The sequence below is a fragment of the Heterocephalus glaber genome, unplaced genomic scaffold (assembly GCF_053883595.1).
Source record: "Heterocephalus glaber isolate CG9 unplaced genomic scaffold, H.glaber_assembly_v1.0 deba00001532, whole genome shotgun sequence".
NCBI classification, from domain to species: Eukaryota; Metazoa; Chordata; class Mammalia; order Rodentia; family Bathyergidae; genus Heterocephalus; species Heterocephalus glaber.
In genome coordinates, this window is record NW_028258330.1 from 21,015,432 (window position 1) to 21,159,610 (window position 144,179).

The window sequence follows — 144,179 nt, forward strand, 5'->3', positions numbered from 1 at the left end:
TGTTTGAATGAAAACAGCAGTGCAAACTGCAGAACCATTGAGAAAAGTGAGTTTGTCTTCTAAAGTCAATTTCTTCTTAGCACAAAGTTGAAAGCTCTCCAGGCCCTATCATTCAGCAGAACTTCTCGGCAATTTCTTTGCCAAAGTTTCTTTCAGAGTATAGACCTTCTCCACCCTTTTCTATTTACATAGACTTTGTTTCCACTATTTTTTCTTTCTCATAATTTTTCCTTTCCCTTCTTCCCTTTCCCCATCCCCTCCCTCCTTCCCTACACCTTTGGACCTTTTCCTATTTCACATTAGTAATTATCCATTTCTGGGCCAGGGATTTAGCTCAGTGGTTTCACTGCCTGCTGTGCAAGTGCAAGGACCCAAGTTTGATCACCGGTACCAAAACCCCCCCCAAAATTGTCCATTTTAATACTTATTTACACTCTGTTTCTCACACTAGAGATACTATTCAGTATTTACACATTTGTGTCCCATTTATTTCACTTAAGAGTATGGCCTCAATATGCATCCATTTAGCTATAAATGTCTCTAGTTTCTCATTCTTTATGGCTGAGTAGTACTCCATTTTATAAAAAAACTACATCTTCTTTATCCAGTTTCCAGTCGATGGGCACTTGGGCTGTTTCCAAGCTTTAGCTATAACAAAATGTACCACTATAAACATAGGTGCACATATACCACTGTGGTATGATTCCTTTAATTCTTTTGGGAAGATACTGAGCAGGGCAATAGCTGTGTCAAATGGGACCTCCAGCCCTAGTTCTTTGAGGTATCTCCATACTGATTTCCACAGCGGTTGCACCAATCTGCACTCCCACCAACAATGGAGAAGGGTTCGTTTTTCTCCACAGCCCTGCCAGCGTTTGTTATTGGTTGATTTCTTGATAGCAGCCATTTTTTGTGGGGTGAGGTGGAATCTCAGTGTTGTTTTCTTCTGCATCTCTCGAATGACCAGTGTTGAACATTTTTTCATATACTTATTTGCTGTTTTTACTTCTTTGTCTGAGAAATGTCTGTTCATTTCAGATGCTCATTTTTGAATCGGGTCTTTGAATTTGGATGGTCTGATTTTTTTCAGTTCTTTATATATTCTTGATAGTAGACCTTTGTCTGAGGTACAGCTGCTAAAAATTTCTTTCCACATTGTAGGTTGTCTCTTAGCTTTGTTGGTAGTTTCTCTTGTAGTGCAGAAGCATTTAAATAAGATGAGATCCCAGTTGTTGATTCTTTGTGCTAGCTCCCGGGCTAATGAAGATTTGTTCATAAAGTCTTTTCCTATGCCAATGACATTAAGAGTTTTACCTAACTTATCTTCCAGCAAGTTTAGTGTTTCTGTCTTAATATTTAGCTCTTTAGTCCAGTTTGATCTTAGTTTAGTGCATGGTGATAGGTATGGGTCTGGTTTTAATCTTTGCAGGTTGAAATCCAGTTTTTCCAACACCATTTGTTAAATAGGCTATCTTTCCTCCAATGATGGTGGTTGGCTCCTTTGTCAAAGATGAGGTGGCTGAGTATGTCTGGAGTTGTTTCTGCATCTTTTAATCTATTCCACTGATCTTTGGGCTTGTTTCTTTGCCAGTAACATGCTGTTTTTATCACAGTAGTTTTGTAGTATAGTTTCAAGTTGGGGATTGTGATACCACCAGGCATGTCTCTGTTGCCTAGAATTGCTTTTGCTATTCTAGGTATCTTCTGGTTACAAATGAAGTTTTGGATTGTTTTCTCTAGTTCTGTGAAGTATATTGTTGGAATTTCAATCGGCATTGCATTAAATCTATATAGTAGTTTTGGAAGTATGGCCATTTTCACTATATTGGTTCTTCCTACCCAGGAACAAGGGATATCTTTCCATTTTCTTATATCCTCTTTGATCTCCTTCTTCAGAGTGCTGAAGTTTTCAGTGTAGATGTTTTTTGCTTCCTTTGCTAGATTGATTCCTAGATATTTCATTTTTTTGGATGCTATTGTAAAAGGAATTATTTCCCAAATTTCTCTCTCAATGGGTCTGGTATTTGTGTATAAGAAGGCTATTATTTTTTGAGTGTTGACCTTGTATCCAGCTACTCAACTGAAACTGTTAATTAGGTCTACAAGAATGTTGACCAAGTCTTTTGGGTCTTCTATGTAAAGTATCATATCATCAGCAAATAATGATAGTTTCACTTCTTCCTTTCCTGTCTTTATTCCTTTTATTTCTTTCTCTTTTCTAATTGCTATGGCTAATGTTTCCAGAACAATACTGAACAAGAGTGGTGATAGTGGGCATCCTTGTCTTGTTCCTGATTTTAGCATGAAAGTTTTCAGTTTTTGACCATTTAGTATGATGTTGGCTGTTGGTTTTTCATAAATAGCCTTAATCAGGTTGAGATAAAGATGTTCTATTCCAATTTTCTGTAGTGTTTTTATCATGAATGCATGTTGGATTTTGTCAAATGCCTTTTCTGCATCTATTGAGATGATCATATGGTTTTTGTCCTTGACTCTGTTAATATAGTGTATTAAATCTATTGATTTATGGATGTTGAACCATCCTTGCATCTCTGGGATAAATCCGACTTGATCAGGATGTATGACATTCTTGATGACACTCTGTATTCTGTTTGCCAGTATCTTGTTGAGGATCTTTGCATCTATGTTCATTAGGGAGGTTGGCCTGTAGTTCTCTTTTTGGGTTGGGTCTTTCCCTGGTTTTGGAATCCAAGTAACACTTGCTTCCAGGAATGAATTTGGAAGCCTTGCTTTCCTTTCAATTTTATTGATGAGTTTAAAGAGTAATGGTGATAGTTCTTCTTTAAATGCCTTGTAGAATTTCACAGTGAAGCCATCAGGACCTCGGCTTTTCTTTGTTGGTAAATTTTTTGTTACATTTTCACTTTCATTCATTGTTATTGGGGTGTTTAGAATTTCTACATCGTCTTCATTTAACTTTGGCAATTCATATGTATCTAGGAAACTGTCCACTTCTTCTGTGTTTTCCATTTTATTAGAGTACATGTTCTCCAAGTAGGTATTGTTGATCCTCTGGATTTCTGCTGCATCTGTTGTGACTTCCCTTTTTTTCATTCTTTTTTTAAAAAAATTAATTTTATTGGTACATTTTATTGGTAGATTTTTAAGTATCCAATTCATTTACATTTATCATTGCATGTTTGTACCCGTACATGATATATCTTGGTTCTTTTTTTTCCCCCATTACCTCTGCACCCTTCATCCCCTCTGCCATTACCTAATTACATTGATTTCATTTCCATTTTTTTCTTTTCTCATAGTTTTTCCTTTCCCTCTTTTCCTATCCCCTTCCCTTCCCTTCACTCCTTCATCTTTGGACCTTTTTTCCTATTTCAAATTATCAATTATTCATTTTAATCATTTTAACCCTTGTTTACACTGTCAGCTTCTCACACTAGTGAAACTATTCAGTATTTACACATATGTGTCCTATTTATTTCACTTAAGAGTATGGCCTCAATATGCATCCATTTAGCTACAAATGACTCTAGTTTTTCATTCTTTATGGCTGAGTAGTACTCCATTTTATTTTTAAAAAACCCCACATTTTCTTTATCCAGTTTCCAGTTGATGGGCACTTGGGCTGTTTCCAAGCTTTAGCTATTATAAACTGTGCTGCTATGAACATGGGTGCACATAAATCACTGTGGTATGATTCTTTTAATTCTTTTGGGAAGATACCCAGCAGGGGAATAGCTGGGTCAAATGGGACCTCTAGTCCTAGTTCTTTGAGGTACCTCCATACTGACTTCCACAGTGGTTGCACCAGTCTGCACTCCCACCAACAATGGAGAAGGGTTCCTTTCTCCCCACAACCCCTCCAGCATTTGTTATTGGTTGATTTCTTGATAGCAGCCATTCTTTGTGGGGTGAGGTGGAACCTCAGTGTTGTTTTCATCTGCATCTCTTGAATGATGAGTGATGTTGAACATTTTTTCATGTATTTGTTTGCTGCTTTTACTTCTTTGTCTGAAAAATGTCTGTTCATTTCAGATGCCCATTTTTGAATTGGGTCTTTGAATTTGGGGGGGTCTGATGTTTTTCAATTCTTTATATGTTCTCGATAGTAGTCCTATGTCTGAGGTACAGCTGCTAAATTTTTTTCCCATATTGTAGGGTGTCTGTTAGCTCTGTTGGTGGGTTTTTTTTGCAGTGCAGAAGCTTTTTAATAAGATGAGATCCCAGTTGCTGATTCTTTCTTGTAGTTCCCATGCTACTGAGCTTTTGTTCATGAAGTCTTTTCCTAGGCCAGTGTCTTCAAGAGTTCTACCTAACTTATCTTCCAGAAAGTTTGGTGTTTCTATCTTAATATTTAGATCTTTAATCCACTTCCATCTTAATTTAGTGCATGGTGATAAGTATGGGTCTAGTTTTAATCTTTGGCAGGTTGAGATCCAGTTTTTCCAACACCATTTATTAAAGAGGCTGTCTTTCCTCCAATGAGGGTGGTTGGTTCCTTTGTCAAAAATGAGGTGGCTGAGCATGTCTGGAGTTGTTTCTGGATCTTCTATTCTATTCCACTGATCCTCAGATCTGTTTCTTTGCCAGTACCATGCTGTTTTTATCACAGTAGCTTTGTAGTATAGTTTCAAGTTGGGGATTGTGATACCCCCAGCCATGTCTCTGATGCTTAGAATTGCTTTAGCTATTCTAGGTCTCTTATGGTTCCAAATGAATTTTTGGATTGTTTTCTCTAGTTCTGTGAAGTATATTGTTGGAATTTCAACTGGCATTGCATTGAATCTATATAGTAGTTTTGGAAGTATGGCCATTTTCACTATATTGGTTCTTCCTACCCAGGAACAAGGGATGTCTTTACATTTTCTTGTATCCTCTTTGATCTCTTTTTTCAGAGTGCTGTAGTTTTCAGTGTAGAGGTATTTTGCTTCCTTTGTTAGATTGATTCCTAGATATTTCATTTTTTTGGATGGTACTGTAAATGGAATTGTTTCTCTAATTTCTCTCTCAGTGGGTCTGTTATTTGTGTACTAGAAGGCTATTGCTTTTGGAGTGTTGACCTTGTATCCAGCTATTCAACAGAATCTGTCAATTAAGTCTAGAAGTCTTCTGGTGGAGTTTCATCTGTCTTCTATGTAAAGTATCATATCGTCAGCAAATAATGACAGTTTCACTTCTTCTTTTCCTATCTTTATTCCTTTTCTTTCTTTCTCTTTTCTAATTGCTGTGGCTAATGTTTCCAGAAAAATACTGAACAGGAGTGGTGATAGTGGGCATCCTTGCTTTGCTCCTGATTTTAGCATGAAAGTTTCCAGTTTTTGACCATTTAGTATGATGTTGGCTGTTGGTTTTTCATAGATAGCCTTAATCAGGTTAAGATAAAGACCTTCTATTCCAATTTTCTGTAGCATTTTTATCATGAATGCATGTTGAATTTTGTCAAATGCCTTTCCTGCATCTTATTGAGATGATCATATGGCTTTGTCCTTGATTCTGTTAATATGGTATATTACATTTATTGATTTACAAATGTTGAGCCATCCTTTCATCCCTGGGATAAATCTGACTTTGTCAGAGTGTATGATCTTCTTGATGACACTCTGTATTCTGTCTGCCAGGATCCTGTTGAGGATTTTTGCATCTATGTTCATTAGGGAGATTGGCCTGTAGTTCTCTTTTTGGGTTGGGTCTTTCCCTGGTTTTGGAATCCAAGTAACACTTGCTTCCAGGAATGAATTTGGAAATATTTCTTCCTTTTCAATTTCCTTGATGAGTTTAAAGAGTAATGACATTAGTTCTTCATTAAATGTCCTGTGGAATTCAGCAGTGAAGCCATCCGGACCTGGGATTTTCTTTGTTGGTAAATATTTTATTACATTTTCAATTTCACTCATTGTAATTGAGGTGTTTAGAATTTCTATATCTTCTTCATTTAACTTTGACAATTCATATGTATCTAGGAATCTGCCCATTTTTCTGTGTTTTCCATTTTATTGGAGTAGAGGTTCTCGAAGTAGGTATTGATGATCCTCTGGATTTCTGTTGGATCTGTTGTGATTTCATCTTTTTCATTCTTAATTGCATGTATTTGTGCCTTTTCATTCTTTTTTTGATAAGTTTGGCTAAAGGTTTATAGATTTTATTTATTCTTTCAAAAAACCAACTCTTTGATTCATTGATTTTTTTTATTGTTCTCTTAGTCTCCATTACATTGATTTCTGCCCTGATCTTTACAATTTCCTCTGTTTTATGAGCTTTGGATTCATTATGTTCTTCTTTTTCTAGGAGCTTGAGGTTCTGTATTAGGTTATTTATCTGAGTTTTCTCTATTTTCCTAATATAGGCATTCACTACTATGAATTTCCCGCATTGAACTGCTTTCATTGTGTCCTATGGATTCCTGTATGTTGTACTGGCATTATCATTTACTTGTAGAAACTGTCTAATTTCTTCTTTAATTTCTTCTGTGACCCATTGGTTTTTCAAGAGGGTGTTATTCAGTTTCCATGTGTTTGTTGGGGTTTTGCAGTTTCTTATGTTATTGATCTCCAGTTTTTTTGCACTATGGTCTGATACTCTACAGGGGGTAACTTCAATTCTTTTACATTGACTTAGACATGTCCTATGAACTAGCATGTGGTCTATTCTGGAGAATGACCCATGTGCAGCAAAAAAGAATGTGTATTCTGATTTTGTGGGGTGGAACACTCTGTAAACATCTATTAAGTCCATTTGTTCAATAGCTTGGTTCAGTTCTAGAATTTCCTTATTAACTTTTTGTCTAGATGATCTGTCTATTTGTGATAGTGGGGTATTGAGGTCCCCCACTACAATTGTGTTAGTGTTTATTTGGTTTTTCATGTCTATTAATATTTGTTTTGTATAGTTGTGGGCATTCGTATTTGGTGTATATATATTAAGGATTGTCATCTCTTCCTCTTGGATTGTTCCCTTCACAAGGATGTAGTGACCACCTTTGTCATTCATACTAAGTTTTGGTTTGAAATCTACTTTGTCTGCAAATAAGTTTGCTACCCCTGGTTTCTTCTTGTTTTCTGTGGCATGGAGAAGTGTTTTCCATCCTTTTACTTTCAGTCTACGAGTTTCTTTTTGAGTTAGGTGTGTTTCCTGTATACATCATATTGTTAGATTTTGCTTCTTAATCCATTCTGCCATTCTATTTCTTTTGATTGGTGAATTGAGGTCATTAACAATGAGGGTTATAATTGATAGATATTGCTTTATCCTTGTCATGATGTCTTACTTTTGTTGACTCTTTTATTTCTTATTTTTCCCCCATTCCCTTTAGTTTCTTACCTTGCCTGGTGTCTTCCCTCTGTTGGCCCTCATGGAGTTGTGGCCTTCATTGTTTTTTCTAGGATATTGTTTAGAATTGCTTGTAGTGCTGGTTTGGTGTTCATGAAATTTCTCAGGTGTTCTTTGTTGTGGAAGTATCTAATTTCCCCATCAATTTTGAAAGATAATCTTGCAGGATACAACAGTCTAGGTTGGAAGTTATTTTCTTTTAGGGCTTGAAATACTTCACTCCAGGATCTCCTTGATTTGAGGGTTTGTGTTGAGAAGTCTTGGGTGATTCTGATGGGCTTTCCTTTGTAGGTGACTTGTTTATTTTCTCTAACTGCTTGTAGGATATTGTTTTTCTGTTGGGTTTCTGGAATCTTGACTATTATATGTCTAGGTGTAGATTTTTTTTGATCACGGCTAGTTGGAGTTCAATATGCCTCACTTATCTGTATGTCCAATTCTCTACCTCTGTCTGGGAAGTTTTCCACTATTACTTCTGTTAACAGTTTTTTTATGTCAGTTGTGTTTCTCCTGTTTTTTCATGGACTCCTATCAGTCTTATGTTATTCTTCTTTGCTTCTTCTAGCAGTGTTTGGATTGATTTCTCATGGTCCCTTACTATGTTTAAGAAATCTCTATTTTCATGGTCTCTAACCACAATTCTGTCTTCTATATCTGATATTCTATCTTCAGATTCCCTTAATCAGCTGTAGATACTTTCAATGGAGTTTTTGATCTCCTGAATATCTGTTTGAATCTGTTTCATGGATTCCATTTCTTTCTTATGTTGGGCAATCATAGTTTCCATTTCTTTCTTATGCTGGATATTCATGGCTTCCAGCATATTTCTGAGCTCATTTATTTTTTAAATCTGTTTTTGTTCTAGATCCTCTAATCATGTCTTTCACTCTGCTCACCATCTCTGTAGATATCTAGGAGATTATTTCTGCTTTGAATTTTTCTAGAGCCTCATTCATCTGTTTTGTTACTTCCTGTGCTATCAGTTCAGGGTATCCAGGTGGTTGGTTATGGGACTTTTGCATCTATTTCTCCCAGGATTTACCCTTGGTGGGGTGGAAGTTTGAGTTTGTGCCTTGCTTAAATGTCTTCTCCTTTTTGTTTTTGGTACTGTCCTTGGTTTAACTCCTGGGTTGATAGTTTGAAATTGGTTATTGTAGGTATCTTTGTTTCTTGTAATTAGAACCCTTATGGAATGATGGCTTCTCAGATGTGTCTTCCAGATATAGCTGGTCTTTAAGTTTTGAGTCTCTAATGACTCTAAGGCTATCTCAGTTTCCTTATACTAGGAAGGTTCATTGACTAGATCAATAACAACACCTTAGTCCAAGTGATACAATCAGCAACACCATTGCAGCAAGTACAACTTCAAAAGTGGTATTTTATGGTAGTTATTAACCTATCACCTTTAGCTGTGTGAATTAAATCAAGATTGAGGAACAACCCAACATATAGTGAATAAACTCTTCAATATAACAACTTTACCATTTGGGATAGGGAGTTAGAAGGGGTTGGGGAGGGAGGGACAGATGTGAAGAAGGCTAGGGGAAGGTTAGCAGTGTGGTCAGAGGACACATGTGAGAAGGAAAAAGAGAATAATAGTAAAATAAAGAACTCCAAATGAGGACCAAAACGGGGACAAAAAGGGAAGATAAACAATGTGGGAGAGCAGGAGAGTGAGTGTAAGAGAAAAAGGAAAGAGAAAAGAAAGAAGAAAAGAAAAAAAGGAGAGAAAAACAAATATTTGCAAAGGGTAGGAAAAAAATTTAAAGATAAGAGGAGCAAAAGAAAAGAAAAGAGAAAAAAACAAACTAATAATACTAATTTTGGGAATAAAAAAAACAATGAAAAGGTAGGGCCTCTTTCAGGGTATGTCTCTGCTGCCACAATAGACAACATGGGTAGCAGTGTGCAGATATAAGTCAATGAGTCTCAGTAAGCTAGTTGCAGACCCATGAGATTCAGGCAGATTTCTGGCTTCAAGTCCCAAGTTGAGCTCCCTGTCCTCCTGTAGGTTTGAACTCTGCAGAGTTGTATTGCAGGTTCCAGCTGCCCTTCCCCTGAAGATGGACCCAGTCCTGATGGGAGGTGAAGATGACTCCAACTTACCCAGTACCATGGTCTGCTGGTCCGGTGTCCTCTGCGTCTTTGTAGTGTGGAACCAGGTGGCTGTACAGAGAAGAGGCCAGAGGAGGGGGGGGGTTGTCCAGTGGGTTGCTGATTTGGTGTGTTCTGCTCGACTTGGGACCTTGGTAGGGCATCCACAGACATGCCTGTCTGCAGCGGGCTGATTCGCCTTTTTCCTTCTTAAGCGCATGGATTTGAACCTTTTCCTTCCTTTTTTTGATAAGGTTGGTTAAAGGTTTATTGATATTATTTATTTTTTCAAAAAAACCAACTCTTTGATTCATTGATTTTTTGTATCATTCTCTTAGTCTCCATTGCCTTGATTTCTGTTCGGATCTTTATAATTTCCTTTCCTGTACAATCTCCAGGTTTGTTATGCTCTTCTTTTTCTAGGAGCTTGAGATTCTGTTTTAGGTTATTTAAATGAGTTCTCTCTGTTGTCCTAATATAGGCATTGACTGCTATGAATTTCCCATGCAGAACTGATTTCATTGTTTCCCACAGATTCCTGTATGTTGTACTGGCATTATCATTTACTTGTAGAAACTGTCTAATTTCTTCACTAATTTCCTCTGTGACCCATTGGTTTTTCAGGAGGGTGTTATTCAATTTCCAGGTATTTGTGGGAGTTCTGCAGTGTTTCATGTTATTGATCTCCAATTTTATTGCACTATGGTCTGATACTATACTGGTGGTAATTTCAATTCTTTTACATTGACTTAGACATGTCTTATGAGTTAGCATGTGGTCTATTCTGGAGAATGACCCGTGTGCAGCAAAAAAGAATGTGTATTCTGATTTTGTGAGGTGGAACACTCTGTAAACATCTATTAAGTCCATTTGTTCAATAGCTTGGTTCAGCTCTAGAATTTCGTTGTTAACTTTTTGTCTAGATGATCTGTCTATTTGTGATAGTGGGGTATTGAGGTCCCCCACTACAATTGTATTAGTGCTTATTTGGTTTGTCATGTCCATTAATGTTTGTTTTGTATAGTTAGGGACATTCATATTTATTGCATATATATTTAGGATTGTCATCTCTTCCTCTTGGATTGTTCCCTTCCAAGGATGTAGTGACCATCTTTGTCTCTCTTAATTAGTTTTGGTTTGAAATCTACTTGGTCTGCAAATAAGATTGCTAGGCATGTTTTTTTCTGGGTTCCTGTGGCATGGAGAACTGTTTTCCATACTTTTACTTTCAGTCTATGAATTTCTTTTTGACTTAGGTGTGTTTCTTGTATACAGCATATTGCTGGATTTTGCTTCTTAATCCATTCTGTCAGTCTATTTCTTTTGATTGGTGAATTGAGGCCATTAATATTGATAGTTATAATTTATAGATATTGACTCATTCTTCTCATGATGTTTTATTGTTGTTGGCTCTTTTATTTCTTATTTTCCCTCCTTTCCCTTTAGTGTCTTACGTTGTGTGGTGTCTTCTCTCTGTTGGCCCTCATGGAGTTGTGACCTTCATTGCCTTTTTCTAGGATATTGCTTAGAATTGTTTGGAGTGCTGGTTTGGTGTTTATGAAATTTCTCAGGTGTTCTTTGTCGTGAAAGTATCTAATGTCCCCATCAATTTTGAAAGCTAATTTTGCCAGATACAACAGTCTAGGTTGGAAGTTATTCTCTTTTAGGGCTTGAAATACTTCACTCCAGGCTCTCCTTGATTTGAGGGTTTGTGTGGAGAAGTCTGCCATGATTCTGATGGACTTTCCTTTTTAGGTGATTTGTTTCTTTTCTCTAACTGCCAGTAGAATTTTGTTCTCCTGTTGAGTTTCTGGGATTTTGACTATTATATGTCTAAGTGTAGATTTTTTTTGGTCATGGCTAGTTGGAGTTCTATAGGCCTCACTTACCTGTATGTCCAATTCTGTACCTCTGTCTGGGAAGTTTTCTACTATTACTTCTGTCAACAGTTTTTTTTTTTACGTCTATTGTACTTTCTCCTGTTTTTTCGTGGACTCCTATCAGCCTTATGGTATTCTTCTTTGCATCATCTAGCAGCTGTTGGATCGATTTCTCATGGTCCCTTACTATCTTTAAGAAATCTCAGTTTTCATGGTCCTTAGCCACAATCCTGTCTTCTATATCTGATATTCTGTCTTCAGATTCTCTTAGTCTGCTCTGCATGCTTTCAATGGAGTTTTTAATCTTCTGAGTATCTGTTTGAATCTGTTTCATGGATTCCATTTCTTTCTTATGTTGGGCAATCATGGTTTCCATTTCTTTCTTGTTCTGGGCATTCATGGCTTCCAGCATGTTTCTGATCTCCTCTATTTTCTAATCTGTTTCTGCCCTAGAGTCTCTAATCATGTCTTTCACTCTGCTCACCATGTCTGTATTTATCTGGGAGATTATTTCTGCTTTGAATTTTTCTAGAGTCTCATGCATCTGCTTTGTTACTTCCTGTGCTGTCAGTTCAGTGTGTCCAGGTGGTTGATTGTGAAACTGTTCCACCTCATTTCCCCCAGAATTTCCCTTATGTGGTGTTGAATCCTACTTTTGTGCCTTGCTTAAATGTCTTCTCATTTTTGTTTTTGGTACTGTCCTTGGTATACTTCCTGGGTTGATATTTCAAAATTGCTTAATGTAGGTATCTTCGTTGCTTGTGTTTAAAACCTTTGTGGAAGGATTGCTTTTCAGAGGTGTGTTCCAGATATAGCTTGTGTTCAAGTTTTGAGACTCTAATGACTCTGAGCCTATTTTATTTACCTTATACCAGGAACAAAAACTGATTAGAACAATCCCAACATATTTGACCAAATGATACAATCAGCAATACCATAGCTTCAAGTGCAGCTTAGAAAATTACAATTTCTGGTAGATATTAATCTATCACATTTAACTATGTGAAGTAAATTAAAAGTGAGGACCAACCCAACATATGTTTATAGTGAATAAACTCTTCAATATAGCACCTTTCCCCTTCAGGGTGGGGAGTTAGGATTTGGGGAGGGAGGGACAGGTAGAAAGATCAGGAAAGATTAGTGGTGAGGCCAGAAGACACAGGAAGATCACAAAACTCTAAGAAACTGTTAAGGGCAAGAGGAAAAGGCAGAATGAAAGAACAAATATGTGAATAGAACCACCTAACAGCAACAGGGAGGCTAGATACTGTATTTACTTTCCTTTCAAACTAATGATAATCAAGAGAAGGAAAAAGAGAAGTAAAGAAAAATAAAGGAGAAATCCAAATTCAATGCAGAAAGGAACAAGTGGGGAGATGAAGAGCAATGTGTGATAGTGAGAGAATGAGTGTGTGAGAGAGAGACAGAAATGAAAGAAAGAATAGTAAAAATTTCAAAATAGTAGAAAAAAGTAAAATTAAGAATTTAGAATAAGAGAAAATCATTTTTTTCTTTTTTTCAAATAGCAAAAAATAAAAATAATGGGCCTCCTTCAGCGTATGTCTCTGCTGCCTTAGTAGGCAATGTAGGCACCCATGTGCATTTATGAGTCAAAGAGTCTCAGCAAGCCAGCACCAAACCTGTGAGATTCAGACAGATTTCTGGCTGTTAGTCCCAAGTTGAGCTCCCTGTCTTTCTGCAGAGTCAAACTCTGCAAAGTTCTACTGCAGGTTCCAGTTGCCCTTCCCCTGAAGATAGTGTAGGTTTTGATAGGAGGTAATGGTCCCAGGTGATGATCCCTCCAACTAACCAAGTATGGTGTTCTGGTGTGCCTTTATTGTAGAGATTCTCTTTGCTTTTCCGCTGAGCTTCAGTTTTCTTCGAGGAGCCTGTGAAACCCTCTTTCTGTTACTAACTTCTGCTCTATCTGGTGGCTCTCAGGACAAGGGCCTTTATAATCCCCTGTGCCTCTGTAGTGTTGGACCAGGTAGCAGAAGAGCCAGAGGGCCCAGGGAGGGTGGATTGGGACTGACCTTGCAGGCACCTGTGCAGCTAAGCAGAGTACCAGATGGGGGTGGGGTTCCATGCTGCCCCTGGGACCTCACCATGGCATGGGTGGGAACTAGGAGGAAGCCAGGAGCTTCACGTTGCTTGGCTGACTGGCTTTTGCTTGCTGGTCACATGGAGTGGAGCCCCAGATAGGGGCAGGGCTCCAAGCCACGCCTGGGACCCACCACCCCAGGCACTTTCTTTCAGCAGAACTTCATGGCAATTTCTAGGCAAAAGTGCCTTTCAGGGTACAGGTCTAATAGAGATGTAGTACAGAAATTGCCAGTGCCAAGAGGCAGATATTGATATGAAGAGTATTTCATGTGATTCACAGAGTGGAGTTTATACCCAAACTACAAGAGATCTTTGTGCATTCTCTGAGAATCAACTGCACTTTATGTCAAAACCTTCCATTGACTTGTATGGGAGAGCTGGTTCCCAAAAATGTTTCAGTGAAAACTACAAAATCATTCAGGAAAGTGCATTTCTTTCCTAACATCAATTTCTTCTTAGCATAAAATTGACAGCTCTCCAGGCCTTTTCAGCTGAACTTCTTGGCAATTTGTAGGCCAAAGTGCCTTTCACAGTACAGGCCTGAAAGTCATGTGCTACGGAAATTGGCAATGCAGAGAATGAGATATTGAAATGAATACTATTTCATGTCAATCTCCGAGTGGAGTTCATTACCATACAGCAAGAAATGTAGCTGCTTTCCCTGAGGAGGAACAGCACTTTATGCGATAACCTTCCTTTGAGTTGTATTGAAGAGCTGGTCCATAGGAATGGTTGAATGAAATTGGCATTGCAAACTGCAGAACCATTCTGAAAATTGTGCTTGGCTTCTAAACTCAAGTTCTTCTTAGGACAAAGTTGACAGCATCCCAGGCCCTTTCTTTCTGCAGAACTCCATGGGAATTTCTAGGCAAAAGTGCCTTTTGGAGTACAGGCCTAATATAGATGTGCTACAGAAATTTCCAGTGCTGAGAGGCAGATATTGATATGAATAGTATTTCATGTGATTCTCAGAGTGGAGTTTATAGCCAAACTGCAAGAGATCTTTGTGCTTTCTCTGAGAATCAACTGCACTTTATATCAAAACCTTCCATTGACTTGTATGGGAGAGCTGGTTCCCAAAGTATGTTTCTTTCTTTATTTTTATAAGGGAAAATGTTTGTGAATTCAGGGTAGGCAAGAACTACCTAGGATACAAAAGACATGATGTATAAAAGAAAAAAAATGATAAATGAGATTTCATCAAATTTTAGAACTTTAAATGACATCATTAAAATGAAAAGTAGTCCTTAAACAGACCATATTTACAATGCATATAACCTATGACCAGAATATAGAAAGAATTCTTAGAGCTCATTAATAGACAACCCAATTAAAAAGTAGACATAAGAAGATGATAACTAGCCAGTACACCACCAGAAAATGTGTGCAACTCTAGAATCAGAAAAATACTAATAAGTACAATAATAAGATTGAATTATACACTCATTAGGGAGATGAAGCTAAAAGTTTTAAAAGCCTTGTCATGACTTTTTCTTTTTATTGGATTCTCCCCCTTTGCGTTTAACTTCTAGTCATGCCCAATGGATTCATTCTGCTGGTTTTCCTGGGGTTGTGATCCTCATTGTCTTTTCCTAGGGTATTGTCTAAAATTTTTTGGAGTGCCAGTTTGGTATTCATGAAGTTCCTGAGGTGCTCTTTATCATGAAAGTATCTTATTTCTCTATCAATTTTGAAAGATAGTTTTGCAGGGTACATCAATCTGGGTTGGAGGCTGTTTTCCTTTAGGGCTTGAAATACATCACTCCAAGCTCTTCTTGCCTTGAGGGTTTGCATTGAGAAGTCTGATGTGATTCTGATGGACTTTCCTTTGTATGTGATTTGTTTCTTTTTTCTCACTGCTTGTAGAATTTTGTTCTTCTGTTGGATTTCTGGAATCCTAACTATTATATGCCTATGTGTAGATTTTTTTTGATCAAGGCTAGCTGGAGTCCTATATGCCACACTTATCTGTATGTCAAGTTCTTTTCCCCTCCTTGGGAAGTTTTCTGCCATCACTTCTGTGAACAGTTTTTTTATGTCATCTGCACTCTCTCCTCTTTCTTCATTGACTCCAACCAGTCTTATGTTATTCTTCTTTGCATCATCTAGCAGCTGCTGGATTGATTTCTCATATTCCCTTACAATTTTAAAGCAATTTTTCTTTTTCTCCTCATTAATTTCAATCTTTTCTTCTATATCTGAAATTCTATCCTCACATTGGTTCATTCTGCTGTGCAGACTTTCGATGGAGTTCTTAATCTCTTGGAAATCTGTTTGTATCTGTTTTATGGATTCCATTTGTTTCCTATGTTGGGATTCCATCATGTTCCTCAGATCCTCTATTTTTTTAATCTGTGTCCTCTCTAGATTTATTAATCATGTCTTGCACCATGAGCAAAACCTTTGCTATTATCTGAGTAATTATTTCTGATTTAATTTTTCCCAGATCCTCTTTTGTTGCCAGTTCAGAGAGTCCAGGTGGTAGAGTATCAAGTTGTTCCATCTCATTTCCCTTTGGGGTTGCTGTAGGTGATCTGGAAGTCTGTTTTCGAGGCTTGTTTATGTGTCTTCTTATTTCCATGGGGGGGGGGTGTGCTTCTGGTGCCCACACGGCTCACCTTCTCTGCCCTAGGAGCATGGAATGGCAGTGGGGTAGCTTCCTTCCAGGTGCTGGGATTGGCTCAGCTTCTCTGCCCTAGGAACTTGGGATGGCAGTGGAGGAGGTACCTTCCAGGTGCTGGGGCCAGCTGAGCTTCTCTGCCCTAGGAGCTTGGGATGGCAGCCGGGGAGCTTCCTTCTGGGTTCTGGGACCAGCTCACCTTCTCCCCCAAAGTATGTTTCAATGAAAACTTCAGTGAAAACTGCCAAATCATACAGAAAAGTGCAGTTCTTTTCTCACATCAATTTTCTTCTTAGTACAAATTTGAGAGCTCTCCAGGACTTTTCTTTCAGCAGAATTTATTGGCAATTTCTAGCCAAAGTACCTTTCACAGTACAGGGCTCAAAGGCATGTGCTACAGAAAATGGCAATGCAGAGAGTGAGATATTGAAATGAATACTATTTAATTTTACTCCTGAGTTCAGTTTATTACCATACAGCAAGAGATATAGTTGTCTTCTCTGAGAAGGAACAATAACCCTTCTTGGACTTGTACAGGAGAGCTGATTCCAGAAGAATGTTTCAATGAAAACTGCAGTGCAACCTGCAGAACCATTCTGAAAAGTGTACTCAGATTCTAACATCAAGTTCTTCATAGGACAAATTTGACAGCACTCTAGGCCCTTTCTTTCAGCAGAACTTCATGGAAATTACTTGACAAAATTGCCTTTCACAGTACAGGCCTAATAGAGATGTGGTACAGAAATTGCAAATGAAGAGAGTCAGATATGGAAATACATCATATTTCATGTCATTTTCAGAGTGGAGCTTACAGCCAAACTGCAAGAGATCTTTGTGCTTTCTCTGAGAATCAACTGCATTTTATGTCAAAACCTTCTATTTTCTTGTTTGGGAGAGCAGGTTCCAGAAGAATGTTTCAGTGAAAACTTCATTGAAAACTGTGAAATCATTCAGAAAAGTGAGTTTGTTTTCTAACATCAATTTCTTCTTAGCACAAAGTTGACAGCTCACCAGGTCCTTTCTCTCTTTCAGCTGAACTTCTTGGCAATTTCTAGGCTGAAGTGCCTTTCACAGTACAGGCCTCAAAAACATGTGCTGCAAAAACCAGCAATGCAGAGAGGGAGATACTGAAATGAATACTATTTCATGTCAATATCCGAGTGGAGTTCATAACCATACAGCAAGAAATGTAGCTGCTTTCTCTGAGGAGGAACAGCACTTTATGGCATAATCATCCTTTGACTTGTATTAGAAAGCTGGTTCCAGAAGAATGTTTCAATGAAATCTGCAGTGCAAACTGCAGAACCATTCTGAAAAGTGCTTTTGGCTTCTAATCTCATGCTGTTTTTAGGAAAATGTTGACAGCACTCGAGGTCCTTTCTTTTCAGCAGAACTGCATGGCAATTTGCAGGCAAAAATGCCTTTCACAGTACATGCCTAATAGATTTGTGCTACAGAAAACAGCAATGCAGAGGGTAGCATTTCATATCATTCTCAGAGTGGAGCTTATAGCCAAACTGAAAGAGATTTAGGTGCTTTCTCTGAAAAGCAACTGCACTTTGTGTCAAAACCTTGCATTGACTTGTATGGCAGAGCTGGTTGCAGAAGAATGTTTGAATGAAAACTGCAGTGCAAACTCCAGAACCATTCCAAAAAGTGAGTTTGTCTTCTAACCTCAAGTTTTTCTGAGGACACAGTTAAAAGCTCTCAAGGTGCTTCCTTTCAAAAGAAATTCATGGGAATTTCTAGGCCAAAGAGCCATTTACAGTACAGGCCTGAAAGAGATGTGCTACAGAAATTGGCAATGCAGAGAGGGAGATATTGAAATGAATACTATTTCATGTCACTCTCCAAGTGCAGTTTATAACCATACAGCAAGAGATCTAGCTGTCTTCTCTGAGAAGGAAGAGCACTTTATGTCATAACCTTTCTTTGACTTGTATGTGAGAGATGGTTCCAGGAGAATGTTTGAATGAAAACTGCAGTGCAAACTGCAATAACATTCTGAAGAGTGTGTTTGTCTTTGGACATGAAGTTCTTCTTAGGACAATGTTGACAGCACTTCAGGCCATTTCCTTCAGCAGAAGTTCATGACAATTTCAAGGCAAAAGTGCCCTTCACAGTACAGGGCTAACATAGATGTGCTACAGACATTGCAATGCAGAGAGGCAGATATTGCAATGAATAGTATTTCATGTCATTCTCAGAGTGGATCTTGTTCCCATACTGCAAGGGATCTACGTGGTTTCTCTGAGAATCAATTGCACGTTATGTCAAAAACTTCCATTTACTTGTATGGGAGGGCTGGTTCCAGAAGAATGTTTCAATAAAAACAACAGTGCAAACTGCAGAACCATTGAGAAAAGTGAGTTTTTCTTCTAACGTCAATTTTTTCTTAGCACAAAGTTGAAAGCTCTCCAGGCCCTATCTTTCAGCAGAACTTCTTGGACATTTCTATACCAAACTTCCTTTCAGAGTACAGGCACCAAAGACATGTGCTGCAGAAATCATCAATGCAGAGAAGCAGACATTGAAATGAATACTATTTCATGTGGTTCTCAGAGTTGAGCTTAATGCCAAACTGCTAGACTTCTAGGTACTTTCTATGAGATTTAACCGTGCATTATGTCATAACCTTCTATTGATATGTATGTGAGAGCTGGTTCCAGAATCATGTTTCAGTGAAAACTTCAGTGAAAACTGAAGAACCATTCAGAAAAGTGAGTTTCCCTTTTGACATCAGTTTTTTCTTAGCACAAATTTGACAGCTCTCCAGGCCCTTTCTTTCAGAAGAACTTCTTCACAATTTCTAGGCCAAAGGTATAGGCCTGAAGCAGATGTTCTACAGAATTTGGCAATACAGAGAGGGCAATATCCAAAGAAACACTATTTCATGTCATTCTCCAAATGTATTTTATTACCATACAACAAGAGATCTAGCTGTCTTCTCTGATAAAGAACAGCACTTTATGTCATATCCTTCTTTTCACATGTATACAAGAGGTGGTTCCAGAAGAATGTTTGAATCAAAACTACAGTGCAATCTGCAGAACCATTTTGAAAAGTGTGTTTGGTTTCTAACCTCAAGTTCTCTTAGGACAACATTGACAGCACTCTAGGCCCTTTCTTTGAGCAGAATCTTCATGACAATTTCTAGGCAAAAGTGCCTTTCAAATTACAGGCCTAATAGACGTGTGGTACAAATATTGCCAGTGCAGAGAGGCAGATATTGAAATGAATAATGTTTCATGTCATTCTCAGAGTGAAGCTTATAGTTAACTGCAAGAGATCTAGGTGGTTTCTCTGAGAAGCAACTGCACTTAACATCATAAACTTCCATTGACTTGTATGGGAGAGCTGGTTCCAGAAAATTGTTTCAATGAAAACTGCAGTGCCTACTGCAGAACCACTCAGAAAAGTGACTTTGTCTTCTACTTTCAATTTCTTCTTAGCACAAAGTTGTCAGCTCTCCAGGCCCTATCTTTCAGCAGAACTCTTCTTGGAAATTTCTAGGCCAAAGGGCCTTTCACTGTATAGGCCAGAAACAGACATGCTGTAAAAATCGGCTGAGAGGGAGATATTGAAAGAAACACTAGTTCATTTCACTCTCCAAATGTATTTTATTACCATACAGCAACAGATCTAGCTGCCCTCTCTGAGAAAGAACAGCACTTTATGTCATATCCTTCCTTTGACATGTATGGGAGAGCTGGTTCCAGAAGAATGTTTGAATCAAATGTGCAGTGCAATCTGCAGAACCATTCTGAAAAGTGTGTTTGGCTTCTAACCTCAAGTTCTTCTTAGGAAAACACTGAGAGCTCTCCAGGCACTTTCCTTCACCAGAACTTCATGGCAAATTCTAGTTGAAAGTGCTATTCACAGTACATGCTTCAAAGATAAGTGCTACAGAAATCAGCAATGCAGAGAGGCAAACATTGAAATGAATACTATTTCATGTCATCATCAGAGTGGAGATTATTGCCATACTGCAAGAGATCTAGGTGCTTTCTCTGAGAAGCAACTGCATTTTATGTCATAACCTTCCATTGGATTCTATAGTAGAGCTGGTTTCAGAGGAATGTTTGAATGAAAACTGCCCTGCAAACTGTGGCATGATTCTGAATAGTGTGTTTGGTTTCTTTCTTTCTTTCTTTCTTTCTTTCTTTCTTTCTTTCTTTCTTTCTTTCTTTCTTTCTTTCTTTCTTTCTTTCTTTCTTTCTTTCTTTTGGTACCAGGGATCAAACTCAGGACCTTGTGCTGTGAGGCAGGCACCAGAACCACTGAGCTAAATCCCCAGCCCATGTGTTTGGTTTCTAACCTCCAGTTGTACTTAGGACAAAGTTGACAGCACTCCAGGTTCTTTCTTTCAACAGAACTTCAGGGCAATTTCTAGGAAAAATTCCTTTTCACATTACAGGCATAATAGAAATGAGGTACAGAAATTGCCAATGCAGAGAGGCAGATATTGAAATGAATAATATTTCATGTCACTCTCTGAGTAGAGTTTATTACCACAAAGGAAGAAATCTTATTTTCTTCTCTGAGGAGGAGCAGCACTTTATGCCATAACCTTCCTTTGACTTGTATAGAAGAGCTGGTCTAGAGGAATGTTTGAATGAAAACTGCAGTGCAAACTGCAGAACCATTCCAAAAAGTGAGTTTGTCTTCTAACCTCAAGTTTTTCTGAGGACACAGTTGAGAGCTCTTAAGGTGCTTCCTTTCAAGAGAAATTCATGACAAATTGTAGGCCAAAGAGCCATTCACAATACAGGCCTGAAATAGATGTGCTACAGAAATTGGCAATGCAGAGAGGGAGATTTTGAAATGAATACTATTTCATGTCCCTCTAGAAGTGGAGTTAATCACCATACAGCAAGAGATCTAGCTGCCTTCTCTGAGAAGGAACAGCACTTTATGTCATAACTTTCCATTGACTTGTATGTGAGAGCTGGTTCCAGAAGAATGTTTCAATGCAAACTTCATTCAAAACTGCCAAATCATTCAGAAAAGTGAGTTTGTTTCTAACATCATTTTCTTCTTCACACAAAGTTGACAGCTCTCCAAACCCTTTCTTCAGCCAAACTTCTTGGCAAATTCTATGCCAAAGTGCCTTCACAGCACAGGCCTCAAATACATGTGCTGCAGAAATCAGCAATGCAGAGAGGGAGATATTGAAATGAATACTATTTCATGTCAACCTCTGAGTGGAGCTGATTACCATACAGCAAGAAAAATAGCCATGTTCTCTGAGGAGGAACAGCACTTTATGCCATAATCTTCCTTTAACTTGTATTAGAGAGGTGGTTCCAGAAGTATGTTTCAATGAAATCTGCAGTGCAAACTGCAGAATCATTCTGAAAATTGTGTTTGGCTTCTAATCTCATCTTTTTTTACCACAATGTTGAAAGCACTCAAGGCCCTTTCATTCAGCAGAACTTCAAGGCAATTTCTAGATTAAAGTGCCTTTCACAATACATGCCTAAAGGAGTTGTGCTACAGAAATAACCAATGCAGAGAATATTATTTCATGTCATTGTCAGAGTGGAGCTTAGAGCCAAAATGAAAGAGATGTAGGAGCTTTCTCTGAAAATCATCTGCACTTTATATTAAAACATTGCATTGACTTGTATGATAGAGCTGGTTGAAGAAGAAAGAATGAAAACTGCAGCACCATCGTGAAAAGTGAGTTTGTCATCTAACCTCAAGTTCTTCAGAGGGCACAGTTGAGAGGTCTCCAGGCACTTCATTTCCAGAGAAATTCATGGCAATTTATAGGCCAAAGAGCCATTCGAAGTACAGGCCTGAAAGAGATGTGCTACAGAAATTGGCAATGCATAGAGGAAGATATTGAAATGAATACTATTTCATGTCAAACTCCAAGTGGAGTTAATCACCATACAGCAAGAGCTCTAGCTGCCTTCTCTGAGAAAGAACAGTGCTTCATGACATAACCTTCCTTTGACTTGTACATGAGAGCTGGTTCCAGAAGAATGTTTGAATGAAAATGGCAGTGCAAACTGCAGAAACAATCTGAAAAGTGTGTCTGGATTCTAACATCAAGTTCTTCATAGGACAAAGTTGTGTGCCTTCCAGGACTTTTTTCAGCAGAATTACCTGACAAATTCAAATTTAAGGTTCTATTCACAGTACAGGCCTCATAGAGGTGTGCTACAGAAATTGGCAATGCAGAGAGTCAGATTGTGACATGAGTACTATTCCATTGACTTCACAGAGTACAGGGTACTGCCACAGTCACAGACACATAGCTGCTTTCTCTGAGAGGGAATTGCACTTCACATCATAACCTTCCATTGACTTGCATGGGACAGCTGGCACTGGAAGAAAGACTGAATGAAAACTGCATTGAAAAGTGCAGAACAATCCTGAAAAGTGTGTTTGGTTTCTAATTTCAACTTCTTGTTTGTACAAAGTTGAGAACTTTGCAGGACCTTTCTTTCAGTAGAACTACATGGCAAATTCTAATCTAAAATTCTATTCACAGAACAGGTCAAATAGGGATGTGCTACAGAAATTGGCAATGCATAGAGCCAGATTGTGACATGAATACTATTCCATGGAATTCAAAGAGTGGAGATTACTGCCACAGTGACAGAGATCTGGCTGCTTTCTCTGAGAAGAAACTGCACTTAATATCTTAACCTTCCATTGGCTTGAATGGGAAAGCTGGTGCTAGAAGAATGTTTGAATGAAAACTTCAGTACAAACTGCAGAACCATTCTGAAAAGAAGCAAAAGGTAGAAGCATTTGGCTTCTACCTCCAAGCTCTTCTTTGGACAAAGTTGAGGACTTACCAGAAGCTATCTTTCAGCAGAAATTCATGGCACTTCCTAGGCCAAAATGCTATTCACAGTACAGACCTCATAGAGATGTGCTACAGTAATTGGCAATGCACACAGCCAGATTGTGATGTGAATGCTATTCCATTAAATTCACAGTGTGCAGTGTGCATCCACAGTGACAGAGATCTAGCTGCTTTCTCTGAGAAGGAACTGCACTTTATATCATAAACTTCCATTGAATTGCATGAGAAAGCTTGCATGAGAAGAATTGAATGAAAACTGCAGTGGAAACTGTAGAAACATTATGAAAAATATGTTTGGCTTCTAACATCAAGTTCTTCTTAGGACAAAGTTGAGGACTTTCAAGGACCTTAATATCAAAAGAAATACATGGCAATTTCTAGGTCCAAGTGCTATTCAAACTACAGTCATATTAGAGATATGCTACAGAATTTGGCAATGCAGGGAACCAGATTGTGATGTGAATATTATTCCACATAATTCACAAAGTGGAGTGTTCTGACACAGTGTTGGAGATCTAGCTGCTTTCCCTGAGAAGGAACTGCACTTTTTAAAAATAAAAGCAGAAAACAGTATTTAGTATAAAGTGAAAGCAGAAAATCAGTACAAAATCAAAGGCCTAGAGCACTACAACACCTGCTGTGAGTCCCTGTGAGAAAGCCAGAGGGTTGGCACTGGAAGACTGAAGAGTATGTGGAAGACAGCAGGACATTCTGACTTGGAAGCCTGAAGAAATTGGAGATGAACATCCATAAGTGAAGACTAAGTCCGAAAGCTGTGAGGAAGAAACAAGATGGCAGACTCCCTCCTTGTTTCCTTCTTGTTCCATCTTGACTACAAGTCCATTGGTTGGAGCCCCAGGAAAGCTCTTCCCTCTTCAATTTGTGGTTTCCAAGTCAGTCATCCAAACACACCCAGAACTGAGCTCCACTAATCCCATAGATGTTTCTTAATCCACTCAGGTTGACACCACATGAACTATCACAATTCAGGTTTCTACTACTCTGAGAAATACTTGAGATAACTGTGTTATGAAGAGAGAAAGGTTACTTTGGTTCACAGTTGTAGAGGTTTCAGTCCATGTTTGTCTGGCCATGTTGCTTTGGGCTTCAGCATGGCAGTGGTGGATCATGGCTCCTCACCTCATGGACAGGAAGTGAAAGAGAGAAAGAGAGCCCAAAGGCTCCACACCTCCAGGGACACAAATATCTCCCACTAAATCCTATCCTTCAGAATTTCCAACATGGAACTGCATTTTATTACATAATCTTCCATTGACTCACATGGGAGAGCTGGTGCTATAAGAACAATTGAATGAAAACTGCAGTGAAAAGTGTAGAAACTTCAGAAAATCATATTTGGCTTCTAACATCAAATTCTTCTTAGGACAATGTTGAAGACTTTCCAGGACCTGTCTTTCAGCAGAAATTCAATGCACTTTCTAGACCAAAGTGATATTTGCTGTATAGGCGTCATAGAGATGTACTATAGAAAGCAGCAATGCAGAGAGCCAGATGGTGATGTGAATGGCATTGGATGTAACTCCAAGAGTGGAGTGCACTGCCATAGTGACAGAGATCTAGCTGCTTTCTCTGAGAAGGAACAGCACTTTATTTCATAACCTCCCATTGACTGGCATGGGAGAGCTGGCACAAGACAAATGCTGGAATGATACCTGAAGTGCAAACTGCCACACCATTCTGAAGAGTGCATTTGGCTTCTAATATCAAGCTCTTCTTAGGACAAAGTTGAGGACTTTCCAGGGCATGTCTTCAGCAGAACCACAATGCAATATCTAGGGCAAATTGTCTTCATGGCATAGGCCTCATAGAGATGTGCTACAGAAATCAGCAATGCAGAGAGCTAGATTGGGATGTGAATGGTACTGGATGTAACTGTAAGAGTGGACTGCACTGTCACAGTGACAGAGATCTAGCTGATATCTGTGAGAAGGATCTGCACTTTATAACATAACCCTCCATTAACTTGCATGGGAGAGCGGGCGCTAGAAGAATGCTTGAAAGAAAACTGAAGTGCAAACTGCCACACTATTCTGAAGAGTGTGTTTGGCTTCTAACATCAAGCTCTTCTTAGGGCAAAGTTGAGGACTTTCCAGGACCTGTCCTTCAGCAGAATCTCAAAGCATGTTCTAGGCGAAAGTGGTATAAACAGTAGAGGTCTCATAGGGATGTGCTACAGAAATCAGCAATGCAGAGAGCCAGATTGTGTTGTGAATGGCATTGGATGTAACCCCAAGAGTGGAGTGCACTGCCACAGTGACAGAGATCTAGCTGCTTTCTCTGAGAAGGAACTGCACTTTATATTACAACCTGCCTTTGACTCACATGTGAGAGCTAGCACTAGAGGTATGCTTGAATGAAAACTGAAGGTCAAACTGCCGGATCATTCTAAAGAGTGATTTTGGCTTCTAACATCAAGTTCTTCTTAGGGCAAAATTGAGGATTTTCGAGGACCTGTCTTTCAGTACAACCTCAATGCACTTTCTTGGCCAAAGTGCATTTCACAGTACAGGCCTCATAAGGATGTGCTACAAAATTCAGCAATGCAGACAGCTAGAATATGTTGTGAATGGTATTCGATGTAAGTCCAAGAGTGGAGTGTACTGTTGAACTCACAGTGCTCAAGCTGCTTTCTCTGAGAAAGAACTGTATGTTTCATCATAATGTTCCATTGACTTGCATGGGAGAGCTGGCGCTAGAAGAATGCTTCAATGAAAACTGAAGTGCAAACTGCTGGATCATTCTGAAGAGTGTTTTTTGCTTCTAACATCAAGTTCTTCTTAGGGAAAACATGAGGACTTTCCAGGACCTTTCTTTCAGCAGAACCTCAATGCACTTTCTAGGTCAATGTGCTATTCACAGAACAGGCTTCATAAGCATGTACTACAGAATTCAGCAATGCGGACAGCTAGAATGTGTTGTGAATGGTGTTGGACGCAAGTCCAAGAGTGGAGTGCACTTGTAAAGTCACAGTGCTCTAGCTGCTTTCTCTGAGAAGGAACTGCACTTTATATTATAACTTCCCTTTGACTTGCATGTGAGAGCTGGCACTAGAGGTATGCTTGAATGAAAACTGATGGTCAAACTGCCAGATCATTCTGAAGAGTGATTTTGGCTTCTAACATCAAGTTCTTCTTAGGGCAAAGTTGAGGATTTTCGAGGACCTGTCTTTCAGCAGAACCTCAATGCACTTTCTAGGTCAATGTGCTATTCATGGAACAGACCTCATAAGCATGTACTACAGAATTCAGCAAGGCGGACAGCTAGAATGTGTTGTGAATGGTGTTGGATGCAAGTCCAAGAGTGGAGTGCACTTGTAAAGTCACAGTACTCTAGCTGCTTTCTGGGCAAGGATGGTTCAACATTCATAAATCAATAAATGTAACACACCATATTAACAGAGTCAAGGACAAAAACCATATGATCATCTCAATAGATGCAGAAAAAGCATTTGACAAAATCCAGCACCCATTCATGATAAAACCCCTACAGAAAATTGGAATAGAAGGTCTTTATCTTAACCTGATTAAGGCTATCTATGAAAAACCAACAGCCAACATCATACTAAATGGTCAAAAACCATTTCACACTAAATTCAGGAACATGACAAGGATGCCCACTATCACCACTCCTGCTCAATAGAGTTCTGGAAACATTAATCATAGCAATTAGAAAAGAGAAAGAAATAAAAGGAATAAAGATAGAAAAAGAAGAAGTGAAACTGTCATTATTTGCTGACGATATGATACTTTACGTAGAGACCCAAAAAAACTCCACCAGAAGACTTCTAGACTTAATTGACAGATTCAGTAGAGTAGCTGGATACAAGGTCAACACTCAAAAAACAATAATCTTCTTGTACACAAATAACAGACTCACTGAGAGAGAAATTAGGGAAACAATTCATTTTACAATAGCATCCAAAAAAATGAAATATCTAGGAATCAATCTAACAAAGGATCCTCATACATATTAGGTAATTGCTCCACTACTGAGTTCACCCATAGCATATCATATTTGTTTCTTGTAATATTGGTATGCTACTCTGGTTTTCAGTGGAGGCCCATTACAAAAACTATCTTCTGCTCAAAGTGGAACTTCAGTCCTTGCTGCTTTGGAGTTCCCTCTTCCCATGGATGGTAGGGGTGAGGAAGAAGGAATTAAATTAAAGATATAGAAACTCTTAAATGTAATATCAGTATCTATGCTATATATTTTATCTGGATGGTTACCCAAAAGCTCATATGTTAAAGGATTTGTTTCCAGAGCAGAGCTACTTGAAGTTTATGGAGTAGTTATGACGTGAGCTCTAGTGGGAGGCATTAGCTCACTGGAGAAATGCTTTCTAAGGAGATCTTTGGGCCCTTGTACCTTCCTTCATTCCTTCCTACATCTCTCTCATTCTCTCTCTCTCTCTCTCTCTCTCTCTCTCTCTCTCTCTCTCTCTCTCTCTCTCTCTCTCTTCTGTATCCCCATTTCTTCCCTCAGAACCTGGCCATGGCAGAAATACACTTTGAAAATTCTAAAACTGAGCACAGAAGAAGTAAGCCACTCAGAGTGAACAGGATGCTTCCAGGCCGCTGAGCCACCCCCACTAGCACAGAGAAGGTGAGCTGCTCCCAGCAAACAGGAGAAGTGTTCCAGACACCATAACATCCCCACCAGCACAGAGGAGGTGAGCCACTCCCAGTGAATAGGAGGAGGCTTCTGGGCTGTTGTACCAACCCCACCAGCACAGAGGAGGTGAGGCACGTGGGTGCCAGCAGTACCCCACCCTAATGAAATGAGAAGACACATAAACAAGTTTCAAACCCAGACTTCCAGATTACCTAAAACATCCACAAAAGGAGATGAGATGGAACATTGTGATACTCAACCACCTGGACTCCATGAACTGTCAAGAAAAGAGGATCTGGAAAAAATAAATTCAGAAATAATTCCTCAGATAACAACAGAGATTGTGGTGAGAGTTCAAGACATGATTAATAAATCTAGAGAGGACAAGGATAAAAAATAGAGGAGCTGAGAAACATGATGGAATCCAAACATAGGAAACAAATGGAATCCATAAAACAGATACAAACAGATTTCCAGGAGATAAAGAACTCCATTAAGAGTCTATGTAGCAGAATAAACCAATGTGCAGACAGAATTTCAGATATAGAAGATAAGATATCAATTAATGACCAGGAAAGGAAAAATTTCTTTAAAATTGTAAGGAGCCATGAGAAATCAATACAGGAGCTGCTGGATGTTGCAAAGAAGTATAACATAAGACTGACTGGAGTCAATGAAGAAACAGGAGAGAGTGAAGATGACATAAAAATACTGCTCACAGAAGTGATGACAGAAGACTTCCCTAGCAGGGGAAAAGAACTTGACACACAGATAAGTGAGGCATATAGGACTCCAAGTAGCTGAGATCTAAAAAAAATTTGCACATAGGAATATAATTATTAAGATTCCACAAACCCAACAGAAGAAGAAAATTTTACAAGCAGTTAGAGGAAAGAAACAAATGACATAGAAAGGAAAGCCCATCAGAATCACAGGAGACTTCTCAATCCAAACAATCAAGGCAAGAAGAGCTTGGAGTGTTGTATTTCAAGCCTTAAAGGAAAACAACCTCCAACCCAGCTTGATGTACCCTGTAAAATTATCTTTCAAAATTGAAGGAGAAACAAGACACTTTCATGACAAAGAGCACATTAGGAAATTCATGAAAACCAAACCAGCACTCCAAAAAATTTTAGACAATGTGCTAGGAAAAGACAATGAGGAGCACAACCCCAGGAAGCCCAGTAGAATGAATCCAATGGACATGACAAGAAATTAAGAGCAAAGGGGAAGAATCCAACAAACAGAAAAAGTCATGACAAGGATAACTCAATATGTATGAGTTATAACCATCAATGTTAATGGTCTCAATTCATCAATCAAAAGAAATAGATTGGAAGACTGGGTCAAGAAGCAAGATCCAACTATATGCTGCATATAAGAAACACATTTAATTCAAACAGAAACTCATAGACTGAAAGGTAAAGGATGGAAAACAATAATCCATGTGACAGGAACCTGAAAAAAAAAAGCAGGAGTAGCTATCCTCTTAGCAGATCAAGTGGAATTCAAATGAAAATCTGAAACACTCTAGTCCCAAGAATTTTAGATAAGGGATAGACAACTTGTATGTACAAATCTGTTGTGAACATGTGATTTCATTCCTCTCAAGTAAAAACTTAAGAGCAGGACTGTTGGTTCTTAACAATAATACACAAAATTTCTATAGTGTTTTCCAAAATGGTTTTATCATTTTACATTCACATTAGCAGTATTAGAAAGTTTTAACTGATTCGCACCTAAGCTGACATTTGGTCTTTTAAAATTTTAACTTCATCTCCCTAATTACTGTATAATTATATCTTATAATTGTACTGATTAGTATACTTCTGATTCTAGTGTTGCACACCTTTTCTTGTGCTGTACTGGCTATTTATCATCATCCTGTGTCTACTTTTTTTTTTTATAATAACAGACTCCATGTAATTCAGTAAATCTAAAATGTTATCTCAACATTCAATAAATACAAAAACTTAGTAAGATATTTTAATTTTCTTGCACTAAGTCTTGGGCTTCACTGTGCTTTTTGCATTTGTGACATAGCACCCTCCAGAACAAATGCACTTTCAGATGTTCAATAGCCACCTGGGACCAGTGGCTACTGTGTGGGACAGCACAGAGCTGTATCTCTTGGTGAACTTAGCGGTCACTGCACCCAGTTCATTTACTCTAGTGAAACTCAACTGTGTCAACTACAGTACCTGGCAGGGCAGAGTACATTTTAGAATCCACTTCTTCATCTGCAAGTGAGAGTAATTCTACATCAGTGCCCTTTTGTTCATGCATTTAACGACCACTGACTTGAGCCTCCATGTGTCGACCATGTTGGATGAGCTGGGGATGTCCCAGTGAATAAAGGAGGCCATCAACCTTTGCTGAGTTCACATTTTGGGAGACATGATACAAAAATAAATTATTAAATTGTACAGAACATGAAGGAGCAGGTAGAATAAGTGATAGGTTACAGCAGGAAATGGGTTGCATTAGCCCATTTTCCACTGCTGTAACAAAATACCTGAAGATGAGTACTTACAAAGAAAAGATGTTGCTGTAGCTTATCTTCCTGTAGGTCCAAGACTGGCATTAGCCCCTCGTCTGTCCTGGTGAGGACCTCACATTTCAGGGCATCACAGTAATGGGAGCAAAGCTGGGTGCAGCGATACTGCAGCATGTGGGAGGCTGAGCCAGGAGGGTCCTGAGTTCAGGGCTAGCCTGGGCTTACAGGGAGTTCAAGCCAGCCAGGGCTACATAGTGAGATCCCTCCCTCTCTCTTTCTTTCACACACACACACACACACACACACAAATAGTGGAAGTGCTATGAGAGAGATGATACGGCCAGACAGGAAGCCAGAGAGGGACTCCGCTGTCAGCCTGTCTCTTGAACAACTCATTCTCTTCAACATTGACTGGGGTTTCAGAGCCAGGCACCTGGGATTCTAAGCAGATGGTCAGGGAAGGCTGACCATGGAGTGGACATCTGGGTTATGACCTCAAGGAGCATGCTGTGAAGGAAACTTGGGGCAAAGTTGTCCAGACAGAAAGAACAGGAAGTGCTAACAGCCTGGGAGAGAAGCATGCCTGCCCTGGGTGGGGGATACAAAGGTCCAGGGTGTGAGTGTGGGCTGTCAGGTAGGTCATGGGAAGGCAGGCCAGGCAGGGCCAGGCAGCTATTGCAAGCACTCTGGCTCCTCTCCAAGGCACTGGGGAGCCATGGGAGGGTTCTGAGCAAAGCAGTAACCTAGCATGCCTCCTAATCCCAAAGGATCCCTGAGCCTGCTGTGCTGTAAAATAAACTGCAAAGCAGTGAGTGATCTAGGGGGATTCCCTTGTCCATGGGTCCAGAAGCAGTTCAGGGAAAACAGATAGCAATTGTCCATCTGGAGTTGCCAGCCTCCCTGTACCCCCATTCTGAGGGGTGCTTCCTCCAACCTATCCTGCAGAAAGTCATGCTGACAAATGCTGTCTTCTTCTCTCATGCCAGAGCTCTGCTTCCTGGAAGCACAAAGACTGCCCAGGGGAAGAAAAGGAGGTTGGCTTGGCTTTCCTGAAGCTCCCTCATTATTGACAGCCTTGGCTCCTCTTGAATATCTCATCCACCCTTTCTCACACAAGAAGTACAGAATAAGATTCTTAGAACTTAGATGTTTTTTCTAATCCCCACATTTGGATTTGCAGATATGCCAATATTTGGATTTGTAGAGCTGTAATTTAAGCCAGTCTCTCCCCTGGAACTGCCTGGTAAAATGCATCTTTCATGAGGTTCCTGCAGGAGCCAGGCTACCAGCTCAGACTCCTGAGTGCAAATCAAACTTGGGCTCAACAGCAGCAGTCTGATGGCAGGGGGTCCTGAACCAGCAGGCCTCCTGCAGGGTCAAAGGGACAGGCCCGGGGCTTCCCCCTGGGCACCTCCTCCAGGAATGGAAGAAAGTCTTCCTCATGGACAAGCTGGCTCTGGGATCAGTGAGTGGAGAGCTGAGTGGGATCCAGCCCCAGGCCCCTTCTCAGGGTTCCTCACCACCAGCCCACCTGCCTTGCAGACTCCCTCGAGCCCAGCCTGCACAGAAGATATAGAGAAGAACAGCAGTCAGCAGCATCTGTCTCCATCCTGAATCTGAAGGGCAAGTCATAACTTGGCGGAAGTGTATCACTCTTTAGCAGGTCTGATCACCAAGGGCAGACAGGCTACAGGCCCACACCTCTCACAGGTGAGGAAGGCTTGGCCCTCACCCACTGCAGAAAGTGTTACTGCGAAACAACTACAAAAAGAATTCAAAAAGAAAACAACCAAGAATGGATGCCAAAAGCAGGCTGTGACTTCTGTGACATCTCTTTGAAGGATGCCTCTCTGCAGGCTGTGCCCTCCTCCCAGGCTCCTCCCTTCTGCTCCCCTCCATCCCAGCCACATCCTCAGCTCAGCCTACAGGGGGCGCAAGGCCCAGCATAGGGAAGGACCCTGCAGCGTGGCCACAGATGCAGCTGGCCCGGGCCTCAGAGCCTCCAGGGCTAAACCAGGCCTAGACATCATCACGTCTGCCAGTTCCTGTCTACGTGGACACAGCCAGATGCTGGTGACCTTCACCGTTGGTGACACCACAGGAAGAGCCCACTGCAGCCAGAAGATTGGGACTTTATCCAGACTCCTCCTTAACCATGGGCAGGGCTTACATCCACCTCTCGGCCTTTGGCCTTCACGTTCTTAGCTTGAAGGCTGCACCCAAATCCCAGCAGAGAATAACAGGTGCAGGTGGGGCTGGGTGTTTCCTAGGGTAAGGGAGCTGTGGAGGAACATGTTTCCAGCAACCTCCCTGGGGCATCTGCTGCCTTCCCAGGCCTGGGGCCAGCCTGGGGTATGGACTGTTTTGTCAGAGCACCCTTCTTCTGCTTGCTTCTGCCCTGAGGACTCTGGAGTGAGTCCCTCCAGGTCTGCACGCCCCGTCCTTCACTGGCCTGCCACTATCCCGACCCACTATTTGAAAAATATAAATCCACTCATTCCGGAAGTGTCCAGAGCTGAACTGTTCCTCCGGCTGTAGGACAGGAACTTCAGGCCAGGAGCAAGGTGCCAGGTAAGGAAAGCATGAAGCAGAAGTCTCTAGTCACTGTCGCCCTCTGCAGTGTTCTGAGCCGGAAGGAATGAAAGGGATAGCAGCTCAGACCCAAACCCCTGCCCTCGCCGTGCTGCGGGCCTCTCTCTGGCCCAGGCATTGCTTCCCAACTTCTGAGCCTGGCCCGCAGCCGGGCGATTATTCACCAGCCCCTGTGTCTACTTTTTAATTGGGTTGTTTATTAATGAGCTGTAAGAGTTCCTTATATATTCTGGTCTGAAGTTATATACATAATAAACATGGTCTGTTTAAGGACTACTTTTCATTTTCTTAATGATGTCATTTAAAGTTTCAATTTCTGATGGAATCTCACTTATCAATTTTTTTCTTTTATACATCATGTTTTTTATACCCTAGGAAATACTTGCCTACCCTAAATTCATAAATATTTTCCCTTATAATTTCTTCTTAAAGTTTTATAGATTTAGTCTTTCATGTTTAGGTTCATAGATCCTTTCAAGTTATTTTTATGTATGAAAATAAATGGTTGAGGTTAATTTTTTATATATGGATACCAGGTGTTCTAGTGCCATTTGCTGAAAACACTATCTTTTTCTCTGCTCTTGAAATGAGTTTATGTTCTATAAAATGTTAATGTTAAATAATCTTTCAAAACTCAGTGGACCATACATGTGTGATTCTATTTCTAGATTCTCTGTTTTATGCCAATGGTCTATATGTCTTTGCTTACACCAACACTGCCTTGATTACTGTAGCTTTAGGGAAGTCTTCAAATTATGTACTAAATGTCTTCCAATACTTTTTTTTCTTTTTACTTTTCTATGTCCCTTGTACTCCTACATAACTTTTAAATTTCATTATCCAATTATTCATTTATTATAAGTAAACATAAACCTGAATTTTCTAATTTTCTGTTTTCTAATCCTGTTAAATTCAAATACAAGTTCTAAGTGCTCCTAGGGATTCCTTAGTATTTTCTTTATAGATGATCATTTCATCTACATATAAAGATTTTACTTCTACCTTGCCAATTGTATCCTAATTTTGTCATTTTGTTGCCAGACTATTGTGGTTTGGCCTATGTTTCAATGTTGAATGGACAGATGAAGAATAAGCACATCTGCTTCTGTCCTGCTGCTCTTGGTTCAGAGGAAAGGGCTTATGGACCGCCATCTGTCCCACCACTCCCTGGCCAGAGGAAGGGGCTTCTGGGCCACCATCCCACTGCTCCTGGCCCAGAGGAAGGGGCTTCCCAGCCACCATCCATCCTGCCACTCCCAGCCCAAAGGAAAGGGCTTTTGGGCCACCTTCTGTCCTGCCACTCAGAGCACAGAGGAAGGGGCTTCTAGGCCTCTGTCCATCCCATTGATCCTGGCCCGGAGATAGGGGTTGCTGAGCTGCAGTTCCACTGCTCCTGGTCCAGCAGAAGGGGCTTCTGGGTCACCATCCAGGCCTCCACTCCCAGCTCTGAAAAGGCCCTTCCTGGCCACCATCCATCCTACTGCTCCCAGCCCAGAAAAAAGGGCTTTTGGGTCACCTTCTTTCCCACCACTCCCAGCCCAGAGGTAGGGGCTTCTGAGTTGCCATTCCACTGATCATGATCCAGAGGAAGGAGCTTCTGGGTCACAATCCAGGCCGCTGCTCCCGGCCTAGAGGAAGGGGCTTCCCAGCCACCATCCATGCCTCAACACCCAGCCCAGAGGAAAGGGCTTTTGGGCTTCCTTCCCTCTTGCTGCTCCCAGCCCAGAGGAAGGGGCTTCTGGGCCACCATCCATCCCACCACTCCTGGCCCCTGTCCCAGCTCTCCCAGCCTCGAGGAGGTGAGCCACGAGGTGCCAACAGAACTCCCCCCAGTCAAAATGAGAAGACACATAAGTCTCAAAACCAGACTTCCTGATCACCTACAGCAACCCCAAAGGGAAATGAGATGGAACACTCTGATGCTCAACCACTTGGACCCACTGAACTGGCAACAAAAGGGGATCTGGAAAAAATGAAATCAGAAATAATTTCCCAGATAGCAGCAGAGATTGTGCCAATAGTGCAAGACATGATTAATAAATCTAGAGAGGAGCTGAGGAACATGATGGAATCCCAACATAGGAAACAAATGGAATCCATAAAACAGATGCAAATAGATTTCCAGGAGATGAAAAACTCCATTGAGAGTCTACACAGCAGAATGAGCCAATGTGAGGACAGAATTTCAGATACAGAAGATAAGATTGCAATTAATGACCCAGAAAAGAAAAATTGCTTCAAAATTGTGAGGGAACATGAGAAATCAATCCAGCAGCTGTTAGGTGATGCAAAGAAGAATAAAATAAGACAGATTGGAGTCAAAGAAGAAACAGGAGAGAGTGCAGACGTCATAAAAAAATCTTCACAGAAGTCATGGCAGAAAAATTCCCAAGCAGGGGAAAAGAACTTGACATACAGATAAGGGAGGCATATAGGACTCCAAATAGCCTTGATCAAAAAAATTTACACATAGGCATATAATTGTTAAGATTCCAGAAACTAAACAGAAGAAAAAAGTTCTACAAGCAGTTAGAGAAAAGAAACGCATCACATACAAAGGAAAGCCCATCTGAATCATAGCAATCTTCTCAACACAAACCACCAAGGCAAGAAGACCTTGGAGTGACATATTCCAAGCCCTAAAAGAAAACAGACTCTAACCCCGATTGATGTACCCTGCAAAACTATCTTTCAAAATTCATGGAGAAATAAGTTACTTTCATGACAAAGAACACCTTAAAAGCTTCATGAATACCAAATCAGCACTCCAAAAAAATTGTACACAGTATCCTAGGAAAAGACATTGAGGATCACAACCCCAGGAAGTGAAGCAGAATGAACTCATCTGGCATGACAAGAAATTAAATGTAAAGGGGGAGAACCCAACAAAAAGAAAAAGTCATGGCAATGATAAGTCAATAAGTTTCAGTTATAACCATCAATGTTAATGGTCTCAATTCACCAATCAAAAGAAATAGACTGGAAGAATGGGTCAAGAAGCAAAATCCAACAATATGCTGCATAAAAGAAACACACTTAATTCAAAAGGAAACTCATAGACTGAAAGTTAAAGGGTGGAAAACAATACTCCATGTGACGGGAATCCGGAAAAAAAGCAGGAGTAGCTATCCTCCTTGCAGATCAAGTAGATTTCAAAGCAACACTGATTAAGAGAGACAAAGAAGGACACTACATCCTTGTAAAGGGAAGAATCCAAGAGGAAGAGATGACAATCATAAATATCTATGCAACAAACACTACTGCGCCCAACTATATAAAACAAATACTAATGGACATGAAAAGACATATATGCACTAATCCAATTGTAGTGGGGGACCTCAACACCCCAGTGTCATAATTAGATAGATCAACTAGACAAAAAATAAGTAATGAAATGCTAGAACTCAAACTCTTGAACAAAGGAACCTAACAGATGTTTACAGAGTGTTCCCCCCCACAAAATCAGAATACACATTCTTCTCAGCTGCATATGGGTCATTCTCCAAAATAGACCACATACTCACACATAGAACATGTTTAAGTAAGTGCAAAGCAATTGAAATTATCCCCTGTATATTATCAGCCCATAGTGTGATGAAATGGGAGATCCATAGCAAAAGAAACTGGAAAAATTTCATAAACACGTGGAAATTGAACAACACATTTCTGAATAATCAATGGGTGACAGAGGAAATTAAAGAAGAAATCAGACAGTTCCTTCAATTAAATAACAATGACAATACAACATATCAGAATCTATGGGACACAATGAAAGCAGTCTTATGAGGGAAATTCATAGCAGTGAATATGCAAGAATGGCTGCTCTCATGAAATCAACCAATAACAAATGCTGGTGGGGCTGTGGAGAAAGAGGAACACTGCTCCACTGCTGGTGGGAGTGTAGGCTGGTGCAACCACTGTGGAAATCAGTATAGAGATACCTCAAAGAACTATGACTGGAAGTCCCATTTGACCCAGCTACTCCCCTGCTGGGTATCTTCCCAAAAGAATTAAAAGTATCATACCACAGTGATATACATGCACCCATGTTCATAGCAGCACAGTTTGTGATAGCTAAAACTTGGAAACACCCCAAATGCTCATCAACTGGAGCCTGGATAAAGAAAATGTGCTTTTTAAAAATAAAATGTAGTACTGCTCATTCATAAAAAATGAGAAATTAGAGACATTTATAGCTAAATGGATGCACATTGAGGTGATATTGAAGTGAAATAAATAGGACACACATGTATAAATACCAAATAGTTTCTCTGGTGTGAGAAACTGAAAGTGTGAATAAGGGCTTAAAAGTGTAATAGGTAATATGAAATAGGAAGAAAAGGGGCAAAGGGGAAGTAAGTGGGAGGGCTAGGGGAAAGGATAGAAGGGAATGGGATTAATATGAGAAAATGGAAAAATAGGAACAAAATCTTTGTAAATAAGGAGGAATGGAGGGGTTGAAGGGAGGGCTGGGCAAGGGTGAAAAATAAGAACCAAGAGAGATTATGTAAAGATGCAAATTTCCAATGATGAATGTCATTACATTGTATACCTAAAATGTACCAATGATTAGAATGAATAATCGATAATGTAAAATAGGAAGACAAGGTCCAAAGGCGTAGGGGTAGTAGGAGGGTCAGGGGAAAGGAAAGAAGGGAAAGGACAAATGATGAGAAATTGAAAAAATGTAAACAAAGTCTTTGTAAATAGGGAAGGGTGGAGGGGGTGAAGGGAAGGCTAGAAATGGGGAAAAAATAAGAACCACAATGCATCATGTAAAGGTATAAGTTCCCAATGAGAAATGGAAATGTGTTGTGTACCTAAAATGTACCAATTAAAGAATTTAAGTAAAAAAACCCAATTAACCCAAGTCACTCCTTCATTGACCTTGGTCTCCAGGGTTCCCCTACCACCACCTTCTTCAAGAAAATAGCAGGAGCTCCTGAAGCAGCAAGAGTTGGGGAGGGCCACCATGAGTGGCAGTCAAGCTGCATTCATGTCAGAGAAGCCTAGAGGAGAGTGGCTGCTAAATAACCAGGGAGGACACCAAGTTGAGTTGTCTCCATACACTGGGGAGAAGTGAGTAGAAAGGGAAATGAAGGGAATGAGCTCCACAGCCACTGACTAGGCCATACCTCCTCCAGCCAGCAGGAGGACAAAATGAGAGAGTCAGGAGCCCCTCTTCTGTCTCACTGGGAAGATGAATGGGTAGAGGTCATGTGTGAAAGATAGGTTTATTAAAGTATCAACAGGAAAGATACAGTTAGTTGAGAATTAGTAGCATAAAAGGATAGACTCCACTGGGGGGTAACCTGGACAGGAAAGTCTCCATAACATACTGGGAATGTTCAGTGGCCAGAGGCTAGACAGAAAATCTCGAAAAGGTCTAGTGGCTGTGGACAAGATAGGGAAATCACAACAGAGAAGTGAAAGTATCCAGTGGCAGCCAACTGGACTACAGCATTCCACAGTGCTCTGTTTCATATTGAATTACTGCAGGGAGGAGTTTTTATAAAGTAAATTACATTGAAGGACAACATTAGTTTTAATTGTTCCATGGTAACCCCAACATTCTAAGAAAGAGCTGACTTATCATATGGGCAGGAAATCAGTTTCTATACTACTTTGCCCAGTTCCCAGAATCTTTCTGGCAAGTCTATCCTGACATTCTGGTCACTGTTTGCTTAAAATTTGCAAGTGTCTTAGAAACACAGAAGAGGCATTTTAGGGACCTATCATCAAATGCTCTAGTTTTTGTTAGGGATGATACAACCACTTAGTGGTTAAATTCCATTTTGGTAATATATGATTGTTGATTGGACATTGTGGTGTGGGAAAAGAAAGCAGTAAAAACCCACAAAACTTCATGGTGTACAGTGATCAACAGTGTTGTTCCTACAGTCTATAAATTCCCATTATTGTTAACATAGTTAATCTTTAGGAGGTCTTCATATACCCAAGGCTCCTAGAAGATGTAAACCTCCTCTGATACCTGCTATCATGCAAGAGACTACAGATGACGATCCATCTCTTTCTGCAAATGGAATATTGCAGAGGGTGAAAATTTGACCCTATCCTGTCTTAATGAGGCCTCAGTAGCCTGTAGCTGAGCTTGTGGAGTGAATTGGGTGGGTCTCGGGATGGAAGTTTGAAGCACAACCTTCTTAGCCTGGCGCTTCAAAGTAGGGAGTCAACATCATCTCAAAATGGCTGGAATGGCCAAGTGGAGCCAGAGAAGCTCCAAGGCAGAGAGAAAGCATTGTTTCTGTTAGACCTACCCAGGTCTCTCTAAAAATGTACCAAGAGTAACTCCATGCCTTGTAGCTGCCTGTGTGGTCTGATTTCAGTTTCACAGTCTTGAATGAAGTTGCTATTTCACTACATCAGAGCCACTTCCTGTTGTAGGGAGGGAGGCAGGGTGACTCTAATTTCCACAGAGCAAAGTCTGTCACATTCCTAGCAAAGACACTGGAACAGAGAAGGCTCCTTGGGCCTCCATGATGCCTATCCCTGCCTCCCAGCTCCAGCCTCCTTGTCTTGTCCTGTTGCTGTCCTTCCTGCTCAGACTCACAGGTAAGCTTGTCCCTAGGGTAGAATCCTCTCTCCTTGCCCCTGGGCCACCCCTACCACTAGATCTCAGAGACTCCAAATTAACATAGGCATTCCCATAGAAAGTAAGGATAGGGCACTGAGAGCACAGAACCAGAGATATGATCACTATCTCTGTGGATCTATCACCTGCAGTAGGTGAGCAGAGGCATTGTCAAAGAATGCTTCAAACAATACCTACTCACATTTTATAATATTTACCTACTTATATTTATAATAAAATATTTTATAGGAGGATCATTATTTAAATCTTTATAAGTTCTTGACACTCCAAGAGGTGAGGCAATGTTCCCAAGGCAACCAAGTGAGCTCAGGGGAGGCTGATAGGGCAACCTGGCTGTAATCTCAGTGCTCTCTGCTCACCATCCAAGGATGTGAAGTCTGACATGGAGTCCATCTGAGGTGGGCATGGGAACAGTGTTCAAGGAGATTCTCATCCACTATCCATCTTCAGTGGGGTTTCTCACTTTGTCCTCTGTCCACCCTGCTCACTCCTCCTCCATGATCTGTGTCTTAACACACATTCTTCTGTAGTCTCTTCCTCTAAGTAGTTCCACATTTTCTGCCTAATGGTGTCTGTTTTCTTCTACTGTGGCTGCCATAGAAGAGTTCCATAGGCTGGGTAGCTAAAATAGATATAGACATTCATTTCCTCCCACATCTGGAAGCTAGAAGTCCAAGATCAAGATGTCGGTTGAAGGATTTGTTTCATCTGAGGGTTTATCTCCTTGACTTGTAGACATAATCTTCTCCATGTGTCTTTTTTTAGATAAATGGGCCTTTATTAAAATTAAAAGCTTTTGTTCACCAAAAGACAAAAGCAAGAAAATAAAAATACTACTTCTCACAGAATTAAAAAGTATGTTTGAGAATCATATATCAGACAGAAGACTTGTATCTAGAATACATTTTTAAAACTCTCTTCAAATCAATAATAAAAGCACATAACACAAAAACTGGCAAGTGATCTGAATAATTTTCCATTACAGATATACAAATGGCCAACAAAGAACATGACAAGATGTTCAATATCACTAGTCACCAAGGAAATGCAAACCAATCATATAATGAGATACTACTTCACATCTACCAGGATGACTGCAATAAGTATTAATAAGGGTGTGACAAACAATAACAGATATTGACAAGGATATGGAGAGACTGAAACTTTAATATACCACTGGTGGGAATGTAAAATGGTACAGTCACTACAAAAACAAGATGGAAGTTTCTTTTTTTTTTTTTTTCATTTTAGTAAGTTCTTAATTATAAAAGAAAGTCACTGAGAGAACTTGTAAAATTATCCATGTAACCTCTATAAAAGGTTAGAATAGTTCAAATCTAAAATGATAAAGTGGTTTGTGAACAATACAGTATAATATCTACTTATTAGTGATATAACAAAGTTTATAACAAATGCAGATTTCTACTTTAGATATTAGGAACTCTTTGTGCTCTTTACACAGTAGGACCATCATCTTCCTTTCCTGCCACCTGAAGTCAGGAGGAGGATACAAGTAATCTGTCATAACATAAACTCCAACCATATTATCACTGCTTAAGAACCAAACTTCTCAGTAACTAACTTATCCTGTTGCAATAAGGCAGCATGCCATTCTTATATTTTTGGGTTCCCTAGGAGAAGGTACTTTGAATCCAGCATCAGATATGTATACTTTTTATACATAAATGTAACTTACACTGTTTTCAGAAACATTACAAATGCAAATTTGCTTCTGGAACAAAACACAACACTGACTTATACTTTCGGAAATGTTGAGGTTTTAACATACAAGATGGAAGTTTCTCATAAAGTTAAACATAGAGTTACCACTTAAATCAGGAATACTATTCCTAGATACATATCTCCATGATAAATAAAAAGTTGTTCTTGAATGTTTGTATTTTTCTAGGAGCCAAAATAGAAACAAGTTAAATCTCTACCAAATGATGAATGGCTAAGCAAAATATAGTAAAGCCATACAATGAAATATTATTCAGTAATAAAAAGAATTAATTACTAATGGATGGTACCATATGGATGGTAAATAAAAACATTATGCTAAATGAAAAACACGTTATTTGGCTCTGCTTATATGAAATATCCAGAATAGGCAAACTTATGGAGACAAAGAGAGTACATTGATTGTCTGAGACTGGGAAGGGGAATTTATGCACTAATAGCTAAAAGGTATATGTTTTTATGTGGACTTTTTCAGGTGATAAAGATGTTCTAAAATTCATTATAGTTATGGTGACACAATGCTGTGAATATACAAAAATTTTGATCTTATACTTTATTTCTTTTATTTATATATTTATTGGTACATTTTAGGTATACAATGCATTTACATTTATCATTGGGTGTTTGTACCTGAACATGATGTATCTTAGTTCTTATTTTTTCTCCCATTACCTGTGCACCCTTCACCCCCCTCCACCCTTCCCTATTTACACAGACTTTGATTCCATTTTTTTCTTACTCATAATTTTTCCTTTTCTTCTTCCCTTTCCCCTTCCCATCCTGCCACCCCCAAACTCTTGAACCTTTTCCTATATCAAATTATCAATTATTTATTTTAATCATTTTCATCTTTCTCTACACTTTCAGTTTCTCACACTAGAGAAACTATTCGATGTCCTATTTATCACACTTAAGAGTATGACCTCAATATGCATCCATTTAGCTATAAATGTCTCTAGTTTCTCATTCTTCATGGCTGAATAGTACTCTATTTTATTTTTTTAAAAACCACATCTTCTTTATCCAGTTTCCAGTTGATGGGCACGTGGGCTGCTTCCAAGCTTTAACTATTACAAACTGTGCTGCTATAAACATAGGTACACATATATTGCTGTGGTATGATTCTTTTAATTCTGTGGGGAAGATTCCCAGTAGGGGAATAGCTGGGTCAAATGGGACCTGTAGTCCTACTTCTTTGAGGTATCTCCATACTGATTTCCACAGTGATTGCACCAGTCTACGTTCCCACCAACAAAGGAGAAGGGTTCCTTTCTATCCACACCCCCACCAGCATTGGTTATTGGTTGATTTCTTGATAGCAGCCATTCTTTGTGGGGTGTGGTGGAATCTCAGTGTTGTTTTCATCTGCATCTCTCAAATGACGAGTGATATTGAACATTTTTTCATATAATTATTTGCTGTTTTTACTTCTTTGTCTGATAAATGTCTGTTCATTTCAGATGCCCATTTTTGAATTGGGTCTTTGAATTTGGGAGGTTTAATTTTTTTTAGTTCTTTATATATCCTCAATAGTCGACCTTTGTCTGAGGTACAGCTGCTAAAAATTACTTTCCACATTGTAGGTTTTCTCTTAGCTCTGTGGGTAGTTTCTCTTCCAGTGAAGAAGCTTTTCAATATGATGAGATTCCAGTTGTTGATTTTTTGTGCTAGCTCCCAGGCTACTGAACACTTATTCATAAAGTCCTTTCCTATGCCAATGTCATCAAGAGTTCTACCTAACTTATCTTCCAGCAAGTTTACTGTTTCTGTCTTAATATTTAGATCTTTAATCCACTTCAATCTTAGTGTAGTGGACAGTGATAGGTATGGGTATAGTTTTAATCTTTGCAGATTGAAATCCAGTTTTTCCAACACCATTTGTTAAATAGGCTATCTTTCCTCCAATGAGGGTGGTTGGTTCCTTTCTCAAAGATGAGGTGGCTGAATATGTCTGGAGTGGTTTCTGCATCTTCTAACCTATTCCACTGATCTTTGGGTCTGTTTCTTTGCCAGTACCATGCTGTTTTTATCACAGGAGCTTTGTAGTATAGTTTCAAGTTGGGGATTGTGATACCCCCAGCCATGTCTCTGATGCTTAGAATTGCTTTAGCTATTCTAGGTCTCTTATGGTTCCAAATGAATTTTTGGATTGTTTTCTCTAGTTCTGTGAAGTATATTGTTGGAATTTCAATCAGCATTGCATTGAATCTATATAGTAGTTTTGGAAGTAAGGCCATTTTCACTATATTGGTTCTTCCTACCTAGGAACAAGGGATATCTTTCCATTTTCTTATATCCTCTTTGATCTCCTTCTTCAGAGTGCTGTAGTTTTCACTGTAGAGGTCTTTTGCTTCCTTTGTTATGTTGACTCCTAGATATTTCATTTTTAGATGCTATTGTAAAAGAAATTATTTGCCAAATTTCTCTCTCAGTGAGTCTGCTATTTGCATATAAGAAGGCTATTGTTTTTTGAGTGTTTTTATATCCAGCTACTCTACTGAATCTGTCAATTAGGTCTAGAAGACTTTTGACTGAGTTTTTTTGAATCTTCTATGTAAAGTATCATATCATCAGCAAATAATGACAGTTTAACTTCTTCCTTTCCTCTCTTTATTCCTTTTATTTCTTTGTCTTTTCTAATTGTTGTGGCTAATGTTTCCCAAACAATATTGAACAGGAGTGGTGATCATTGGCATCCTTGTCTTGTTCCTGATTTTAGCATGAAAGTTTTCAGTTTTTGACCATTTAGTATGATGTCAGCTGTTGGTTTTTCATAGATAGCCTTAATCAGGTTGAGATAAATCCCTTCTACTCCAATTTTCTGTAGCGTTTTTATCATGAATGGGTGTTGGATTTTGTTGAATGCTTTTTCTGCATCTATTGAGATGATCATATGTTTTTTGTCCTTGACTCTGTTAATATAGTGTATTACATTTATTGATTTACGAATGTTGAACCATCCTTGCATCCCTGGGATAAATCTGACTTCGTCAGAGTGTATGATCTTCTTGACGACACTCTGTATTCTGTCTGCCAGGATCCTGTTGAGGATTTTTGCATCTATGTTCATTAGGGAGATTGGTCTGTGGTTCTCTTTTTGGATTGGGTCTTTCCCTGGTTTTGGAATCAAAGTACCTCTTGCTTCCAGGAATGAATTTGGAAGGCTTGCATCCCTTTCAATTTCCATAATGAGTTTAAAGAGTAATGGTGATGGTTCTTCTTTAAATGTCTTGTAAAATTCAGCAGTGAAGCCATCAGGACCTGGGCTTTTCTTTGTTGGTAAGATTTTTATTTTCAATTTCACTCATTGTTATTGGGGTGTTTAGAATTTCTATATCTTCTTCCTTTAATTTTGACAATTTGTATATATCTAGGAATCTGTCCATTTCTTCTGTGTTTTCCATTTTATTACAGTACAGGTTCTCAAAGTAGGTATTGATGATATTCTGGATTTCTACTGGATCTGTTTTGGCTTCACCTTTTTCATTCTCAATTGCATGGATTTGAGCCTTTTCTTTCCTTTTTTGGATAAGGTTGGCTAAAGGTTTATCGATTTTATTTATTCTTTCAAAAAACCAACTCTTTGATTCATTGATTTTTTTGTATCATTATCTTAGCCTCCATTGCATTGATTTCTGCTCAGATCTTTATAATTTCCTCTCTTATCTGGGTTTTGGGTTTGTTATGCTCGTCTTTTTTCTAGGAGCTTGAGGTTCTGCATTAGTTTATTTAACTGGGTTCTTTCTGTTGTCCTAATATGGGCATGCACTGCTATGAATTTCCCATGTAGAACTGCTTTCATTGTGTCCCATAGATTCGTGTATGTTGCAGTGGCATTATCATTTACTTGTAAAAAATATCTAATTTCTTCTTTAATTTCTTCTGTCACCCATTGGTTGTTCAGGAGGGTGTTATTCAATTTCTATGTGTTTGTGGGAGTTTTGCAGTGTTTCATGTTATTGATCTCCAATTTTATTGCACTATGGTCTGATACTATACAGGTGGTAATTTCAATTCTTTTACATTGACTTAGACATGTCCTATGAGCTAGCATGTGGTCTATTCTGGAGAATGACCCGTGTGCAGCAAAAAAGAATGTGTATTCTGATTATGTGGAGTGGAACACTCTGTAAACATCTATTAAGTCCATTTGTTCAATAGCTTGGTTCAGTTCTAGAATTTCATTTTAATTTTTTTCTATTTGATCTTTCTATTTGTGATAGAGGGCTGTTGAGGTCCCCCACTACAATTGTATTAGTGCTTATTTTGTTTTTCATATCCATTAATATTTGTTTTGTATAGTTGGGGACATTCATATTTGGTGCATATATATTTGGGATTGTCATCTCTTCATCTTGGATTGTTCCCTTCACAAGGATGTAGTGACCATCTTTGTCTCCCTTAATTAGTTTTGAAATTGACTTTGTCTGCAAATAAGATTGCTATGCCTGCTTTTTTCTTGGTTCTTGTAGTGTGGAGAACTGTTTTCCATCCTTTCACTTTCAGTCTATAAATTTCCTTTTGAGTTAGGTGTGTTTCTTGTATACAGCATATTGCTGGGTTTTGCTTCTTAATCCATTCTGTCAGTCTATTTCTTTTGATTAGTGAATTGAGGCCATTAACACTGATAGTTATAATTGAGAGATATTGACTCATCCTTGTCATGATGTTTTACTCTTGTTGACTCTTTTATTTCTTATTTTCCCCTTTTTTGCTGTACTGTCTTACCTTGCATGGTGCCTTCTCTCTGTTGGGCCTCATGTAGTTGTGACCTTCCTTTTCTTTTTCTAGGATATTGCTTTAAATTGTTTGGAGTGCTGGTTTGGTGTTCATGAAATTTCTCAGGTGTTCTTTGTCATGGAAGTATCTAATTCCCCCATTGATTTTGAAAGATAATTTTGCCGGATACAACAGTCTAGGTTGGAAGTTATTTTCTTTTAGGACTTGAAATACTTGACTCCAGGCTTTCCTTGATTTGAGGGTTTGTGTGGAGAAATCTGCTGTGAGTCTGATGGGCTTTCCTTTGTAGGTGATTTGTTCCTTTTCTCTCACTGCCTGTAGAATTTTGTTCTTCTGTTGGGTTTCTGGGATCTTGACTATTGTATGTCTAGGTGTAGATTTTTTTATCATGGCTATTTGGAGTTCTATATGCCTCACTTATCTGTGTGTCCAATTCTCTAACTCTGTCTGGGAAGTTTTCTACTATTACTTCTGTGAATAGTTTTTTTATGTCAATTGTACTTTCTCCTTTTTTTTCATGGACTCCTATCAGTCTTATGGTATTCTTCTTTGGATCATCTAGCAGCTGTTGGATTGATTTCTCATGGTCCCTTACTATCTTTAAGAAATCTCTGTTTTTATGGTCCTTAACTACAATCCTCTCTTCTATGTCTGATATTCTGTCTTCAGATTCTCTTAATCTGCTCTGCATGCTTTCAATGGAGTTTTTAATCTCCTGAATATCTGTTAGAATCTGTTTCATGGATTCCATTTCTTTCTTATGTTGGGCAATCATGGTTTCCATTTCTTTCTTGTTCTGGGCATTCATGGCTTCCAGCATGTTTCTGATCTCCTCTATTTTCTTATCTGTTTCTCCTCTAGAGCCTCTAATCATGTCTTTCCCTCTGCTCACCATGTCTGTATTCATCTGGGAGATTATTTCTGTTTTGAATATTTCTAGGGCCTCGTGCATCTGCTTTGTCACTTCCTGTGCTATCAGTTCAGGGTGTCCAAGTGGTTGTTTATCAGACTGTCCCACCTCATTTCCCCCAGAATTTCCTTTTTGTGGCATGGAAGAATGGATTTGTGCATTGCTTAAGTGTCTTCTCATTTTTGTTTTTGGTACTGTCCTTGATTTAATTCCTGGGTTGATATTTCAAAATTGCTTAATGTAGGTATCTTTGTTGCTTTTGTTTAAAACCTTTATGGAATGATTGCTTTTCAGAGGTGTCTTCCAGATATAGCTTGTGTTTGGGTTTTAAGACTCTAATACTCTGAGGCTATTTTATTTTCCTTATACCAGGAAGGAAAACTAATTAGATCAATTGCAACATGTTAGCCCAAATGACACAGTCAACAATACCATAGCATCAATCACAGCTTAGAAAATGACAATTTGTGGTAGTTATTAATCTATCACATTTAACTATATGAGTTAAATTAAAACCAAGGACCAACCCAACATATGTTTATAATAAATAAACTCTTCAATATAACATCTTTCCCCTTTGTGGTTGGGGGTTAAAAGGAGTTTGGGAAGGAGGGACAGGTATAAAGATCAGGAAAGATTAGCAGTGTGGCCAGAAGACACAGAAAGATCACAAAAACCCTAAGAAGTTGTTAAAGGCAAGAGGAAAAGGTAGAATGAAAGAACAAAGATGTGAATAGAATCACCTAGCAGCAACAGGGAGGCTAGATACTGTAATTACTTTCCTTTAAACCTAATGATAATCAAGAGAAGGAAAAAGAGAAGAAAAGAACAATAAGGGAGAAATCCAAATTCAGTGCAAAAAGAAACAAATGGGGAGATGAGGAGCAATGTAGGACAGTGAGAGAACAAGTGAGAGAAATAGAGAAAAAAAGATAAAAGAAAGAAAAGTAAAACTTTGAAGAGTAGAGAGAAAGTAAAAATTAAGAATTGAAAATAGGAGAAAAATTTTTTTTCTTTTTTGCAAATAGTACTAGAAATTATTGGCCTCCTTCAGGGTATGTCTCTGCTGTCACAGTAGGCAACATAGGAATCCATGTGCGTATAGAAGTCAATGAGTCTCAGCAAGCCAGCAGCAGACCAAGTACAGTGGTCTGATATGCCTTTATTGTAGAGATTCTCTTTACTTTTCCACTGAGCTTCAGTTTTCATCGAGGAGACTGAGAAGCCCTCTTTCTTTTACTAACTTCTGCTCTATCTTGTGGCACTCAGAGCAAGGGTCTTTATAATCCCCTGTGCCTCTGTAGTGTGGGACCAGGTAGCAGAAAAGCCAGAAGGTGAGAGGCACAGGGGGGAGGGGGAACTGGGCCTTGGAGGTGCCTGCTCGGCTAAGCAGACCTCACTGTGGCATGGGCAGGGTCCGGGAAGGCTGGGGATCTTCAAGCTGCTTGTCTCACCGGACTGGTCATGTCTGGGATAGCGTCGGATGGGGGCGGGGCTGCAAGCCGAGGTTGGGACCACACTGTGGTGTGGGCGGGGCCCCGGATGGCCTCAGAGCTTCAAACTGCTTGTTTTACCAGGCTGGTTGCGGCTGGGAGCCTCCATGTGTCTCAACACAAAGTCTACCTTCTACCTGTCTCTTGAATCATTTCTTCCTCTTATAACAGTACAAGTCATGCCGGATTGGGATTCACTCCATGTCTTCATTTAAAATTATTTTAATATAGTCACATTGTTAACTATTGGGATTTCATCTTCAGCATATAGGAGGACGAACTATTCAGCCCACAATAGATTTCCACAACTTCCCCTGGTTCTGCCACCTTTCCTGTGCAACTTTTATTTCCCCTTTTCCCAGGACAGGCAGCTTTGGAGACCTTTCTTGGCAAAGCCTAGGAGAGCCTCTGCTCACATCTCAACAGGCTATCCTCATTTCCCTGTCCAACAGGCTATCCTCATATCCTGTCCTCATTTACCTCTTTGGCCATAAAGCTGACCCCTCAACCACGGGACTGAGCACATCAGTCATCCTGGACCCCACTTTAGTTCCCTTGAGATGCAGCTTCTTGGGTTCTGGAGGGCCAATATTATGGCTTGTATTTAGATACTCCCCGCCCCACCCCCAGGCTCTTGCACTCATAGGTGGGGCTTTTTGGGGTCAGCTGGATCTGAGACATGTAATACTGGGATTAAGGGTGTGTGGTACTAAATTAGTCAACTGATTGGAATTGGCATAGTTCTGGGTGTGAGTGGTGTTGTACCAAGTGAGTTGGCAAATCACCAAACACTGGGACAAATGACAAAGTTAAAACTATAAGGAGTTTATTCACTTGCGTGGACTCCACTCCCTAAGCGAAGTGAAGCCCTGAGTCCAGAAACAGCACAGTTTTGTTTTGTTTTTTGTGGGTTTTTTTGGTACCGGGGATCAAACTTGGGTCCTTGCACTTGCACAGCAGGCAGAGAAACCACTGAGCTAAATCCCCAGCCGAAGCACAGTTTATATAGGGTGTTATAGCAGCATAGCTTTTATAGGTGTTGTTTTAAGAAGAGAAGTTCAAGGGGAGGTTAACATGTTTTTGACTAGTTGCAAAAGTATTTTTCACAACTCAGCTATCTCGCTGTGTCAAGTTAGGGCAATTTACAGTAAAGGGAGGCACCAGGCACTATCTCTTTCCAAGAAGCGATGAAGCAAGAAATTTCATTTTCACTACTGCCCAGCCACCTTCCCTCTTTTTCTACTTCTCTTCCTGACCCTGTAACCTCCTCCAGCCTTTTATAGTAAGCAAATCTCTCTCAGTAAAATGAATTTCCTCTCAAAGCAGAACTTCTGTGCATGGCTGCCTTGGAATTCCCTCTTATATGCAAGTTAGTAATGAGGTAGAAGGATCAGAATGAAAAATGCAAAGATTCCTGACTGGAGCATCTATATACATGCTATAGTTTGGATCTGTAATGTCCTCTAAAGACCCATGTGGTAAAGGCCTTGTCCCCTGAGTGGCACCACTGAAATTTTGTGGATCCTTTAAAAGTAGGGGCCTAGTGAGACATCTTAGGTCATTGGATGTGCCTTCTGAGGAGACTGGGACCCTGACCTTTACTTTACTTTTCTTTTCTTTTTGATGATGTCCTGGCCATGAGCCCAACAGGTTTTCTCCACTATGCACTCCTCAGTAAGATGTGCTGCATCCCATAGGGCAAAAAGCAATGGGGCCAATCAATAATAGACTGAAGCCTCTAAAACTGTGAGCCATAATAGTCCTTGTCTCTCCATAAATTGACTTATCTCAGCTATTTATTATACCCACAAAAAGCTGCCTAACACAATCTTTAATTGTACACATACCCATATCCATAGCCATATCCATGTACTATATAATGTTAGTGGAAGTCTCCATGCGTTGGGAAATCTACTGGGTAATAATTTAAATTTTTTGAACAATCACCCCTGGCAAGGCACCATTGGAAAAATATATCTGCCCTCATCTCATATGATCATTATAACCAAAATAAACACTCTTGTCCCCACACCTTACAGATAAGGAAATAGAAGCACAAAAAGCTCCAAGGTCACTCAATGGCAGCTGCTAGAGTAATGGCTTAAGCTCAGACAATCTGACCTGGAACTCATGCTTTAACCATTACTCTTCTCAGACATTCATGGCTTCAATTCTATCCCACAAGCTTTCTTCAGTGTCTGTCTATGGTGTGGAGGAGGGTGAAGTGAGAGGAAGACAGTTTGTGGTTTTCTTATCCCTAGCTCTTCTGCTTCCTGCCTATATGCAAATAGCTTTGGCTTTTCACCACACCAATCACATGAGAAAGTCAGTTTCTGACAATTTTCACATATACCATCCACGTAAAATAGACTCCAGTGATCCAGGGCACTGTCTTCTTGAACAATTCATACACTATATGTATATTTATTGGGTAACTACTATGTGACAGAACTGTTACAGAAACTTAGGGTACATTGGTGAATAAAAGGCAAAGTAGTTCCTCTAAGGGAACTTGGGTCCAATTAGGGGAAATGACAGTAATCTATACACACAACAAACAGGCAAATAATATCATATATCATACAGTGATATATGCTTAAAAAAGTACACGTGGATAAGGGAATCAGAAGAAACTTTGGGGAGAGGTATATTGAGAACAGAATGATCTGGGTGTGCTATCAGGGAGTCCAGAGACTTGCCTCTGGTGGTCCCAAAAGATTGGATTTGGAATCCTATCTACATCAGGAATATAATTAATAAATAAAAGAAAGGATGGTGAAATTAGAAATTAATTTATTCATGGTTTGACCTCAACAAGGAAGGTAGCCATTTTCAACCTGCTTCCTAGAACCCAGAGTAGTGTGCCAATTTATAGGAAGCCAAGAAATACATGTTTATAGTTTAGCCATATGATCAAGCCAAGAAAGGCAAGAAATACACGTGTGTACATTCAACCAGGTAACGGGCCAGGGAATCCAGGGATATACAGGTATGTTGCAATTCTGGTTCAGGGAGTTCTATTAGAACAGGACAATGGAGTGAGGGCCTGTGTCTGTTCTGGTATGAGATGATTAGCTGTAGGAGCTGGGACAGAGGGAAAAAGAGAAATTACACTTTTTAAAATTCCTAATTTTAAAGGAGCTTTGTTACAATCCCCTGCCCCCTTTGTTCTGGTTCATTCCTCATTTCTGAAGGAATTGGGATCCCATGTAATCTGGCTGGCTGTTTATTCCTGGATTAGTGTATAGAATCCAGTCAATGCATCTGAAGCATGAGAGTAAGAGGAGCCAGCTTCTTGATCTTGAAAGTAGAGGTACCACTGTAAAGTGTAAAGCTGAATGCAAGAGGGAGTCAAAGTCAGAACTAAAGAAATCAGGGAGGATATTCTCTCCCTCTCTCTCTCTCTCTCTCTCTCTCTCCCCCCCCCCCCCACATTACTGATTTTGGTTTTTTGTTGTGGTGGTGGGGTTTTTTCGTTGTTATTTTTGGGGGAGTTTTGTCTCTATTAAATGGAGAGCCCTTGTGAAATGCATGAGCTCCACCTAGTAGAAAGACCTTTGCTTTAAAGCAATAGTACATAATGATGATTTAAAAGCAATTATACATAAGGATGACATGACTCTGCTTACATTTTGGTAATGTTGACCCAAGTGATTCTATTTTTATTTTGACAATGCTCATTCCTTGTCTCTGAATGATTTCTCAGACGCCATAACCAATTAATCAATGTATGATTTTGGTTTCAATTATCCCTCCTTGCTAGGATGGACCTGTCCCAATTGTCAGTCCATGTTGGAGGGGAAGTGAAAAGATACTTAGAGTCAGTGTTAACACCTTTCTAGCCAGGTGTAAGCAACAAAAGAGGTTTAGAAAGAATGGCTCTTAGGCTGCATTTTTCTGGGGGCCCACAATTAATTATTATATTTGAGTCAGAAAACATTGGATATTGCACTCTAAAGATCTAACAGAGACAAATACACTCCTCATTGGCTAGCAACACAGACAAAATGTATGTTAACAGTTCTGAAGACTTGTGTTTTAACTTACCAACAAATTTAAATCAACCCATTTGTCAGAAATCTACTTATGTTAAAATTTTAGTCATAGGAAAAAGGAACATACTAATACAACTGTATCAGATTCAACAGACAGTTAAATCCAAATTATATGTAGAGCAAACTGAAACAAGTTGAAATCATCTGATCATACAGCTAAATTATAAGATCTATATAAACCTTCATTCAAATTTTAAAAAACTTTTTTTCACATTTTTTGTGTTTAGTTATGAACAGTCTGAGAGATTTTGATGTCTACTGTCCAGCTAGGACTGGTTAAAACAACCATCCTCCAAGAAACCTTGAATAATTTGTTATCATAGTAAAGGCAGCAGAAAAGAACCAAATTGAAAGAAAGCCAGAAACCTCCAGTCAGGCAAAACAAAACAAAAATATTTTAATTTAAGCACACTTCTTTAGAGAAATTTCTATTCAGCTAAATTTACCCATTTTTATTGCACTTTGTTTTATGAGGTTTAGTTTTTTTCAGTTTATTTTATTTTTCTTAAATTCTTTTATTGGTACACTTTAGGTATACAATACATTTACATTTATATTTGGTTGCTTGTATCTGTACATGATGTATCTTGGTTCTCATTTTTTCCCCATTACCTGTGCGCCCTTCACCCCTAACCCTTCCCTATTTACATACGTTTCCATTTTTTTTTCTTTTCTCATAATTTTTCCTTTCCATTCTTTCCTTTCCCCTTCCCCTCCCACCACCCCCACCCCTATGGACCTTTTCCTATTGCAAGGTATCAATTTTTAGTTATTAATCCTTTTAGTTCTTATTTACACTCTCAGTTTCTCACACTAGAGAAACCATTTGGTATTTACACATATGTGTCTTATTTATTTCACTTAAGAGTATGGCCTCAATATGCATCCATTTAGCTATAAATGAATCTAGTTTTTCATTCTTTATGGCTGAGTAGTACTCCATTTTATTTTTTAAAACCACATCTTCTTTATCCAGTTTCCAGTTGATGGGCACTTGGGCTGCTTCCAAGCTTGAGCTATTACAAACTGTGCTGCAATAAACATGGGTACACATATATCTCTGCGGTATGATTGTTTTAATTCTTTTGGGAAGATACCCATCAGGGGAATAGCTGGGTCAATTGGGACCTCTAGCCCTAGTTTTTTGAGGTATCTCCACACTGATTTCCATAGTGGTTGCACCACTATGCACTCCCACCAACAATGGACAAGGGTTCCTTTCTCTCCACACCACTGCCAGCATTTGTTATTGGTTAATTTCTTGATAGCAGCCAATCTTTCTGGGGTGAGGTGGAATTTCAGTGTTGTTTTCATCTGCATCTCTCAAATGACCAATGATGTTGAACATTTTTTCATATGTTCATATCAAAATAAATTTGCTGCTTTTACTTCTTTGTCTGAGAAATGTCTGCTCATTTCAGATGCCCATTTTGAATTGGGTCTTTGAATTTGGGAGGTCTTAGTATTTTCAGTTCTTTATATATTCTAGATAGTAGCCCTTTGTCTGAGGTACAGCTGCTAAAAATTTTTTCCCATATTGTAGGTTGTCTGTTAGTTCTGTTGGTGGTTTCTATTGCAGTGCGAAAGCTTTTCAATAAGATGAAATCCCAGTTGTTGATTCTTTCTGCTAGTTCCCATGCTACTGAAGTCCTGTTCATAAAGTCTTTTCCTATTCCAGTATCTTCAAGAGTTCTACCTAACTTATCTCCAGCAAGATTAGTGTTTCTGTCTTAATATTTAGATTTTTAATCCACTTAGATCTCAGTTTAGTGCATGGTGATAGATATGGGTCTAGTTTTAATCTCTGACAGGTTGAAATCTAATTTTTCCTACACCATTTATTGAATAGGCTATCTTTCCTCCAAGGAGGGTGGTTGGTTCCTTTCTCAAAGATGGGGTGGCTGAGTATGTCTGAAGTTGTTTTTGCATCTTCTAATCTATTCCACTGATCATCAGGTCTGTTTCTTTGCCAGTACCATGCTGTTTTTATCACAGTAGCTTTGTAGTAGAGCTTCAAGATGGGTATTGTGATACCCCCAGCCATGTCTCTGTTGCCCAGAATTGCTTTTGCTATTCTAGGTCTCTTCTGGTTCCAAATGAATTTTTGGATTGTTTTCTCTAGCTCTGTGAAGTATATTGTTGGAATTTCAGTTGGCATTGCATTAAATCTATATAGCAGTTTTGGAAGTATGGCCATTTTCACTATATTGATTCTTCCTACTCAGGAAGAAGGGATGTCTTTCCATTTTCTTATAACCGCCTTGATCTCCTTTTTGAGGGTGCTGTAGTTTTCAGTGTAGAGGTCTTTTGCTTCCTTTGCTAGATTGATTCCTAGATATTTCATTTTTTTGGATGCTATTGTAAAAGGAATTGTTTCCCTAATTTCTCTCTCAAGGAGTCTGCTATTTGTGTATAAGAAGGCTATTGTTTTTTAAGTGTTGACCTTATACCCATCTACTCTACTGAATCTGTCAATTAAGTCCAGAAATCTTTTGGTAGAGTTTTTTGGGTCTTCTATGTAAAGTATCATATCATCAGCAAATAATGACAGTTTAACTTCTTCCTTTCCTGTCTTTATTCCTTTTATTTTTTTCTCTTTTCTAATTGCTGTGACTAATCTTTCCAGAACTCTATTGAACAGGGGTGGTGATAGTGGGCATCCTTGTCGTGTTCCTGAACTTAGTGTGAAAGTTTTCAGTTTTTGACCATTTAGTATGATGTTGGCTGTTGGTTTTTCATAGATAGCCTTAATCAGATTGAGATAAATCCCTTCTATTCCAATTTTCTGTAGCATTTTTATCATGAATGGGTGTTGGATTTTGTCGAATACCTTTTCTACATCTATTGAGATGATCATATGGTTTTGTCCTTGACTCTGTTAATATAGTGCATTACATTTATTGATTTACTTATGTTGAACCATCCCTGGGATAAATCTGACTTGTTAAGGGTGTATGATCTTCTTGATGACCCTCTGTATTCTGTTTGCCAGCATCTTGTTGAGGATTTTTGCATCTATCTTCATTAAGAAGATTGGTCTGTATTTCTCTTTTTGAGTTGGGTCTTTCCCTGGTTTTGGAATCAAAGTAACACTTGCTTCCAGAAATGAATTTGGAAGCCTTCTTCCCTTTCAATTTCCTTGATGAGTTTAAAGAGTAATGGCATTAGTTTTTCTTTAAATGTCTTCTAGAATTCAGCAGTGAAGCATCAGGACCTGGGCTTTTCTTCATTGGTAAATTTTTATTACATTTTCAATTTCACTCATTGTAATTTGGGTGTTCAGAATTTCTATATCTTCTTCATTTAACTTTGGCAATTCATATGTATCTAGGAATCCATTCATTTCTTCTGTGTTTTCCATTTTATTAGAGTACAGGTTCTCAAAGTAGGTATTGATGATCCTCTGGATTTCTGCTGGTTCTGTTGTAACTTCCCCTTTTGCGTTCTTAATTGCATGGATTTGAGTCTTTTCTTTCCTTTTTTGATAAGGTTGGCTAAAGGTTTATAGATTTTATTTATTCTTTCAAAAAACCAACTCTTTGATTCATTGATTTTTTTGTATCATTATCTTAGCCTCCATTGCATTGATTTCTGCTCAGATCTTTATAATTTCCTCTCTTATCTGGGTTTTGGGTTTGTTATTCTCTTCTTTTTCTAGGAGTTTGAGGTTCTGCATTACATTATTTATCTGAGTTCTCTCTGTTTCCCTAATATTGGCATTCACTGCTATGAATTTCCCATGCAGAACTGCTTTCATTGTGTCCCATAGATTCCTAAATGTTGTACTAGCATCATCATTTACTTGTAGAAATTGTCTAATTTCTTCTTTAATTTTCTCTGTGACCCATTGGTTGTTCAGAAGGGTGCTATTCAATTTCCAGGTGTTTGTGGGAGTTTTGCAGTTCCTCAAGTTATTGATCTCCAATTTTATTGCACTGTGGTCTGATAATATATAGGGGGTAATTTCAGTTCTTTTACATTGACTTAGACATGTCCTGTGAGCTAGCATATGGTCTATTTTGGAGAATGACCTGTGCGAAGCTGAAAAGAATGTATATTCTGATTTAGTGGAGTGGAACACTCTGTAAATATCTATTAAGTCCATTTGTTCAATAGCTTGGTTCAGTTCTAGAATTTCGTTGTTAATTTTTTGTCTAGATCATCTGTCTATTTGCAATAGTGGGGTATTGAGGTCCTCCACTACAACTGTATTAGTGCTTATTTGGTTTTTCATGTCCATTAATATTTGTTTTGTATAGTTGGGGGCATTCATATTTGTTGCATATATATTTAGGATTGTCATCTCTTCCTCTTGGATTGTTCCCTTCCAAGGATGTAGTGACCATCTTTGTCTCTCTTAATTAGTTTTGGTTTGAAATCTACTTTGTCTGCAAATAACATTGCTATCCCTGCTGTTTTCTTGGTTCCTGTTGTGTGGAGAGCCATTTTCCATCCTTTTCCTTTCAGTCTATGAATTTCCTTTTGAGTTAGGTGAGTTTCTTGTATACAGCATATTGCTGGATTTTGCTTCTTAATCCATTCTGTCAGTCTATTTCTTTTCTTTGGTGAATTGAGGCCATTAACATTGATAGTTATAATTTATAGATATTGACTCATCCTTGTCATGATGTTTTACTGTTGTTGGCTCTTATTTCTTTTCTCCCCTTTCCCTTTAGTTTCTTACCTTGCCTGGTGGCTTCCCTCTGTTGAGCCTCATGGAGTTGTGACCTTCATTGCCTTTTTCTAGGATATTGCTTAGAATTGTTTGGAGTGCTGGTTTGGTGTTCATGAAATTTCTCAGGTGTTCTTTGTCATGGAAGTATCTAATTTCTCCGTCAATTTTGAAAGTTAATTTTGCAGGGTACAACAGTGTTTGTTGGAAGTTATTTTCTTTTAGGACTTGAAATACTTCACTCCAGGCTCTCCTTGATTTGAGGGTTTGTGTTGAGAAGTCTTGGATGATTCTGATGGGCTTTCCTTTGTAGGTGATTTGTTTCTTCTCTCTAGCTGCCTGTAGGATTTTGTTCTTCTGATGGCTTTCTAAGATCTTGACTATTATATGTCTAAGTGTAGATTTTTTTGATCATGGCTGGGTGGAGTTCTATATGCCTCACTTACCTGTATGTCTAATTTTCCTCCTCTGCTGGGAAAGTTTTCTACTATTACTTCTGTGAACAGTTTTTTTTATGTCAATTGTACTTTCTCTTGTTTTTTCATGGACTCCTATCAGTCTTATGGTATTCTTCTTTGCATCATCTAGCAGCTGTTCAATTGATTTCTCATGGTCCCTTACTATTTTTGAGAAATCTCCGTTTTCATGATCCTTAAGTGCAATCCTGTCTTCTATATCTGATATTCTATCTTCAGATTCTTTTAATCTGCTCTGCATGCTTTCAATGGAGTTTTTAATCTCCTGAATATCTGTTAGAATCTGTTTCATGGTTTCCATTTCTTTCTTATGCTGGGCATTCATGGCTTTCATCATGTTTTGGAGTTTATTTTTTTTTTTTATCAGTTTCTGTCCTAGAGCCTCTAATCATGTCTTTCACTCTGCTCACCATCTTTGTAGTTATCTGGGAGATTATTTCTGCTTTGAATTTTTCTAGAGCCTCATTCATCTGTTTTGTTACTTCCTGTGCTATCAGTTCAGGGTGTCCAGGTGGTTGATTATCAGACTTTTGCACCTCATTTCCCCCAGAAATTGCCTTTTGTGCGGTGGAAGTCTGGGTTTGTGACTTGCTTAAATGCCTTCTCATTTTTGTTTTTGGTACTGTCCCTGGTTTAATTCCTGGGTTGATATTATGAAGTTGTTTATTGTAAATATCTTTGTTGGTCTATTTAAAACCCTTATGGAATGATTGCTTCTCAGAGGTGTCTTCCAGATATAGCTGGTCTTTAGGTTTTGAGTCTCTAATGACTCAGAGGCTATCTCATTTTCATTATACCAGGAAGGAAAACTGTTTAGATCAATCACAACATCTTAGCCCAATCATACAATCAGCAACACCATAGCATCAAATACCTCTTAAAAAATGACAATTAGTGGTAGTTATTAGTCTATCACCTTTAAAAAATAAAGGGCCTTCTTCAATGTGTGTCTGTGCTGTCACAATAGACAACATTGGCAGCAGTGTGCAGTTATAAGTCAATGAGTCACAGTAAGCTAGTCCCAGACCCATGAGATTCAGGCAGATTTTTGGTTGCAAGTCCCAAGTTGAGCTCCCTGTCCTCCTTCAGGGTTGCACTCTGCAAGTTTCTACTGCAGATTTCAGCTGCTTTTCCCCTGAAGAAAGTCCAGTTTCTGATGGGAACTGATAATCCCTCCAACTTACCAATCATGGTGGTCTGGTGTGCCTCTATTGCAGAGATTCCCTACACTTTTCCAGTGGGCTCATTTTCATCAGGGAGTCTGAGACAGGCACCCTCTCTGTTCTTCACTTCTGGAGCTCAGGACAATGACTTTTGTCCCCCTGTGCCTCTGCAGTGTGTAACCAAGTAGCTGCACAGCCAAAAGGCCAGAGGTCGGCGGGGGGGGTGAGTATTGTTGGAGGTGCCCATGTGGCCCAGCCATCAGTGGTGGGCGTGCCTGGGGCTGGGGGGGGGGGGTCCTCCTCACCCTGTCCTGGTGGCTGGTGTAGTTCAGTTGTTTATATATTGTAGGGGTTTTTTTGTATGTTTGTGTTTGTTTTTTGGTACTGGAGATTGAACTCAGGACCTTGCGCTTGTGAGGGAGGCACCAGAACCACTGAGCTAAATCCCCAGCCCCAAAATATTGTAAGTATTAATCCTCTGTTGAAGAGTAGCTGTCAAAAATTTTCTCTGACTTGTCTCTTCATTTTATTAGTTGTTTCCTTTGCCAAACAGAAGCTTTTTAATTTGATGTACTCCCTTTTTTTTTTTTTTTATGTTAGTTCCTGTGCTTTGAGAATCTTATTCAGGGAGTCTTTGCCTATACCTATGACTTAAAGGTTTCCCCTGGGTTGCTTCCACCTGGTTTCATTGTTATTGGTTTTTTTTACCTAAATCTTTGATTCACATTGATTGATTTTAGTACAGGATGAGATATAAGAATATAATTTCAATTTTCTGCTTGTGACTCTCCAGTCTTCCTAGAACTCTTTGTTAAAGAGATTGTCTTTTCTCGAGCATACATTTTGGCTTCTTTGTCAAAAATCAGGTAACTATGTGTGCTTGGGTTTGTTTCTGTGTCTTTTATTCTGTTCCATTGGTCTACATGTCTGTTCTTGTGTCAGCATCATGTTGTTTTTATTACTATGCTGGTACAGTATAGCTTAAAGTTGTTCTGGGTTACATTGGCTCTTCTGGGTTGTTTCTGATTCCAAATGAAACCTAGAATTGTTTTTTCTAGGTTTGTGAAAATTGCTGTATTTTAATAAGGATTATATTTAAACATTGGAATAAGAAAAGACTTTATGAACAAAACTTTAGTAGTATGGGAACTAGCACAGAGAATCAACAATTAGAATCTCATCCTATTAAAAATCTTCTGCACTGTGAGAGAAAACACCAACAGAGCTAAGAGACAACCTACAGTGTGGGAAAAATTTTTTACTAGCTGTTCCTCAGAAAAAGGACTACTATCTAGAATATATAATGAACTTTTAAAAATCAGACCTCCCAAATTTAAAGACCCAGCCCAAAAATGGGCATCCAAAATGAACAGGAATTTCTCAGACAAAGAAGTAAAAGTAGCAAATAAACATATGAAAAAATGTTCAACATCACTGGTCATTTGAGAGATGCAAATGAAAACAATGTTGAGATTCCACCTCACCCCAGAAAGAATGGTTGCTATCATGAAATCAACCAATAACAAATGCTGCTGGGGCTGTGAGGGAAAAAGAACCCTTCTCCATTGTTGATGGGAGTGCAAGCTGGTGCAACCACTATGCAAATCAGTATGGAGATACCTCAAAGAACTAGGATTGGAAGTTCTGTTTGACCCAGCCATTCCCCTGCTGGGTATCTTCCCCCCAAAATTAAAAGAATCATACCTCAGTGATATATGTGCACCCATGTTTATAGAGGCACAGTTTGTAATAGCTAAAACTTGGAAACAGCCCAACTGCCCATCAACTGGAAACTGGATAAAGAAGATATGGGTTTTTTTTAATAAAATGGAGTACTACTCATCCATAAAGAATGAGGTCCAAAGGGGTAAGGGAAGTGAGAGGGAAGGGGAAAGGAAAGAAGGGAAAGGAAAAATTGTGAGAAAAGGAAAAAATGGAAACAAAGTCTTTGTAAATAGGGAAGGGTGGAGGGGGTGAAGGGAGCACAGGGAATGTGGAAAAATAAGAACCAAGGTACATCATGTACAGGTACAAGCACCCAATGATAAATGTAATCATATTGTATACCTAAAATGTACCAATAAAAGAATTTAAGCAAAAAAAAAAAAGAATGACAAACTAGAAACATTTATAGCTAAGTGGATGCACATTAAGGCTATACTATTAAGTGAAATAAATAGGATGGACATGTGTAAATACTGAATAGTTTCTCTGGTATGAGAAACTGAAAGTGTAAATAAGAATCAAAATGTATAATGGATAATTTGAAACAAGAAAAGGTCTAAAAGGTAGGAGGAAGTAGGACGGGTAAGGGAAAGGAAAGAAGGGAAAGGAAAAAATGTGAGAAAATGAAAAAAATGGAAACAAAGTCTTTGTAAATAGGGAGGGGTGGAAGTGTTGAAGGGAGGGCAGGGGGATGGGAAAAATAAGAACCAAGATATATCATGTAAAGGTACAAATTCCCAGTGATTGATGTCATCATATTGTACACCTAAAATGTACCAATAAACTTAATTTAAAAAAAAAAAAAGGATGCTTTTTCAGTTTCTTTTTATTTTCTTTTTTTTTTTTTGTCTTTTCATTTTCTAATGTCCTCAATTTCTTTCTTTAGAGTTCTGTAATTTTAATTATAGAGGCTGTTCACTTCCTTGATTAGTCAGTTCCTAGCTATTTAATTTTTTGAAGCTACTATGAATGGAATTATTTTCCTGATTTCATTCTCAGTGTGTTCATTACAGGTATATAAAATCACAGTTGCTTTTGCATCTTGTTGAAAAGGACCTTGATTTTGTGTTTTTCTGGCTGTTTTGATTCAAATAGGCCCCATTTTAGATGATCGATGCTCTATCCTACAGTACAATCTATGGTTAATAACTCCCAGGACAGTGTGCATGCTCCTGTGATCCCCAGCACTTATGGGATGAGATTACGATTACACATTAATTTTAAAAACAGATTAATACCTGTAGGAAAAAGAGAATCTCATTAGGAGTTTATTTGCTGGCAAAAATTCTAAAAAGACTTGTTTAAGAAAACCTTTATTTCACTCAATTTTATCAGTTATCTGGGGCCTTTCGGGGCCATGAAAGTTCTACAATGGCTTCTATCAAGAAATCAACAAAGTCTATTCTAAAAAAGTGCAAATTAGGTCTTTGTCACTGAAGGGAATAAGGAATGCTTCTGCAAGATCTTTATTGAGACCATAGAACACATGGCACTTGTAGTTCTGACATATACTGAGTGTCTGTGAGGGAAGAGATTTCCAAAGGCTTTATTTTACCTTTTATGGGCTGTTCTCAAGTAAAGAAAGTCACAATACTTTCTATGGGAACATTTGTTGACCAGGGCACCCAGTGTCAAGACAACTCCCTGTTGTTTGCATAAGTATGTTATTCCTTAAGTCCCATCACTTATAAGGGATTCTGGTTGGGGAATGGAAAGGAGCAGCATCCCACTGAGCACCATGCTTTATGATGTTAGCAGCACAATTCCTATAGTCCATAATCTCCCATTACTACTCATTCAGTTAATCTTCAGGAGCTTTTCACTGAACTTCTTTTTTGTGTGTTTTTTTTACATGTTTTTTCCCATTAAGTTTATTGGTACATTTTCGGTATAAAATACAGTTACATACATCATTGGGATCTTGTACCTTTACATGATGTATCTTGGTTCTTTTTTTTCCCCATTCCCCTGCCCTCCCTTCACCGCCTCCACCCTTCCCTATTTGCAAAGATCTTGTTTCCATTTTTTTCCTCTTCTCATATTTTTTCTTTTCCCTTTTTTCCTTTTCCCTACCCCTCCCACTTCCCCTGCACCTTTAGACCTTTTCTTCCTGTTACATAATATCAATTATACATTTTTTAAATTACAATATCAAGATCTAGGAGATATTACCACAGATTTTACAGAATTGAAAAGGATAGAGAAAGCATATTTCAAAAATCTGTTTTGAAATAAATTTGACAACTTCTAAGAAGTACCTTGGAAGACAAATTAATGAAACTGACTCTGGAGGAAATTTAAAATTTGAATAGCACCTATTAAAGAAAGTATATTCCTAGCTTGAAAATCTACCTATATGACAACAGCAGGCTCATATACATTTTAACTGATAAATTATATCAAACAATTAAAGCAGAAAAAAGAAGGAACACTTTTCCCCTCATTTTAGGAACTCAACATTGTGTTAATCCTAAAACTGGATAAAGATAATAGAAGACAACAGTATGAACAGAGATAGAAATTTGTTTAACAAAACAAGCTATTAGAAGTCAGATCTGGCAGGATGTAGAAAGTGGTTTTGTTATAGGGATGGCAGTGTTGGTTCAGCGTTGGAAGATCCATCCCCAAAAGTCATCATTTTAACAGAGGAAAGGCAAAAGCCATATGATCCTGTCACTAGTTGGAGAAAAAGTATTGGACTAAATTCTACAGCTGTTCATGGTAAAAGCTATCAGGAGACTAGAAGTAGAACAGAACCTTCTCAACAGATTAAAAACATGTACTCCATACTTCCAGCAAAAATGCCTTATATGAATGGAGAAGATACAATATTTTCTACTTAAGGTGGGGGACAAGGGCAGATATGCTTACTCTTTATCTGTCCATTAAACTTTGAAACCTAGGCCCCACCAAAATAGTCTGGCAATAAAATGACACAATTAGGATAGGATTGGCAAGGTAGAAGCAAAATCTTTACCTGTAGATGAAATGATCATTTACAGAGAAAATACTAAGAAATCTCTAGGAGCCCCTAGAATTTGTATTTGAATTTAGCAGGATTAGAAAACACAAGGTATATATAAAAATTCAGGTCTGTGTATACTTGCTATAAATGAAGAATTGGATATTGAAATTTAAAAGTTATGTAGGAGTACAAAGGACCTAGGAAAGTTAAAAAAAACAGTTTTGGAAGACATTTAGTTCCTAATTTTAAAACTTCTTCTAAAGCTACAGTAATCAAGGCAGTGTTGGTGTAAGGAAAGATATATAGATCATTTGAATAAGACAGAGAATCTAGAAATTGAACCACACATATGTGGTCCACCAAGTTTTGAAAGATTATTTAACATTAGCATTTTAAAGAATATAAACTCAATTCAAGAGCTGAGGAAGAGATAGTGTTTTCAGCAAACGGCACTAGAACACCTGGTATCCCTATATAAAAAATTAACCTCAACCCTTTATTTCCATACATGAAAATAACTTGAAGGGATCTGTGAACTGAAATATGAAATCCTAAAAGTATAAAACTTTAAGAAGAAATTATAAGGGAAAATGTTTATGAATTCAGGGTAGGAAAGAACTACCTAGGATACAAAAGACATGATGTATAAAAGAAAAAAATTGATAAATTGATACATTCCATCAAAATTTAGAACTTTAAATGATATCATTAAAATGAAAAAGAAGTCCTTAAACAGACCATATTTACAATGCATATAACCTATGACCAGAATATATAAAGAATTCTTAGAGCTCATTAGTAGAAAATGCGATTAAAAAGTAGACATAAGAAGATGATAAATAGCCAGTATAGCACAAGGAAAGGTGTGCAAATCTAGCATCAAAAAAATACTAATCAGTACAATAACAAGACTGAATTACACACTCATTAGGGAGATGAAGTTAAAAGTTTTAAAAGCCTTGTTGGGATGACTTTTCTTTTTGTTGGATTTTCCCCCTTTGTGTTTAATTTGTCACACCTGATGGATTCATTCTGCTGCATTTTCTAGGGCTGTGATCCTCATTGTTTTTTCCTAGGGTATTGTCTAAAATTTTTTGGAGTGGCAGTTTGGTATTCATGAAGTTCCTGAGATGCTCTTTATCATGAAAGTATCTTATTTCTCCATCAAGTTTGAAAGATAGTTTTGCAGGGTACATCAATCTGGGTTGGAGGCTGTTTTTCTTTAGGGCTTGAAATACATCACTTCAAGCTCTTCTTGCCTAAAGGGTTTGCATTGAGAAGTCTGCTGTGATTCTTATGGGCTTTCCTTTGTATGTGATTTGTTTCTTTTCTCTCATTGCTTGTAGAATTTTGTTCTTCTGTTGGATTTCTGGAATCCTAACTATTATATGCCTACGTGTAGATTTCTTTTGAGTCCAGGTGGTTGAGTATCAGATTGTTCCATCTCCTTTCCCTTTGGGGTTGCTGTAGATGATCCAGAAGTGTGCTTTTGAGGCTTGTTTACATGTCTTCTCATTTCCGTGGGGGGTGGTTCTGGCGCCTGCATGGCTCACCTTCTCTGCTCTAGGAGCTTGGGATGGTGGTTGGGGAGCTTCCTTCCGGGTTCTGGGACTGGCTCAGCTTCTCTGCTCTAGGATCTTGGGATGGCGGCGGGTAGTTTCCTTCTGGGTTCTGGGACTGGCTCACCTTCTCTGCCCTAGGAGCTTGGGATGGCAGCGGGGGAGCTTCCTTCCAGGTTCTGGGACTGGCTCAGCTTCTCTGCTCTTGGAGCATGGGATGGTGGTGGGGGAGCTTCCTGCTGGGTTCTCTGAACTAACTTTTTGAAGAGGTGACCTCTTCTGATACCTGGCGTCCTGAAGGGAATATGAATAAGAAATTCAGCTCTTCCTACAAGTGAAATATCACACAGGACCCATGAATGGCTCCACCTTGTCCTGATGAGGCCCTAGTAATTGTGCTGAGTTTGTGGGGTAGGTCAGGGGTTAGAAGAGCTGTAATTCATACAAAGCCCAGTAGGTGGTTTTTTTCCCTCAGAAACTGGGGTGCAAATTATGGTCATCATGAGTGGTCTAGAAACTTCTAAAAGAATGAAAGAGGTTGCCAAACCTTCTACAGTAAAGAAATTTATTTTCTATGACACCTGGATTGTTGCTCAATGACACTAAATTTGAGCTTTTGATGTCCAGCTCCATGAAATGATAATTTTGTCATTTTAAGCAAATAAGTGTTCAGTAATTTGTCACAGAAGCACACATGGTAAGGTTAGTATAATGTGATTTCACTATGAGCAAAAAGTCCTAGGGGTTTAAAGCAATGTTTCACTTCTTATTAAGCTACATATTATTGTGTATTGAGAGTTCTGTGTACCATTGTCTTTCAGGTTGACAGAACAAAGCCCATCCTGAACATCTCTGTGTAACAGGGAAGCTGACCCATAGATTCCTATAGTTGAATGCATGTCCCACTGATGATACCTCCACCTCTGCTCAGAGCTCAGTGATCTAAATGAGTCTTCTGACTCCACCCTATGCCATATCCCGTGCACTATGTGGCCAGAATGTGAAGCTTAACAAATATTTGATGAAGCATATGACTTGGCATGAGACTTTCAGAGGTCACCTGCACTCAAATCTATACTCTACCATGTTATTCAATCTCTCTGTGCCTCAGTTTCCTCATTGGTATTAGAGTATTGAAGTGCAGTTGGTGTGAGGATCAAAGGTGATAACAAATGCAATGTACTGAGCTGCAGTATACACTCATGGTGTGAAATTCTATGTTAATAACCTTGAGAAAGCACACAGGACCTGTGAGGATGAATAGTAACTTCTCTGTGTCTCCCTCCAGGAGCAGCCACAGAGAAGAATCTGCAGGTGATTCAGCCTGAGAAGCCAGTGTTGGTTGCTGCCAGAGAGACAGCCACTCTGCACTGCACTGTGACCTCTCTGCTCCCTGTGGGTCCCATCAAATGGTTCAGGGGGCAAGGACAATGCCGTGAGCTAATCTACAATTACCAGAGAGGCCATTTTTCCAGAATCACAAATCTTTCAGACACCACAAAGAGAGACACCATGGACTTTTCCATCCGCATCAGTAACATCACTCCAGCAGACGCTGGCACCTACTACTGTGTGAAGTTCGAGAAAACCAGCTCTGGGGACACAGAGTTTCAGTCTGGAGGAGGCACTGAGTTGTCTGTGTGTAGTGAGTACAGTGTGAGCCTCTCTCAACACTAATGTGTGACAATAGATCAAGAATAATCCCATCCAGGGCCAGGGATTTAGCTCAGTGGTTCTGCCACCTGCCCCGAAAGCACAAGGTCCTAAGTTCAATCCCCAGTACAAAAAAAAAAAAAGAATAATCCCACCCATTCTTTGAGCAATAGCTAAAAAATCAGAAGGGACAGTGTATGCTCATGTTCATGATCCACTGTCACCTCTTCCACAGGTCAAGGATGCTGAGGCCAACAAAGGCCATGATATTTGTTCAAGGCTTCATAGCTCATAAATGGGGATTACCCTCCAACCTGTCTGTTCTACAGTCCTTGTCTTTTCCACTCTGCCCCAGCCCTTTATCTCCACAGATGAGGGCTCTGATATTTTGAGTGTCCTGCCCAGTCACAGGGCCAGATCTTGCCTACTCCTCCCAGAGAGTGCTTCTCTTTGGTGGACATCTTCTCTTTATGCAACAGCACTAAGAACCTGCTATGTGCCAGTCTGCTCTCTGGATGCCATGGAAAAAGCAGGGAACTCCCCAGGCTGAAGCTCTTCTCCCACCAAGTTTGTGCTCACATATTTTCCACCAGGACCAGGCTATCCATGGCAGGGAGGGGCCAGGGCATGGTTTTCATAGTTCCTCCTCAGAAATAGCAGTAAGAGGCTTTCTTTCAGACTAAGGCTCCCTGTGGAATCTGATACCCTGGTTGAAGGAGCTCCCAAGAGATCGAGCCTTTGCCCAAAGTGACTGTAAAATTACTTGTGTATCAGGGACCAGATCTACAGGTACTGAAAGCTCTGAACAGAGCTGGGTTAGTCAGCCAGGAACTGCCCCCATGTGAGTGGTATAGATGCTCCACAGCTGATGCAGCAAAATTGTTCAGTGTCATGGTTTATATCTATATGTTCCCTGAGACACTCATACACTCAGAAGTAGGGCTTTTGAAAGATGATTAAATTGTGGGGATAGTATAGCTGATTTGCTGTTAAGAGCTGGGGTCTGGTCAGGAGAGGTGGGTGACTTGGGGGTATGACCTGGAAAGGCATATCTCCCTCCCCAGATCCCTCCTTCACTCTTTACTTTCTGGCTACCATGATGTGAGCAATTTTTCCTCCACCATGCCCCTCTCCCATGCTGTTTCTTCTTTGGAACTGGCAAACCATAGACTGAAACAGGAGCCAAAATACATCTTTCCTCTTCTAAATTGTGTTTCAGGTATTGTGAACCAGCAACAGGAAAGTAAGTAAAACAGATTTTGGTACAAGAGAAATCAGGTTGTTATTGTGACCGTTACCTGACCATGTGGCTCAGAAGACTTTGGAACTAGTTTGTGGAGGAATTTGGAAAGATTTGGTGGTGTCAGCTAGAGAAACACTAGAATACTGTGAACCAAGATTGATGGGAGATTCTGGTTGAAACTCCAAAAATCAGAACATGACAGAAGTGCAGACTGTAAAAACCAAGCCCAGGAGGTTTCAGTTGGGAATAAGGAATCCATTAGCAGTTGGACTCAAGACTGTGTGTTTTGCTTTGGCAAAAAACCCCTCTACATTTGGCTCCTGTCCTGACATTTTTCAGGAGACTAAGATTAAGGGCAGTGTACTAATTAATCTGATAGAGGAAATTTCAAGGCAACTCAGTGTTCAGGCCATAGCATAAGTACTGCTGCTTTTTTTGAGATTTTCACAGAGAAAGAGTTTTGAGCAAAAGGCCCATTTGAAAAGTTTTGAATTTTACCAGAGTTGGCTCCTGTAAAATTGGGGCCTGTGAAGTTTGGGCTAATGAGAGCTTGATTGCTGAAAAGATGTTTATTAAAAAGAAGCCAAGTACTTTGCATCAGAATAATAGGAAAGATGCCTTGGTGGCATCACAAGAATCAGCAAGATCCCTCCCTTCACAGGTACAAGGGTGTAAAACTGTCAAGCTTTCATTTGAGAAGAGAGTTCCAGGGCATCCTGCTCCAGAAGGGCCACCTGGGACATTGATTCTCTGGAATTTGGTTCACAGTGCTCAGGTACTCAGAGGCCTCTGAAGCCATGATTCAAAGGGGCCTGGCTACTACTCAAGCTGGTAGCAGACGTTGGTGTCATCCATGTGGTGCTGCTTTTACAGGTATGCAGAATGCAAGAGTTGTGGGATCAAGGAGGCTTTCACCCAGATTTCAGAAGAAGGCCTGGGAAGCCAAATTGTGTTCCCCTGAGATGGCAGTGAATATAACTGTGAGAGTGAAGCCAAAAGTGCAATGGAGACCCCAGGAAGTTGGAAAAATCAAAAAATATGCAACATCTTAGGAAAATTGCAATCAGTGAGTAAAACTACCCCAAGATAGAAGCTTGCTACAGCAACCAATGCTGTAGGTGCAGGGCCACATAAGCACCTTCCAAAGGGCTGGACACAGAGCTACAGGAGTTAATAGTTGCCATTCTGGTTTTCAGTCTTGCTTTGGTCCCATTGGTTTCTATCACTTATTTCTTCCTTTTGGAATGAGAATGTTTGCCCTGTGCCATTGTACATTAGCATCCTTTAACTTTTCTTTTTGATTTTTACAATACTTCACAGCTAGAAAGAGTTTGCTTTGAGTCCCAGAGGAGATTTTTGACTTGGACTTTTCAACAATGCTGGAATTATTAAGACTTTAACAACACTTAGAGATGGACTAAATATATTTTGCACAAAATGATGTGCACATGGGGCAGGGGTAGAACATTATTGTTTAGATCAGAATGTCCATCCAAGAGCCTCATGCATTCAAAGACAGGGCTTCTAGAAGGTGACTGAACTATGGGGGTTCTATAGCTGACTTGCCCTTAGGAAGTGGGCTTGGTTAGAGGTGCATCACTGGAGTTGTGACCTGGAAGGACATACCTCCCTCCTTGGCTCCTCCCTTCTCTTGCTGCTTTCTGACCGCCATAATATGAGTAGCTTTCCTCAATCCAGGTTCTTCTGCAATACCTTTCTGTGTGTAAGTCTGCCAAACATGACTCAAACATATGAACTGTAAGCCAAAATAAACCTCTCCTCTTTTAAGTTTCAGTTGTCAGGTAATTCATCTCAGCAATGAGGAAAGTAGCTAGGACACTGTGAGTTTACCACTTGAGGCCCAAGATTTTCTTTTAAAATGTTGAGTCTGGCATTCTTGGCACATGAAGAAACTATAAGCCCCCCAGTTCAATGCCACTTACTGATGAGAGCCCAAGACTCAGACAAGCCTAGGGATGTGCTGACATTCACATGGCTAGTTAGTGCCAAGATAGGGATAAGAACCCAGATCTGAGTCCATGCCAGTCTCCTTTCTACCACAGCATTAGACACTGTCTTCATAGAAGAGTCAAATACACAGTTGGTACTTGTGCTCAGTTCCTTAAACCAAATCACTGAGCAGGGAGCCAGCACGTATGCACTTCATCATTTTCCCCCAGGTTCAGGATACCTCTCACATTCAGACCTAAAGCCCATTTGTGATAGAACAATATCTCCCAAATGTCAACAACATCTGTGTTCCATATCTCCATTGTTTAAATATGTTTAAATAAGGCTAAGCTTGTTTAAGCACAGCCTTAGTAAGACCTTGGGTTGGGAGTGTCGGGGTGACTACTGCCATCAGGAACACAGTGGTCAGGACAGTAGAGTCCAGAGTCCCATTCTCTATAGCCACCTCCCAGCTTGGTCCCTTCCTGGCTTGTCCTGCACACAGTGGTCCTTGGCATCTTCACTTGTCCATGATACATACGACATGGCATAGTCTGAAAAAATGAAATCAGATGAAGCATTTAGAACAGCCCAGGCTTGTAGAAAATGCCCCATATATGTTAGCTGCATCAAGCTGAGGCCAGGTGATCTAAGACAGTTGCTTTTCCTGTCCAGACCTAAAGTGGCAATGGGGTTTGGGGGGGGGGGGGTCAGTGGTTCTCAACATGGCTGCTCATTGGAATCTCTTGAAAAATTGTGAAAAATTCCCAAACCCTAGCTCTAAACTAGAAATTCTGCTTTAATTTGTCTGGTTATCTGAATTTTCTAATTACCCCAGATGATTGCAATATACATCCAGGGCTGACAAGCCCTGATATAGTGGTCTTGATATCAATGAGGAAAGGTTGGGGTCCATAAGGTGGTGTTTTATGGACCTAGGATATGAGAACTCCTTTTAAGGGTGTGAGTGCTTCAGAATAGCTGTGTCAGACATAGCTACCTGGACCCAAGTGGTGGGGCAAGGATACCTGTGCTGGAGCAGGTCCCAGGACTTCAGAGGGGCAACCCAGACAGAGGCCTGCTCAGACCCCAAGTACACTGTGATAGCTGCCATCTTACACATGTCTACAACTGAAAAAGTGCAGGAGCTCAGCAAATTCTCACTCTTCAGCACAGAACCCTCCCTTCCTCAACAATCCAAAATGTCACTGCAGAATCTGTCCTTCCTCCTTCCCAAAGCTTCGAGCTCTGTGGAAATAGCTCCTCTGAAGGAAGTGCCTCAAATCCTGTGTTTTGAAGGCCTCTTAGTCAACCCTTTCCTCAGGAGATTGTTATGAAAACAGGGAGAATAAGAATTTGCTGACTTCTACTCATTTTTCTTTTGGGTTTTCCTGGCAGCTACAGGGACAGGATTGAGACTTTCCTGGTGTAATTTCAGAACTAGCAATGGCCAGGTGTCATGAAAACACTCAAAGATGTTATTTACTAATCACCTACTATATACCAGGCACTGTGTTCTGCATCTCTCCTCATGCATCTTCCCAGGTTGGATTTTTATCCACTTGTTAAATAAGGAGACACTGAGGCTCAGAACATATAGAACAAATACTAAGGTAAGCAGTCTGTTCAAAAAAACATGAGTTCCATCCTTTACCCCATGCCCCCATCCTGCTGCCTTTGGCCAGCCCTGCAGCTATCTGAGTCTTTTCCCATTCAGGGTCTCATACTTGGATTCCATCACTAATGGGAAAATTAAAGATCTGAAGGGATCCAGGGTATCAGGCTAGTGTTAGGATGCCCAGGAACTCCTGATAAAAGGTAACTGATTACAGCCCCTATCCCATAGGGATGTCAAGGTTGCTGGTTTTGATGTGACTTCTTCAAGTGACATCCTTCTTATTATGCCCTTGAATGTTTGCTGAATGCTACTCAGCAAGATAAACAATTATAAATGAAAATATGTATGAGACTTGCTGCCTGGAGACTCTGATAGAAGATGCTGGTTACTAATTACCAATTTGGAGATGTTCTTATGTTTGTGTTCTTGTGTTTTAAGACTACGGAAAGTATATGGCTGCTCAGTTGCCCTGTGTCTGTGTTTCTTGTAATTAATTTGTGATTAAGAAATTAACCACATCTTGCTGGGGATTTAGCTCCGTGGTTCTGCCACCTGCCTTGCAAGCACAAGGACCCCAGTTCGATCACCTGTACCAAAAAAAAAAAAGGGAAATTAGCCACCTCTTTCTCTGCTCTCAGTGATCTTTGTTTCAAGCTCAGACTGATCCAAGGAATGTTCCAGATTCAGAAAAACTCTCTAGTTTCTTCCATTCAAATTCAAAACACAGGTTATAGACCTACTGATGTATTTGTGGAAAGAAGGAAAAATAAGAGTCTCATGGAAGACACCGAACCAGCCCACTGCAGACAAGCAGGTCTGTGCGAGCCCTACCGAGGTCCAGAGTCACACAGAACACTCTGAATCAGCCTGCTGCAGACAGGCAGGTTTGCGCACATCCTACCAAGGTCCCAAGTCGTGCAGAAGATGCTGAACCAGGCTGCTGCCAACAGGCAGGTCTGCACATGCCCTACTGAGGTCCTAAGTCACACTGAAGATGCCAAATTGCCCACTGCAGACAGGCAGGTCTGCATATGACCTACCAAGGTCCTGAGCCATGCAGAACATACTGAATCTGCCTGCAGCAGACAGGCATGTCTGCGAATGCCCTACCGAGGACCCAAGTCATGTGGAAGATATCAAATCAGCCCACTGCAGACAGGCAGGTCTGTGCATGCACTACGGAGGTCCCAAGTTGTGCAGAACATGCCAAATCAGCCCATGCCCTGGCAAAAATCCACTGGATCCCCCCCACTCCTCTGTACAGCTGCCTGGTTCCACACTACAAAGACGCAGAGGACACCAGACCACCAGACCATGGTACTGAGTCCCACTGCTCCTGGCCCAGAGGTAGGGGCTTCTAAGCCACCATCCCACTGCTCCTGGCCCAGAGGAAGGGGCTTCCAGGCCACCATCCCTCCCACTGCTCCTGGCCAAGAGGTAGGGGCTTCTTAGCTGCCATCCCACTGCTCCTGGACCAAAGGAAGGGGCTTCCTGCCCACCATTCTTCCTGTTGTTCCCAGGACACAGGAAAGGGCTTCTGGGCTACCATCCCTACTGCTGCCCCCGGCCCCGGTTCCATGTCTCCCAGCTCAGAGGAGGTAATCCGTGCAGAAGCCAACAGTCCCCCCCAAGTCGAAATAAGAAAACATGTAAATAAGTCTCAAAACCAGACTTCCAGATCACCTACAGCAACCCCAAAGGGAAATGAGATGGAACACTCTGATACTCAACCACCTGGACCCACTGAACTGGCAACAAAAGGGGATCTGGAAAAAATGAAATCAGAAATAATTTCTCAGATAACAGGAGAAATTGTGCCCTTAGTGCAAGACATGATTAATAAATCTAGAGAGGAGCTCAGGAACATGATGGAATCCCAACATAGGAAACAAATGGAATCCATAAAACAGATGCAAACAGATTTCCAGGAGATGAAAAACTCCACTGAAAGTCTACACAGCAGAATGAGCCACTGTGAGGACAGAATTTCAGATATAGAAGATAAGATTGCAATTAGTGACCAGGAAAAGAAAAATTGCTTCAAAATTATAAGGGAACATGAGAAATCAATCCAGCAGCTGCTAGATGATGCAAAGAAGAATAACATAAGACTGATTAGAGTCAATGAAGAAACAGGAGAGAGTGCAGATGACATAAAAGATCTCTTCACAGAAATAATGGCAGAAAACTTCCCAAGCAGGGGAAAAGAGCTTGACATACAGATAAGTGAGGCATATAGCACTCCAAATAGCCTTGATCAAAAAAAATCTACACATAGGCATATAATTGTTAAGATTGCAGAAACTCAACAGAAGAACAAAGTTCTATAAGCACTTAGAGAAAAGCAACAAATCACATACAAAGGAAAGCCCATCAGAATCACAGCAGACTTCTCAACACAAACCATCAAGGCAAGAAGAGCTTGGAGTGACATATTTCAAGCCCTAAAAGAAAACAGCCTCCAACCCAGATTGGTGTACCCTGCAAAACTATCTTTCAAAATGGATGGAGAAATAAGATACTTTCATGACAAAGAGCACCTTAGGAACTTCGTGAATACCAAACCAGCACTCCAAAGAATTTAACACAATATCCCAGGAATAGACATTGAGGATCACAACCCCAGGAAGCAAAGCAGGATGAACCCATCTGACATGACTAGAAATTAAATGTAAACGGGGAGAATCCAACAAAAAGAAAAAGTCATGGCAATGACAAGTCAATAATTTTCAGTTATAACCATCAACATTAATGGTCTCAACTCACCAATCAAAAGAAATAGACTGGCAGAATGGGTCAAGAAGTAAAATCCAACAATATGCTGCATACAAGCCACACACTTAATTCAAAAGGAAACTCATAGACTGAAAGTTAAAGGGTAGAAAACAATACTCCATGTGACAGGAACCCCAAAAAAAGCAGGAGTAGCTATCCTCTTTGCAGATCAAGTAGATTTCAAACCAACACTGATGAAGAGAGACAAAGAAGGACGCTACATCCTTGTAAAAGGAACAATCCAAGAGGAAGAGATGACAATCATAAATATCTATGCACCAAACACTAGTGCACCCAACAATATGAAACAAATATTAACAGCCATGAAAAGTGATATATGCACTAATATAATTGTAGTGGGGGACCTCAACACCCCACTGTCACAAATAGATAGATCAACTAGACAAAAAATAAGTAATGAAATACTAGAACTCAATCGAACTCTTGAACAAATGAACTTAACAGATGTTTACAGAGTCTTCCACCCCACAAAATGAGAATACACATTCTTCTCAACAGCACATGAGTCATTCTCCAAAATAGACCACATACTCACACATAGAACATGTTTAAGTAATTGCAAAGGAATTGAAGTTATCCCTTGTATGTTATCAGACCATAGTGTGATGAAATTGGAGATCCATAGCAAAAGAAACTGGAAACATTTCATAAACACATGGAAATTGAACAACACACTTCTGAATAATCAATGGGTGACAGAGGAAATTAAAGAAGAAATCAGACAGTTCTTTCAATTAAATGACAATGACAATACAACATATCGGAATCTATGGGACACAATGAAAGCAGTCTTATGAGGGAAATTCACAGCAGTGAATATGCATATTAGGAAAGCAGAATGAGCCCAATTAAACAACCTGATGCTGCACCTCAAGCTTCTACAAAAAGGAGAACAGGACAACCCCAGAGCTCATACAAGGGAGGAAATTATAAAGATCAGAGCAGAAATCAATGCAATGGAGGCTAAGAGAACCATACAAAAAATCAATGAAACCAAGAGTTAGTTCTTCAAAGGAATCAACAAAATTGATAAACCTTTAGCCAACCTTGTCGGAAAAAGGAAAGAAGAGGCCCAAATCCATGCAGTTAGGAATGAAAAGGGTGAAATTACAACAGACCCAGCAGAAAGCCAGAGGATCATCAATACCTACTTCCAGAACCTATATGCCAATAAGATGGACAACACAGAAGAAATGGACAGAATTCTAGGTACATATGAATTACCAAAGTTGAACGAAGAAGACCTAAAAATTCTGAACAAACCAATATCAACCAATGAAAGTGAAAATGTAATTAAAACCTTATCAACTAACAAAATCCCAGGCCCTGATGGCTTCACTGCTGAATTCTACAAGACATTTAGAGAGGAACTGCTGCCACTACTGTTTAAACTCTTCAATGAAATTGAAAGGGAAGCAATACTCCCAAATTCATTCCTGGAAACAAGCATCACCTTGATCCCCAAAGCAGAGAAAGACCCAACCAAAAAAGAGAACTATAGGCCAATCTCACTAATGAACATAGATGCAAAAATCCTTAATAAGATACTGGCAGACAGAATGCAGCAGATCATCAAGAAGATCATACACCCTGATCAAGTGGGATTCATCCCAGGGATGCAGGGATGGTTCAATATATGAAAATCAATCAATGTAATACACTATATCAATAGAGCCAAGGACAAAAACCATATGATTATCTCCATAGACGCAGAAAAAACATTTGACAAAATCCAACATGCATTTATGATAAACACCCTACAAAACATTGGAATAGATGGTCTCTACCTCAAACTGATAGAAGCCATCCATGAAAAACCAACAGCCAATATCATACAAAATGGTCAAAAACTGAAAACCTTCACACTCAAGCCAGGAACAAGACAAGGATGTCCACTATCACCACTCTTGTTTAATATAGTTCTGGAAACATAAGCCAAGGCAATTAGACAAGAGAAAGAAATAAAAGGAATCAAGATAGGTAATGAAGAAGTCAAATTGTCATTATTTGCAAATGACATGATACTCTATATAGAAGACCCCAAGAACTCCACCAAAAGTCTTCTAGACTTAATAACCAAATTCAGTCAAGTAGCTGGTAACAAGGTTAACACACGAAAATCAGTAGCTTTCCTCTACAGGAATGACAGACTCACTGAGAGAGAAATAGGGCACATAATTCCTTTCACTATAGCATCCAAAAAACTGAAATACCTAGGAATCAACCTAATGAAAGAAATCAAAGACTTCTTCTCTGAAAACTATGCCACTCTGAAAATAGAGATTGAAGATGATATCAGAAACTGGACAGACACCCCCTGCTCCTGGGTAGGAAAGATTAATATAGTGAAAATGGCCATACTTCCAAAACTGCTATATAGATTTAATGCAATTCCAATTGAGATCCCAGCAGCATACTTCATGGACCTTGAGAAAACAATCCAAAAATTCATTTGGAACAAGAAGAGACCCAGAATAGCAAAAGCAATTCTAGGTAACAGAGACATGGCAGGGGGTATCACAATCCCCAACCTGCAACTGTACTACAAAGCTACTGTGATAAAAACAGCATGGTACTGGCAAAGAAACAGATTTGAGGACCAGTGGAACAGATTAGGAGATGCAGAAACAATGCCAGACACAGTCAGCCATCTCATCTTTGATAAAGGAGCCAAACACTCTCACTGGAGGAAAGATAGCCTCTTTAATAAATGGTGCTGGAAAAATTGGCCTTCAACTTGCCAAAGATTAAAACTAGACCTGTATCTCTCACCATGCACTAAACTAAAATCAAAATGGATTAAAGATCTAAATATTAAAATAGAAACTCTGAACCAGTTGGAACAGAGGTTAGGTAGAACCCTTGAAGACATCAGTGTAGGAAAAGATTTTATGAACAAAACCTCAGTTGCCCATGAACTAGCATAAACAATCAACAAATGGGATCTCTTCTTATTAAAAGGCTTCTGCACAGAAAGGAAGCCACCAGCAGTGTGAAGAGACAACCCACAATGTGGGAAAAAATCTTCACCTGCTCTTCCTCAGACAAAGGTCTACTATCTCCAATCTATAAAGAACTTCAAAAGATCAGACCTCCCAAATTTAAAGACCCAATCCGAAAATGGGCATCTGAAATGAACAGACATTTCTCAGACAAAGATGTAGAAATAGCAAATAAATACATGAAAAAATGCTCGACATCACTGGTCATTTGAGAGATGCAAATGAAAATAATGCTGAGATTCCACTTCACTCCAGAAAGAATGGCTGCTATGATGAAATCAACCAATAACAAATGCTGGCAGGGCTGTGGGAAAAGAGGAACCCTGCTCCACTGCTGGTGGGAGTGTAGACTGATGCAACCACTGTGGAAATCAGTATGGAGATGCCTCAAAGAACTAGGACTGGAAGTCCCATTTGACCCTGTTATTCCACTGCTGGGGATCTTCCCCAAAGAATTAAAAGAATCATACCACAGTGATATATGTGCACCCATGTTCATAGCAGCACAGTTTGTAATAGCTAAAACTTGGAAACAGCCCAAATGCCCATCAACTGGAGACTGGATAAAGAAAATGTGCTTTTTTTATAAAATGGAGTACTACTCAGCCATAAAAAATGAGAAATTAGAGACATTTATAGCTAAGTGGATGCACATTGAGGCGATACTCTGTAAGTGAAATAAATAGGACACACATGTATAAATACCAAATAGTTTCTCTGGTGTGAGAAGCTGAATGTGTAAATAAGGACTAAAATATATAATAGGTAATGTGAAATAGGAAGAAAAGGGGCAAAGAGGAAGAAAGTGGGAGGGCTAGGGGAAAGGAAAGAAGGGAATGGGATTAATATGAGAAAATGGAAAAATAGGAACAAAATCTTTGTAAATAGGGAGGAATGGAGGGGTTGAAGGGAGGGCTGGGCAAGGGTGAAAAATAAGAACCAAGAGAGACTATGTAAAGGTGCAAATTTCCAATGATGAATGTCATTATATTGTATACCTAAAATGTACCAATGTTTAGAATGAATAATCGATAATGCCAAATAGGAAGAAAAGGTCCAAAGGGATAGGGGTAGTGGGAGGGGCAGGGGAAAGGAAAGAAGGGAAAGGAAAAATGATGAGAAATGGAAAAAATGGAAATAAAGTATTTGAAAAAAAAAAGAAGGAAAAATAAAAAGTAATTTCATAAATACCTGCAGAGGGAGCTGGACAGGAATAAAGTGTAATTAAGGATAGATCTATGTGTAGTTGTTTTGAGAAGCTTCTCCTGTGTGTGATTCAAAGCAAGTTGTTCCAAGGCCGTATTTAATCCTCATTGTCCCCTGGAAAGGAGAAATGCAACCACTACATTTCACAGATCCAGTGCTAGGATGTGACACCACATCTCAGGTAGGCTACCTGGGTTCCAGCTTCATGGTGGTACTGCAGTGTCATTTGATCCCAGTGTTTTTTCTATATATGCTTTTCCCAAGTTGACAAAGTTTCCACATACAACCAGCAGGCAGAAATTAGTACATAGAGTGAATCTTGTCAATAAATTCTGTCCTGTGCCCAGCCTAGAAGAGATCACCTGGTACAAAGAGAAGGACTTTGATTTCATTCCTAAGATTCCACCTGAAACTCCCCTTCCTCACTTCCAAGGCAGTAGACAAGTGGCTAGGGACATACTGCCCTTCCAGCTGCATTAAAGATTCACAGATAATATCTATAGCTGGAGTTATAGTTCAGTGGTAGAGGTGCTTACCAAGCCTGGGGGTGATTTGATCTCCAAAACCATAAAAAGTAATAATAATATCTAGGAAGGCTCTTCAAGGTGTCATTTGCATGCTGTCAGTGATAGTCTTTGAAATCACATTTCCTGTGTTTAAATACTCCTTTTTTCCCATCAATAGTATTTATTATTCATGTGAACAGCTTTACAAAAATGGTATCACTCAATTTGCTTAGCATATACTCATTTACAACTAATTTTGAATGGCACACTGTTACATACTTTAAATGACTCTTGTTCCATGGAGAATGATACTCCTTTAAGAACATGGGGTATATGGAAAATTGATAAACAGGAAGAAATTTTTATACATTAGAATTCTAGCAACCTCCGCTTACTAAAACTCTGCTAATTTGGTTTTATAGCTGGTCTTTCGTTATGTAATCATTACTGTTGATATCAGAAAATTCCCTAAGATGATCAAAAGTACCCATGTAATCCTAGGATCTGATACCCAATCAGCTGACAAGGAACACTGCTATTCCTTTGTTTCTCACCCGCCTATCTACCAGAGAGACCCGCAACTCAACAAAAAGGATAGACTGACTTTTTTCTAACATTTTTTAAATTTATATATTTATTGGTACATTTTAGGTATACACTTACATTTATCATTGTGTGCTTGTGACTGAACATGATGTATTTTAGTTCTTATTTTTCCCCCATTACCTGTGCACCCTTCACCCCCTCCACTCTTCCCTATTTACATAAACATTGTTTCCATTTTTTTTTCTTTCTCATAATTTTTCCTTTCCCTTCTTCCCTTTCCTCTTCCACTCCCACCATCCCCACAGCTTTGGACCTTTTCCTATTTCAAATTATCAATTATTATTTTAATCATTTTCATCCTTATTTACACTTTCAGTTTTTCACACTATAGAAACTATTCGATATTTACACATGTGAGTCTTATTTATTTCACTTAAGAGTATGGCCTCAATATGCATCCATTTAGCTATAAATGACTCTAGTTTCTTGTTCTTTATGGCTGAGTAGTATTCCATTTTATGTTTTAAAAAAACACATCTTCTTTATTCAGTTTCCAGTTGATGGGCACTTGGCCTGTTTCCAAGCCTTAGCTATTACAAATTGTGCTGCTATAAACATAGATGCACATATATCTCTGTGGTAGGATTCTTTTAATTCTTTGGGGAAGATACCAAGTAGGGGGATAGCTGGGTCAAATGGGACCTGTAGTCCTAGTTCTTTGAGGTATCTCCATACTGATTTCTACAGTGGCTGCACCAGCCTGCATTCCCACCAACAATGGAGAAAGGCTCCCTTCTCGCCACACTCCTGCCAGCATGTGTTTTTGGTTGATTTCTTGATAGCAGCCATTCTTTGTGGGGTGAGGTGGAATCTCAGTGTTGTTTTCATCTGCATCTCTCAAATGACCAGTGATGAACATTCTTTCATATATTTAGTTGCTGCTTTTACTTCTTTGAGGAATGTCTGTTCATTTCAGATGCCCATTTTTGAATTGGGTCTTTGAATTTGGGGGGTCTGATGTTTTTCAATTCTTTATATATTCTCGATAGTAGACCTTTGTCTGAGGTACAGCTGCTAAAAATTTCTTCCCACATTGTAGGTTGTCTCTTAGCTCTTGTTGTCTCTTAGCTCTTGGTAGTTTCTCTTGTAGTGCAGAAGCATTTAAATAAGATGAGATCCCAGTTGTTGATTCTTTGTGCTAGCTCCCGGGCTAATGAAGATTTGTTCATAAAGTCTTTTCCTATGCCAATGACATTAAGAGTTTTACCTAACTTATCTTCCAGCAAGTTTAGTGTTTCTGGCTTAATATTTAGATCTTTAATCCACTTTGATCTTAGTTTAGTGCACAGTGATAATATGGGTCTAGTTTTAATCTTTGGCAGGTTAAAATCCAGGTTTTCCAAAACCATTTATTAAATAGGCTATCTTTCCTCCACCGAGGGTGGTTGGCTCCTTTCTCAAAGATGAGGTGGGTGAGTATGTCTGGAGTTGTTTCTGCATCTTCTAATCTATTCCAGTGATCTTCAGGTCTTTTTCTCAGCCAGTACCATGCTGTTTTTATCACAGGAGCTTTGCAGTATAATTTCAGGTTGGGGATCGTGATACCCCAGCCATGTCTCTGTTGCCCAGAATTGCTTTTGCTATTCTAGGTTTCTTCTGCTTCCCGATGAATTTTTGGATTGTTTTCTCTAGTTTGGTGAAGTATATTGTTGGAACTTCAATTGGCATTGCATTGAATCTATGTAGTAGTTTTGGAAGTATGGCCATTTTCACTACAATGGTTCTTCCTACCAAGGAACAAGGGATATCTTTCCATTTTCTTAAATCCTCTTTGATCTCCTTCTTCAGAGTGCTGTAGTTTTCAGTGTACAGGTCTTATGCTTCCTTTGTTAGGTTGCTTCCTAGATATTTCAATTTTTTAGATACTATTGCAAAAGGAATTATTTCCCGAATTTCTCTCAATGAGTCTGCTATTTGTGTATAAGAAGGCTATTGTTTTTTGAGTGTTGACTTTGTATCCAGCTACTCTGCTGAATCTGTCAATTAGGTCTAGAAGACTTTGACTGAGGTTTTTGCATCTTCTATGTAAAGTATCATATCATCAGCAAATAATGACGGTTTCACTTCTTCCTTTCCTATCTTTATTCCTTTTATTTCTTTCTCTTTTCTAATTGCTATGGCTAATGTTTCCAGAACAATATTGAACAGGAGTGGTGATAGTGGGCATGCTTGTCTTTTTCCTGATTTTAGCATGAAAGTTTTCAGTTCTTGACCATTTTGTATGATGTTGGCTGTTGGTTTTTCATAGATACCCTTAATCAGGTTGAGGTGAACACCTTCTATTCCAATTTTCTGTAGCATTTTTATCATGAATGGGTGTTGGATTTTGCCAAATGCCTTTTCTGCATCTATTGAGATGATTATATGGTTTCTGTCCTTCACTCTCTTAATATAGTGTATTACATTCATTGATTTACAGATGTTGAATGATCCTTGCATCCCTGGGATAAATCCAACTTGGTCAGGGTGTATGATCTTCTTGATGACACTCTGTATTCTGTCTTCCAGGATCTTGTTGAGGATTTTTTGCATCTATGTTCATTAGGGAGATTGGTCTGTAGTTCTCTTTTTGAGTTGGGTCTTTCTCTGGTTTTGGAATCGTAGTAACACTTGCTTCCAGGAATGAATTTGGAAGCCTTGCTTTCCTTTCAATTTCCTAGATGAGTTTAAAGAGTAATGGTGATAGTTCTTCCTTAAATGTCTTGTAGAATTCAGCAGTGAAGCAACCAGGACCTGGGCTTTTCATTGTTGATAAATTTTTTATTACATTTTCAATTTTATTCATTGTTATTGGAGTGTTTAAAATTTCTATATCTTCTTCATTTGACTTTAGCAATTCTTATGTATCCAGGAATCTGTCCATTTCTTCTGTGTTTTCCATTTTATTAGAGTACAGGTTCTCAAAGTAGGTATCAATGATCCTCTGGATTTCTGCTGGATCTGTGGTAGCTTCACCTTTTTCATTCTTAATTGTATGGATTTGAGCCTTTTCTTTCCTTTTTTTGATAAGGATGGCTAAAGGTTTATCAATTTTATTTATTCTTTTAAAAAACCAACTCTTTGATTCATTTATTTTTTTGTATCATTCTCTTAGTCTCCATTGCATTGATTTCTGCTCAGATCTTTATAATTTCCTTTCTTGTATGAGCTTTGGGTTTGTTATGCTCTTCTTTTTCTAGGAGCTTGAGGTTCTGCATTAGTTTATTTAATGGAGTTCTCTCTGTTGTCCTAATATGGGCATTCACTACTATGAATTTCCCACGTAGAACTGATTTCATTGTGTCCCACAGATTCCTGTATGTTGTACTGGCATTATCATTTACTTGTAGAAACTGTCTAATTTCTTCTTTAATTTCCTCTGTCACCCATTGGTTGTTCAGGAGGGTGTTATTCAATTTCCATGTGTTTGTGGGAGTTTTGTGGTTTCTTATGTTATTGATCTCCAATTTTATTGCATTATGGTCTCATAATATACAGGGGATAACTTCAATTCTTTTACATTGACTTAGACATGTCCTATGAGCTAGCACGTGATCTATTTTGGAGAATGACACGTGTGCAGCTGAAAAGAATGTGTATTCTGATTTTGTGGGGTGGAACACTCTGTAAACATCTATTAAGTCCATTTGTTCAATAGCTTGGTTCAGTTCTTGGATTTCATTGTTAAATTTTTCTCTAGATGATCTGTCTATTTGTGATAGTGGGATATTGAGGTCCCCCACTAAAATTGTATTAGTACTTATTTGGTATTTCATGTCCATTAATATTTATTTTGTATAGTTGGGGGCATTTGTATTTAGTGCATATATATTTAGGATTGTCATCTCTTCCTCTTGGATTGTTCCCTTCACAAGGATGTAGTGACCATCTTTGTCTCTCTTACTTAGTTTTGGTTTGAAATCTACTTTGTCTGCAAATAACATTGCTACTCCTTCTTTTTTCTGGGTTCCTGTCGTGTGGAGAACTGTTTCCCATACTTTTACTTTCAGTCCATGAATTTCCTTTTGAGTTAGGTGAGTTTCTTGTATACAGCATATTGCTGGATTTTGCTTCTTAATCCATTCTGTCAGTCTATTTCTTTTCATTGGTGAATTGAGGCCATTAATATTGATAGTTATAATTTATAGATATTGACTCATCCTTGTCATGATGTTTTAATGTTGTTGGCTCTTATTTCTTTTCCCCCCTTTCCCTTTAGTTTCTTACCTTGCCTGGTGGCTTCCCTTTGTTGAGCCTCATGGAGTTGTGACCTTCATTGCCTTTTTCTAGGATATTGCTTAGAATTGTTTGGAGTGCTGGTTTGGTGTTCATGAAATTTCTCAGGTGTTCTTTGTCATAGAAGTATCTAATTTCCCCATCAATTTTGAAAGATAATTTTTCTGGATACAACAGTCTAGGTTGGAAGTTATTTTCTTTTAGGGCTTGAAATACTTGACTCCAGGCTCTCCTTTATTTGAGGGTTTGTGTGGAGAAGTCTGTCGTGATTCTGACGGGCTTTCCCTTGTAGGTGATTTGTTTCTTTTCTCTAACTGCCTGTAGAATTTTGTTCTTCTGTCAGGTTTCTGGGATCTTGACTATTATATGTCTAGGTGTAGATATTTTTGTCATGGCTAGCTGGAGTTCTATATGCCTCACTTATCTGTATGTCCAATTCTCTACCTCTCTCTGGGAAGTTTTCTACTATTACTTCTGTGAACAGATTTTTATGTCAATTGTACTTTCTCCTTTTTTTCATGGACTCCTATCAGTCTTATGTTATTCTGCTTTGCATCATCCAGCAGCTGTTGGATTGATTCCTCATGTTCTCTTACTATTTTTAAGAAATCTCTGTTTTCATGGTCCCTAATTGCATTCCTGTCTTCTATGTCTGATATTCTGTCTTCAGATTCTCTTAATATGCTCTGCATGCTTTCAATGGAGTTTTTAATCTCCTGAATATCTGTTAGAATCTGTTTCATGGATTCCATTTCTTTCTTATGTTGGGTGATCATGTTTTCCATTTCTTTCTTTCTTTTTTTCTTTTTCTTTTTGGTATCGGGGATTGAACTCCATTTCTTTCTTATGCTGGGCATTCATGGCTTCCAGCATGTTTCTGATCTCCTCTATTTTCTTATCTGTTTCTGCTCTATAGCCTCTAATCAAGCCTTTCACTCTTATCACCATCTCTGTATTTATCTAGGAGATTATTTCTGCTTTGAATTTTTCTAGAGCCTCATACATCTGCTTTGTTACTTCCTGTGCTATCAGTTCAGGGTGTCCAGGTGGTTGATTATCAGACTTTTCCACCTCTTTTCCCCCAGAATTTCCTTTTTGTGGCATGGAAGCCTGCATTTGTGCCTTGCTTAAATGTCTTCTCATTTTTGTTTTTGGTACTGTCCTTGGTTTAATTCCTGGGTTGATATTTCAAAATTGCTTAATGTAGGTATCTTTGTTGCTTGTGTTTAAAACCCTTGGGAAATTATTGCTTTTCAGAGGTGTCTTCCAGATATAGCTTCTGTTTTGGCTTTGAGACTCTAATGACTCTGAGGCTATTTTATTTTCCTTATGCCAGGAAGGAAAACTAATTAGATCAATCACAACATGTTAGCCCACATGATACAATCAGCAATACCATAGCATCAAGGACAGCTTAGGAAGTGACAATTTGTGGTAGTTATTAATCTATCACATTTAACTATGTTAATTAAGTTAAAGCCATGGACCAACACAACATATGTTTATAGTGAATAAACTCTTCAATATAGCATCTTTCTCCTTCGGAGTGGGGAGTTCGAAAGATTTGTGGAGGGAGGGACAGGTAGAAAGATCTGGAAAGATTAGTGGTGAGCACAGAAGACACAGGAAGATCATACAAACTCTAAGAAGTTGTTACAGGCAAGAGGAAAAGGCAGAATCAAAGAACAAATATGTGAATATAATTACCTAACAGCAACAGGCAGGCTAGATACTGTATTTACTTTCCTTTAAACCTAATGATAATCAAGAGAAGGAAAAAGAGAAGAAAAGAAAAATAAAGGAGAAATCTGAAATCAGTGCAGAAAGTAACAAATGAGGAGATGAAGAGCAATGTCAAACAGTGAGAGAATGAGAGAGAGAGAGAAAGAAAAGATAAAAGAATGAAAAGTAAAAATTTGAAGAGTAGAAAAAAGTAAAAATTAAGAATTAAAAATAAGCAAAAAAAATTTTTTTTCTTTTTTGCAAGTGGCAAAAAATAAAAATGACGGGCCTCCTTCAGGGTATGTCTCTGCTGTCACAGTAGGCAACGTAGGCTTCCATGTGCATATACAAGTCAATGAGTCTCAGCAAGCCAGCAGCAGACCTGTGAGTTTCAGGCAGATATCCAGCTGCTAATCCCAAGTTGAGCTCCCTGTCCTGCAGGGTTGAACTCTGCAAATTTCTACTGCAGATTTCAATTGCCCTTTCCCTGAAGATAGTGCAGGTTCTAATGGGAGGTCATGGTCCCAGGTGATGATCCCTCCAATTTACCAAGTACAGTGGTCTGATGCTCCTTTATTGCAGAGATTCTCTTTACTTTTCCACTGAGCTTCAGTTTTCATTGAGTAGCCTAAGAAGCCCTCTTTCTGTTACTAACTTCTGCTCTATCTTGTGGCAAGGGACTTTATAATCCCCTGTGCCTCTGTAGTGTGGGACCATGTAGCAGAAGAGCTGGAAGGCCAGAGCCAGGGGTTGGGGGGAGTGAGACTAGGCCTTGGAGGATAAGCAGAGAGCTGAATGGGGGTGGGGCTCCAATCGGCACTTGGGCCCTCATTGTGGTGTGGGCTGGGGCCTGGGATGGAGCCAGGGAGCTTCATGCTGGCTGCTGGCTATTTGCTTGGCTAAGCAGAGCCCCAGATGGGGGCGGGGCTCCAATCCATGCCTGGGACCTCACCGTGGTGTGGGAGGGGGCACGGAATGGAGCCAGGGAGCTTCACGCTGGCTGTTGGCTAGTCGCATGGCTAAGCAGATTGCCGGATGTTTCTAACATTTTAAATGAATATAGAACAAATAGGTTTCTTTTTTCTTTTTTAAATACCGCTTTGTAGCCAGACCCTCTCCTCCTGTGTTATCTGGTCCTGTGGCTAAAGCTACACTTGGACAACAGCAAACTTCACATACAAGTACCACAGCTTCTCCCCCTGAGTTGTCACCCTAGGGTGATTCAAAAATGAGAGTGAACTCTTCAACTTCCAGACCACTGTGGACCCTATGGGAGAACTATCTCCTATAGCATCTTTAGCACAACCACTGTGGTGCTGGACCGAAGGATATTTTCTTTCAGGTCACCTGTGAGGTGGACCATGTTGTAAGACTGTTAACTTGTCAGACACCATCTAAGATAGATGACTGTGACTCCCACTCTTGGCTGCTAACCCTGCTCCTTCTCCTGGCTTTTGCTCCTGGAATGGCCTGGAATCTCATTCCCAGCACTCTTATCCATCTACAATTCAAATGTGGACTCTTATGCTTGAGGAGCACTGTTTTGGTATTTTGTTTATTTACCAATTTAAATTACACTTTCTAGGCACCTACTATGTTCATACCCCTTTGTGCCTGGAATTTTCATTTATTTTACTATAGTTGTTGAATTCAGACTGCATGCTTATAGTTACAATTCTTGATTTCATTCATTGTTATGTAATAGAAATGGCTTAGCCTTTAGGGCCTACTGAGTGCTGTTATTCTCAGTTATTTCATTCATGTGCAGCATACCCTCAATGTTGAATACCTGCTGCACATTCAAAACTGTCCCAAGTGATCCTTGCACTGGTGATGAAAGCTCAGCTCTCCAAAGCTCTCCTCCACAGGCAGGGAACCAAGAGAATTCCATTTGCCAGCTGAAGAAGTTCTACCCCCTGAACCTGCAGCTGACCTTGTTGGAGAAGAGAAATGACTCCCATAGACACAGCTCCCAGTGCAGAGGAGGCTTCTGGGTCAACCACCTGGACTCCCTGAACTACCAACAAAAGAGGATCTAGAAAAAATGAAATCAGAAATAATTTCTCACACAACAGCAGAGATTGTGTCCATAGTGCAAGATATAATTAATAAATCTAGAGAGGACACATATTAAAAAAAAAAAAGGACCTGGGGAACATGATGGAATGCCAATATAGGAAACAAATGGAATCCATAAAACAGATACAAACAGATTTCCAGGAGATGAAAAACTACATTGAAAGTCTATGCAGCAGATGGGAGCTAGCACAAAGAATGAACAACTGGGATCTCATCATATTAAAAAGCTTCTGCACTGCAAAAGAATCTACCAAAAGAGCTAAGAGACAACCTACAATGTGGGAAGAAATATTTAGCAGCTGTACCTCAGACAAAGGTCTACTATCAAGAATATATAAAGAACTGAAAAAAATCAGACCTCCCAAATTCAAAGACCCAATTAAAAAATGAACAGACATTTCTCAGACAAAGAAGTAAAAACATCAAGTAAATATATGAAAAAATGTTCAACATCACTCGTCATTCAAGAGATGCAGATGAAAACAACACTGAAATTCCACCTCACCCCACAAAGAATGGCTGCTATCAAGAAATCAACAAATAACAAATGCTGGTGGGGATGTGGAGAGAAAGGAACCCTTCTCCATTGTTGGTGGGAGTGCAGACTGGTGCAACCACTATGGAAATCAGTATGGTGATACCTCAAAGAACTGGGACTAGAGGTCCCATTTGACCCAGCTATTCCCCTATTGGGAATCTTCCCCAAAGAATTAAAAGAATCATACCACAGCAATATATGTGCACCTATGTTTATAGCAGCACAATTTGTAATAGCTAAAGCTTGGAAACAGCCCAAGTGCCCATTGACTGGAAATTGAATAAAGAAGATGTGGGGTTTTTTAATAAAATGGAGTACTACTCAGCCATAAAGAACAAAAAACTAGAGTCATTTATAGCTAAATGGATGCATATTGAGGCCATACTCTTAAATGAAATAAATAGGACACACATGTGTAAATACTGAATAGTTTCTCTAGTGTGAGAAATTGAAAGTGTAAATAAGGATGAAAATGATTAAAATGAATAATTGATAATTTGAACTAAGAAAAGGTCCAAGGGTTTGGGGATGGTGGAAGGGAAAGGGGAAAGAGAAGAAGGGAAAGAAAAAAATTATGAGAAAAAAAATGGAATCAAACTCTGTGTAGATAGGGAAGGGTGGATGGGGTGCAGGGTGCACAGGTAATGGGAGAAAAAATAAAAACTAAGATGCATCATGTTCTGGTACAAACACCCAATGATAAATGTAAATGTATTTTTGTACCTAAAATGTACCAATAAATATATATATTTAAATAAAAAGTAAGAAAAGAAAGTCTATGCAGCAGAATGAACCAATGTGAGGACAGAATTTCAGATATAGAAGATAAGATTGCAATTAGTGACCAGGAAGAGAAAAATTTCTTTTAAATTGTAAGGGACCACAAGAAATCAATCCAGCAGCTGCTAGATAATGCAAAGAAGAATAACATACGACTTATTGGAGTCAATGAAGAAACAGGAGCGAGTTCAGAAGACATAAAAATCTATTCACAGAAGTGATGGCAGGAAACTTCCCAAGCAGGGGTAAAGAAATTTGACATACGGATAAGCAAGGCATATAGGACTCCAACTAGCCTTGATCAAAAAAAAAACTACACATAGGCATACAATTGTTAAGATTCCAGAAACCAAACAGAAGAACACAATTCTACAAGCAGTTAGAGAAAAGAAACAAATCATAAACAAAGGAAAGCACATCAGAATCACAGCAGATTTCTCAATGCAAACCCTCAAGGCAAGAGAGCTTGGAGTGATGTATTTCAAGCCCTAAAGGAAAACAACCTCCAACCCAGATTGATGTACCCTGCAAAACTATTTTTCAAAATTGATAGTGAAGTAAGATACTTTCATGACAGAGAGCTCCTTAGGAACTTCATGAATACCAAACCAGCACTCCAAAAAATTTTAAACAAAATCCAATGAAAAGACAATGAGGAGCACAACGCCAGAAAGCCCTGCAGAATGAATCCATTGGGTGCAAAAAGAAATTAAAAGCAAAGGGGGAGAATCAAACAAAAAGAAAAAGTCATGACAATGATAACTCAATATGTATCAGTTATAACTATCAACGTTAATGGTCTCAACTCACCAATCAAAAGAAATAGACTAGAAGAATGCGTCAAGAAGCAAGATCCAGCATTATGCTGCATACAAGAAACACATTTAATTTGCCCAGGCTCCTAGGGCAGAGAGGGTAAGCTGGTCCCAGCACCCAGAAGGAAGCTCCCCACCTCCATCCCAGGCTCCTAGGGCAGAGAAGCTCAGCCAGTCCCAGAACCCGGAAGGAAGATCCCCCGCTGCCATCCCCAGCTCCTAGGGCAGTGAAGGTGAGCCGTGTGGGTGCCAGAAGCACCCACTCCCCAAGTTGAAATGAGAAGACACATAAACAAGCCTCAAAAACAGACTTCTGGATCACCTACAACAACCGCAAAGGGAAATGAGATGGCACACCCTGATACTCAACCACCTGGACTCTCTGAACTGGCAACAAAAGAGGATCTGGGAAAAATGAAATCAGAAATAATTACTCAGATAACAGCAAAGATTTTGCTCATGGTGCAAGACATGATTAGTAAATCTAGAGAGGATACAGACAAAAAAAAATAGAGGATCTGAGGAATATGATGGAATCCCAACATAGGAAACAAATGGAATCCATAAAACAGATACAAACAGATTTCCAAGAGAGTAAAAACTCCATCAAAAGTTTGCACAGCAGAATGAACCAATGTGAGGATAGAATTTCAGATATAGAAGATAAGATTGCAATTAGTGAGGAGGAAAAGAAAAATTGCTTTAAAATTGTAAGGAAACATGAGAAATCAATCCAGCAGCTGCTAGATGATGCAAAGAAGAATAACATAAGACTGATTGGAGTCAATGAAGAAAGAGGAGAGAGTGCAGATGACATAAAAAAACTGTTCACAGAAGTGATGGCAGAAAACTTCCCAAGGAGGGGAAAAGAACTTGATATACAGATAAGTGAGGCATATAGGACTCCAGCTAGCCTTAATCCAAAAAAAATGTACACATAGGCATATAATAGGATTCCAGAAATCCAGCAGAAGGATAAAATTCTACAAGCAGTGAGAGAAAAGAAACAAATCACATACAAAGGAAAGCCCATCAGAATCACAGCAGACTTCTCAATGCAAACCCTCAAGGCAAGAGAGCTTGGAGTGATGTATTTCAAGCCCTAAAGGAAAACAGCCTCTAACCCAGATTGATGTACCCTGCAAAACTATCTTTCAAACTTGATGGAGAAATAAGATACTTTCATGATAAAGAGCACCTCAGGAACTTCATGAATACCAAACCGGCACTCCAAAAAATTTTAGATAATACCCTAGGAAAAGACAATGAGGATCACAACCCCAGGAAAACCAGCAGAATGAATCCATTGGGCATGACAAATTAAACACAAAGGGGGAGAATCCAACAAAAAGAAAAAGTTATGACAAGGCTTTTAAAACTTTTAGCTTCATCTCCCTAATGAGTGTATAATTCAATCTTATTATTGTACTGATTAGTATTTTTCTGATTCTAGACTTGCACACCATTCCTTGTGCTATACTGGCTATTTATCATCATCTTATGTCTACTTTTTAATTGGGTTGTCTATTAATGAGCTCTAAGAATTCTTTATATATTCTGGTTATAGGTTATATGCATTGTAAATATGGTATGTTTAAGGACTACTTTTCATTTTAATGATGTAATTTAAAGTTCTAAATTTTGATGAAATCTCATTTATCAGTTTTTTTCCTTTATACATCATATTTTTTGTATCCCAGGTAGTTCTTGCCTACACTGAATTCATAAATATTTTCCCATATAATTTCTTCTTAAAGTTGTATACTTTTAGGCTTTCTTATTTAGGTTCAGAGATCCCTTTAAGTTATTTTCATGAATAGAAAAAAAGGGTTGACGTTAATTTTTTATGTACAGATACCAGGTGTTCTAGTGCCATTTGCTGAAGACACTATCTCTTCCTCAGCTCTTGAATTGAGTTTATATTCTATAAAATGCTAATGTTAAATAATCTTTCAAAACTCAGTGGACCATATATGTGTGGTTCTATTTCTAGATTCTCTGTTTTATTCAAGTGATCTATATGTGTTTCCTTACACCAACACTGCCTTGATTACTGTAGCTTTAGAAGAAGTTTTAAAATTAGGAACTAAATGTCTTCCAAAACTGTTTTTTTTAACTTTCCTAGGTCCTTTGTACTCCTACATAACTTTTAAATTTCAATATCCAATTCTTCATTTATAGCAAGTATACACAGACCTGAATTTTTATATATACCTTGTGTTTTCTAATCCTGCTAAATTCAAGTGCAAGTTCTAGGGGCTCCTAGAGATTTCTTAGTATTTTCTCTGTAGATGATCATTTCATCTACATATAAAGATTTTGCTTCTGCCGTGCCAATCCTATCCTAGTTGTGTCATTTTATTGCCAGACTATTTTGGTGGGGACTAGGTTTCAAAGTTTAATGGACAGATAAAGAGTAAGCATATCTGCCCTTGTTCCCCACCTTAAGGAGAACGCATTATATCTTCTCCAATCATACAAGACGTTCTCGCTGGAAGTATGGAGTACATGTCTTTAATTTGTTGAGAAGTTTCTGTTCTACTTCTAGTCTCCTGATAGCTTTTTCCATGAACAGCTGTAGAATTTGGTCCAATACTTTTTTTCCAACTAGTGACAGAATCATATGGCTTTTTCTGTTCCTCTGTTAAAATGGTGACTTTTGGGGGTGGATCTTCCAATGCTGAACCAACACTGCCATCCCTATAACAAAACCACTTTCTGCATCCTGCCAGATCTGACTTCTAAGAGTTTGTTTTGTTAAACAAATTTCTATCTATATTCATACTTTTCTCTTCTATTATCTTTATCCAATTTTAGGATTAGCACAATGTTGAGTTCCTAAAATGAGGGGAGAAGTTTTCCTTCTTTTTTTCTGCTTTAATTGTTTGATACAATTTATCAGTTAAAATGTATATGAGCCTGTTGTTGTCATATAGGTAGGTTTTCAAGCTAAGAATATACTTTCTTTAATAGGTGCTATTCAAATTTTATACTTCCTCCAGAGTTAGTTTCATTAATTTGTCTTCTAAGTTACTTCTTAGAAGTTGTCAAATTTATTTCAAAAAAGATTTTTGTAATATGCTTTCTATATCCTTTTAAATTCTGTAAAATCTGTGGTAATGTCTCCTAGATCTTAATACTGTAATTTTAAAAATGTATAACTGATATTGTGTAACAGGAAGAAAAGTTCTAAAAGAGCAGGGGAATTGGGAAGGGTAGGGGAAAGGAAAAAAGGGAAAGGAAAAAATATGAGAAGAGGAAAAAAATGGAAACAAGGTCTTTGCAAATAGGGAAGGGAGGAGGGGCTGAAGGGAGGGCAAGAGAAGGGGGAAATAAATAAGAACCAAGAGACTCATGTAATGGTAAAAGATCCCAATGATGACTGTAAGTGTATTGTATACCTAAAATGTACCAATAAAGATAATGAGGAAAAAAAAGAAACACACTTAATTCAAAAAGAAACTCATAGACTAAAAGGTAAAGGGTGGAAAACAATACTCCCTGTAATGGGAGCCAAAAATAAAGCAGGAGTAGCTATCCTCTTTGCAGACCAAGTGGATTTCAAACCCATACTGATTAAGAGGGACAATGAAGGACACTATATCCTTGTAAAGGGAACAATTGAAGAGGAAGACATGAAAATCATAAATATCTATGCAGCAAACACTAGTGCACGCAACTATATAAAATGAATACTACCAGACATGAACAACCACATAAGTACTAATACAATAGTAGTGGGGGACCTCAATACCCCACTGTCACATATAGATAGATCAACTAGACAAAAAACAAGCAATGAAATACTAAAGCTCAATCAAACTCTTGAACAAATAAACTTAACAGACATTTACAGAGTGTTTCACCCCACAAAATCAGAATACACATTCTTCTCAGATCCACATGGATCTTTCTCCAAAATAGCCCACATGCTCACTCATAGAACATATTTAGGTAAGTACAAAGGAATTGAAGTTATCCCCTGTATATTATTCAACCATAGTGCAATAAAATTGGAGATCAATACCAAAAGAAACTGCAAAAACTTCATAAACACATGGAAATTGAACACTTCTGAAGAACCAATAGGTCACAGAGGAAATTAATCAGACAGTTCCTTCAGTTAAATGACTATGACAATAAAACATATCAGAATCTATGGGACACAATGAAAGCAGCCTTATTAGAGAAATTCATAGCGGTGAATATTCATATTAGGAAAGCAGAAAGAGCCCAATTAAACAACCTGATGTTGAACCTCAAGTTTCTAGAAAGAGAAGAGCAGGAAAAACCCAAAGTTCATACAAGGGAGGATATGATAAAGATCAGGGCAAAAATTAATGCAATGGACACTAAGAAAACAATATAAAAAAATCAATGAAGTCAAGAGTTGGTTCTTGGAAAGAAAAAACAAAACTGACAAACCCTTAGCCAACCCTATCAGAAAAAAGAAAGAAAAGGTCCAAATCCATGCAATTAGGAGTGAAAAGGGTGAAATTACAACACACCCAGCAGAAATCCAGTGGATGATCAGTACCTACTTCCAGAATCTATACACCAGTAAGATGGAAAACACAGAAGAAATGGACAAATTCCTAGACACGTATGAATTACCAAAGTTGAATGAAGGAGACCTAAAAACTCTAAACAACCCAATATCGATCAATGAAATTGAAAACTTAATTAAAAACTTACCAACTAAGAAAAGCCCGGGTCCTGATGGCTTCACTGCTGAATTCTACAACACATTTAGAGTGGAACTACTGCCACTACTGTTTAAACTCCTCAATGAAATTGAAAGGGAAGCAATACTCCCAAATTCATTCCTGGAAGCATCTTGATCCCCAAAGCAGAGAAAGACCCAACCAAAAAAGAGAACTATAGGCCAATCTCATTAATGAACATAGTTGCAAAACTCCTTACTTAGACCCTGGCAAATAGAATGAAGAAGATCATCAAGAAGATCATACACCTTGACCAAGTGGGATTCATCCCAGGGATTCAAGGATGGTTCAACATATGCAAATCAATCAATGTAATACACTGTATCAATAGAACGAAGAATAAAAACCATATGATCATCTCAATATATGCAGAAAAGGCATTTGACAAAATCCAACACACATTTATGGTTAAAAAAAAAACCCACAAAAAATTGGAAAAGATGGTCTCTATCTCAAGCTGATAAAAGCCATCTATGAAAAACCAACAGCCAATATCATACTAAATGGTCAAAAATCGAATTCCTTCACACTAAAATTAGGAACAAGACAAGGATATCCACTATCACCACTCCTTTTCAATATAGTTTTGGAAATATTAGCCACAGCAATTAGACAAGAGAAAGAAATAAAAGGAATAAAGATAGGAGATGAAGAAGTCAAATTGTCATTATTTGCAGATGATATGATACTCTATATAGAAGACCTCAAGAACTCCACCAAAAGTCTTCTGGGCTTAATAACCAAATTCAGTTCAGAAGCTGGATACAAGGTCAACACACAAAAGTCAATAGCTTTCCTCTACATGAGCAACAGACTCACTGAGAGAGAAATAGCACAATTAATTCCTTTCACAATAGCATCCAAAAAACTGAAATACCTAGGAATCAACCTAATGAAAGAAATCAAAGACCTCTTCTCTGAAAACTATAGCACTTTGAAAAAAGAGATTGAAGGGGATATCAGAAAATGGAAAGTCATCCCTTGCTCCTAGGTAGGAAGGATCAATGTAGTGAAAATGGCCATACTTCCAAAATTGCTATATAGATTCAATGCTATCCCAATTGAAATCCCAGCAGCATACTTCATGGACCTTGAGAAATCAATCCAAAAATTCATTTGGAACAAGAAGAGGCCCAGAATAGCAAAGGGAATTCTAGGTAACAGAGACATGGCAGGGAGTATCACAGTCCCCAACTTGAAACTATACTACAAAGCTACTGTGATAAAATCAGCATGGTACTTGCAAAGAAACAGACCAGAGGACCCGTGGAACAGATTAAAAGATGAAGAAACAACACCAGACACACTCAGCCATCTCATCTTCAATAAAGGAGCCAAACACCCTCACTGGAGGAAAGATAGCCTCTTTAATAAATGGTGCTGGGGAAACTGGATTTCAACTTGCCAAAGACTGAAACTAGACCTATATCTCTCACCATGCAGTAAACTAAAATCAAAATGGATTAAAGATCTAAATATTAAAACAGAAATGCTGAACCGACTGGGACAGAGGTTAGGTAGAACTCTTAAAGACATTGGGGTAGGAAAAGATTTTATGAACCAAACCTCAGTTGCCTGTGAACTCGCACAAACAATCAACAAGTAGGATCTCTTCTTACTAAAAAGCTTCTGCACAGCAAGAGAAACCACCAGCAGTGTGTAGAGAAAACCCACAATGTGGGAAAAATTTTCACCTGCTGTTCCTCAGACAAAGGTCTACTGTCTAGAATGTATAGAGAACTTAAAAAAATCAGACTTCCCAAATTTAAAGACTCAATCCAAAAATGAGCATCTGAAATGAACAGACATTTCTCACACAAAAAAGTAGAAATGGCAAATAAACATATGAAAAAATGTTCACCATCACTAGTCATTCGAGAGATGCAAATGAAAACAATGCTGAGATTCCACCTCACTCCAGAAAGAATGGCTGTTATCATGAAATCAACCAATAACAAATGCTGATGGGGCTGTGGGGAAAAAGGAACCCTATTCCACTGCTGGTGGTAATGTAGACTGGTGCAACCACTATGAAAATCAGCATGGAGATACCTCAAAGAACAAGGAGTGGAATTCCCATTTGACCCAGCTATTCCCCTGCTGGGTGTATTCCCCAAATAATTGAAAGAATCATACCATGGTTCATAGCACCACAATTTGTAATAGCTAAAACTTGGAAATGGCCCAAATGTCCATCAACTGGAGACTGGATCAAGAAAATGTGGTTTTTTTAATAAAATGGAGTAGTGCTCAACCATTAAAAATGAGAAATTAGAGACATTTATTGCTAAATGGATGCTCACTGAGGTGATACTCTTAAGTGAAATAAATATGACACACATGGGTAAATACCGAAGTTTCCCTAGTGTGAGAAACTGAAAGTGTAAATAAGGACAAAAAGGAGTAATAGATAATGTCAAATAGGAAGAAAAGGGCCAAATGAGAAGAGGAAGTGGGAAGGGTAGGAGAAATGAAAGAAGGAAATTGAATTAATATGAGAAAATGAAAAAAAAGTAAATAAAGTCTTCGTAAATAGGAAAGCATGGAGGGGTTGAAGGGAGTGCAGGAGAAGGGGGAATAAATAAGAAAAAAATTTAAGTGTCAAGTATTTTGTCCCAATAATGAGGAAGTGACTAAAATAGAAAATTGGTACTGGAAAAGTTGGGTCATTTCTGTGACTATAACCTGATGATGTGGTTTAGAAGACTTTTGAAGTGGTTTGCAGGTGGAGTTTGGGAAGGTTTGGAAATGTGAGCTAGAGAAGCCCTACAAGGTTTTAAGCAGAGGTTGATGGATGGTTCTGGTAAGAGTTCAGAAGGCCAAAATATTGATAGGAATGCAGACAGTAAAGGCCAGGCTCATGCAGATTCAGTCCTTGGGAAAGAGGACTCTATTGGAAACTGTACTAGAAGTTATGCATGTTGCATTCTAGAAAGGAACTCATCTATATTTTATCCAAGTCCTAACACTTTGTGTTGGGCATGTTAAGCTTAATTTAAAGGTAGTGTACTGATTAATCTGGCAGAGAAAATTTGAAGGCAGCCCAATGGTCTGGCTGTGGCAAGTATACTGCTGGCCTCTTTTAGCAAGAACTCTAATGAGGAGTAAAAAGCAAAACTGAATGATTTGAAAAAATTGTAACTTGGCTAGAAAGGAAGTACCTATAAAGTTGTGCACAAGGGAAATGTAATTGCTGTAAATATCAGAACCATTGGGGAAACAAAGCCATGAGACTTGTTTGGTTTTTGCTTACCAAGGTGTTTTCCACCACCAGATTTTATTAATGCTGTCTTCCTATCTGAGAGAGCAACCTAAGCTCCTGAGAACTCAGAATCATCCAGGGAAGGCTTGCAACTCTCTCACCATAAATCTGACCACACCTCACATCCATACTCTGTTGGTAATTGTTCTGATGCCCCTGAGAGGCTGAATTTGTCTTAATCCAAAGAACACAGTCTCGATGTTTATCCTAAATGATACGAGTGATGCATTTCCTAGGTTTAGATCCCACTAACCTAGTGACCCTCCGTAAACTCTGTAACCCTCGATTTTGCATCCGAATGCAGATAATAACCCTTGCTCCTCAGGATTGTGTGGATCAAGTAGGAAACCAGGGGCCACACTCAGACAGTGTATCACTGAGTATATACACTCCACTCCTGGAGGCCTGAAGCAGAATGAGTGGAAAGGAGGAACCTCTTTATACTGGCTTCTGCCTAAAGCTTAGCCAGCATGCACAAAATAGGATTCGGTTTCAAAAGCTTTTGTGGGCCCAAGTAGCCTCAGATGGGGCAAATAGTCTCCAAGGAATGGAGTCCCAGTTGTTCCCTCTAATGGCTTCTCTTTTCCCTTGATTTCCAGAGCTGAAGCAGTCTCCTACTACTACATTTCTCATACCTCTTATCCTCAGCACAAAGATGCTGCTGCTGATCCTTATATCTGCCATCTACATCTACAAGAAACAGAAGACCTGACTGTAAGTTGATGGGGAGGAAGGGCAGGACACACTGTCACAGATGAGCAGGATCAGCAGGGTCCCAGCTCACTCTTCAAATAGCAGCAGAATCAGTGGAGTTTGGAAGGTGGCACTCTTCCTTCAGCATCTCAGGGATCATAGAGACAGGTCTGAGAGACTCCTAGCTCTAGGAAGTATGCAGGGGGCTGCAGGAAGGGGCCAGGTCAAGGGAGTGTGATTGATGTCCCCAGAGGTCTGCAGGCTCCATGAATGAGGTGGATGAGTGTGTATAATAAGGGCAACAGAGTTGTTGTTTCTGTGGAGACCATCTCTAGAGTAGTTAAACACTAGGGATCCATAGGGCAGGAGAAATCCACAGTTTAGACCAATATTGAGAAACCCCAGATGGGAGGCTCTGAGAACTGTTCCCCATCTGGCCCTCTGTGTGACCAAGCAGAAGGATGAGGAAGAAAGTCAGGACTGAGGTAGGAGGCTGAAATGAGAGTCTTGTCTCAGGAGCTGCCTATCTATTCATAACAGGTGTCCCAAGAGAAGAGTAGCACCAGGGACATAACAGCACTCAGGAGACATTTCTTCAATGATTAGGAGATAATTCAAAGTGGATGTATTTCCCCACAGCTCCTTCCTTCATCCACTCCTGCATGAAACCCTCAATCTCTTTCCCCTCCTTCCTGCTCCAAGGAGCTCAGCCTGAGATAAAGAGATGACAAGAAGCTCACCTAGATTCCACTCCGAATGTCTCCCTATCCCAGACACTGCAAGTCCATAGCATGCTGTTACTCCTCTGCACATGCATTGATCCCACCAGTACTGGTCCCAAGCAGGAGCCATGGGAACTGGCTCTGGGTGCTTACCTGGGACACCTCCCAAAAATGTAAGCAGGAAGTCAGTCTGAACACATCAAGATATCTGTCATCCACTGCCTGTAGATGGCCATGACCATGCATTCTGGTCTATATTCTCAAGGGTTATTCTCTCTTCTTGATTCCTGCACACCCCAACTCTCCAGACTTGTTGAGGTTCTCAAATGATCCCACAACTTTTCTTTTGAAGAAAAAAAAGTCTTCCTCTTTACTAATATGTCCTACTCTTCCAATACCCTCCCTGAATTTCTCTCCCTTGTCTGTGTTAGGAACACTTGCTTTTCTGTCATCCCTTATTCTTCCCAACCCTCTTGTTCATGGTAAAAATGCAGTGGCAGTCAAAAAACCATGGAATTATTCTTTCTCTTTACAATATTTTTGTATGCCCTCATATTCAGTTCTTATCAGTGGTGAGGTGGTAAGTATTCAAAAATTTACTAGAAAAAGAAAAAAATGCTTAGTTGTACTGATTGTCAATTTTCTTCATATAAATACTCCCAGGATGGCCAATTTCAAGCTACTAACTTCTTAACAACTATATTGCAAAGGTCCTAAGTATTTAACAACTGGCCTTCACAAGCCAATCCAGCCTGCTCCAGTAACCACTAAGTTATATTCATAGTCCATGAACTTCTTAACTCCACAATTCCCTGGTCTCAGCCAGCAGCATCTTCTCCTGGACCACTGCTAGCACTTCTAACCAGCTTGCCTGTTTCAGCCAATGGGATTCTTTGAAAATGAGAGTCAAATCAAATCATTCCTTCACTTCTCCCCAACATGTCTGTATACCTCTCTCTTTCCCTTCTTTCTCATCTTTGTTTAATATCACTCTATTAAAGATGCTTTCATTACAGCATGTATATAAAATTTCAATTTCCCCCTTTCTCACCCCGTATTCTAAATCCTCTTAATCTGAGTAGTGTTTTTCCTTAGCACTTATCATTATCTGTTCCACAGGTCCAGGCAGCCCTCACTCTCCATGGCAATCCAGGATTATAAAAATGACTACAAACTGAAATCCTTGGAAACCATCTCTATATTCACTGGGAAAAATAATTATTATCCTATGAGCTTTATGATTTTGTCGAGATTTTAAAAACTATATTTTACAGATATACCAATAAATGAAAGAATAACTATAAAATAAATATTCAGTAAACTGTAATTGTAAATATTAGAAACATTGAGTGTTAAAGTGTTTGTTGATAAAAAACATCAATATATGTTTGAATAATGTTTACCTTCATCTTATATAATTTGAGACATGAATAAGTATATTTTCTACCTTGTGAATTATCATTCTCCATTGTATGCTTGTATTAGCTTTCATCATTTTATCCTTTGCACTTTTAATGCTGTGAAATCTCCACAAAGTAACTTTACTGTGAAGCTTTTTCCTGGTAGTATTTCTTCCAGGACATCATCGTCCTTTGATCACTATCTCTTTCCACAAATATGTCAGTAAGTTCCATTCTAGTGAGTTCCTCTGGCTGCCTGTGTAATGTCTCCAAACAACATCAGTGCTTACACACCCATGGTCAGCTGTTTATACTTCTATATCTTCACCTCCAAATTGAATTTCACTTCCAATAGTATCACTACCCTTTTTGTTTTTGTTTTGTTTTGTTTTGTGCCCTCTCATCTTTGTTGCCGACTGCCTCTTTCAATTATCACTTTCAGTAAAATATCTCATGGGATCATGGCTGGGAGAAAAGAAGGCTATCTGCAGAAACTGAGAAAGAGACACAGGGACCAACTGATCAGCAATGGACTTAGAAATGATTGGCCACTGACTGTGATAAGGATTTGTTATTTACATAATAAGTGGACTAAAGAGTGAGCATGAAATGTTGTGTTTTTTGTAATTACTGTAGAAGTGAAATTGGAGCCACCTAATCAGGGACCGGTATTATTTATACTGTGGTACCTAAAAGTCATGCATATAAGCACCAAATTGAGAACTGCCTGTATTAGTCTTTCTTCCTCAAATTTAATGTCAATTCTATCGGGTCATGAACTATCAATAGCTTCAGTTAGCAGAACAGCTGCAGTACAGTAGATATCAATTTTTGTTAATAAGTTAAGGAAAACATCATTGAGGATAGTGGTTTCTCCTGGATGTTGGATTTCAAAATAAAACTTTTTTTTCACTGAATCACCAACTATTCTATTCTTTAGATCTTTCTTTAAAGACTATTCTTCATTGTATTTAAACATCCCATCAAAACTTTAACATCCTCTAGAAGTAAGTGTTAGACAGCTGTCTGTGTCTAGAACAAAATACCTGAGGAAATCTCTTTACAAGGAGGAAGGTTTAATTTGGCTAATGACCTTGGGTGTTTCATTCAGTGGTTGGTTTGCCCTACTGCTTTTGGGACTTTGCTGAGGCAGCACGTCATGGTGGGAGTGTGTGGGAGTGGAAGATGCTTACCTCATAAGGCTTGGGAGCAAAATGAGAGATTAAGAAACTGCAGTCCCAATACCATTGGTAAATGTGCACAGATTCTGAAAGCAGTGGTGTGGACCAGAGAAGCATGGCTTCAGGTAGGTCCAGCCAGGGACCTGCCCTGACCCTGGCCACTTGGGCACACAGGCCCAAGCCAAAGGCCTGCCCAGAAAAGAGCTGCAGAGGTGCACAAACAACAGCCAGAGGCCAACCCCAGTACCATTGATAAGTGTCCACAAATCCCGAAGCAACAGTGTGGACCAGAACAGTGTGGCTTCAGGCAGGTCTGGCCATGGCTCGCCCCAACCCCCACTGCTTGAGCACACAGGACAAAGCCAAGGGCCCACATGGAAAAGAGCTGCACAGGCGCACAAGCAATAGCCAGAGGCTCACCCTGATACCATCAGTAAGTTCATGGAGAACCTAGCCAGAAATCTGCTCAGACATCAGGGACTGGGGTGCACAGCCCCCAGCCAAAGGCCCTCCCAGACAACAGCTACATAGGGGGGCAGGCCCTAGCCAGAAGCACACCTGGATAACATCCCAAGCCCCAGCCAGAAGCCCGCCCAGACAACAGGTCAGCTCAGGGATCCAGAAGGCAACCATTCTGAACCCAGGAATTGTTGCACTGATGAGCAGAAGAAAAAAGGCCACTTGGTGGTTTGCCGAGAATTAAAGACCACTGGGTGACCCAAAAGTTGCCTCAGAAAAGGTGCAGCAGGCTGAATCTGTTGAAATGAGAAGACACATGAACAAGTTTCAAAACCAGACTTCCAGATCACCTAAGGCAACCTCAAAGGGCAAAAAGATGGAACAATTTCATACTGGTTACCTGGACTCCCTCAACTGGCAACAAAAGAGGATCTGGAAAAAATGAACTTAGACATAATTTCTCAGATAACAGAAGAGATTGTGTCCATAGTGCAATACATGATTAATAAATCTAGAGCAGACATGGATAAAAAAATAGAAGAGCTGAGGAACATGATGGAATCCCAACATAGGAAACAAATGAAATCCATAAAACAGATGCAAACAGATTTCCAGGACATTAAAACTCCATAGAAAGTTTATGCACCAGAATGAGCCAATGTGGGGACAGAATTTCAGATGTGGAAAACAGGATTGCAATTAGTGACCAGGAAAAGAAAAATTTCTTTAAAATAGTAAGGGACCATGAGAAGTCAATCCAGCAGTTTCTATATGATGCAAAGAAGAATAAGATAAGACTGATAGGAGTCAATGAAGAAACAAGAGGTGCCACTGTTCCCAGCGCAGAGGAGGAGGCTTCCGGGTCACCATGCCACTCCTCCCAGCACAGAGGAGACTTCTGGGCCACTGTACCACCACTTCCAGCACAGAGGAGGTGAGCCAAACAGGTGCCAGCAGCACCCCCCCTCCCCACCATCAAAATGAGAAGGCACATAAACAAGCCTCAAAACCAGACTTCCAGGTCACTTCAGAAACCCCAAAGGGAAATGAGATTGAACACTCTGATACTCAACCACCTGGACTCCCTGAACTGGCAACAAAAGAGGATCTGGAAAAAATGATATCCAACAGAAGAACAAAATTCTACAAGCAGCTAGAGAAAAGAAACAAATCACATACAAAGGATAGCCCATTAGAATCACAGCAGACTTCTCAATGCTGGGAGTTGAAGCTAGCAAAGTATTGGGGGCCAGATCAATTGGACACAAGAGTCTTTTATTTCACCCTTACAGCAGTGGGAAAACTGCTAAAAGAGAGTGACATGACCAGATTTCTCTTTTAAAAGTACCTCTGTAACTACAGTATGAGGAAATGAGGGAACAAGGAAACTAAGAGGCTGTCCGAGGCAGAGATGAACATAGAGAGAAAAAGGCAGGAGGGTTGAGATTGCTAAGGACTGAATATTTGTGACCCTAATATTTGTATGTTAAATCTTAACCTTCACGGTAATGTTAGTAGGACACGGTGGCTTTAGAAGGTCATGAGGGCAGATGAGTGGGATGAGTGCCCTTATTAAAGCCCCAGAGAGCTGTCTGGCCTTCCTGCCAAATAAGGGCACATAACAAGACACTATCTATGACCACAAGCCAGCCCTAACCAGAAACTAAATATGTTGGTGCCTTGATCTTGGACTTTTCAGCATCCAGAATTGTGAGAAATACATTTTCCTTATTTATGAGCCACCCAGTCTATCATATTTTATCACAGCACCCAAACAGATTAATTCAAACATGAATTTAGATGAGGGGAATGAGAAGAGTTGTCAAAAATGACATCAAGATGTCTCTAGTTTCTCATTCTTTATGGCGGAATAGTACTCCTTTTTTTTTTTTTTTTTAAATCACATCTTCTTTATCCAGTCTCCAGTTGATGGGCAATTGGGCTGTTTTCAAGCTTTAGCTATTACAAATTGTGCCACTATAAACATGGGTGTACATATATCACTATGGTATGATTATTTTAATTCTTTTGGGAAGATACCCAGAGACATTTATAGCTAAATGGATGCACATTGAGGCCATACTCTTAAGTGAAATAAATAGGACACATATGTATACATACAAAATAGTTTCTCTGGTGTGATAAACTAAAAGTGTAAATAAGCATAAAAATGTATAATTGATAGTGCTCACTTCAGCAGCACATATACTAAAATGTATAATTGATAATGTGAAATAGGAAGAAAAGGTTTAAAGGGGTAGGGGAAGTTGGAGGAGTAGGGGAAAGGAAAGAAGGGAAAGAAAAAATATTGGAAAAGGAAAAACTGGAAACAAAGTCTTTGTAAATAGGGAGCAGTGGAGGGACTGAAGGGAGGGCAGAGGAAAGAGGGAAAAATAAGAACCAAGGTACGTCATGTAAAGGTACAATTTCCCAATGATGAATGTAACTGTGTTGTATACCTAAAATGTACCAATAAACTTAGTGGAAAAAAATGACATCAAGATTTTCTAGCTTAACTAACTGGGTAGATGGAAGTGTCACACACTGAGATGGACAGGCCAGAAGAAGAGGGATGGAGGAGTATGTTCTGTAGATGCTAAGTAGGACACCAAGTATGTGGATGACATGCCCACGGCCATGCAGACACCAGTGCACATTACCGAGCAGTCAAATCTCCTTCCCCTTTGGTCCTGCCCATTCTCATCCTCAACTTATGGCCAACCACTTAGGAAGGAGGCAGAGGACTGAAGCAGTGGGAAACTGCTCACAGAAAGCAGTATTGGTGTTGGGTCCATGGATGTAAGGTGCTTACAGTTGAGAGGCTCCAGATACAGTCTTTGTGCCAACTATTCCTGTTCAGAAATGAAGTCCATTCTTGGTGTGAGTGATTTTCTAACACCTCTACTCCCTATCTCCAGAGCTGACCTCAGACCTAGAGAGCCAGTAAAGGCCTCTTTCTTCTCCTATCTGTTCCTTGGTGTGTCACTCCCAAACAATGAGTGTGCCAAGGATCACATCCCCTGCCTTCTCTCTTCTGCAGAACTGAAACTACTCTCTCTACCCAAGGTTTAATTCCTTGCTCACCCAAAGACACTTCCCCTGCAAGAAGACTCTCAAAAGCCAGTGTACCCCCATCAAGCATGGTCTCAGGCTCTTTTTACCACTGATACCTCTGGAGTAAGGAGAACAGGGTCCCAACCCTTTGCCTGAAAGCCCTCCTCCTGACTCCAGGTCACAGCTCACCTGAGCCAAGATGTTAGACTATAACACAAAGCTGAATATGTCTTCAGGTCACATGAACCCTGGACATGGAGTGAAGAGCCCAGAGGCCAGAGCCTAGGCACTAATGGAGCCTGCCCTCTGTAAGCACCTTGTGACTCTTATATCATTGCTTCTGAGCTTATATCTGATTCCTGCTTCACAATCAAGAAGCAGACACTCATAAACTCACAGCCCTTTCCTCTATCATAATCATTTCCTTTTATACCACAGGAGACAGTGTTGTTTCTCTGCACAGATCAAAGAATCTACAGCCTCTATGGGACAGATAGAGTAGGCTCCAGGTCCACAACAATACCCATCACTACTTTTCAGCCCCATCTGCCCCTACCATCCCTGGTGCTGCTTCTGCTCCTAGGACTCACAGGTGAGTAGCACAGGCCTCAGGCTCCACAGAGTAGGACTGCTGTTCTAAATTTGGCAGTCATACATCTTCCCACAGGCAGTGAGGTGGATGGACCTCTGTTGCAGGACCTCTTTCTTTGCTGGCCTTTCTTCTTTAAGACATTTCCCTAAGTAGTTTATTATATAACATGAATTGCTCAAACAAATCCTCCTAGAATTCTCATTGATTGGAGGGATTCTTTTCCATCCAGCTGTTTCTCAGTGGCAAGGGTCTGCACTCCCCTTGACCTCAAGCACCCCTTAATGGTGTCATGACACATGGTGGTTGGCCAACAAGACCTATTGCCATCTCAAGGGAGGAGACAGAGTTGTGGCAGCTGACTCTTCAGTTCACTGAAAACCATAGCACCTCCTGGCAGGGCTGCCTTCATTCAGATGAGTATAGATGGATGGATAGAGGGGGAGGGAGAATCACAATGACTATATACAATGTGGACTATTAGGAAACATTGGCAAATGGTGATTTTTAGATCACAATATCTCCCAAAATCTCAGCATCCTACAACTATATATTAGATGTGGGCATTTCTCTTGTCTGTCTGCTCTCTTCTCACCAGAGCTGACTCAGGCAGGTAAGAGAAATGTGAACCAGGCTGCTCACATCTCAACACAGATAAAGTGGTTAAAATTACAGATTTTTTTTAGCCCAACCTGCCAAGGTTCGAATTTGAGTTTCATCACTTATAGGCTGTTTAACTCTGGGAAAATTGTTTAAATATTCTGTGGCTTGTTTCTCTGGTCAGGAAAGGGGATAAATAATAATGCCTTATTAATACAGTTAAGTGTTCAGAGTAATACATAGAAGTGACTATATAAGCACTGGCTGTTATATCTTTCCAGGGTTTAGTAAATGCAAATATGAACACATAAAAATGGTCCTGCTACTCTGGCCATTTCAATAAGAATTTAATTCTTATTTCATGTCTTTGGCAGGTCTGTATTTTCATATAAATTTACAGCAGTCATACAAAATGGGAATGAGCCACTGTCCTTGGCAGAAGAGGAAACTGGAAGCACAGAAACAGATAAGATTCTCAGTCAACAGGCTAGAGCCTCACTGTAAGACCAGGTCACCCTTGCCCACTGGACTCCAGGCTGCTATCACAGAATGACTGAGACTGGGTAATTAATGCAAAAACAGAAGTTGATTTTGGCTCACAGCTTTAGAGGCTGTGAAGTCTCAGATCAAGCTGTCACATGATTCATAATGGAAACTGAAGTGTAAACAGAGCATTTGAAAGAGACAATATATCGGTGGACTTGCTTCATAATAACTGTCACTGTAGTTAATTGAATTGTGTGAGAGATAAGATGCAATAAATTTTTTGTTTTAGTGGTGCTGGGAACTGAACTCAGGGCCTTCAGCAAGCTAGGCAAGCACTGTACCACTGAGGTACATCCGTAGCTTCATTCATGTGAGAAAGGTATTAATCCATCTATGAGGGCTCCACCCACTCTCATGACACAAATACCTGCCACTAGGCCCTGTCTCCCACCACTGGACATTGGAATTCCAACACATGAATTTTAGGATATTCAAACCATAGCAGCCCTCTTGCAAAAGTCCTTTTATGAACCAGGCACACACTTGTGTACTTCACAAAGGTTTTAAGGTTTCAGTCTCACAACAAAATTGCAAGCAATGTCACATTTCCACAGTCTGTATATTGCATAAATAAGGAAACTGAGGCCAGAGAGATTAAGTACTTTCCTCAATGTCATCTCATCAGCAAAACCAGCATTTGAACCCAGTCAGAGTTTCCATAGCCCTTGTTTTAAACTTTTCACTGTTACTTCCAAATAAACATGAGTGCACTAAATATGATGTTCTGCTCCTCCTTAATTCAGTGAGAAATTGGAGACCTTTTCCATGGCAATATACATGAGTTAATATCTTCATCAATGTTTCCCCAATATATATCAACCCTATTATGTTAATAACTACATGAGTTTCCATTGTGCCGCTGTACTATCACTTAGCTACCTAACTTCCTATTCTTGGACATGTGCTTCAAATCACACTCTTCTGTACTGTAAACACTTTGATTGCCACTCCTTCACAAAAATATGTTCACCTCAGGCTGGGGATTTAGATCAGTGGCACCGTGCCTGCCTTGCAAGTGCAAGGTCCTGAGTTCAAACCCCAGTACCAAAAAAAAAAAAAAAAGAAGAAGAAGTTTGAGCCTCGCCTGGGCAACCTAGTGTTAATAGTGAGATCTTGTCTCAAAGAAAAATATGTTCACCTTTGATGATCATTTCTTTCAAACAAATCCCTAGGAGATAAATTACTGTCAAGGGATGTAAATGAATTTTGAAATACAGGCCTTTGAAATACAGAATTTCCCACTGAAATATGAGTGTATCAATGTTAATAATACATTATGTCAACACACACTTTAAGGAGTAGCAGCAATGGCTAAAGGGACATTTTGATCATTTCTGACCAAAACAGATTTGATTACAGCCTTTCCGACCCACAGTTGCTAAATTATGAGCTTGCAAAGTGCTTTCATGTCTTGGGGTCATGACTATAATGCTATGTTGCCATTTAGAATATTTAGGTTGTTTTTGTTTATATTCCCAGCACCAGTATGTGAGAGCACAGTACATGGTTCACTACACCTTTGGAAGCACTGAGAACTGGGAGTTGTTTTCATTTTACCAAGTTAACACCCTAAAACAAGTGTGTCACCTTTTACAATAGCATTCAAAAAAATGAAATACTTAGGAATCAATCTAACAAAGGAAGTAAAAGATATTTACATTGAAAATTACAGTACTCTGTGACAACCAATTTTCCAGTCCCCCTTCTGTCTCTTTTAGACAGAAGCTATATTTCTCTCAATAAATTTTTCCAACTCTTAACCTCCGTTGTTTCTAGAATTCATTCTTCAATTTTAGAGAACATGGACTCACACTTTGGATATCTAGCAGATTTGGGAGTTGCATCTATTCCCCCTATATCATTTTGGAGGTCTTCCACCGAGATTATTAGACAGAGGTCAGAGTTTGCTTTTGTTCGATAGCTTCTAACTTTGGTCTTCTTGCTTCATAGATTATAACTTTTTGTTTCATAAGTTCTGGTTCTTGTTTCACAGTGTTGCAGAAATCTCGGAAAGAAATACACAGAGACACAGAATTCAGATAAAATAATAAAATTTCTTCTCGCGAGCGAGCGGGAACGCCAGAAACCAGTCTAGTCAATATCCGTCCCCCTTTGTTCAGCATTTCCCTTTTTATATCCTTTTTATCCATTATCTCCTCCCTAGTGGTCTTTGATGTGTAAATACAATTCCAGTTCTTATTTACAAGTCACAGACACAAGATAGGCCCTATACATTGTAAATTCACCCTGGCAGGGTAACTTTGTTAGGTTAATGAAGTTACTGGTTAGTCAGATAATCCTCACCTTAAACAAGGAGTTACAGGAAAAGCAAATCTTAAAAGAACACATTACTTATTTTGCTTCTACAACTACCTTAATATTCAATCTATTAAGTTATCTAAAACTTTTCCGTATCAATAGATTCTGGTTTTGTTTCATAAGTCTGGCCTTTGTTTCAGCATTTGCTTCTTCATATTGCCTCTAACTTCTTACATCTAAAACTAGAGAGACTTATGACAAAACATCAGACTTAAGAACTAACAGGTTACAATCACTATTTCAGTATCTAAGTGTGACTCTTTTCCCCAACCTCTTTTCTACTGCTCATGCTCAGATTATACATGTTCTAATTTCCTAAAAAAATTTTTATTCTTGCCTAGTGTCTGACAAACTCCAAGCTGTCATACAAATGGAACCAATGACAAATATGCTAGACTTCTTTTACCAGGATCCACCAGATCAACCTTGTAAACAGCTCGTAACTGCTAAATTACAATATGATTTCTATGTCGGATTCTGAAGTCCCTGGGACCTTCTCTTTGTGGGAAGCTGTTACTAGTTCCTCCTGGTGGAAATGTGGGACCGCATAACTCTGTAATCATAAAATCTCCCCCATCCCCAACATAGTGACTGATTGTGAGTTAAAGGTTAAAATGTGCTTGTTAGTTCTGGGACACTAGACAAAATCTGTAATAAACATAGACTTCCTAAGTGAATTGCCCAGCTCCTTGTTTGTCTGAAACCGATGTTCCAGACACAGCTATCTATAAGACAATTTGCAAACATCTTTTGACCATCAACATTTTTTTCTCTTTTCTATAAGGTCTGCTTGCTAACTTCCCCTGCAACCCCCTATAAAAACAGCCTCGGACTCTGAGCCAGTTGCCTCTCTAAGCTACTTTGCTTTGGGAGTGCCGTCTGGCCAGACTAATAAAGGTCTGTTTTACTTTCCACCTTGTCCGGTGTGTTCCTTCCCGGGTGTTCTTCACTGCAGTCAGCTCCTCAGAGCATTTGGTAAGGCCCCTGGTCTTACAGAAACACTTGTTGGCTATATTCATAGCAATCCTGCTGACCTTATTATTTGACCCATGTATTCTTAACTGTTTCTTTGGCTTTGTCTCCTCCAGACTCAAAGCTATATGCCTATCGAGGGCCTTTAAATAGACCTTCTGTAGAGTAACTCTGACTGCTGATCACAACTACGACCTTCTTCAGTTGGAAGTAGCCAGAATGGTCTTTGCCCTTGCCCCTTCAGAGCAGTTAGGGTTACTTCTTCAGAGGGGGGAATATTGTAGATAGGTAAGTTAATTAGATATCTTATAGAGCTAGTACATGATGTGGACAGAAAGAATTAATGTGACTTAAATTGTAATCTGGACTGAGCCTCCTGGACCCCAGCCTCTCCCCCAACTGGGCCAGAGCAGAGGACTTGGAGCTTCCTTGTGTTTCACATTAGGAATGGCCATGAGGAAGATCCACAGGTGATTCAGCCTGTGACATCAGTGTTGGTGGAAGTGAGAGAACTATGTTGTGACCTCCCTTCTCCCCATGAGACCTGTTGAGTGGTTCAGGGCTTCTGCACCAGGCCAGCAGTTGATCTACAGTTTCAATGGAGGCCATTTTCCTCTGCTAACAAGTATTTCAGATATCACCAAGAGAAACAACAGCTTCTCCATCCTCGTCAGGAACCTCACCACAGCAGACACTGGCACCTACTACTGTGTGAAGTTCCAGAAAAGATACCTTGACACCATGGAAATTAAGTCTGGACCTCCCTGCATATGCCAAAATATGGAAAATGAAACTATAAATATTAAAAGAAAACATGTGGGTTCTTTTATAGTGCGGAAATGGGAGGACCTTTCCCAACTATAATTCAAACTGCAAAAACAAAAAGAAAAAATGCTAATTTCTACCACACTGTACAAAAAGAAATTTCTAGATGCAACTTACAGACAAATCATGACTAATATATAGAGACCTTTTATTTTTTAGCAGGAAGGACAATCAACATTATAGAATTACAAGCAATAAATATGAAAAGACAAATTATAGAAAATGACATACTAGTGTCTGTCTCTTAAACATATAAAAATATGTTCAGCTACCCTTGTATAAAAAGAAATATAAATTAAAACTGCACAGGGACACAATTTCTCACTTATCTGCTTACCCAAAACCTAAAAGTTGGTAACACACACTCTTAGGGAAGTATGAGGAGCCAGGTACTCCATATTTTTCTGCTAAGAATTCAAAATCATATAATTTATAAAGAGGTGAATTTGGAAAATATACATTATGCATATTTATTGCATGTACATATTACATATAAATGTTATATAATTACATATTGTCCTGCAACCCAATAACTCCATTTCTAGAAATTTATCCTTCAAAGATCTACTAATATAAGTGAAAGATGATTTGTGCCTGGACTCTTCATTCTAACACTATTTGTAAGAGCAAAAAATAAGCTACTAAATAAATTATAATATAGTCACATATTGGTACTATATAACTTAAAATGGTACAAAACTGTCATAGGTGGGGCTTCTTGGAGGTGACTTTGGAGGTGACTGGATCTGGAGTGTGTGATGCTGGGATCAAGACTATATAATTACTGGGCCGGGGATTTAGCTCAGTGTTTCCGCTGCCTGCCTCAAAAGCGCAAGGTCCTGAGTTTGATCCCTGGTACCAAAAAAAAAAAAGACTATGTAATTACTAAGTTGGTCCACTGACTGGTTTGCCATAGTTCTGGGTAGGATTATGGGTGCCCCATCCCAGGTATGAGTGCTAGCCTCCCTAAGGATGGGTAGGCTGGATAAGATTAAAGGGACAGAGTGTCACTACTTGTCACTTGTCACTTGCTTGCTGCTTGCTGCCTTCTGCCTGTCCTGTTTTGCCGTGGACTGTTTTTTCTCTGTGATGCCCCTCTTCCATGTCACCCTGCCTTGGACCCAGTCATCTATGAACTGAAACCTCTATGAACTGTGAACTAAATGAACCTTTCTTTCTTTAACTTTGGGTGTCAGGTATTTTGTCTCAGCAACAAGAAAAGTAACTAAGACACTAACCACAGGAGAAACTGAGGATTTTAGTCAAAGAATGGAAAGACATTCAAGAGTTTAATTCCAAGGAGCAAATTGTAAGATCTGATTCATATTTCTAGAAATTATCATGACTTCTACAGGGTAGGTAGATTAGAAAAAAAGCAAGTGATCAGAAAAATCAGATGTGATGTTACTAGAGTAAACCTACAAAGAATGAGGATGCCAGTGGAAATGTAGAGACATTGACTGAGAGGTATACCTAAAACTGAAATGACAAGACTTGCTTGGGACTAATTATAAAAGGTATTGGAAAGAGAAGAGTGAGGGATGGCTTCATAACAAGCTTGAGCAATGGATGAGATGAAGAAGACAGATGGAAGAATAGGCATGGTGCTGGGAATTAACAGTTTAGTTTTAAAAATTGTTGAATTAATGTTTGTTTTTTATCATGTGGAGATGTTAAAGAAGGAGATGGACAGATATGTCTGGAGTTCAGGAGAGAAGTCAGAGCTAGAAAGATATTTTTGGCATGATTGGGTCTGTAAAGCTGGTTTCCAGGGCACTCAATCACGAGAGCTAAAATGTCTAGATTTTCCTTTTCCATCCTCCTGGCCTCCCAAAGCCCTTGGACACATTGCTGTCTCCAAGCTCTAGTACAAAACAGGTATTTACCTAGTCACAGGTTGAAAGGAGAAGATAAAATGTTTTCATTCATTTGCCACGATGGCGTGATTATAGATATATATATATATATTTCACTTTCATATTTACTAAGGATAGTCAGTATGTTTCTTCAACATTTTTAAATAATTAAAGAGGGTCTGAATTAGTGTTTAAAAGGCAACCTGTTATATCTGCAGGGGTGGGGGATGTCACCCTTGTTCCTTGTCACCCTGTAGTATGCTGGTAATTCTCAATAGCTTCACTGGAGCCTGGCAAAGAGAGTGACAGAGACAGGAAGCAGACACAAATGGACAGTGAAACATCTAAGAAATGTTGAGCTGGAAAATGCTTTGTACTATGTAGTCCAATCCCTTTGCCCCAACCCCAGTTTACAGATAGTGAATTTGTATCCTGAAGAAATTATGTGACATAATCAAAATAAAATACCAACATTCCAGGTATACAAAGAGTACTGCAGTTTATAATTTTTCTACACTCTAACATAATTTCTATTTTAAGCACCCTTCCCATGGACTTATTCTTGGTGATTCAAAATCTCCTCCATCAAGTCAGGGCCCCCCACTTTGCTCATCCCTGGTGTATCTTTGGTGCCTTTGCAACACTGATCCATTCAGACATCCACAAAAATGTACATCACCCTGAGGAGCCCTTAACTGTAGACCTACATAAGTAATCCTAGACAGCTTCTTCCTGATTCCAGGACTTCTCCATACTCACTGGCTTTCAGCTCCACCTATACTCTCTGAAGCACACTGGAGAACCTGGCCATTCTGCTGTCCCAGAAAGCTCAGCAAGGTGGTCTCAGTTCCTTTCATCTTATCAGAGTACACATTTCATCTGCTCTTCTGTTACCAGACCCAGATGGAGGCAAGAACTCCATGAGTTGAAGGAAGACACAAGTCCTCCTGACTCTTCCAAATCTGACCTTGGCTTTGAAGGAACATGTTGCAGCACTCATCTTTGCCCCCACACCTTGAGTAATGTTCTCCAGTTCCAGCAGGTAACTGAGGTGGGAGTAGGATGCGGAGAGGAAGGGGCTGTCTCTTCAGGAGCCCATATTTTTCCAAATGTTTACATTTTTCATCTTGATCTCAGCTTTGAAATTTAAAGTTGCATTTGTTCTGTGTCTGCAGTGATAGTCTCCCTGGAAACAGATGCATTACATTCATCTGCTGCCTAATTAGATCAATAAAATATGCCATGTTAAGGGGAAGGCGTAGCTCAAAACTGAACTGCAGAGCTCTGCAGTGCCACCAACAGGCAAGTTGTACAATGTCAGAAGCCTGTACACTCCCAAATCCAGTGCATCCAACTCTGTGAACCTACTCAAAGATACTAAGTTATATACTTCATATGGTTGAGATACATCCAACAAAGCTATCAAATATAAAAGATGGAGATGTTTAAACAATGAGAATGTTGTTTAAAGTTATTTAGTTTTTATTTTACTTTTTTCATGAACACATTTTAGACTTTGAGGGAATAAAATCTAATGCACTCAACTATACAAAACATACTAATTCCCCCCATGTGCCTTATTCCTACAAATTTCCAGCCCTCCTGCTTTCACAAAATGTAGGAAAAAGTATGAGCTTTATGCAAACCATTTGGAGCTCTCATTTTTTTCCCAGATTCCCCAATAGAATTTATCTCAAGCTTGACAGGTAGGAGCAAGGGAGTCATGTAGAGGGTAAGTTCTGACAGTGGTATATAGTTTATGCCTTGCTCTCAGAATTTAAAATTCTGAGTCTTCCGCTGATACTTTCTATGATGCTTTGATAATGGTAAGTTCTACTTCTAAACGTAGTTTTTATAGTGCTTTAATGAAGTGAAGTATTGGACTCATTCATAGAAAGGTTTTTTTTTTAAATTTCTACCATATCCACTGTGCACAGAACGAGTAAGCTAGTGGAATTTTCCCCTAGAAGCTGCCAGCATTCTTGCCTTTACATCTGATTGGCCAGAATCTCAACACATGTCCCAGACTCAACCAATTATTCTATCAATAATTGACCAGAGGTAGATCTAGAATAACTGGCTTGAACCTTTGAAGATTAATCTTTGGGGGCTGAGGGAGAGCCTGGGTTCCACTGAAACGCATTCCATGGATGGAATGGAAATTCTGTTGGTAAGGCAGGAGGGAAATATGGCTGTGGAGAGTCCCAAACAAGGGTACTTCATACAGAGGATGGTGAATTCAGTGAGCTGTGGAAACTGCACCATATAAGGAGGCAAAGCCCCAGAGGCATGTAACCTGGGGACCAGGTGCAAGAGTTGGTTTAGGCTCCAAGAACCAGAGCTTTGAGAGTCTCGTTAAATGTCTCCAAGAAAGATCTTGGTATGGAAAAAATGGAACAACCAACTAAGCCAGCTACATATAAAAGAGTGATTTAGGGTGGCAAGAAGCAACAGCCACAGTGACCCATAAAGACAGAAAACAAAGGTTGTTCCCATTTGTCCTACAGGTAGTCACACCCAGCGCCTTTATATCACCCAAGAGTAGGGTAAACGTGCCATGGAAAGTCACTACTATTTAATTTCTTTTCAGATTTGCTAGATGCAGGTGCTCAAACTGGATTTAACTGGAGTTAGAAAAAAATTAAGTGACATACATATTAATTACACAGGGAAAATAATACAATGGAAATGTCTGTGAATGTCACCAGTAATGGACAAATCGAAATTGTGTGCCTCAAGATTGGCTGCAATGAGAACACAGCACCACTTCTGGATGTGTCTGCAGAAAATGCCAAAACCTGACTCTAATCATGAGGAAATGTCAGGAAAATCCAAAATGGAGTATTAATTTAATGACAGTACCTAAAATGGCTCTGAGGCAGTGAATTAGTTTGTTGGAGAAAACAATTTGGTAAATATTAAAATACACTCAATTGTGCTCGCTTCGGCAGCACATATACTAAAATACACTCAATAGTGGTAATCATCGTACAAGTTAAATGCACATATAAAGCCATAATGACCAATCACCAAACATTCAGTAAATGACTAAAATTGTTTAAATTGATATCATCATGAGGATGGGAGGAACTAGTACCCTCATACACTGGTGGGACTGTCATATAACACAACCACCTTGGAAAACAGTTTGGCAGTTTCTTAGAGTCAAACATACACCTGCTATATAACTCAGCTATTTTACTACCCAAGATAAATGATTGTATATGTCTACAAAAACACATGTGCAAGAAGTTTTATCGTGAGGTCGCGAGTCCCGTGGAACATGCCGAATCAGCCTGCTGCAGACAGGCAGGTCTGAGGACGCCACACCAAGGTCGAACACACCGAATCAGCAATCCACTGGACAACCCCCCCCCCGCCGCCGCCCCTCCCCGCTCCTCTGGCCTCTTCTCTGTACAGCCACCTGGTTCCACACTACAAAGACGCAGAGGACACCGGACCACCAGACCACTGTACTGGGTAAGTTGGAGCCATCTTCACCTCCCAACAGGACCGGGTCTATCTTCAGGGGAAGGGCAGCTGGAACCAGCAATACAACTCTGCCGAGTTCAACCCTACAGGAGGACAGGGAGCTCAACTTGGGACTTGCAGCCAGAAATCTGCCTGAATCTCATGGGTCTGCGACTAGCTTGCTGAGACTCATTGACTTATATCTGCACACTGCTACTCACGTTGTCTATTATGACAGCAGAGACATACCCTGAAAGAGGCCCTTCATTTTCATTGTTTTTTTTAATTCCCAAAATTGGTATTATTAGTTTGGGGTTTTTTTCTCTTTTCCTTTCTTTTGCTTCTCTTATCTTTAATTTCTTTTCCTACTCTTTGCAAATATTTGTTTTCTCTCTCTCTCTCTTTCTTCTTTTCTTTTCTTCTTTTATTTCTCTTTCCTTTCTCTCTCTCTCTCTCTCTCTTACACTCACTCTCTTGCTCTCCCACATTGTTCATCTTCCCTTTTTGTCCCTGTTTTGGTCCTCATTAGGAGCTCTTCTTTATTTTGCTATTATTCTCTTTTTCCTTCTCACCTGTGTCCTCTAGCCACACTGCTAACCTTCCCCTATCCTTCTTCCCATCTGTCCCTAGCTCCCCAACCCCTTCTAACTCCCCATCCCAAAGGGTAAAGTTGTTATATTGAAGAGTTTATTCACTATATGTTGGGTTGGTCCTCTATCTTGATTTAATTCACACCACTAAAGGTAATAGATTAATAACTACACAAAATGTCATTTTTGAAGATGTACTTGATGCAATGGTGTTGCTGATTGTATCACTTGGACTAAGGTGTTGTTATTGATCTAGTCAATGAACCTTCCTAATATAAGGAAAATGAGATAGCCTTAGAGCCATTAGAGACTCAAAACTTAAAGACCAGCTATGTCTGGAAGACACCTCTGAGAAGCCATCATTCCATAAGGGTTCTAATTACAAGAAACAAAGATACCTACAATAAGCAATTTCAAACTATCAACCCAGGAGTTAAACCAAGGACGGTACCAAAAACAAAAAGGAGAAGACATTTAAGCAAGGCACAAACTCAGACTTCCACCCCACCAAGGATAAATCCTGGGGGAAATGAGATGGAAAAGTCCCATAACCAACCACCTGGATACCCTGAACTGATAGTACAGGAAGTAACAAAACAGATGAATGAGGCTCTAGAAAAATTCAAAGCAGAAATAATCTCCCATATATCTACAGAGATAGTGAGCAGAGTGAAAAACATGATTAGAGGATCTAGAACAGAAACAGATAAAAAAAATAGATGAGCTCAGAAACATACTGGAAGCCATGAATACCCAGCATAAGAAAGAAATGGAAACCATGATCGCCCAACATAAGAAAGAAATGGAATCCATGAAACAGACTCCAACAGATATTCAGGAGATCAAAAACTCCATTGAAAGTATCCACAGCAGATTAAGGGAATCTGAAGATAGAATATCAGATATAGAAGACAGAATTGTGGTTAGAGACCATGAAAATAGAGATTTCTTAAAAATAGTAAGGGGTGACAAGAAATTGATACAACAACTGCTAGACAATGCAAAGAAGAATAACGTAAGATTGATAGGAGTCCATGAAAAAACAGGAGAAAGTGCAATTGACAAAAAATCTGTTCACAGAAGTAATAGTGGAAAACTTCCCAGACAGAGGTAGAGAATTGGACATACAGATAAGTGAGGCATATTGAACTCCAACTAGCGGTGATCAAAAAAAATCTACATCTAGACATATAATAGTCAAGATTCCAGAAACCCAACAGAAAAACAAAATCCTACAAGCAATTAGAGAAAATAAACAAATCACCTACAAAGGAAAGCCCATCAGAATCACCCAAGACTTCTCAACACAAACCCTCAAATCAAGGAGATCCTGGAGTGAAGTATTTCAAGCCCTAAAAGAAAATAACTTCCAATCTAGACTGTTGTATCCTGCAAAATTGTCTTTCAAAATCGGTGGGGAAATTAGATACTTCCACAACAAAGAACACCTGAGAAATTTCATGAACACCAAACCAGCACTCCAAGCAATTCTAAACAATATCCTAGAAAAAAGCAATGAAGGCCACAACTCCATGAGGCCCAACAGAGGGAAGCCACCAGGCAAGGTAAGGCACTAAAGGGAAAGGGGAAAAAAATAAGAAATAAAAGAACCAACAAAAGTAAAACAGCATGACAAGGATAAATCCATATCTCTCAATTATAACTATCAATGTTAATGGCCTCAATTCACCAATCAAAAGAAATAAACTGGCAGAATGGATTAAAAAGGAAAATGCAACAATATGCTGTATACAATAAACACACCTAACTCAAAAAGAAACTCATAGACTGAAAGTAAAAGGATGGAAAACAGTTCTCCATGCCATAGGAACCCAGAAGAAAGCAGGAGTAGCAATCTTATTTGCAGACAAAGTAGATTTCAAACCAAAACTAATTAAGAGGGACAAAGATGGTCACTACATCCTTGTGAAAGGAACAATCCAAGAGGAAGAGATGACAATCCTAAATATGTACGCACCGAATACGAATGCCCACAACTATACAAAACAAATATTAATAGACATGAAAAACCAAATAAACACTAACACAATTGTAGTGGGGGACCTCAATACCCCACTATCACAAACAGACAGATCATCTAGACAAAAGTTAAGAAGGAAATTCTAGAACTGAACCAAGCTATTGAACAAATGGACTTAATAGATGTTTACAGAGTGTTCCACCACACAAAATTGGAATACACACTCCCTTCAGCTGCACATGGGTCATTCTCCAGAATAGATCACATGCTAGCTTATGTCATAGGACATGTCTAAGTAAGTGTAAAAGAATAGAAGTTACTCCCTGTATATTATCAGACCATAGTGCAATAAAATTGGAGATCAATAACATAAGAAACTGCAAAACCCCAACAAAAACATGGAAACTGAATAACATGCTCTTGAACAACCAATGGGCCACAGAAGTAATTAAAGAAGAAATTAAACAGTTTCTAACAGTAAATGAAAATGCCAGTAAAACATACAGGAATCTATGGGACACAATGAAAGCAGTTCTATGCAGGAAATTCATAGCAGTGAATGCCCATATTAGGAAAACAGAGAAAATTCAGATAAATAACCTAATGCAGAACCTCAAGCTCCTAGAAAAAGAAGAATATAACAAATCCAAAGCTCATACAAGAGAGGAAATTATAAAGATCAGGGCAGAAATCGATGCAATGGAGACTAAGAGAACAATACAAAAAAATCAATGAATCAAAGAGTTGGTTTTTTGAAAGGATAAATAAAATCAATAAACCTTTAGCCAACCTTAACAAAAAAAGAAAGAAAAGGCACAAATACATGCAATTAAGAATGAAAAAGGGGAAGTCACAACAGATCCAACAGAAATCCAGAGGATCATCAATACCTATTTGGAGAACCTCTACTCCAATAAAATGGAAAACACAGAAGAAATGGGCAGATTCCTAGATACATACGAATTGCTAAAGTTAAATGAAGAAGATATAGAAATTCTAAACACCCCAATTACAATGAGTGAAATTGAAAATGTAATAAAATATTTACCAGCAAAGAAAAGCCCAGGTCCGGATGGCTTCACTGCTGAATTTTACAAGACATTTAAAGAAGAACTAATGCCATTACTCTTTAAACTCATCAAGGAAATTGACAGGGAAGCAATACTTCCAAATTCATTCCTGGAAGCAAGTGTTACTTGGATTCCAAAACCAGGGAAAGACCCAACCCAAAAAGAGAACTACAGGCCAATCTCCCTAATGAACATAGATGCAAAAATCCTCAACAGGATCCTGGCAGACAGAATACAGAGTGTCATCAAGAAGATCATACACTCTGACGAAGTCAGATTTATCCCAGGGATGAAAGGATGGCTCAACATTTGTAAATCAATAAATGTAATACACCATATTAACAGAATCAAGGACAAAAACCATATGATCATCTCAATAGATGCAGAAAAAGCATTCAACAAAATCCAGCACCCATTCATGATTAAAACCTTACAGAAAATTGGAATAGAAGGTCTTTATCTTAACCTGATTAAGGCTATCTATGAAAAACCAACAGCCAACATCATACTAAATGGTCAAAAACTGAAAACTTTCATGCTAAAATCAGGAACAAGACAAGGATGCCCGCTATCACCACTCCTGTTCAGTATAGTTCTGTAAACATTAGCCACAGCAATTAGAAAAGAGAAAGAAATAAAAGGAATAAAGATAGGAAAAGAAGAACTTAAACTGTCATTATTTCCTGATGATATGATACTTTACATAGAAGAGCCAAAAAACTCCACCAGAAGACTTCTAGACTTAATTGACAGATTCAGTAGAGTAGCTGGATACATGGTCAATACTCAAAAAACATTAGACTTCTTGTCCACAAATAACAGACTCACTGAGAGAGAAATTAGGGAAACAATTCCTTTTACAATAGCATCCAAAAACATGAAATATCTAGGAATCAGTCTAACAAAGGAAGCAAAATACCTCTACACTGAAAACTACAGCACTCTGAAAAAAGAGATCAAAGAGGATACAAGAAAATGGAAAGATATCCCTTGCTCCTGGGTAAGAAGAACCAATATAGTGAAAATGGCCATACTTCCAAAACTACTATATAGATTCAATGCAATGCCAGTTGAAATTCCAACAATATACTTCACAGAACTAGAGAAAACAATCCAAAAATTCATTTGGAACCATAAGAGACCTAGAATAGCTAAAGCAATCCTAAGCAACAGAGACATGGATGGGTGTATCACAATCCCCAACTTGAAACTATACTACAAAGCTACTGTGATAAAATCAGCATGGTACTGGCAAAGGAACAGACCTGAGGATCAGTGGAATAGATTAGAAGATCCAGAAACAATTCCAGACATACTCAGCCACCTCATCTTTGACAAAGGAGCCAACCATGCTCGTTGGAGAAAAGATAGCGTATTTAATAAATGGTGTTGGAAAAACTGTATTTCAACCTGTCAGAGATTAAAACTAGACCCATACCTATCACTGCACACTAAACTAAGGTCAAAATGGATTAAAGATCTAAATATTAAGCCAGAAACACTAAACTTGCTGGAAGATAAGTTAGGTAGAACTTTTGATGACATTAGCATAGGAAAAGACTTTATGAACAAATCTTCAGTAGCACGGGAGCTAGCACAAAGAATCAACAACTGGGATCTCATCGTATTAAAAAGCTTCTGCACTGCAAGAGAAACTACCAACAGAGCTAAGAGACAACCTACAATGTGGGAAGAAATATTTAGCAGCTGTACATCAGACAAAGGTCTACTATCGAGAATATACAAAGAATTGAAAAACATCAGACCCCCAAATTCAAAGACCCAATTCAAAAATGGGCACCCAAAATGAACAGACATTTCTCAGACAAAGAAGTAAAAACAGCAAGTAAATATATGAAAAAATGTTCAACATCACTCGTCATTCGAGAGATGCAGATGAAAACAACACTGAGATTCCACCTCACCCCACAAAGAATGGCTGCTATCAAGAAATCAACAAATAACAAATGCTGGCAGGGGTGTGGGGAGAAAGGAACCCTGTTCCATTGTTGGTGGGAGTGCTGACTGGTGCCACCACTGTGGAAGTCAGTATGGAGATACCTCAAAGAGCTAGGACTAGAGGTCCCCTTTGACCCAGCTATTCCCCTGCTGGGTATCTTCCCAAAAGAATTAAAAGAATCATAACACAGTGATATATGTGCACCCATGTTCATAGCAGCACAGTTTGTAATAGCTAAAGCTTGGAAGCAGCCCAAGTGCCCATCAACTTTACACTGGATAAAGAAAATGTGTTTTTTTTATAAAATGGAGTACTACTCAGCCATAAAGAACAAAAAACTAGAGTCATTTATAGCTAAATGGATGCATATCAAGGCCATACTCTTAAGTGAAATAAATAGGACACACATTTGTAAATACTGGAGTTTCTCTAGTGTGAGAAACTGATAGTGTAAACAAGAGTTAAAAGGATTAAAATGAATGATTGATAATTTGAAATAGGAAAAAAGGTCCTAAGATGAAAGAGTGAAAGGAGTGGAAGGGGAAAGGATAAGAGGGAAAGGAAAAATTATGAGAAAAGAAAAAAAAAAACGGAAACGAAGTCTGTAAATAGGGAAGGGTGGAGGGGGTGAAGGGTGCACAGGTAATGGGGAAAAAAATAAGAACCAAGATATATCATGTACAGGTACAAACACCCAATGATAAATGTAAACGAATTGTATACCTAAAATGTACCAATAAAATGTACCAGTGAAAAAAAAGAAGTTTTATTGTGATTGTTTTACAAACAAAGTAGCATTATTTCTAATTCAAATATCTACTAGTGGAAGAATAAGCAAATAAAACAATGTTTCCATACAACAAAATACTTCTTAGCAATGAAAAGGATGTATTTAAACTGTAGTGTATCCATACAAAGGAATACTACTTGGCAATAAAAAAGAATAAGCTATCAACATACAGAATGGCTTGTGTGGATTTCAGAAACAAAATGCTAAGAAAGACCAGTCTCAAAAGTTCACATACTGTGTAATCCTACTTATGTAACATTCTTAAAATGAAAAAAGTATAGAGATGGAAAACAATTACTGTAGTAGTTGCTAGGACTAGAGATGGAGAGAGGGAGGGATGGTGAGACCATAAAGGATTATTCCAAGAGGAATCTTTGTAGTGATGGAGTAGTTCTACACTTTGTGGTGGTAGTTAAATGAATCTTCACAGTGACAACACTACATACAACTATAGAAACACATTGCAACAATATGTACTTTTTTATATTGTACAATAGTTATATAAGATGTGTAACCATTAGAGAAATCGGAGTAAGGAGTATGTGGAATCTCTGTACTATTTTTGCAATTTTTATACATCCACAATTATTTCAAAACAAAAATAGGTTATCTCATAAAATAAAACAGAGAAGGAAAAGTATAAAAACAATTTGATAGAAAAATGAGCAAAAATTTGAACGTGTGTTTCCTAGAAGAGGAAACAGTTATGATTAAGTAACGTATGAAACAATGCTCAGCCTCACTAACACTTATGGAAAGGCAAAGAAAAACCACAATGACACAACAATTTTTAAAAGGAAATAGAAATGACATTAACCAACATACATTTTTTTTAACTTCATGATAAGATTGAATGATATCAGCAAATGGTGAAGTAGGAAACTCCAAACCCTCTTCCCCCCGCAAGGAAACATAATTTGACAAGAATACATGGGTCAGTTGCCTTTCTGAGAAATCCAAAAATTACTGAAGACATTCTTGTACCCTGTGAATTTGAAGCCAACTAAAACTCTGAACAAGGATTCATGGCATCCACTTGATAGACTGCTCCTGCCCCTGGCACAAGGCAGAATTATTGGAAGGAAACTCCAACTCTTGACTTCTACCTGGGGCAGGGGGAACAGGAGTGAAACATCCATCCAACTTTCTGGCTTTCATAGTGTTGTATTAGTCAGCTTTCCTTTTACTATAATGACCTGTGACAGGCTACATCTGAAGCAAAGAGCTCACACTTTTGGAGGCACAAAAGCAAGGTGCCTGCATCTATCCAGTTCTGGTGAGAGCAGCACGTGACAGTATGTCATGATGGGAGCACATGTAGGAGCAAAAGTTCACATCTCAAACTGTAACAAAAAGAGAGAGTTGCCAGGGTCCCACAGTCCCTTTCAAGGGCACACCATCAATGACCTAAGGACTTCCTTTGAGGACCTATGGTTTAGACTTTCACAACATCTCCCAATAGCATTCAGGGAACCAAGCCTTTACATATTGACTTTTGGGGACCTTGATATACAAACCATAGCAACTTGTTTCTGCATTGGCTGAATCTGAACACTGACAAGAACAGGATCAGTTGTGATGACAGAGCTATTAAAACATGTGTGAACAGGGCTTGGTCTAACACCAGAATCTGCAGTACCATAGACAGACACTAGGGAGAGCTACACTACAATGGCTTACTACAGTACCCGCGAATCCAGAGCATCGGACAAGAGGGCTTCTGTATCAGCAAAGTGTTGAATTAGATTTCATGCACAAGCCCAAAATGAATATGTCCAGAGAAAAGACTGTGTTGTCTAGTCAGGCTGATTGAAGAAAGTCCTCCTATATGAAACCAGACCACAAAAACTGGAAGAAATGGCTCAATTTTCAAATGCCAAAGTCCCAATAGATGATAACAAGATGTATAAAGGAACAAGAAAACACGGTTTATTCAAAGGAACAAATTACACCTCCAAAAGTCAACCCTAAAGAAACAGAGATTCTAATTACCAAATACAATAATGCCTCGGTTCGCAAACACTTCTGTTCACAAACAATTTGGTTCTCAAAAGCATTCAAAAAATTTTTGTTTCCATTCACAAACTCCACATTGGGTCATAAATACAACCATGGCCATCTTCCCTAAACAAACACAAAAGTAGCCATCTTTTCCCAAATTGTAAAACAAATTAAATTCGTGAACCCAAGACACCACTGTAATTCAAACTAACAGGTATAATGATACTCAATGAATTAAAGAGTATAGATTAACAATTAAATGGAATCAGAAAATTTGCACATGAATAAAATGAGAGTATCAAGAGACTGAAACTATGAAGAAGAACCAAACAGAAATTCTGTAACTAAATAATATTGGAAAATTTCCTTGGAGGTACTCGACAGAATACTTGACCAGGCCAAAGAATCAATGAATTCAAAAATAGAACTTTTAAAATTACTGAGGCAGAGGAGCAAAAAGAGAATTAAGAAAAATGAAAAGACCACAAATAATTTATGGACCACCATCAATGAACAAAATATACATTAGGAGAAAGTGAGAAAGAAATGAAAAGAAAAACGAGGCAGCCTATTTGAAAAATAATGGTTGAAAACTGAGGAGAGAAATTGGAATATAAATTCAAGAATTTCAAAGAACTCTAGCTAGGCTAAAACTTTAAATATCTACTTCAGGACACATCATGATCAGCTGTCAAACATGACAAAGATAATCTTGAAGGCAGCAGGAAAAAAGCATATAAAGAAAGCTCCTACTAGATTATCAGCTAATTTCTCAACAGAAACCTCACAAATTAATGAGTGGGTTGATATGTCCAAAGTAACAAAGAAAAACTATCACAAAAAATACCATCTGTGGAATCACTGGTCCTCAAAATCAAAGGGAAAATTAGATTTTCCCAGATAAACAAATCTGAGGGAATTCATCATCACTAGACCTGCCCTACAAGAAATGTTAAAGGAGTCCATCAACTTGAAGTGAAAAGATAACAAACAGCAAAACAAAACAAATATATATATGTATGTATGTGTGTGTGTATATATATATATATATATATATATATATAAAACTCTCAGAGGTAAGTTTAGAGAGAAATATAGAGTCTTGAGGTTTTACAATGTGAGTATGTAAATCACTTTAAAATTTGGAATAGAATTTTTAAAATCATAAGCAGTACTTACAAACCTATATTAATAGAATGATATAAAAGAAATAATTTTATCAATAAAATAAAGTGAGAAAGCAGAGATATAAATAAGTATTTATATGCAGTTGAAGTTAACCTATTCTCAGTTGAAAATATAATTTAAAGTGCTTTGTGTAGTTGCAGTGATCACTACAAAAACAATCTATAGAATGTACCCAAGAGAAATGAAAAGGGAATCATAACAAGTCATAATGGCCTGGTGTGTAGCTCAGTGGTAGAGCACTTGCCTAGCATGTCCAAAGCCTTGAATTCAATTCCCAGTACTACAAAATTAAAACAAAAAACACATCACTACAAAAAAACTAATGAAACACAAAAGAAAACAGCAAAGGAGAAATGATAGACCAAAAGAAAGCTATTAGACATATAGAAAAAATAACAAAATGGCAATAGTCTCTCCACATAAGTAATTACTTTAAAGATAAATGGATTAAATCTTTCAAATATTTCGTATCTGACACATATTGGTCAAATGAACAGCAAAAACTAGACCAAACTATTTTCCATTTACAAAACACTTCCATTAAATCTAAGGACACACAGGATACAAGGAAAATAAAAATAAAAATAAAAAATGACAGGATCAGGAAATATATTCCACAGAAGATGAGATGGCCCTACTTTTATCAGAGAAATAAATTTAAAGACCAAAAAAAGGGCCATGAGAGACAAAGAAAGCTATTATAAAATGATAAAATGATCAATTTGTAACAATATGTAATAATTATAAATAAATATAAACTTATATATACACTAATTTTAGAGCTCCCAAATATATGGCATATATTTTGCAAATATTCACCAAACTGATGAAAGAAAATATAAGGAACACAGTCGCAGTAGGAGCCTGCAGTATCCCACTTTTGGTTACAAATAGAACAATCAGATAGAAGATTAATAAGGAAAGAGAGGACTTGAACAATACTGTAAACCAGTTGGACCAGCAGACACATACAGAGCATTCCACCCAACAACTACAGAATACACATTCTTCTCTAGTTCACATGGACATTTTCATTTTAGAAAATATGTTAGCTAGGCCGGGGATTTAGCTTAGTGGTTTTGCCACCTGCTATGCAAGTGCAGGGACCCAAGTTCGATGCCCAGTACCCCCCCAAAAAAACCCCAAAACTACCGGTTTATTCCACTGCTAGGGATCTTCCCCAAAGAATTAAAAGAATCATACCACAGTGATATATGTACACCCATGTTCATAGCAGCACGGTTTGTGATAGCTGAAACATGGAAACAGCTCAAATGCCCATCAACTGGAGACTGGATAAAGAAAATGTGCTTTTTTTTATATAATGGAGCACTACTCAGCCATAAAAAATGAGAAATTAGAGACATTTATAGCTAAGTGGATGCACAATGAGGTCATACTCTTAAGTGAAATAATAGAACACACATGTATAAATGCCGAATAGTTTCTCTGGTGTGAGAAACTGAAAGTGTAAATTAGGACTAAAATGTATAAGAGGTAATGTGAAATAGGAAGAAAAGGGGCAAAGGGGAAGGAAGTGGGAGGGCTAGGGGAAAGGATAGAAGGGAATGGGATTAACCTGAGAAAATGGAAAAATACAAAATCTTTGTAAATAAGGAGGAATGGAGGGGTTGAAGGGAGGGCTGGGCAAGGGTGAAAAATAAGAACCAAGAGAGATTATGGAAAGGTGCAAATTTCCAATGATGAATGTCATTATATTGTATACCTAAAATGTACCAATGATTAGAATGAATAATCGATAATGCAAAATAGGAAGGAAAGGTCCAAAGGCGTAGGGGTAGTAGGAGGGGCAGGGAAAGGAAAAATGATGAGAAATGAAACAAATGGAAATAAAGTCTTTGTAAATAGTGAAGGTGGAGGGGGTGAAGGGAGGGCTAGGAACGGGGAAAAAATAAGCACCGAAATGCATCATGTAAAGGTACAAGTTCCCAATAAGAAATGTAATTGTGTTGTATACCTAAAATGTACCAATAAAAGAATTTTTTAAAAAGAGAAAATATGTTAGCTCACAAAAGTAGTCTTAACAAGTTTAAGAGCACTCAGGCCCAGGACTCATGCACTGAGTCAAGAGGACCCTGAAACCATGAGTCTCACCTAAGCCAACACCATCCCCTCTCCTGGGTTCTCTGCAACAGAGGACAACAGAGATGACAACCAACAGACCAACCTGATTGAAGAAGAGATCAACACCCAGGAGAAGAATTTCACTTTAGGACTGCAGTATTCCCTACCACAAAGATGAGGTGAGAGACAGCCTCAGGAGATAGGCTTGGAGAGAGTGACAGCTAAACAGGGACCTCCTGAGATCCCCTCGGAGGCTTGGCATCAGACTGTGAAGGTTATGGGGCCTGTATTCAGTTTTTAAAAAAATATATATATTTATTGGTACATTTTAGGTATAAAATACATTTACATTTATCACTGGGTGTTTGTACCAGAATATGATGCATCTTAGTTTTTATTTTTTCTCCCATTACCTGTGCACCCTTCACCCCCTCCACCCTTCCCTATTTACACAGAGTTTGATTCCATTTTTTTTTCTCATAATTTTTTCTTTCCCTTCTTCCCTTTCCCCTTTCCCTTCCACCATCCCCCAAACCTTGGACCTTTTCTTATTTCAAATTACCAATTATTCATTTTAATCATTTTCATCCTTATTTACACTTTCAGTTTCTCACACTAGAGAAACTATTTGGTATTTATGCATATGTGTCCTATTTATTTCACTTAAGAGTATGGCCTCAATATGCATCCATTTAGCTATAAATGTCCCTAATATCTCATTTTTATGGCTGAGTAGTACCCTATTTTATTAAAAAAACACATTTTCTTTATCCAGTCTCCAGTTGATGGGCAATTAGACTGCTTCCAAATTTTGGCTATTACAAATTGTGCTGCTATGGACATGGGTGCACATATATCACTGTGGTATGATTCTTTTAATTCTGTGGGGAAGATACCCAGCAAGGGAAGAGCTGGCTCAAATGGAACTTCCTGTCCTAGTTCTCTGAGGTATCTCCATACTGATTTCCACAGTGGTTGCACCAGTTGACGCTGCCACAAGCAGTGGAGTAGGGTTCGTGGGATGAGGTGGAATCTCAGTGTTGTTTTCATCTTCATCTCTCAAATGACCAGTGATGTTGATGTTTATTTGCTAGTTCTACTTCTTTGTCTGAGAAATATCTGTTCATTTCAGAGGCCCATTTTTGGCTTGGGTCTTTATATTTGGGGGGGGTCTGATTTTTAAGGTTCCTTATACATTCTACATAGTAGACCTTTGTCTGAGGAACAGCTGGTAAAAATTTTTTCCCAGGAGTCGCACAGAACACACCGAATCAGCCCGCTGCAGACAGGCAGCCACCTGGTTCCACACTAGAAAGACACAGAGGACACCAGATCACCAGACCAAGGTACTGAGTCACACTGTTCCCGGCCCAGAGGTAGGGGCTTCTGAGCCATCGTCCCACTGCTCCTGGTCCAGAGGAAGGGGCTTCCCGGTCACCATCCCTCCCACTGTTCCCAGCCCAGAAGAAAGGGCTTTTGGGCCACCTTCTGTACCACTGCTCCTGGTGCAGAGGAAGGCTTACAGGCCACCATCCCTCCCACCGCTCCCGGCCCAGAGGGGGGGCTTCTGAGCCACCATCCCACTCCTCCTGGTCCAGAGGAAGGGGTCTCCCCGGCCACCATCCCTCCCGCTGCTCCCAGCCCACAGGAAAGGGCTTTTGGGCCACCCATCCCTACCACTGCTCCCAGCCCCGTCCCACCTCGCCCAGCTCAGAGGAGGTAATCCGTGCAGGCGCTAACAGGCCCCCGCCCCAGTCAAAATGAGAAAACACTTAAATAAGTCTCAAAACTAAACTTCCAGATCACCGACAGCAACCCCAAAGGGAAATGAGATGAAACACTCTGATACTCAACCACCTGGACCCACTGAACTGGCAACAAAAGGGGATCTGGAAAAGATGAAATCAGAAATAATTTCTCAGATAACAGGAGAAATTGTGCCCTTAGTGCAAGACATGATTAATAAATCTAGAGAGGAGCTAAGGAACATGATGGAATCCCAACATAAGAAACAAATGGAATCCATAAAACAGATGCAAATAGATTTCCAGGACATGAAAAACTCCACTGAAAGTCTACACAGCAGAATGAGCCAATGTGAGGACAGAATTTCAGATATAGAAGATAAGATTGCAATTAGTGACCAGGAAAAGAAAAATTGCTTCAAAATTATAAGGGAACATGAGAAATCAATCCAGCAGCTGCTAGATGATGCAAAGAAGAATAACATAAGACTGACTGGAGTCAACGAAGAAACAGGAGAGAGTGCAGATGACATAAAAAATTTCTTCACAGAAATAATGGCAGAAAACTTCCCAAGCAGGGGAAAAGAGCTTGACATACAGATAAGTGAGGCATATAAGACTCAAAACAGCCTTGATAAAAAAAAAATCTACACATAGGCATATAATTGTTAAGATTCCAGAAACACAACAGAAGAACAAAGTTCTCCGAGCACTTAGAGAAAAGCAACAAATCACATACAAAGGAAAGCCCATCAGAATCACAGCAGACTTCTCAACACAAATCATCAAGGCAAGAAGAGCTTGGAGTGACATATTCCAAGCCCCAAAAGAAAACAGCCTCCAACCCAGATTGATGTACCCTGCAAAACTATCTTTCAAAATGGATGGAGAAATAAGATACTTTCATGACAAAGAACACCTTAGGAACTTCGTGAATACCAAACCAGCACTCCAAAGAATTTTACACAATATCCTAGGAACAGACATTGCGGATCACAACCCCAGGAAGCAAAGCAGAATGAACCAATCTGGCATGACAAGAAATTAAATGTAAAGGGAGAGAACCCAACAAAAAGAAAAAGCCATGGCAATGACAAGTCAATACATTTCAGTGATAACCATCAACGTTAATGGTCTCAATTCACCAATCAAAAGAAATAGACTGGCAGAATGGGTCAAGAAGTAAAATCCAACAATATGCTGCATACAAGAGACACACTTAATTCAAAAGGAAACTCATAGACTGAAAGTTAAAGGGTGGAAAACAATACTCCATGCGACAAGAACCCGAAAAAAAGCAAGAGTAGCTATCCTCTTGGCAGATCAAGTAGATTTCAAAGCAACACTGATTAAGAGAGATGAAGAAGGACACTACATCCTTGTAAAGGGAAGAATCCAAGAGGAAGAGATGACAATCATAAATATCTATGCACCAAACACTAGTGCTCCCAACAATATAAAACAAATACTAATGGACATGAAAAGTCATATATGCACTAATACAATTGTAGTGGGGGACCTCAACACCCCACTGTCACAAACAGATAGATCAACTAGACTAAAAATAAGTAATGAAATACTAGAACTCAATCGAACTCTTGAACAAATGAACTTAACAGATGTTTACAGAGTCTTCCACCCCACAAAATCAGAATACACATTCTTCTCAGCTGCACATGGGTCATTCTCCAAAATAGACCACCTACTCACACATAGAACATATTTAAGTAAGTGCAAAGGAATTGAAGTTATGCCCTGTATAGTATCAGACCATAGTGCAATGAAATTGGAGATCCATAGCAAAAGAAACTCAAAAAATTTCATAAACATGTGGAAATTGAACAAGACACTTCTGCAGAACCAATAGGTCACAGAGGAAATTAAAGAAGAAATCAGACAGTTCTTTCAATTAAATGACAATGACAATACAACATATCGGAATCTATGGGACACAATGAAAGCAGTCTTATGAGGGAAATTCATAGCAGTGAATATGCATATTAGGAAAACAGAACGAGCCCAATTAAACAACCTGATGTTGAACCTCAAGCTTCTAGAAAAAGAAGAGCAGGACAACCCCAAAGCTCATACAAGGGAGGAAATTATAAAGATCAGAGGAGAAATCAATGCAATGGAGACTAAGAGAACAATACAAAAAATCAATGAAGCCAAGAGTTGGTTCTTTGAAAGAATCACCAAAACTGACAAACCTTTAGCCAACCTTGTCAGAAAAAGGAAAGAAAAGGCCCAAATCTATGCAATTAGGAATGAAAAGGGTGAAATGACAACAGACTCAGCAGAAAGCCAGAGGATCATCAATACCTACTTCCAGAACCTATACCCCAATAAGATGGACAACACAGAAGAAATGGACAGATTCCTAGATACATATGAATTACCAAAGTTGAACGGAGAAGACCTAAAACTTCTGAACAACCCAATATCAACCAATGAAATTGAAAATATAATTAAAAACTTATCACCTAAGAAAAGCCCAGGCCCTGATGGCTTCACTGCTGAATTCTACAAGACATTTAGAGAGGAACTGCTGCCACTACTGTTGAAACTCTTCAATGAAATTGAAAGGGAAGCAATACTCCCAAATTCATTCCTGGAAACAAGCATCACCTTGATCCCCAAAGCAGAGAAAGACCCAACTGAAAAAGAGGTCAATCTCACTAATGAACATAGATGCAAAAATCCTTAATAAGATAATGGCAAATAGAATGCAGAAGATCATCAAGAAGATCATACACCCTGATCAAGTGGGATTCATCCCAGGGATGCAGGGATGGTTCAATATACACAAATCAATCAATGTAATACACTATATCAATAGAGCCAAGGACAAAAACCATATGATTCTCTCCATAGACGCAGAAAAAGCATTTGACAAAATCCAACATGCGTTTATGATAAAAACCCTAAAGAAAATTGGAATAGATGGGTCTCTACCTCAAACTGATAGAACCCGTCTATGAAAAATCAACAGCCAGTATCATACTAAATCGTCAAAAACTGAAATCCTTCACACTCAAATCAGGAACAAGACAAGGATGTCCACTATCACCACTCTTGTTCAATAAAGTTCTGGAAACATTAGCCACGGCGATTAGACAAGAGAAAGAAATAAAAGGAATAAAGATAGGAAATGAAGAAGTCAAATTGTCATTTTTTGCAAATGACATGATACTCTGTATAGAAGACCCCAAGAACTCCACCAAAAGTCTTCTAGACTTAATAACCAAATTCAGTCAAGTAGCTGGTAACAAGGTCAACACACAAAATTCAATAGCTTTCCTCTACACCAATGACAGACTCACTGAGAGAGAAATAGGGAAAATAATTCCTTTCACAATAGCATCCAAAAAACTGAAATACCTAGGAATCATCCTAACAAAAGAAATCAAAGATCTCTTCTCTGAAAACTATGGCACTCTGAAAATAGAAATTGAAGATGATATCAGAAAATGGACAGACATCCCCTGCTCCTGGGTAGGAAGGATTAATACAGTGAAAATGGCCATACTTCCAAAACTGTTATATAGATTTAATGCAATTCCAATTGAGATCCCAGCAGCATACTTCATAGACCTCGAGAAAACAATCCAAAAATTCATTTAGAACAAGAAGAGACCCAGAATAGCAAAAGCAATTCTAGGTAACAGAGACATGGCAGGAGGTATCACAATCCCCAACCTGGAACTATACTACAAAGCTACTGTGATCAAAACAGCATGGTACTGGCAAAGAAACCGACCTGAGGACCAGTGGAACAGATTAGAAGATGCAGAAACAATGCCAGACACACTCAGCCATCTCATCTTCAACAAATGAGCCGAACACCCTCACTGGAGGAAAGATAGCCTCTTTAATAAATGGTGCTGGAAAAATTGGGCTTCAACTTGCCAAAGATTAAAACTAGACCTGTATCTCTCACCATGCACTAAACTAAAATCAAAAATGGATTAAAGGTCTAAATATTAAAATAGAAACTCTGAACCAGTTGGAACAGAGGTCAGGTAGAACCCTTGAAGACATCAGTGTAGGAAAAGATTTTATGAACAAAACCTCAGTTGCCCATGAACTAGCACAAACAATCAACAAATGGGATCTCTTCTTATTAAAAGGCTTCTGCACAGCAAGAGAAACCACCAGCAGTGTGAAGAGACAGCCCACAATGTGGGAAAAAATCTTCACCTGCTCTTCCTCAGACAAAGGTCTACTATCTCCAATCTATAAAGGACTTCAAAAGATCAGACCTCCCAAATTTAAAGACCCAATCCGAAAATGGGCATCTGAAATGAACAGACATTTCTCAGACAAAGATGTAGAAATAGCAAATAAATACATGAAAAAATGTCAACATCACTGGTCATTCGAGAGATGCAAATGAAAACAACGCTGAGATTCCACTTCACTCCAGAAAGAATGGCTGCTATCATGAAATCAACCAATAACAAATGCTGGTGGGGCTGTGGGGAAAGAGGAACCCTACTCCACTGCTGGTGGGAGTGTAGACTGGTGCAACCACTGTGGAAATCAGTATGGAGATACCTCAAGGAACTAGGACTGGAAGACCCATTTGACCCCACTATGCCACTGCTGGGGATCTTCCCCAAAGAATTAAAAGAATCATACCACAGTGATATATGTGCACCCATGTTCATAGCAGCACAGTTTGTAATAGCTAAAACTTGGAAACAGCCCAAATGCCCATCAACTGGAGACTGGATAAAGAAAATGTGGGGTTTTTTTATAAAATGGAGTACTACTCAGCCATAAAAAATGAGAAATTAGAGACATTTATAGCTAAGTGGATGCACATTGAGGTCATACTCTTAAGTGAAATAAATAGAACACACATGAATAAATTCTGAATAGTTTCTCTGGTGTGAGAAACTGAAAGTGTAAATAAGGACTAAATGTATAATAGGTAATGTGAAATAGGAAGAAAAGGGGCAAAGAGGAAGGAAGTGGGAGGGCTAGGGGAAAGGATAGAAGGGAATGGGATTAATATGAGAAAATGGAAAAATAGGAACAAAATCTTTGTAAATAGGGGGGAATGGAGGGGTTGAAGGGAGGGCTGGGCAAGGGTGAAAAATAAGAACCAAGAGAGACTATGTAAAGGTGCAAATTTCCAACGATGAATGTCATTATATTGTATACCTAAAATGTACCAATGATTAGAATAATAATCGAAAATGTAAAATAGGAAGAAAAGGTCCAAAGGGGTAGGGGTTGTGGGAGGGGCAGGGGAAAGGAAAGAAGGGAAAGGAAAAATGATGAGAAATGGATAAAATGGAAATAAAGTCTTTGTAAATAGAGAAGGATGGAGGGTGTTAAGGGAGGGCTAGGAATGGGGAAAAAAATAAGCACCAAGATGCATTATGTAAAGGTACAATTCCCAATGAGAAATGTAATTGTGTTCTATACCTACAATGTACCAATAAAAGAATTTAATACAAAAAAAAATTTTCCCACATTGTATGTTGTCTCTTAGCTCTGTTGGTGGTTTCTCTTCCAGAACAGAAGCTTTTATATATACACATATATTTATGTATTGGTACATTTTAGGTATAAAATACATTTACATTTATCATTGGATGTTTGTACCAGAACATGATGTGTCTTAGGTTTTATTTTTTCTCCCATTGCCTGTGCACCCTTCACCCCCTCCACCCTTCCCTATTTACACAGAGTTTGATTCCATTTTTTTTTCTTTCTCATAATTTTTCCTTTCCCTTCTTCCCTTTCCCCGTCCCCTCCCACCATTCCCTAACCCTTGGACCTTTTATTTCAAATTATCAATTATTCATTTTAATCATTTTCATCCTTATTTATACTTGCAATTTCTCACACTAGAGAAACTATTTGGTATTTACACATGTGTGTCCTATTTATTTCACTTAAGAGTATGGCCTCAATATGCATCCATTTAGCTATAAGTGTCTCTAGTTTCTCGTTCTTTATCACTGAGTATGACTCCACTTTATAGAAAAACCACATCTTCTTTATCCAGTTTCCAGTCGATGGGCACTTGGGCTGTTTCCAAGCCTTAGCTATTACAAACTGTGCTGCTATAACATAGGTGTACATATATCACTGTGGTATGATTCTTTTAATTCTTTGAGGAAGATTCTCAGTAGGGGAATAGTTGGGTCAAATGGGACCTGTAGTCCTAGTTCTTTGAGGTATCTCCATACTGATTTCCACAGTGGTTGCACCAGTCTGCACTCCCACCAGCAGTGGAGCAGGGTTCCTCTTTCCCCACACCCCTGCCAGCATTTGTTATTTGTTGATTTCTTGATAGCAGCCATTCTTTGTGGGGTGAGGTGGAATCTCAGTGTTGTTTTCATCTGCATCTCTCGAATGACGAGTGATGTCGAACATTTTTTCATATATTTACTTGCTGTTTTTACTTCTTTGTCTGAGAAATGTCTGTTCATTTCGGGTGCCCATTTTTGAATTGGGTCTTTGAATTTGGGGGGTCTGATGTTTTTCAATTCTTTGTATATTCTCGATAGTAGACCTTTGTCTGATGTACAGCTGCTAAATATTTCTTCCCACATTGTAGGTTGTCTCTTAGCTCTGTTGGTAGTTTCTCTTGCAGTGCAGAAGCTTTTTAATATGATGAGATCCCAGTTGTTGATTCTTTGTGCTAGCTCCCGTGCTACTGAAGATTTGTTCATAAAGTCTTTTCCTATGCTAATGTCATCAAAAGTTCTACCTAACTTATCTTCCAGCAAGTTTAGTGTTTCTGGCTTAATATTTAGATCTTTAATCCATTTTGACCTTAGTTTAGTGTGCAGTGATAGGTATGGGTCTAGTTTTAACCTCTGACAGGTTGAAATCCAGTTTTTCCAACACCATTTATTAAATAGGCTATCTTTCCTCCAATGAGGGTGGTTGGCTCCTTTGTCAAAGATGAGGTGACTGAGTATGTCTGGAGTTGTTACAGTGCAGAAGCTTTTTGATAGGATGAGGTCCCAGTTGTTAATTCTTTGTGCTAGTTCCCATGCTACTTAGGATTCGTTCATAAAATCTTTTCCTATGCTAATATCTTTGAGACATCCACCTAACTTATCTTCCAGCAAGTTTAGTGTTTCTGTTTTAATATTTAGATCTTTAATTGACTTTGATTTTAGTTTGGAGCACGGTGAAAGATAGGGGTCTAGTTTTAATCTTTGGCAGGTTGAAATCCAGTTTTTCCAACACCATTTATTAAAGAGGCTATCTTTCCTTCAGTGTGGATGGTTGGCTCCTTTGTCAAGGATGAGGTAGCTAAACATGTCTGGAGTTGTTTCTGCAGCTTCTAATCTATTCCACTGATCCTTGGGTCTGTTTCTTTGCCAGTACCATGCTGTTTTTATCACAGTGGCTTTGTAGTATAATTTCAAGTCGGGGACTGTGATACCCCTTGCCATGTCTCTGTTGCCTAGAATTGCTTTTGATATTCTAGGTCTCTTATGGTTCCAAATGAATTTTTGGATTGTTTTCTCTAGTTCTCTGAAATATACTATTGGGATTTCTATCGTGATTGCATTGAATCTGTGTAGCAGTTTTGGAAGTATGCCCATTTTCACTATATTGGTTCTTCCTACCCAGAAACAGGGGATGTCTTTCCATTTTCTTATATCCTCTTCAATGTCTCTTTTAAGAGTGCTGTCATTTTCAATGTAGAGATCTTTTGCTTTCTTTGTTAGATAGATTCCTAGATATTTCATTTTTTTGGATGCTATTGTGAAAGGAATTGATTCCCTAATTTCTCTTTCAGTGAGTCTGTTATTTGTGTACAAGAAGCCTGGGATTGTTTTTGTTGGCATATTAAGATTTCTGCTCTCAATAGCCAGCAAGAGGGCCTCCTGAGAAAGCAGAAATCAGTTATAGAAAATGAAGATGTCATGTAGTCAGATCTTTGCACAATTTAAGTATATTATATTTAGACCCCAGGAAATGAAGGCCTAGAGAGTTGTCAGTGATTGTACACTTAGGAATCTGGTCTGTGTTCTCCCTGCCCTGCCAGAAGGAGGCCTACACAGAGCTTGCTTTGTAATAATAAGCCCTTTTAAGTGAGTATCACCTCCTCTATTTCTCATGTATCATGAATAATGGCAGCTGTGATGTTTAGCATTCATGTTGTTCTGAGCTCTCAAAAGTTATCTTATGCAATCCTCTCAATACTTTTCAAAGGGATTAGTGCTTTTCTCATTCTGAGCATGATGAAGGAGACACTCAGAGATGGTAAGTATCATACTAAACTCATATTACTGGGTGTGTGATAGTGCACACCTATAATCCAAGCTACTTGGGAAGCTGAGGAAGTGTCTTAGTTACTTGGTTACTTTGCTGGGAAAAAACACCCACAAGTTAAAGGAGGAAAAGTTCATTTTAGCTCACAGTTTGTAGAAGTTTCAGTGCACAGTTAAATGGCTCCAAGGGCAGCATGGCAGAGGAGAAACAGTCCACAACAGAGGAAGCAAAAAAAAAAAGGGGGGGGGGAGTGAAGCAGAAGCAGCAGCAGCAACAGCCACAGCAACAAGGAAGCTCCATGTCCCTTTAATTCCATTCAGCCACCCACACCCAGGGTGAGACTTCTGTCTTCAGGAAATCTATTCGGCCACACCCAGAACTATGTTAAACCAGTTAGTGGACTAATGCAGTACCACACACTCATGATCCAGCCACCTCTCAAAAGCCCCACCTATGAGTGCATGAGGCTTTAGGGGGACATCTAGATATAAGCCATAATAGGCATGAAGATCAAGTCTCATGTCTCAAAATAAAAAAAGGTGGGGATATAGCGCAGTGCTCTCTGAGTTCAATCCCCAATCTGGGAATTAAGGAGAGCTTACACAGCCACGAGGAAAGTAGATCCAATACTCGATCCAAAATCCAACTGACTCCAGAGGGCACTCACTGACAGGGTGCTCATCTCCCTCCAAGTGGACTAGATGGAGTCTGTGCAGAGAGTCAACATTTTGGCACAGTTGTTACAGGAACCATAGCCCAAACATGAAAGCAGGAAACCCTTGAACCCAGCTCCTTCCTCTTGCATCACCAGGGTTATTCTTGTAATGACAACACTTCCCCCAATAGCCGAGGACAAGGGAATCAGAAACAGCCTCATCCACAGACCCCACCACAGACTCCAACAGCCTCCAGAGAGCAATTGCCTGCCAGTCCTGGGGACCACACAAAGCACCGTGTTCTCCTCACGATGCCCACCTCCACTTCTCTGGTTCACTCACCTCGCTGCTCCCTGTTGCTGGTACTGTTCCTTGACCTAACAGGTAAGTGAATCTGGTATACAACAGGGTCCACCCCTGGCTGGTCCCATAGAGGGGGACCAAGTATTTCTGCATGCTTAGAGGAGCTTTATCCCCAAAAAGTGAAGTATGGAGAGGGGTGCTGAGAACTTTGCTAGTTCAAGAAGAGAGTTGACCAAAGGCCCAACATAGCAGAATATCTTTGGAAGCAGCAGAGTAAAGTGACTAAGTAAAGTAACTAAGTCCCCAGGCTCTGGGCTCACATCACTGGGTTCCAGCTGGAACTTCTGTGCCTATATCTGATGCCCTGACTCTGTGAGCTTCATTTCCTCTTCTACAAAAATGCGAGCACCCATAGGACCTTTCTTGGGGTTGCTGTGAATATTAAAGTGATGAGACTCAAACCCAGATGAGCTACATAATTTGTGGGGCCCAGTGCAAAGTGAAAATCAGGTCTCTTGTTGAACTTTAAGACATCTGTAGCAGAGAATTAAATTGAGCATGGGTTTTTCTAAGCTCAGGATCCTGTGGAACAGTATACTATTCATGGCCCACCCTTGAGCCAGCCTCAGTTCTTCTTGAGACATAGCTATGCTTAAATCTCACCACTTACTGGTTTAAGTAACTTCACTCTGAGCCTCACTTTTTCCTATCTGTAAAACTGAGCTAACTTCATGAATTTGTTATGATGATTGGACAAAATAAGACCTATAAAGATCAGGCATAATGAAAGAATAACTGGTGGCTATTATTATTATCTTACTCATGTCTCCTCTAATTCAGGGTCAGTCCTGTTTAGCTCCTAAATGTTGGGCCTCCTGGGATAGCTTGACTTCTGGGTCTAGAACCCTTTGATCCATCATGTAGGACACTTAGCTCTCAGCTGGATCATTCCATCTCCTGCCCATCTGGGCCCCTCCCTCAGGCCTTCCCAAGATCTAGATCCTGTTCCTGACACTTTGAGTCCTCCAGGGTGATCATTGCCAGAAGAGATCCTGGAGGGATGCAGGTCTGGGGCTAGACCTGATGTTCCTTCGCTCACTGGCCATGTAACTTTTGAAACCACTTCATTTACCCAAGCTGGTTTCCTCCATTAAAAATGTGAATAGTAATTTCTAATCACTCATGACACTAATACTTTTGACTCTCTGCTATGTTTTAGGCACTAGGCTATGAAATCATAAACTAACCTACCCAGATCAAAAATATCTTTTGAAAATATTGATTTTTCTATCAGGCTTCCAAAGGGAACCCCTTAACAGGGACTATGAAAGGCAAAAGGTAGAAATGGAAAACAGGAAGGAATTGCAGATGGGAGGAAGGAGCTGGTCCAGCTCCACAGACAAGGCTGAAATAAAGTTCCCAGGACAGCTCTGAAAGTCCACATAGCAACCTGGAATCATCAAGAAGCAGAAAGTGAAGATGGGGCAAGGAGCCCAGTTCCAGCTTCTTCCCTAATGTTTTGCTTGCCCAGATGCACTTCCAACTGGAAACTGACTTTCTGGGTTCTCACTTTTTCTCTCTGCCTCATCTGCATTAATTGTCCTTTTCTCTCTACACACATAGGCTTTGTCTCACAATTTTTTCTTTTTTAAAAATGCCATTACAGAGATGCATTTGACATACAATAAACTGTACACAGGTAAGGCTGCATTTTGACTTAGGATAGTGTTATAGCCTGATAAAACCATCACAAACTGAAAATATTGTAAGTCAAAAGTGTATTGAATACATCTCACCTACAGAACATCCTAGCTTAGCCTCAGAATATACCCATAACATTGGTTGTTGCCCCTGGTGATCACTTGGTTGACTGGGAAGAGCAGCTCCCTGCTGCTGCCCAGCATCTTGAGAAAGGATCTTACTGCATATTGCTAGCTGAGGAAAAGATCTAAATTCAAAATCTAAAGTATAGTTTCTACTGAATGACTACTGTTTTCACAACATGACAAAGTGGAAAAATCCTAAATCAAATCATGCATGGTAAGTCAGGGACTATCTGTGTACAATTTGATACATTTCATGGATGCTGGGTAGATTTTATACATGTGAAGTCATTGGTGATAACTTCATCACCAATATCAAGATAACAAACACACCCAGCACCCAGAAAAGTTTCCTTGTGATTCATCAATTCCAATCCTCCTCAACCCCAGGAAAATTCTTATTTGATAGAAATTCTGTCACTGTAGCTTAGTTTTCATTTTCTAGAATTTTGCATAATAAAGATCATACAGATCACACAGTTGTGCTTTTCTTTTTTTTTTTTTTTTGGTCTGGCTTCTTTTTCTCAGCATAATAAACTTGAGATTAACTCAAGTTTTTCTACATATCAACAGTTCACTTCTCTTCATGTCTTTCCAGTATATGGATAAACCAGTTTGGTTTTTATTTACTCCTTGAGTTGTTTGCAGTTTGGGGCTTTTTATGGATTAGATCTCAAATGTCCCCCTAAATCTCATGTGTTCAAGTGGGGCTTTGGAAAGGTGATTAGATTATGGGGCCCTATTTTTATCAGTGGATTAATCCATCTATGAGTTCATAGCTGAATGAGCTGTTGGGAGATGAGGTCTGGTCAGAGAAGGCAGGCACTGTGGACGTGACCTGGAAAGATGTATTCTTGTCCCTGTCTCCTCTCTCCCTCTCACTCTTTCTGCTCTGTTTTCTCTCCACCCTGCATTGAACAGCTTTCCTCTGCCATGCAGTTTTGGCCTTGGAGCAAGCCAACTGTGAACTGAACCCACGAAATTCTTATTCAAAATAAACCTCTTCTCCTTTAACTTGTGGGTGTCAGATGTTTTGTCCCAGTGACAGGAAAGTGACTAATATAGGGTTATTATAAATAAAGCATCTATAAACATGCATGTACAAGTCTTTGAACATATGCTTTCATTTCTCTTGGGAAACAGTAAACAGAAAAATAGCTAGAAAATATAATAGCTGCCAAGTTGTTTTTCAAAGAAGTTAAACACTTTTATCAGCAATGTCTGAGGATAACAATTCCTCCATATTTTTCTAACAATACCTTGGTAAATCTTTTTAATTTTAGTCATTCTAAAAAGTGTGTAGAATTTCTTACTGTCAGTTTGCTTTGCATTTCTCTAGTGTGTAATAATGCTGAGCATATGTTACATTTATTTTGTTGAAATATTTATTCAACTTTCATTTTTATTTTTGTTTCTTATTATTGAGTTTTGAGAGTTGTTTATATATTTTTATCAGATTTATGCTTTGAAAATATTTTATATGACCCTTTGGCTTGTCTTTTCATTCTTTAACAAATATCCTTTTTTTTTTGCTTAAATTCTTTTATTGGTACATTTTAGGTATACAATACATTTACATTTATCATTGGTTGCTTGTACCTGTACATGATGTATATTTGTTCTTATTTTTTCCCCATTACCTGTGTGCCCTTCTCTATTTACATAGACTTTGTTTCCATTTTTTTCTTTTCTCATGATTTTTCCTTTCCCTTCTTCCCTTTCCCCTTCCCCTCCCACTTCCCCTACCCCTTTTGACCTTTTCTTTCAATATATAATATTTGTACATATTTTGAGATACAGCATGATAATTTGATACATGTATATAGCGTGTAATGATCAAATCAGGGTAATTAGCATTTCACCTGCCCAAACACTTATCTTGAACACCAGACTCTTCTGGTTAGCTTGAAATATTGTTGTAGACTATAGTTCCTCTATTCTGCTATAGATCAGAAATAATTCCTTCTTTCTAACTGTATTTTGGTACCCACTATCTAACTCCTCACCAACCTCCCTTCCCCCTGCCCTTCACTGTCCTTAGTGACCAATTCTTTTCTATGAGATTGATTGTTTTTAGTTTCTATATGTGAAGATAGGCTGTATTTGTCTTTCGGAGCCTGACTTATTTTACTTAAAATGCATGATTTATGTCTTCCAGTTTCATTCATGTTGCCACAAATGACAAGATTTCATTCTTTCTATAGATGAAGATATTTCATTGTGTATATATATAATGTTTTCTTTTTCCATTCATCCATCATTGGATACTTTGACTGATTCTGTATCTTGGCTGTTGTGAATAGTGTTGAAATTAAACATGGGAGTGCAGGTATCTCTTTAACATAATAATTTCATTTCCTTTCAATATACACTCAGTAGTAGGATTACTGGATCATACGGAAGTTCCATTTGTTGATTTCTGAAGAAACTTCATACTGCCTTCTATAGAGGTTGTACTAATTTCCATTCCTACAAAGAGTAAATAAGAGCTCCCTTTCATCCATATTCTAAGTAGCATTTGTTGATTTTTGTCTTTTTTATAAAAAAAATTCTAATGGTGTAAGATGATATTTCATTGTGGTTTCAATTTCCAACTCCCTAATGTTTAATAATACTGACCATTTTTCCATATACTTACTTGTTGGTCATTTTCATGTCTTCTTATGAGAAATGACTATTCAGATTACTTGTCCACTTTTAACTAAATTATTTGGGGATTCACTGTTGAATTTTTTCATTCTTTATTCTGAATATTAATCATTTTGGGGTGAATACTTTACAAATGTTTGCCCCCATTCTACATGTTGTCTCTCCGCTCTGTTGATCATTCTTTTTTATATAGAAGTTTCTTAATTTGACATATGCCCATTTTTCTATTTTTATTTTTATTGTCTGTATTTTTAAACTCTAATCCAAAAATCTTTGCCTACACCAATGTCTTGAAGTATGTCCCCTATGTTTTATTCATATCCCCAGGCCTTATATTTAGGGGTTTCATTCATTTTGAGTTTATTTTTGTATATGGTGGGAGGAAGGGATCTAGTTTCATTTTCAGTTTTTCCAGCACTGTTTATAGAAGAGTCCATCCTTTCTCCAATTATGTTCTTTGTGCCTTTGTAAAAAATCAGTGGGCTGTATGTACATGTTCAAATTTTGGGATTCTTTGTTCTATATCATGCTGGTTTTGTTAGTATAACTTTGTGCTATGTGTTTAAGTCAGGTAAGGAGATGGTGTAGTGCCTCCACTGTTGTTTGAGAGGTTTTTCCCAGGATTCTTTTGGCTATCCTGAGTCTTTTCTGCTTCCATGCGAATTTTAGAATTGTTTTTTCTGTTTTGTGAAGAATGTCATTGGTATTTTTATAAGAAATGCATTGACTCTAGGTTACTTTAAGCAGTAAGAATATTTTAACAATATTAATTTTTCCAATCTATAAACATGAGATATCTTTCCATGCTTTTGTGTCCTTTTCATTTTTATCAGTGTATTATAATTTGTACTGTAGAGTTCTTTCACTTCCTTGATTAAGTTTCTCCTTAGACATTTTAATTTTTGTAGCTCTTGTGGATAGAATTCTTTTTAATTTCTTTTTCAGCAAATTTTTATCAATGTATTAAAATGCTATTTTTTATACATTGATTTTGCATCCAGCAAATTTACTGAATTTGTTTAT

At 39.0% G+C, this 144,179-nt stretch overlaps 2 protein-coding genes across 3 annotated transcripts in view; both read left to right on the forward strand.

Moving 5' to 3' along the window:
* Positions 1-38,960: 38,960 nt before the first annotated feature.
* Positions 38,961-108,734, forward strand: LOC101720849 (signal-regulatory protein beta-1). 2 transcript variants are annotated; one of them, XR_015441997.1, is made up of 5 exons: positions 38,961-39,122; positions 65,949-66,305; positions 97,975-98,089; positions 99,910-105,476; positions 106,448-108,734. XR_015441997.1 is itself a non-coding variant. In XM_013070852.3 (4 exons), exons 1-3 carry the CDS (start codon positions 39,047-39,049, stop codon positions 98,085-98,087), a joined length of 546 nt encoding a protein of 181 aa, XP_012926306.1. In that variant the 5' UTR covers positions 38,961-39,046; the 3' UTR covers positions 98,088-98,089; positions 99,910-108,734. The 2 variants fall into 2 exon arrangements, 1 of the variants encoding a protein (XP_012926306.1); XM_013070852.3 differs by having other exon boundaries at positions 99,910-108,734.
* A 29,738-nt stretch (positions 108,735-138,472) lies between these two features.
* The window catches only part of Sirpb2 (signal regulatory protein beta 2), a 12,007-nt gene continuing 6,300 nt past the window's right edge, over positions 138,473-144,179 (forward strand). The window contains exon 1 of the mRNA XM_087188760.1: positions 138,473-138,765. Coding sequence (XP_087044886.1) covers positions 138,693-138,765 — 73 coding nt within the window. The 5' untranslated portion in view covers positions 138,473-138,692. The remainder of the gene's footprint in view (positions 138,766-144,179) is intronic.

Bases quoted from the DNA above. Each gene is read 5' to 3' on its own strand.
- LOC101720849 (XM_013070852.3), top strand. From the start codon at position 39,047: ATGATGCCTATCCCTGCCTCCCAGCTCCAGCCTCCTTGTCTTGTCCTG. The intron at 39,123-65,948 runs GTAAGCTTGTCC...GTCTCCCTCCAG, and splicing joins CTTCCTGCTCAGACTCACAG to GAGCAGCCACAGAGAAGAAT. The intron at 66,306-97,974 runs GTGAGTACAGTG...CTTGATTTCCAG, and splicing joins CACTGAGTTGTCTGTGTGTA to AGCTGAAGCAGTCTCCTACT.